Source organism: Ambystoma mexicanum, chromosome 7q, assembly GCF_040938575.1.
Source record: "Ambystoma mexicanum isolate Mex_15411 chromosome 7q, UKY_AmexF1_1, whole genome shotgun sequence".
Taxonomy (NCBI): domain Eukaryota; kingdom Metazoa; phylum Chordata; class Amphibia; order Caudata; family Ambystomatidae; genus Ambystoma; species Ambystoma mexicanum.
This window is the reverse complement of record NC_090941.1, coordinates 241,284,139-241,428,317: the sequence shown is the minus strand read 5'-3', so window position 1 is coordinate 241,428,317 and position 144,179 is coordinate 241,284,139.

Genomic DNA, 144,179 nt, shown 5'->3' with positions numbered 1-144,179 from the left:
GCTTTGCTGCTGTGACCGCTCTTTCTCTGTGATCAGTAGTCGGGTCAAAGATCAGCCGACTTTGCGCAAATTGTGTTGAAAACTGCCCAGTGCCTGAACCTTTGTGTTCCCCATGCAAAGCTGGTAACAATGAGCTGACTGGCTCTATAAGCATACCGGAGACTCCATTTCATAAACTCCGCCCGACCTGGATTTCATGGGCAAACTAGAACAAAGTTATTTTGTTTCAGACATTATTTATTTGAAAGGCAGCATACAGATTTGAAACCTTTTCACAGTCCTGCTACTCTGCGCTACAATTCAGATATTCTATGGTGATTGTCCCGATTTTCAATTTGCAATTAGCAAGACCACATGGTCATCACGAGGGTGAGCTAACGGCCTGAACTGAAAGTGAGCATTTTATTTTTCCTTTTGTTCATATGTGAACAAATGTAATAAAACGTTCAGTGACTTGCAAAACAGTGGAGCCAGGAGCACTTTGCTTAGCAACTACTCAGCCAGCGGGAGCAGAAATTTATCGATTCAGCCTGGCCCAGCATCATGTGACATTAGTTCAGTAAGTTAAGGTCCTACTGCACTGAGCAAACACACATTGGAACAGATCTTGCGCTGGCTGTGCAAATTGTAAAAAATAAAAAGACGGCCAGTGAAGTCATGCATATCGAATTACTCTCCCCAAGGTTTATATTCAAAGAATCTCAGTTTCTCATGATCATAGATTGGATAGCCACCCAGTTATGTTTTAGCTTAGAATTCTGTGATCCATAGTTTTCCCATCAATTTGAAAGATGGGGAACTACACTTCACAGAATTCAAAGGGGGGAATGAATTGGATGCCCTTCTGATGCATGTCCACGAACAACTTTAGCTCTGTAGACCAGGCATGGATTGGCCTTTAGGGCAATAGGCCCATGGCCGATCCATAAACGTGAAATGCTTGTGTGGGCCAGTTTTTTGTGTCTACGTGGGGCACTTTTTGGGCCAAAGTCGGCCAGTTTGATGAGTGACTTCACTATGCGGCTAATAGTTTTGACCACTGTTGCTGAATAAATATTCTTTTAAATGTACAATTTGCATCACATTTTATCAAAAATCTCCCCCTTAGGCACTTTTCAAACAGTATTCCAAAAGGAATGAATTCCCATTTGCAACTGTGAGCCACTTTTATGTTGGTGCCCGAGACAGTTGTATGCCCCAGTCCAACCCTGTTGTAGACTGTGTGAACACTGGGCCTATCAGTGCTTTCTGTTAGTAAATAAACTGCCCCCCCCCCCCACTGTCCTCTGTGTAGATTTGCACATTGGCACTTGTGTTGTTGTTTCGCTTGATCCTTCACCTACCTGCCTTCTGCATATGGCACTGGACTCAAGCAGGCAGGGCAGATTCGACATTCAATTTGAAGTATCCAGAGCAATGCAGGTCAAATATTTCTTAGGTTGGAACTCAATTTGTGACACCAGCCATGAAAGCATTCCTCCCTCTGAACTCGCATCACAAGGGTCCCAATGCACTCAGACCTGGGGAAAACTGTGGTGAGGTGGTGGTCTAGGCCATGTTTGTGCTGCCGATATGTATTTTAACTTTGTCATTTTCAAAGTTTTTCTTTTTTGCCACCATCTTTAAGAAGGTAAATGAACATGTATTGCAAGAATCAAGAAAGAAATAAACAGCACCCACTGAACGCTGTCCCTTTAGGATTAAGTGGTCAGTGGTGACTCCGACATCAGACCGTAATGCACCAGGCAGATGGTAAACAAGCTATAGTGATTAGATCACTATGCAACCTTTCAGTGTGTCTGTGTTGGCTATGACATTTTGACAAAAGAAACACAGTGACATGGGCTTTCAGACCGCACACAAGTGACTTTTGTCCCTTTAATGGAATAAAGAGTTGTCAAAACAAACTTTGTCGCAGCAAGGGGTCATGATGCCCATGCCACGTGATTCCAAAAAAATGTAAGTCGAGGCCAATTTTCAGAGCGATGACCTGTGACTGAGCAGCAAGCTCATTGTTCAAAATGCATTATAACACTTCCACTAGTCACTCTTTCATTCAAGGCGATCAACGAGTGAGCGCCATGAAAGACCAATTCTGCAGCCGCTTAGATTCCTAGAGGATCAGCTAAATATGTGCAGAGTTAAGTTTCAAAATGCTACCTTGCTACAGCTGGAAACTCCTGCCTGCGTATTCGTAAGTTAACTAAAAAGCATTGACTTAATGGTAAGTTAAAGAACTTCAAATGCAAAAAGGCAATGTCAAAATTATATATTTTTTTCAATACAAGTAGTTTCAGTTGGAGCAGTTTTTAATGCCAATCCGTAAACCACAAGTGCCTGACACAAAATCACTGTGTTAGCAATAGGAAGAATAAATACAGTGCCAAGAAGGAAAAGGATTTACTTTGGGTTGGCGGCTTTGGGGTTTATATATTTATAATGGATATTTCCTAAACATATGACAATGGGGGATTTCCCTGGTTCTATCATTGAATTCACATAATAAGTCACACTGTGAAATTCACTAATCTCTGCGGGGATTCCCTGCTGCCATAGCAAAGGGTAACATGTCCGTGATTACTGAACACCTATTGTCCCACAAGTATACTAAAGGCTGTAACGTAAAGGGAGAGAGAGTGTGTGTGTGTATTAGCACAAGTGCATACTACCATCAGCCTCCATTGATCTGTGGCATGCTGATTATCAAGATGGCCACATGTTAATCTTCACCAGTAGCCAGTGGGGGAGTTAAACGCCTAAATGACCACTTAAGAAAAGCTATTAAGTTTGCTTTGCCATTTTATTTGTTAAGCTTAGTTAACTCCACCTGCTTAGTTAACTCCACCTGCTATACCACGATAACCATGATATACCGTCATTTGGCAAGAAGATTATCGTACCGCCACAAAACTAATACCGTGACACCCCTAATATGTACATTTTTTTACATACTCCAAAAGACATATTAACAAGGTTTCAAAGTTCAAATAACACTAAGGTACAGTTGTGGGCATGGCATTTTTTATTTTATTTATTTTATTGTGCATTTGTAAGGCGCTTGTACATCAAGTAAATTGTGTTGCAAAGCGCCCACAGGGCATCAGGGAGGGAACATGGGAATGAAGAACAAACACAATGAAAGATAAGTGGACCTACTAGGCCTTGTGAGAATTCAGAACGTGCAAGTGCAGAGAAAAGAGAGAAGGGATGAGGGAGTGGTGGGGGTAAGTGCTAGGTGTATCAAGATCTAGGGAGTGTGCATCTGTAAGTGCATTGGTAGAATGGTCAGCCACCAATAAAGTAAGTGCATGCCTGTGGTGACATAGGCCAGTGGTTGCCAATGCAAAGATCTCGGGGGGTGGAGGCTGTAGGAGATTGGGTGTGGTAGGGCAGGACTCGGCAGGACACATAAGGGTCCTTGTCACCAATTTCAGCAACTGGTACACATGGTCATTGTGGAAAGAAGTTAGCCAGTCCACTGGCCGCTCTACCTACCTACCTAGGGTATCATGGAGTTGTTTGATGATGATGGAATGGTTGACCGTATCAAATGCAGAGAAGAGATCAAGTAGAATGGAAGTGGAGTGGAGTGTTGGAATCAAGAGATGCGAGCAGTTCCTCACAGGTGTTCAGAAGGGCAGTTTCTGTGCGTCTGGATGCTCAGAATCTGGATTGATGGTCGTGGAGGCAACCTACAAGTTCAGTGTGGTGGGAGAGTTGGGGGAAGACCAGCTTCTCTAGGAGTTTCCCATGGAAGCAGGTGATAGATAAGGGCCGGTAGTTGGCTGGACGAGACAGGTCTGTAGAAGGTTTTTTCAGGCGAGGGCACACAAGGGAGTGTTTGAGGGGGAAAAGGAAAGATCCAGTAGCATAAGAGTGGTTACCGAAATCAGCAAGTGCAGAGGCAAGGGAGCCAATATTGTCCTTAATGATTCCTTCACGGAGCAAACAACTGATCAGGTGTGACACACAGAAAGAGGAGAGAATGGCAGAGGGTTTATGGGAGGCCATAGGAGGCAAGGCATTGTGTGAAGGGGAGGGAGAGTGGGACACAAGGGTTCAAAGGGTGTTCTGAGGTTTTGCAGTGAAGTATGTGACCAGTGCCTTGCAGAGGGCCTGGGAGGTAAGAGATGAGCAGGAGACTGCAGAGGGTGTGGCTAGTTCCCTGCAGATTTGAAAGAGTTCAACCATATTGTTGGATGCACTAGAGATGCGGGCCTGCATGTGGGCCCTTTTCTTGGTGCGGATGGAAAGTCTTTATTGCCTTTGGAGTAGGCGACAGGCCAGTTTGTCAGTGGATGAGCCTGGGGTCTGCCAATTCTGTTCCGCAGCTCTGCACATGCGTTTCAGGGCTGCAAGTTAGGAATCGTACCAAGTATTATGCTTAGGGCATGTTTCAGGTGGATCATCATGACATGACACTACTGACCACACTCTTGAATTTGTTATTTTTGTTATGCATTGGTAATATTTTCTATATTTGAATAGCTTCTTGGAGATTTGAAATGATTTTAGGGCATTGTGAATGGCCCCTGGTCCAACTCAAACTTTGAGACCCATTCCCCCCAAAAATATCAGAGTTCAGCAAGACACATTTTGGTAAATTCACCCATCTCTATAATTCTCCTTCACTTCCTGCACACTCTCCTGGTTTTCCACCACCCAAACTCCCTTTTCTCCTTCACCGACACATGACTCTTTCAATTCTTTTTCCTCATTCTCTCTTTGGTGTTCTTCACCTAGTCATCCCCCTCCTGATATTCCTACTCACTATCTCCTTATTCATGTACACCTCTTCCTCACTCCACCTGATGTTCCTCCTCACCACTTCTTCATTCTCTACCTCTCTTCTAAATCCCCTCTTGCCCTCTAGCTGCCACTCCCCAGCCTCCTTTCTCCTGCTCTAGATCCTCCTTGTCTTTCATCTTGTCTCCAATTCTGCTTTTTTTTTCACCTCCAAAAACAAACACCAGCTTTGAACTCCCTTGATCTGGTGTCTAGTGAGTTGGCCCTTTTAGAGGGATTGGGTTGAATGGCTCCTTTCAGTGTTGGTATATTGGTCATATGACGTGCCTGTGCATGCTCAGTCAATGAGATGCCTTGTAGTTCTTGCTCTTGAGAAGAAGACCTTAAATAGGCAAGCTGCCATTTTAGGGACAATATTGTTCCCTGCTGTGTGGGATACCCTGCTGCCCTCTATCACTACCTGTTGCTTGAGGTTTCCTGCCATCTCAAGTTCATTTTGGCTATTTTCTGTATTAGGCAGATCAATGCTTGTGTTGTGACCTCAAGCGGCTGAATAACAATACCTATTGCATGCTGGTTGGTGTTTTTCGACCATTGGTTTTAATGAAAGGACTCACTGTAGCAAACTCTCTTTCCATTGTGCTTGCAGTTGTAAGGACAACATGAGTGTTATAATTGTCATGCCTCCTCATTATATGGAAGAAGTGGAGTCTCTCAGTTGTCCATTTACTGAATGGCTAGAGACCGTGCTTCATTCTGCCCCTTTGGGCATTAAATGCTGGAATATTGCCATAACTGTCCTATTTGTGGTCTGGAATGCACTTTTGCCTTGTTCTGTGGTCCCCCAATTTACTTCATGCCCTGAAATCTATAACTACATTTCACAGATCCATTTGATGTTTCCTTCCACAAAAGATAGGGCTTATGGAAGATGAGATACCTCTATTATAGATGTGTGTCCATAGTGTGGGTATGCTACAATACGGACATGTTATATGGAATTGTTCCGGGATTTGGGGACTGCATAGTCTTCCTTCACCTGATTCTATAGTTGACTACCCTGATCTGGTTGTGGTTTACCTATGGCAACGAGCGTCATCATTTTTATATGGTGGGCTTTGTGAATTGAGCTGTGTAACTTGGCCAAAGAATTCCATTTTGGATTGCACTGCTGGGTTTTAGGAAATCCTTCTCATGTCATAATGGCTATTATACGGGTACTTAGTTGCATCTAATGTATTGTAAAACCAAGCATCAGTCACTGTTGTGTGAATTTCGAAGGCCAAATAACCAATTAAATGAGGCTGTCTGACTCAGGGGTGTATTTCGTCATGTTTTAGCTCACTCTCCCATACCAGAGGAGAAATATTAATCGGCATATCAGTCCAATTACAACAACAGGAGTAGTCCTACAGCAAAATGCCAGGAATGTATCCCCTGAACAAGAGTAGCAGCAGGATCCCCAGACACATGTTTCTGACTTGTCTGGAATCATCAGTAAAACGTGGTGGAGGTGCAGTGACCCTCTAGGTATACAGATCAAGGTGTCAGCATCGGGATTACCCTCTGTAATTTGTAAAATATATAAGTGTGCCTATAACTAAAAAGATCAAGACCACATGGCCTGTTTCACAGAATGGTGAAAACTCAGGACGGTTTAAAATTATGTTTTTGTCTCTCTTTGCCTTACTACAGGAGAAATATACATTTTCATATATGTCTTGTACTTCCTGTAAGGAGAGCCCAGCAATGACATGCTAGGCTATTCTCCATTGAGCAAGAGTACCAACAGAAATTCCAGACATTTGCATTACACTTGTTGGGAATGATAACTGTGTTGCGGCTGAAGCTAGCATACAAAACGGGTGATCAATGCCTGAATTGCGCAACAACTTAAAAAGGAAGAAACCTCAATAATTTAAAATGTCCCCCAAAACACAACAGCTAATTATGTGCAATGGTTGCTTTAGGGTAGAAGGATAAACCCACAATCAGCATATGGCAGCCAAAAGGAAGCTTCTGAACATGCTACTCCCAGTTGTTCCCGGGGATCAAGTCGAGAGAAGGCAGCAATGTAAATAATTAAAATAAAGATATCTGCAGAGATACTTTAACCTTAGAATTACATGTCTCATTCCATTCTGGAGTTCACTATCCAGAAATAATGATTACTGTCGATTTGTCCATTAAAAATCCAGAACTGCAAATCCAAGAAGGCAAAGAAAATTTGTGGGCAATTATCTACTGAAAAATAATACTGATGTTCTGAAAAAAGCTTGTGACGGCCAACAAGCCTTACTATTTTTATTATTCACAGAATTCAATTGTGTGTTGATGTGCAGCAGATGACTACTGTACTGCAAATCAAGCACTTTTCTCTGAGGTTCTCTGAAGCGCTGTAAATGTTACACAAATAATATGTATTGATTATCATGGAATAAAGACATGATAATTAAATATCACAAAATCATGGAAGAGAACCCACAGTTGCCGTAGCTACTGGAGTCAAAGGTTAGTCTACCAAAGTTCCAGACATTTGGGCACATGTGAGCTTATGTTCATTTCAAGTGGCCCGCATGCATTGTGGTCAAGCTTATGGTTCCCAGATACAAAAAGAGTTCTGCTGGCGGCTCTAGCTTCCCAGTTATAGCTGCCCAAACATGGAATGGACTCCATGTTGACCTTAGAACTGACCAGCCCTACCCTAGCTTTAGACGGAAAGTAACTACCACCTGGCTACGAGCTAATGACATCGAAACCTGACTTCCCTCTTTTATGACCTATCACCTTTGCCTTGACCCGCACTCCCCTACCTCCCCTTTTTTAAATTACTATCTTTCTGAATGCAGTTGCTAAGTATTCTCCTATTGCTCTGCAACTAAGTATACTATGCACACCAATGCTGTAACCAAGCTCCTAAGTAGTCTTGTATTCGCTGTAACCAAGTTCCTAAGTATCCCTGTACTGCTCTGTAACTAAGTTCTTCAGTATTCTTGTATTGCCTGCGCCCAGCTACCTGAGGGTTTTGGACTAGCGCTAGATCAAATAAACAAAAAACAAACAAACAAACAAGCATGTCTGCTCGCACACAAAGGTCTGTATTGAAAAACTCATAGGGCCTCATTACGACCCTGGAGGTAACCATGCCTCTTTTTGTGGCATGGCTACACCCATTCCGGGTAGCGAGTCCGGGTTCCCTGAATGGGGAAATACTAGGCCATTCCGACCTTGGAGGGCCCGGTATTTCTCCATTCAAGGAACCCGGACCCGGTACATCCCCATTCCCATTTCAGCCCCCATAGGGCTAAATCGGAATGGGATGATGCTAAGAGCTGGCCCGTTGTTAGCATCCTGGTCTGCTTGCGGGACCCGCTAAGGATGCCTGGTTTTACCAGGCATCCTTAGCGGATCCTGCAAGCAGACCTCGTAATGAGGCGGTAGGGGGTTAAGGGGGCCGGCAGCTCTACCGGCCCCGTTAACCCCCTATTGCCAGGGTTGTAATGAGCCCATAGACACCTAATGACAAAATGATTAAATGCTTTTGGGACAATAGAGACAAAATATTAGTGCTATATATCTATAAAACCGCTGTTTCTAGGGGGAACAAAAAGAGCAATATTCAGTGGTCTATCTCAAGCACAGTACAGCATGTTGTGTGTTTCTGCTACATACTTAGCATGGAAAAGGAGTGTATGAGCAATTTTCCAGGGTTCAGTTGAAGAGTCAACATAAGTCACTCAAACCCGTGGGAGCTGGCTTCACTCAAACAAGGGAGGTGCACACCACATACACACACACACACACATAAAACATGTGTGTGCACACCCATCGGAGGGGGTGGTTGACCCCACAATGCATGGCTGCACTCCATCATGAAAAGGAGAGGCATGCAAACAATTTTGGGTTGTCCTCTGGTAAGAGAAGGGGTACATGTCAATATCCCGTTGCCATGTTCAGTCCTGCTGCTATTACATAAACTGACCATGAAACATTGCATGATTGGGGTCAGTACGCACACATGGTATGGCTCAATATATAGATAATTTTGACCAAATCTAAGAAAAATGTACTTCACACTGTTGACACAGTGAAGATTCCCTGGCAGTGGTAGAGTTCTATAACAACACGTGCAGGAGCTGGTCTTGTGTCATGTATTACTCTGAATATACTAGGATGATATGCATTTTTGCCATTTTCCTTACTCTATGTGACACTGGTACTGTAATGGGCATTTCTAATTTTTGGATAGGAGAAAATGTGCAGTGCATCTCTTCTAGCCAGCATAACTGGTTTGTAAGAAGGGAAGAATAGCCCTGAGAATGTGTGACAATTCATATTGAATGCCCTTCCTAACTGATGACAGGTGTTCTCCTGTCTTGACACACAGCATGATTTGAACTCATTTGCTTAATAGCCCCTCAGTCACCTTACCATAGTCCCATGATCAAGAAGGCACATGATATGGGCATTCAAAGTGTTTTTCAATTCACTGCACCCTTGAGCCAAAGGCAAAATGGAATCAAGTAAGTGGGTGACAAATAGCAGCTTTTCAATGTCTTCTGGTAGAACCTTCATTGGTCAAACACAAGACAAGTAACCGCAAATATGCAATGAGGCTTGTGCATTATTTGTTTGCTATATGAATTAGCAGTTTGTAGCAATTGTTTTATTTGGAAATGATAACTGTCACTACAATACTTCTCTCTAGGCAAGCACATTGTGTGTTGTTGTTTTAGAAGAGGCTAGACAGACATTCATATCTAAACTTCTTTCTATATTAGGACTCTATAATCTGCTGGATATACTTGAAGGCCATTACACCCACTTCAGCCACGAGGTAAACCCTGTTGGCTTGTTCGAGTGTGCGCTGCTCCGCCGTGCTTCCAGCCGAAGAAACAGCTAATTCCTCTACTTCAGCACCGTTGTGCATGAAGTCAGATTTCACCTTGCTTCATGACTACTGTTGCTTCCATGGCAACCTAACTGTTTTTTGTACTGCAAAGCCTTTCCTGTACTAAGATGGCCACCACTGTGTCCACGCTTGCCTTGCTTCTTTGTTTTCATATCTGCTGAGATTGGATTGGGTGCCCACCCCATTTACTCCAATCAGCAGTACTGGCAGGTGTAAGCTGGCCCCTTACCAAAGGCCCCACATAAGGCTCCTGTCTGAGCCTGAATCCACCATTCATCAGGATCTACCAGCCAGGAAGTCTCCTCCGACCCTGTGTGGTCCAGGAGCAGCGCACACACAGCCCATTACACCTACTTCAGCCACGAGTTAAGCCCTGTTGGCTTGTTCAAGTGCACGCTGCTCGTCTGTGCTTCCAGCTGAAGAAACAGCTGATTTCTCTACTTCAGCTCCGTCGTGCATCACAGCCTTGGCAGATTTCACCTTGCTTCGTGACTACTGTTGCTTCCATGGCAACCTAACTCTTTTTTGTACTGCAATGCCTTTCCCATACTAAGATGGCAGCCACCGCGTCCACGCTTGCCTTGCTTCCTTGTTTTCATATCTGCCGATTTTGGATTGGGTGCCCACCCCATTTACTCCAATCAGCAGTACCGGCCGGCATAAGCCGGCCCCTCACCAAAGGTCCCACATAAGGCTCCTGACTGAGCCTGACCAAGCCGAGAGAGTGAGGACCGCTTACCTCTACAGTCCCTTTACCCTAGTTGGTAAGTTGTTACACAATGCAGTGCTTTATTGTAGATACTACGTATACTCCTAGCGAATGGGCAGACCATACTAATATCTATATATTCTTTACTCCCACTGCTGTATCACATGCCTTCCTAATCCTGTATAAACCCCACAGGCTGCCTACTCTATCTCACACCTCCACTCAATCTTCACTATCCACCGGTTCATGCCCCCTTCTCACCTTACGAGCATGTAGTCTGTAAACACCCAACCTCCCTTGCCGACCGCTCCTTCATTATATGACTGAGATATCAGCCTGACAGCGCGCACCATTACCCCACCGCTCTCATATTCCTTTGAACAGCTAAATGTTTTACCACTAAACACCAATGTTATCTATCTGCTTCCAACAGCATTATCCTTAGTATATAAGCAACATGATTCATATTATCTCCACTCACATGTACTTTATTGACTGAACTGCTATGCAATGTTGCCTACTGTATATTCTCTTCGCAGCTAAGTCTCTTATTGTTAGCACGCCCCCCATATGTAGTAGAGAACTATTTACCTAGCTGTGTCACACATCAACCTATATACTTCTGAATTCGTATAACCTGTACCACCACTGTAGTCACCCCATTCTAACCCTCACTCTTGACCATAACAAAGTACTCCCACCAGGAACTACAATTACTTATATGAACACCCCTTTTATCCACAACCTACCTGTATAGAGCTTAAACCTACAAACACCATAGTTCCTAACATGCCACTGCCCATGCTACCCCCACTTCTCATTTGATACAACCTTCTTGCTTCCTACCAGCCCTGCATATGCATAAAAATACCACCTCTCACCTACCAGACCACCTTTCTGACAACACACCTCCTTTCACTCCATTCCAATGGATACACAAATTCGCCTCTCGCCCTATGCCCAACATACCCTACCCTCTTACATTAAGAAATAGCAGACTTAGGTCAAGACACACTCAGGGTCTCATTACACGGATGGCGGAGAACCATGGCGCTATAAGCGCCATGGTTCATGCCGGTAAAATACCGGCACCGCCTTGGCGGAAAGGGGAATTACCGCCCCATTCCAAGGTTGGCGAGGCGGTAAGTCCCCCTTCCACCATTGCCCTTCCCCATTCCCATTTTTGCCCCATAGGGCATAATGGGAATGGGGAAGGCGCTAATTACGGTACCGCAAATTGCGGTACCGTAATTAGCTCCCTGGCTCCCTTTGCGGGTTTGTTTTTAACGCCTGCAAAAAGCAGGCGTTAAATCCCCCAACCCGCAAAGGGACCTCCTAGTAAGGCGGTAAGGATTTACCGGTACCGGTATTTTACCGGTACCGGTAAATCCTTACCGCCATCCGTGTAATGAGGCCCTCAGTGTTCCACTTCTGATGCATCTCGCCACATGACACATAATAATAAAAGAGCCCATCAAATCCACAAGCAACCGCATAAAACCATGAAGACTCACAAACACACCAAGAGACCGTCCTACCACCATCACACCACTAATGGTAATAGTTCCCGTAGGGATCACACCACATAGGCACCACACATTAAGTCACCAGCTACCAGCCCAACTCAGATTAAAATTCAAACCCTTAAAAAGAGCCACCAACGATAAAGTGTGTGCTTATTAATGCAAGGTCCATACCAGCACATGCGTTGGATATTGCTGAATTGATCCTTACCAATGATCTAGATATACTAGATGTCTCAGAAACATGGTTACATACAGCAGCAGGTCCAGCTCTATCACTAGCAATACCGGACAACTACATGATACTAAGATACTAAGAACAGAGAAAATGCTAGAGGAGGAGTAGCACTTATCGCTAACAAACAACTTGGAGTAAGAAAAATAACTACCCACCAATCATTCTCCTCAGGTGAATGCTATCACTGAAACTTCTCCTCTCAGTCAAGACAACCCTAAATATACACCTCATATATAGGCCACTGGGTCCAGTTTCTTCCCTGGAAGAAGAAATTACCCAACTCCTTACCCACAATGACAACCCAGGATCCAAAATTATACATCTTGGAGACCTTAACCTAGGAATCAATGACAGTAAACATAATAATGCACTAGCCCTGGCTACCACCATAACTGAACTAGGCTTCATCAACCATGTCACTGAACCTACTCACAATAATGGTTGTACAGTGGATTGGATATTAGATCTCAATTGTAATACTGAGATCATAATAATATGCTCTCTGCACATGATCGGATCACCACGTGATCACCTTCACCATCCAAGGCCAACCTAACCTTACTATGTGAGTACATGATTGCTCCTCCAGCCCTCACAAGGAAAAAATGAAATATCACTGCAGAAAGGATGCTGCCACTACTCAACCCCATCATTTGCTCTCACAACCTGGACACTCTATCCCCTACAGCTATTGTTGAACTCTATAACCAAACTCTTTTGCAAGCCAAAGACCAAATCTCTCCTCTTTAAAATGTGGAAATCTAAACAGGCAGCTCACCGAAATAACTGGTTCACCACTAATCTAAAAAAGCTTCCTAAGATTAAGAAACAGAAGAAACTACTTGGAAGAAACATACCTCCACACTAAACAAAGACAAATTTGTAACAGCCTCACAATTACCAAAATGCTATATTCCACACCAAAAGTGACATTTATAATACAAGGATTAGCAATGCCAAATCAGGAACAAAAGAACTATTCACATTTCTTAGGGAGTTCAAAACTCCAGTGACCCCTCCAGATCACTGTACAAAAGACAGAATGGTGCACTGGTATTCAAAAGGCATTACTGGGCAAAATCTTGCTCCTTCGAAACCAAAATTGACACCAAAAAAGGTAGCCTCACCCCTGGCTCTCCACACACTGATTACCCAGGCTCCACAATGAACCTGTCCCCCCTTCCAATTTTCACCTATATGAGTAAATGAAGTCACTAACATCATTGAAGGCCTCAAACCCTCCAGATGTCATGTAGACACTTGCCCTGCCACAGTTATCAAAGACATTAGAGCAGAGTTTGCCCCATTCATGACCACATTTATAAACTCTTCATTTAAAAATGGTTGTATACGAATTGACCGAATCACAATTGTCCGAATGACAACTGACCATCTTCACAATTGACCGCAACCCCCCACCCAATCCCCTTATATTAATAAAAACCCAAATAAACCCACTATATATATATAAAAATAATCAAACAGTCAATTGTACAGAAGGCAAGTAGGACCACTGTAATTCGGTCAATTGTGTCATTCGGACAATTGTTTTCAGTCGATTCGGGTAATACCTTAAAAATGGCATAATACTCTCCAATTGCAAGGATGCCTGGGTTCGCCCACTTCTTAAGAAAGTTACACTAGACCCAAACATACCTAGCAACTATTGTTCCATAACACAGTACCCTTCCTTCTTAAAAGTTTGGATAGAGCAGCTTACCTGCAAATCCAAAACTATCTGAAATGCAATAACCTACTAGGCTTACTCCAGTCAGGCTTCAGACCAGGTCATGGCACAGAACGGCACTCATCAACCTCAAAAACCAAATAGATGAGCTAAATAATAAAGGCAACCTAGCCCTTCTCCTCCTTCTAGACTTATCGGCTTTGTTTGACCTGGTTAATCATGACATCCTATGTAAACATCTGTCCTCAGCAGCATATTTCTCCCCCAAAGCCACAATATGGATCAAATCATTTCTCTCTAACAGAACAATGAGAGTATTCTCTGAATCAGCCATGGCTGACACAGCTCCTGTCCTATGTGGAGTTCCACAAGGATCCTGTGTCTCTTCGACTTTGTGTAGTTTTTTTTACGAAGCCACTTTTTGACTACCTTGACAGTTTGGGTGTCATCTACACTAACTATGCAGATGACACTCAAATACTCATTCAACTCTCAGTGTGTTATGAATCTGATGCCAAGTTCCTGAACGACATATATCAGGTTATCCAAGCCTGGATGGCAACATATGGACTTTGTCTCAATGACAAAAAAACTGAGCTACTACTGATTGGATCACAAAATCTTCCTTATTGACAACACTCCCATTAAAGTTTCAAAAGAGGTCAAACCCGTAGGTATCTACCTGGACGCTACACTCTCTCTCACAAAACAAATCTACTCCATAGCCTCTTCAGTCTCGTACACAGCCAAACTTATCACAACCTGTAGGCCCTTTCTCTCCCGAACCAGCTGCATCACACTGGCCAGAGCCCTGATACTGGATTGTTTTAATGCCTTATACATCCGTACAAGCTGCTCTGACCTTAACAAATTACAAATACTTCAGAATAACACACTAAGAGCTGCACTCAACATCCCCAAAACTAACCAAATCACCAGCACTAGACAAATGGTTCACTGGCTATCAATCAGAAACAGAATATCATTTAAAACACTATCTTTAATGCACACATTTCTGGCCAACAAAGCCCCAAAATATTTAAACTGTAAATTCATTCATACTAAATCAACCAGACCCACCATAACTGCACAAGTAAACCAAATCCAGGTACCAAGATAGAAACTAGAAAGAACAGGGGGCAAGAGCTTCCCAGTGTTAGCGTCCAAACAGTGGAACTCTCCACCACCTAACCTTAGAAATGAGACGTTCTATTGGACCTTCTGGAATAAACTAAAATCCTGGCTTTTCACTCATGAATAAGTTCATTATCCTAGTACCAGGTTAGACCTCTCCGCTCAACAGCTTATATTTCTGCCACCTATCTCTATCCCATCTCCCTCAGCCAACTGCAATTTAGATAGAACATTATGAAACACTTGAAACACGTGTGTATAGGTGCATTATAAATGCCATATCATATCATATCATGTACATTCTCATCTAATTATATATGTAATTATTGTAACATTGCAAATTATTACTGTGTGTACCCATATCAAACTAACTTGCCTGTAACCACAAGCTCTGCATTGATAATCTGCTAAATGTGCACCCATCTCCCCCTATTTAACCATTACTAATGCATAACCTTATGTACCTACTCATATAACTGTATATGTAAATATTGTATCACTGTGAATCACTACCTTATGTACCTATGTCAAATGAATCTGCCTGGAAATACATTTTTCTGTAATGATAACTTGTAAAATGTGCACCCAAATACCCTTGGGTTAGGAGCGCTATATAAATAAATAAATAAACAAACAAACACATAAATGAATAAATAAATAGATAGATAAATAAATAAATACAACTAAGAAATGTTAAGTGGCAGTGAGTTTATGCAATGTTAAACACAGAAAGAAAGGTTATCCAAAACCTTACGTTTAACAACAAATAGTATTTCTCTATTAATTATAAAAACACATAAAACGAGAAAAATGACCAGATTTGAAGCATTGCCTTATTGAACCCCTGTTAGGCCAGATTGTATGCAGTACCCTTTGGGTGCACTACAACAACCCTGACCACCAAGCAATAGGAACCCAACCTTTGGTATAAGCTTGTACTGCACAGGTTGGTAGCGTGTTGAACAGCCAGGCTTATCTCAAGAGGGGTCAATGTGAGTGGTAGGGGAGTTACACAGAGATTCATAGTGACTATTATTCAAAAAAACACTTACACAATGTGGTTTCTTGAATAAACAATTATTAAGTCAGTTAGAATAATCCTTCTTCAGAAGGGAGCAATATAAAAGCAACACACAAATACACTTCAAAACTACACACTCTTAGTTTCTAAATCAGTAAAGACCCTTTTGGATGGTGACTTCAATAGCTAGTGTGCTGGGGACATTAATATCTTACAGTTGCATTTAGAATACTCTTAGAACTTGGTCAAAGGAAAAGGTTATTAGAACAAACAAGAGACCACAAATATTCTTAAGCAGGCAAACACTTTTGGATCCCCTAAGCAGAGTCATTCAGTGTAACAGGTTAAGCCAAAGTCAATGGGCAAAAGTCTTGTATGGGCTGAAGCACTTCTGGTAGGTAAAAAGTATTTGCACAATGTTTTAGAACTCTTTGAAGAAAAGAAGAATCAATGTAGGGCCACAAGCTGTTTAGGCTTGTGAGTATCGCAAATAGCAACATTGCGGTTTCTGGCTGTCGAGATGGACTTTCCTTGCTTCTGGGGTCCCGCACTCTGTTGAGGAGGCTCAGGCTCGGTCAGTCCTGCTTCCTGGGAGTCTGGAGGATCTTCCTGGAGCTCTTTGCCAACTTAAAAGCAAGGCACACAATCTGGTGTTCCTCTCCCTGGCATTTCAGTTTCCAGCAGCAACTCTGTGGAAATGCAACCAGCTACGAGAGAATGGGGGTCATTCCGAGTTGGGCGGTAAGGGTTTACGGGCACCAGTAAGGATGCTGGTGCCGGTAAACCCTTACCGCCCTATTCCGAGGTCCCTTAGCGGGTCCCAGCAGGAACGGCTGGTCGGACCAGCCATTCTCTGCGGGTCCTGTTAAGGGACCTTCGAGCTAATAACGGGCCTGCAATTTGTGGGCCCGTTTTTAGCGCCTTCCCCATTCCCATTGAGCCCTATGGGGGCTGAAATGGGAATAGGGAATGGTTTACTGAATGGGGACTTACCAGGTCCTCAAAGGTCGGAATGACCCGGTAAGTCCCCATTCAGCCAGACAAGACCCGGACCCGGGTTTGCAGGCAGCCATGGCGCTAATAACGCCATGGCTACCTCCAAACTAATAATGACCCCCAATGTCCAGGTGGCTTCCATTGGAGTTGATTGGTCCTAGCAACTCGAAGGGGAGAAGATGTCCTTGCAGGGGCTTCTCTATCGACACGAATTTGGAGTTTCAGCACCGCAGCAGCGCTTCACCGGGCAAACCAATGGTCCAGGAGTTGCAGCAGGCATCCTCTTCAAATTCTTCTTCAGTTCCTACATCCAGTGGTCGACTCTGCCTTCCAAGCCAAAGCCTTGCCTTTAATTCATTTCTCTCCCATTAATTCCAGCCTAGCTGTCTGTCACCCAGCAGGGTGGCTGTCCTTGCCGGACAGTCAGCCGGCCAATAACTACTGAGTGCATTTGATTCTCCTAGGAGACTAAGCACAGGGTGTTTTGGGCACCCTCCTCACTTCCTGCACCCACCAGACACCCTGGAGCCAGAGGTGGGCTTCACCCGTGAATCCCGCCAAAGGCAAAGTGAACAAAGGGACCAAACCTGGTTTGTCGTGCAGAGTAAATCTAAAGAAGGACTTTTCCACAAAGAAATGGTGAAAAAAGAAGACCGGCCCATTTTGACAAAAATGGCACGCTTGGGTGCTTTACTGTAGCTGCGAACGCAGCCTGCGGTAAATGCACACCACAGTAGTTAAAAGTAAACCACTGCCACCAGCCATTCATCGAGGAAAGGGTAACATAAAAATGTTACATGAGAAGCTAGACAAAGGGGATACTAAGTAACCCCTCCATCACCCTATTGTAAGATAGTGTGTGCTGGGTCTAGAAAGTTACAATTGTAAGTAAAGTCAATTTCACTTTACTGCTCTGGGAAACAGTAGTTTATCCCAGAGAAGGTATTTAAACCTTGGGGAAATCTGAAAGACTTCCCTGTGCCACTGCACTGAAGGTGCAGGGTGGCACAATGTAAAAGATGATGCCTATGGTGTTTGTCAGACTCCACAACCAAACGAAACACAGTGTTCAAAATCACATTAAAATACATGAGAGAGTGGGAAAAAGGGTCTCACCCTCTCCAGGTTAATAAAATCAAGTCCTCAAAATCCAGCAAAGTTGCTAGGGGTCTCTAATTCTCCCTAACAACCCCATCCTGCCTGACATTTAACAATGACTACAGTTGGTTGTGGACAGATGTACTACTCCGTGGTATAATTTACAAAATGTGAATGCTGGAGGGTTGCATGTGTAAATTAGTCTAGCTATAGGAAAGACGTTGCTGCTTGACGGGTAAATCTTGAAGGGAAACATGATAAATGTTGCCATGTGTTATGTTATGTTTATGAAATGTACAACGCGCATGTTCACCCAAAGGCATCATGGCGCTCATTCAACAGACATGGGCCTAAAGGAACAGCAGCATGAATATAAAAGAGAAGAATCTTCAGATTATGACAAAAGGATAGATGGTTAATGGTAGCCCACAAGGGCATAGGGAGAACATTCCATGCCTTAGATTCCGCCACAGGGAAGGCACGGCCACCAATACGAGAGAGTCTTACCCGAGTAATTTGAATCATCAGAGACGATTGAGAACAAAGAGCTCTCAGAGGAGCATAGAGGGAACATTTGGTTTGAAGATAATCAGCTCCAAGTTCATAAAAAGCATTATGAACGATGCACAGGGTTTTAAACAGCACACACTTCTCAACAGGAAGCCAGTGCAGCTGACGTTGAAGGGGTGACATGTGTGTGCCAAGAGGAGGTTGCAGGACCTCTCTGGCCACTGAATTCTGCAACAGCTGGAGGCAGCAATAAAGATAGGCAGGTTGTGCCAGATAAGATGGTGTTCCAGTAATCAATACCACTCAGAACAAGACAAGAGCAGCTACCACAGGAGCATGACATTTAGAGTGGATAAAGGGTAAAGCTTTACAAAGGATTTTAAGCTTTAATTGGCCCGTTTGGCAGATAGAGGCCACCTGATCACGCCTCCCAGGGAATCTCATTCTTGAACAAACAGTGCAAGGGGTGTTGGGTCATACTGTGTTGGGCCTTCTCTGTATGACCAGAACCCTTTGATGTCCATGCAACAACATCTGTCCCAACCTCACATATACGATGCACGTTTTAGGTCAGGGAGGAAAATGTTACAGACTCACTGGTGAAAGAAAACTATGTGGTTCAGGTAAGCTATGGAGGGGTTGGGTGACAATACAGTCTTTTATCCCTGGCCCATATTAGGCAAGCTCTTGTCTCTACACAGCCCATTCAGACAACTTGAAAAGGTCAAATGCCACTAAAGAGTCAAACAGTTGAATGTTTACAAAAAACAATTTGCAGCACTAGGCTAAACAGGCGTAGTACATTTCCACTTTAGATTGGCCTGATATCAAGGGCAGAGCATTTGCTCAAGGTGACCACAGCATTCTTCTCCGGCCATGGCATATTATCAATTACAAAAATAGAAACACAACCACAGGAGCATAAATGCAAATGAAAATTCACCTTAGAAAATTGTAACAGAATCTTAAGTGCTTAAAAAAGCCCAAATTATCAAGGAAAATGTAAGGATATCCCTCAAAATATAAAGGCACCACAAATGTGCATCTAGCAAAATTAGTTCCATAGCTCTGCAAAGAAAACACATGAGGATTTCCCTAAAATAAAATGAGACTACAAAGAAATAGTGTTGTAACAAAAATTAATAGAACAAGAAAGGACAACTTTTTTAACTGCTTATCTGTGGATACATTTCCAGCCCATTATGATCCACAAGTATAGCCGGTGCCTGAAAGGATGCAGGGGGCCACATGCTCCACAGCACATTAGTATTGTGAACAATTGGCTGCCCACAACCTCAGCAGCTACCTTTTTCCCGGAGGAAACTGGTTTCCCTAAATCATCAAACTACCCAAGTTAAGGAGCTCCAATTAGTTGCAAACAGCACCAACACCGAAATGTTGCAATAGTTGTGTTTGTACAATGCTGTGCCAAACTAGAAAATGCATTATAACATGGGTCTATAGATTTCAACTTTCAAAAACATGCAACAAAAGATCAATTTTAGATGCCAACAGTTCCTAATTCAAGAATTCCAGTTGTACAAGACCACATATACACACTGGGAACAAACTACATTTTACATCCTACAATAAACAGAAGCGTGATCAAGAATAGCAGCTTCACAAAGAGGGTGTAATTCTTGAATTATTTGCGCCGCAAAAAAAACGGATTTGTGCGCCATTCTGCCTGCAAATCCCTGTTTAACAAATGGGGATTTGCGGGCAGAATGCTGCACAAATCCCATTTGTTTCGGTGCAAATAATCCATGAATTACCTCCTAAATATAGTGTGAGCTTCAACGAACACACGCACAGATAACTTTAGTGATATTGCCCCAGAAACGCTGAGGAAACGTACTTCTTGCAAACAGCTCCCCAGCACCAGCTGTTCTTGGGCCAGATTATCTAACGTTTGCACGAGCCCTAAACAAATGAGCAAATTCTTTGATAATGTACAATCGGTATTATCTAAAAACATGTGCACTGCTGCACAACATAAAAATAAATCTGTCTGCCTCATTTAGTTTCATGTTACTCATCAAACATAGTAAATAATATAGTCTGTTTCCTTGTTGTCCTTGTTAAAACATGTTTAGATTATACAAATTGGGTTTATTCTGTTTGCTCCAATCCCAATTATCTAATCAGTAAAATCGGTGCTAAATTAATTTGCTTCACTTTTTTTTTAACCAGTGCAAAGCTTTGATAATCTGGCCCTGGGGCTTCAAAGTGCAATCCATACAGCTGGGTTGGCCCCTTTGTAAACCTTTGCTGGACAGCAAAGCCGGCATGAAGGCTGCTAATACCGAGTGGGTTTACTGCCTATCATCTGTGACCACAGTTTAAACACTGATCCCCTCAAATCTGGTGCAATATCTTTACACTAACCTTGTGCAGAGTCCACAGTGTCTGTGTTGTGCCTCACTGCAGCATCCTACCAGTGCTTTCAATTCACTATTGGGGGTGGGCGAAATAACTACCAGAAAAATGAAATTGGAAATATCCTCCTATTTGGTTTCTAGGTCACATCCCTTCTGCATGAGACCACAAGCAGCCTCAAACATGTTTTGCCCTTGTTGGGCCTCATTAGTGAGGAGTAGCTTAGGTCTCTAGGCCCTGCAGGCACAGGACCCACTTCTGGGCATACCAGTCCCACTCGGGGTTAGGATTTATTCAATATCTTCCAGCCACCACCTTTTTGTTTTGCTACCCTTCTACTGAGAACACCTCTGAGCGCACAAAACCTGTTAGTTACCCGCCCTGTAAAAGGTGATATAGCTTTAGCATTATGTGACCGAAGCGAAAAATGAAAAATAAGAGTATCTTACAAATAATAGGCAAAGCCAGCAAGAGGTGATGCACGTTCTTCCTTTTAGAGAAGCTTTTTTTTCGAGAAGCTGTTTTCTTCTAATGATACATCTATTGTCTTTTTAAATATCACTTTCAAACGTCCATCAATATTAGCAACGGTTAAAGATTGTTCGAGGTCTGATTTTATAGCAAGAGGCAGATCTGCATAAGCGATAAGGATGCCTCAACCTTTTGCAAGACTTAATGATAGGAAGCCTTGAGAAGCACGCAATATTACGCAGTGACCCCTTTCGCCCACAACCAGACGGAGATCTCACCGTTTCTACAGCTTTCTCTGATTAGGGACTGATCAATGTGCCGAGGGCAAGTTAGTCAGCAGGCATAAATGGCACAGCGCGTGCTACATCTTTGGCATTTTAAATGAATGCAAAGTAATGAGAATGCCAAAGTGGTTATGCTTTTGACAAACTGCCGAATGGCTGTTAAGTGCCGTGCAAGTTATAGATCTGATGTCATCATACAGTTCATGAGTGTCTAAAAGCTTCTACCTCCCATTCTCAGTTCAACAGGGTGCCAAAAATGAGACACGAAAGGTCTATTTTAATTAATGGGCAAAAACCTAAATATATTAAATTTAATATGCATTAATAGCATTTCACCTCATGCTGTATTCGTGATTCAAATTCAACCAAGCATTGTAACGTAAGAATGACAGATTTATGTAATTACGGGTCTGTAAAAGGTCTTGTGCGAAATGACCTTGACAAGCTGAAAATTGAAGTTCCTGTAGTACATGGCTCACCGTCGCACTGTCTTTCTCATTTAATCCTATGTTATTGTTTCTTGAACCTGTTAATGCAAGGAGCTACATTATCATATGTCTTTCACCACTTGAGTTTTTCTGGTATTTCAATTGTACCGATTGTATGTTAATTTCCAAATTATATTATTATTACTATCATGGTATTGCTATTATTATTATTATTATTATTATTATTATTATTATTATTATTATTATTATTATTATTATTATTAACAATAATAATAATAATAATAATAATAATAATAATAATACAATTAGTGATCATCTGAGTATCAGAGTAGTCACACTGTTTTGATTAACGCATGAAACCAATTTTGAGAAGAGAATGTTTTCTTATTATTAGTATTAATAATAATAATGCATATTATTAATAATCATGATAATAGTAATATAACATGCCCTTCCCAAATTGTTTTCATGTTTTAATGAAAACATTGTGACTACTATGATACTCAGATGATCTCTAATTTTCATTTGACCAGTCTCAGCCGTATAGAGTGTTGCAGCTTCGTTGTAAACGGGGCGTAGAAGGAAACACATGCTTTCACACCTCCATGTTAGGCCCATTTTGCTCCACCTTGTGAAAAAGGAAACGCCACCTGCAAAATATGCGTTGCAGACAGCCTTTGCTAATGGATTCTTATCGAATCCACCTTGTCATTAGCAGGTACAAAACCGATGCAGGCGCCATAGGAATCCATTAGTTTCAAGACAATCTCAAAGCGAAACGTACCAATAAGATGGAGGAGGTCAGCAGAGTGGAGATCTTACTTCCACACCGTGCCCCTCATCCACCTTATCACTGCTTCAAAATGGGCCATGACGGGAAATTGAGGCATACAAGCACAACACCTCCCTTTTATATGTCCATTTGCCAGTCCACTCCATTTAAAATGAGACTTCAAGTCCATGCACCAATGGGCGTTTCGATTTATTTGGCATTTTAAAAAAATGTATAACTTTACAGGATTCTGTATTTGGCAAGCCAGCAAACAATGCTTGGCAAAGATTATCATATTACTGTTAAATGTGATGTGTTTTGCATGAAAAGCAGCACTTGTAGGTGATCATCCTCAAGACTAGATAGCTCAATATTGACTAGATGTGTGGCCACTTCTTGTACAAACTCTTAAACAAGTGGCATTTTTTTTTTATTGATTTAGTTGAATCTCAACTTTTCAATAAACAACAACATTTTAAATAATAAAATAATTTTTACAATATTAAAAGTAATTTTTCCTCTTTTCTTAATTACATGAGAAAAATAAAATATAAAAAATAATTTTCTTCTTAGTAGTTCTATGTACAGAAATTGAAAGAAACGAGTTTGTACATTAAAAAAAGTAAACTTCTTTCTAGTTCACATACAAAGATTAAGAAGGCAATGCATTATCATATAAACGTGTATAGCAATTCAAATTGTCACTAATAACTAATAACTATCAACTGCTATTAAAAGAACTAGAAGACAAGAATTGTGAAAACATTCAGCACATTTATGTTATGTCTCAATTCCAATATGGTTAATAAATTTCACAATCGCTATCTGAACCTTAGTGAGGCGAGTATGATAGAGCTTTGTCCATAGTTCATTAGATGTCAATGATCTATAATGTTCAAAGTACGGTTTGAAATACAATATCCGTTTCAACGTTAAAGCAGAGCATTCCGTACATAAATGTTCCATAGTCTCTTTCTGGTTTTGAACGCAGCAGAATCGACAATAGTTCTCAGCATTTGATATGAGCCTTCTTCGGGCCTGTATTTGTTTGGTGTTAGATAAATTTAGACGAAAGCGTAATTATGTTTGTCTTAGTTTGACATCTGGGAATTTTAGTAGGTAAGACTCGGTCCTGCCCATCTTTTTACATTCAAATGGGATTTCCTTAAATGATGTGTACCGCTTGCACTGTTCTATCGTATTAATCCAATCAGTTTCCCATATCTTAGTCTTTGCTTTAGTAGGGTTAGATACAAGGAGCTCTATTGTGATGCTTGCTGCGTCCATTACATGTTGAACAAGTTCTCTCCATGTACTTGGAAAATAGTGATTCGATAATAGCATATACATGGCTATTTTCTTTATTAGCAACTCTGTATGTGAAGCCATGACCAGCTTTCTGTAAAGGTTTATTACACGCCAAGTATACATTCCAAATAGTGACAGCAGACCTAATTCATATCGTAATATCGGCATAGGCAAGCTATTCGGCAGACCAAGGATACTTTTCCAGTAAAAGCCTTCAATTTTAGACCAAAGTTTCTCCGATCTGGGTGCTTTGGTATCAGACCCATAGAGTGTAATTGCCGTAGCCTTTTGTAAGTAAAATGTAATAGCAGCAGATAAAGTAAACTTTCCCATTTTCGCTTGTATAATCTTACCTTGGGCAGCTGCTGTTTTCATCTTTATTTCTAGAGATCTAACATATGGTAGATCTGTGACATTATTGTTAACATTTATACCCAAATATGTATACTGGTCAACGACCTCAAGTGTTTTACCATTAAGGTGCCATTTAAATTTTTGTATTTTAGTCCGAGATTTCGGAAGGCAGCATAGGATCTTAGTTTTTTCAATGTTAATTTCTAAATTATTTTTGATGGCGTATTCTTGCAGAGTGGTTAGTAGTTTCTGTAATCCAACCGGAGTTTTAGACAGTAATAGCAAATCATCTGCATAGAAAAGCCACGGAAGTGGGGCAGCACCAAGTTTCGGAGGGTCTGACTGTACAGATGCAAATTCTACTCCCAAGTCAGCAATAAAAAAATTGAAGATGGTAGAGGCAAGGACACATCCTTGTTTCAGTCCACGATATGTCGGGACAGGCAGTGACAACTTGCCATCTGTTGTAAGTCTGATCTGTATGGTCGTATCTGTATGTAACTGTGTTATGAAGGAAAGTAAGACATCTGGACATCCGGCCGCTGTTAACTTTTGCAACTTTAGAGATCGGCTAATAGAGTCAAAAGCCGACTTGAAGTCGACAAACGCCAAGTATATTGGTTGTTTTGATTTAATAATTTGTTGTTGGATTGCTGTTATGGATATGAGGTTAATGGAAGTGCCCATTCCTGGGACAAAACCCGTCTGATGTGGGTCAAACAAAGTATGATTGTTAATCCACAGGGTGAGTTGTCTCAATATAATTCGCGAGAATATTTTTGCTGGAATATCCAGTAAAGCAATCGGTCTATAACTAGAGGGTAACTGTCTATTGCCTTTTTTGAAAATAGGCCCAATTATAGACTTCCTCCAGTTAGATGGAATTCGATTTGTGTCACAAACTTCGCGATATATTAAGAACAATATTTGTGCCCATATATCAGGGTATGTCTTCAGGGTAACATTGGAAAGGCCATCAGGGCCCGGGGCCCTCGAAGAACTCAACTTTGCTATAAAGAATTTTATATCATCTATGTCAAAAGCCAACAAATCTTTGGGCAAACTGCCATATGATGGTATGTATGGACTTTCATCTTTGGCAGCATATAATTCTAAGAAATGATTTATCCATACCAGCTCCGGGACAGCATTTATCTGTAAGGATGATTGAGATGTTAAAGATGTTCTATGCAGCAAGTGCCAGATTGCTTGAGAGTTCTTGGAAGCCACCGCACAAAGAAGCATTTCGCTGTCCTGTTGTAACAAAAGAGCTTTGTGAGCCCTAATCCAATGTTGGTACTTGCTTTTAAGAGTTTTTATTAATGTTAAATGATTATGTGATTTATTAATTGTAAGATTCCTTAAAAGAATTTTTCTTGTTCTGACCTCAGGGTCATATTGATGTTTGTGACAGAAAACAAGTTTATTGCTTTTTGTTTTCACCTCAACAAATAGATGTAGTATAGATGTATAATCACAGTTTCTCGGACCGCACCTGTTTTACCGGACCAGTGTGTTGCTAGGTTGTCATAGAAACTTTGTAAGTTATCGTGATTCCAAATCAAACGATTTCGTCCACTATTAATGTGGATTTGTCCACTCATATTATCTGATGTTGGTAAGGTATGAGGTAGGTTCCAATACCAAGACATAATAAGCTGCTCATGGTCACTTTGATTTTGCTTCCGAATGTTGAAGCTCTTTACGCATGTAAACATGTTATGATCTACATATATATAGTCCAAAGTTGCATGTTGGGTTTGCCTTCGCCAAGTTGGCTGAGCGGGTACATCACCTTCTACTGAACCATTGAGAAGTAACATTTGCCTATCTTTTTTCAACCCATCTACGTTCCGTCTCATTATATGAAGACTTTGTGTTAGACAGATCATGTAAGTTGAGATCACCCACAATAATAACAGATGTAATAGACATATCAGCCACAATCATGTCCATAGTTGCATACATTAGTTCAAAAAAGTATCCTCACTCTTTGCCATATGATTCCAATATATATTCACCAGTGCCATGGTATAAAATGACACAACGATTTTGACCACTTGAATATATGGACTTGGAGTTACCCAATTCGTCAAAGTTAAACCACTAGAATTTTTGACAGCCACAAGTAGTCCCGCCATTGGTCGACCTTTTGCAGGACTTATGGCTGGATTATTAACAATCGAGTGGTTATTTCATACGGGAGGCGTGCCTAACCATGTTTCCTGTAATGCAATTATATCAAAATCATCCAATCCACTTGAAGTGTTATTAAACAGATGGATGTGACCTTGGGTATTCCAAGATAGGAGAGATAAGGGTGTGATGGAATCAGTTCTTAATGGCTATGAGTTCCCAATACATCATTGATGTTGTGGATTCACACGGCTTTGGTAAGCTCTACTCAGTGTCTGTAAATTATCTCTGTTGTTGGAATTTCTGGTCGAAAGTTGCAGGTTCGGTGTCAAAGTTCCTGCGAACTTATCCACTAAGCTGCTATAGTTTGCATAGGATTCATAAATCAATGTGAAGCCCAAGCTATAGATGTCATCCTTAGCCTGCCATATAAGATTTAGAATAGCTCCTGATCGTATCCATAATCTAGCACTCGTAAGATCATTTTCATGGAGAAAGTCAACCCTATCTATGTCTGTGGTTGATACATCCTCCAAAGAAATGACATCAGTTAGAATGTTCAAAACAGAGGTCCTGTTGAGATCATATCTCTGGTTTATATCGGATCTACACTGTATTATTAATGTGTGGGAAGGAGGAGGTTTTGAAAATTGCCGGCTATTTTTAATTGTTTTGGTGTTATGCTCAGAATGACTTTTAGTGTTCTCACTTATGATGGGTGTAAGTAGATTTCTCTCCGACCCCTTAAAATCTTGGAGATGTGTACCAGATTGCTTTTGTGAACCAGATATGATTGCATTGCTTTTGATTGATTAGCAGTTCCTGGACCAGAGAAAAAGTGCAGCATTAACCTTTCCATGTCAGCAAGCCTTTTTTCCTGCATATTAGACATGTCAATGGCACACTGGTTGGGTGGCACTAGTGGTTGATTTAGAGCAAGAGTAGCCCCTTTTTCAGTAAGATCTTTGCTTGTCGGGATCTCATTTGTTTTTATTGCCTCTAGAATTTCATCCAAAGGCTCTCGGGGTGCCGAGTCAGTGACTGGAGGCAAGGTATCATTTTTGGTTTTGTTTACTTTTTTCTGATGTTCACATATTTCTTGCTGATGGCAGCACTTACATCTAGAATTTGTTTATTAGGTCGAATTAAACTTTTAATAAATGATTTGGATGCGGTGCTATTGGGCAATGAAAGATTCTTGTGATTCTTTGTCTTTTTGACGGGTATTACGTCCTTATTTTGTTTCCGTGATGCGCTAGCAGTTTTAGAAAAAATACCAAAATCCACAACTGTACCTACTGAATTTAAAGGCGTAAAGGTTGATTATTTGATAGTGGACATACTAACACTTACATTATCATCCGAAGTCAGATTGTCATTTACAGTTTGAGTACAGACACAAATCATTGAAGAGTCCGAGATCTCAACATGGGAGAATCGGGGGCTCACAGATTTCAGTGAATTCAGCTCTTTTCCTTTCAATTTAGGGCTTGCCAAAGTGGCGGGTGTCAATATCAATTTCTGGCTGTCCTCAAAGGTTTTTAGCAATGTTTGACGTTGTGTAAAGAGCTTATGTGGGGTTATGTTAGTCTCTAATTGTTCTTTAGCTATAGTGTGGAGTGTGGCTGTCTGTGAGTGTAACTTTGCATCAATGTGCTCATACAATTTGAACATCGTAGTAAGGGCCAGATTCATGGCTACTAATGTGGGCTGTAATGTAGCTTCCATTACTGACTTTATCACAGGGGATTTTTTTTTTGTCAGAGCCTCTCAGCGGTGAATGTTCGGAAAATGAGATTGACAACGGTGAAGTGATAGGAGCTGTAGCAGGGAATAAAATAGGAGATTGTGAGAGAGAGGAATAGTGAGATACGTTGATATCCCCAGTCCCTTCTTTAGGGATTCTCGCATTCAGTGGGGTGTGGTTAGGGATAGCTTCATTTTGTGATGCTGAAATGTTTTTTGTAGGACTGCTAGCCTCACTGTCAGCTAACATAATGGAACTTTTGTTTTGTGCTGAGGAATTATTCTCAGCTAAACAGTTTGTAACCAAATCAATGAGATCCGTAACCGAACTAGTGTTAGCGGTTTTTAGCGACAGTGCACTAGAACCTAGGCTTGCAGCCATCACCAATTGATCCGGTAGGGTATGAATGAGACTGGGGCTCAGTGTTTCCAACAAAGGGATGGAAGTCACTAAGGCCTCCATTGTGGGTGCAGGAGTAACTCCCTTCAATGGACTACTTACATCTGTAGCAGCCACAGTTTCTATATTTGCATCGGCTATAAGGACAGTTCCTGCACTCACTGGGTAGAAGGAGCGGATATCTGCGGACACTGCGGTCAAAGCTCCTCCCGCCAAACTTTTCAGTCTGGCACTATTTTGTTTCTCCTTAAGTGGCGTGTACTTTAGCCGCTGCACCAGTCTAAGGGTTTGAAATTTTGACGGCATATTAGACTTTAAAGTATATAGGTGATGCAGCATAAAATAACTATTACGTCAGACACAAGACAATAAGTTACCCCTCCGGTCCCCTCTGCACTTACTTCAAACAATAAGTCAGTGTTGGAGATATACTACCATGCACACTTTCAGCACTCACGATAATCGATCTAGGAAGCACTGTTAGTTTTAATACTTTGAATTCAACCCTGTGTAAGCATAAGCATAGACTGCGCTACACCACCCAAGCAAGCTTTATCTCAAGAAACCTCTTAAGATGCACTATCTAATTAGAACTAGAATACATGCACACTGTTCTCCGTTCTCAGTTAACAGCTAACAGCGTACTTTAAAGTACTTAAAGGTGCGCGCGCAGGTGCGCTGCACCCTGGGTATTTGTAGTTGCTGGGAGGGACTGTCAGGGTGCGGGTTTAATAACACCACACCAATCACTGACTCTCTAGGAATCAAAGAGAAAGGGAGACCGTGTTAGCACGGAAACGCACGTTACCAATAAAGTGTGCTAATTCAAGCTAATCAGTGCATTAACACAGCGTGATGGCGTGATGGCATTTTACGTTTAAAACAGCTTGAACAGAGCCAAAAGCAATCACCTAGGTCAGGCAACTTCTGTGTCACTGAAAAGTACGTCCTCCTCCAGAAAGCAGTCCTCTGCAGCATGCAATGTCCGTGGAACTTCAAACAAAAATCTTCCCAGGAAACATTCAAACGTTTTTGCAACGTGTGCCACAGCTAACAGCGTACTTTAAAGTACTTAAAGGTGGCATTTGAACGTGCATGTTGCCTTTTACATTTATGGATATGAATGGAGTAAAGTTCTGGACCCTACATACCCAGTAATTACTTTAAAGTTTAAAAAGGGTGTACAAGTTAGTGTTTTTAAACGCATAAAATTGGTAATAGACAAAAAAAGACTAACTTTCCTTGTGGGGTTCAGATACTTTTCTCCTGGGTCTATTACTGCAACCACTTACTTTAATTTTATTAAATTGCTAACTAGCTCGAGAGCAGCGGACCAGTTTTCAACAGGATAGTGCTAGCATGAGCTTGACATTTTATACATGAGTCCCTGGCGAGGGTCAATCAGAATGTAACAAACATTCTGATTGGCCCTCGCTGGGGCTTTACCCGAACGGGAATCCCTCAGCTGGGATTCCTTGCCTTTGTTCCCCGCTAAGGCCTATAACTATGGGCCCCGGGGCATTACCTGACTCGGTAATGCTCCCGCGGCTCAGGGCTTATTGCTTAAGTAGGGCAGCACTGTTGCAGAAGTGAGGGATTTTTATACATCTGTCAAGGATTTTTCAAAAGGTGACACTTTTAATGTTTTGAGGAACTGGAGGATGGGGGTGCATTTCAAGCCTACGCTGGGATTGAGTTTCAGATGGGTGAGGCATGGCAGGAGAAGGACTGCATGTGAATCTTCTCTTCACAGGCTAACTTAAACTCCAACCTTTAAAAGATTTTGCTACATGAGGCACAAATACCCTCAGCGATGTGGAGTTTAGTAGCTAAGCATGTTTCTGTTCTTTTCAAGGCTGCTTTGTAGGTGACACATGCAATTTTGAATATGATCCTGGCAGGAGGGGGAGCCAGTGAATCTAGCAAAGAATAGGAGAGGTATGGTCGAATTTGCAGACGTTTGTAATGAGGTGGGCCAGAAGAATGGCGAGAAGCTCATTAAGAAGGGTGCATTCCCCATCAATAAGAGAGATTGGTACACTGGGCAGGAGGATGAAGGGTTGATTTTACAGAGAGTAGAGAGCTGTAACAACATGGTTTGTGCCTTTTTGGTTATGAAGTTTTGGAAGGAAAGGCTACTGTCAGCAATGAAACCCGGGAATTTGGCTACATTTGACAGCTGTGGCTGAATCCTTCCAGGCGCCTGTCATCGAGCCACTGTTGCACGAGTTGTGTTTGATGTGCGGTCCGATGGGATGAACTTGCCCTTGGTGGCATTCTGTTTGAGGTTGACTATTAATATCCATGCGTGTATGATAGCTAGGCATTCACTGAGGCAAGTGATGCCCTGGGTGTGACCTGCATGCCGATAGATGGCTATGTCAACATTGTTTAGCAGAATTCCTAAGGGTTCCATGTTTAAATTGAAGATGATTGGGTAGTGGAATAATGTTTGAGGGACCTCACACCAGACTGGGAGTCATTTTAATCTGAAACAGCCCACCTATGTAGCCTTGTGTCTGCCACATTGGCAGAATGCAAACCATTTTAGGAGGGTTCCTGAGAAGCAGCTACTGTAGGTGAGGAGGGAGAGAAATGTTAGATGGTTTACTGTGTCAAAGGTAGTCAATAAATACAAGGGGACTAGGAGGCATCTGAGGGTGCAAACCCGACTGCTAATCATGAAGCAAGTGTAGCGGGTCATTTTTGGCAAATAATTGGGTCAAATCTACTTTCTCAATAAGCTTCCTGATAAATGAGATGCTTGAGGCGGGTCTGTAGTTGGCTGGTATCTGGTCAATCCATCGAACACCAAAGCATCTAACACCAAACCATCGAATTATATGCAACGAAAATAGCCATTTCGTTGTATATAATTTGATGGATCCATCGAAATTAGTGGGTTAGGGTTGGGGCGAGGGTTAAATTAGGGGTTAGATTAGGGTTAGGGGTTAGGGTTGGGGGTTAGGGTTGGGGGTAGGGTGGGTTAGATTAAGGGTTACGTTAGGGTTAGGTTTGGGGTTTAGGGTTGGGGTTAGGGTTAGATTAAGGGTTACATTAGGTTTAGGGTTGGGGCTAGGGTTAGATTAAGGGTTACATTAGGGTTAGGTTTGGGGATAGGTTTAGGGTTAGGGTTGGGGCTAGGGTTAGATTAAGGGTTACATTAGGGTTAGGGTTGGGGCTAGGGTTAGATTAAGGGTTACATTAGGGTTAGGGTTGGGGATAAGGTTAGGGTTAGCGCTGGGGCTAGGGTTAGATTAAGGGTTACATTAGGGTAAGAGTTGGGGCTAGGGTTAGGGTTGGGGATAGGGTTAGATTAATGGTTACATTAGGGTTAGGGATGGGGTTAGAGTTGGGGCTCGGATAGGTTTAGGGTTAGGGTTAGGGTTAGATTAAGGGTTACATTAGGGTTAGGGTTGGGGCTAGGGTTAGATTAAGGGTTACATTAGGGTTACGTTTGGGGATAGGTTTAGGGTTAGGGTTGGGGCTAGGGTTAGATTAAGGGTTACATTAGGCTTAGGGTTTGGGCTAGGGTTAGATTAAGGGTTACATTAGGGTTAGGGTGGGGGATAAGGGTAGGGTTAGCATTGGGGCTAGGGTTAGATTAAGGGTTACATTAGGTTAAGAGTTGGGGCAAGGGTTAGGGTTGGGGCTAGGGTTAGATTAATGGTTACATTAGGGTTAGGGATGGGGTTAGAGTTGGGGCTCGGATAGGTTTAGGGTTGGGGCTAGGGTTAGGGTTAGATTAAGGGTTACATTAGGGTTTGGGTTGGGGCCAGGGTTATATTACGGGGTACGTTAGGGTTAGGGTTGGGGGATGGGTGTGGGGGTTGGGAGGGTTCGGGTGGGAACCCCCCAATATACAAAAATAAATTAAAACGTTACAAGGAGTTGGTCAGTGCCGAAATCTCAGCACTGGACAGCTCCATGTAATGTTTTCCATTTACAAAAAAAAGCATTGAAATGCTATCTTTTACATGTAAAAGTGCATTTCCATTGAAACCAGTCCATTTATATTTTCGATGGACTGGTTTAGATGGAAAGGCACTTTTCCATGTTAAAGATAGACTGTCGATGCTTTGGTATACGATACATTTTTTTAGATGCTTTTGTATGTCGTTCCTTTTTTTTCTACGGAATGACTATAAACCAGTTGGCTAGGTACTCTGACGCAAGCAAAGTTCTTTTTGGGAAGGGCGTGTGAGACCTGTATTCAATGCATCTGGGAATTCACCTTCACAAAAGGAGGTATTACTATGAATGAGGGGTGTATTGAGCACTGGCCTGGTGCATTTAATTTGAGAGGCAGGGGAACTTGTTCATATAAATGGTAGTTTTACAACAAGTCAGTGTGGATGAGAGATACTTAGGAGAGTGGATGGTGAAGTCAGTCCAGGAGGAGACTGCCCAACGAGGATGAATAACAGGCAACCATCTAGCTTTGATGCATTAATGAGAGCTATCATGTTATCAATTGTGTCAATGAAGAATGTATTAACTCCATTGCATTTCTCTTATAAAGCCAGCACTTTGGAGACAGGTGTGGACTTGGAGAAGTTATTTACAACTTAAAATAAGGCTTTTCTCCTGTTAGAGTTTGCCTCAATGTTGGCAGTGTAGTAATCTAGATTAGCATTGGGCATCATGTGTCTTAGTTGGGTGCACAGGAATCTGAGGGTTGAGATGTCATCTGGGCTGTGGTCCTTGCATCACCATTTTCAAGGGATCTGAATGAGTGTTTGTTGACAGCTATGTCCATTGTGTACCAGGGTATGGACAGTGTGTCGTTCGTACAAATAGACTTTAGGAGCATGTGTACATCTGCTAGTTCTTTGGCAAAGTGGTTGAATGTATCCAGAAGGGCTGAGGCATTTCCTGTGGTAGGGAATGTTGAGAAAGTTGCCTCTACAGTGTTTATCAGGAAATTCTTGAAGGAACAGCACTCAATCACAGGGCATTGAGCCTGTTCTTTTTGGGGCAGATTTGTGTGTGATGTGGGAAATGAGATTGTGTTTTGTTCAGTCCACTTGTGGTGAGGGGGGTTCAAGCATAGGTGGAGTAGTAAGAATGTGAATACAAGTCAGTCACAGTGAATAGAGGATCACATATGTGTTTTGCATTCGAGCAGAATGTTAGTAGAGTAGGAGACAATTGCCAGGAGAGACGATTGACGAGAATCATTGATGAAGTTACCACTTCTCTAGGGATACCCTGCAAATAATGTGAAATCTAAAACAGTTGTTGTTTGAGGCAGGGAACCAGCATAAAAGGGACTCAAAGTATCTATGTTTGAGGGACAGTTTTACCACGCAGGGCCAGTGAATCATATCAATGGTTGGCACCCCACCTCCAGTTTTTTCCATGTAGTTATTTTGTTGTTTACTGTAGACATGGGGTAGGAAGGTGTTTGTGGTTAAGATGGAGGGGGAGGAGGGTGTAAATCATGTTTCAGCAATGAAAAGGTCATTGAGATAATTGCTGATTATGTGGTCATCAATGTTGGTGGAAATTGCAACCGCTGAGAGAGAGTTAACCATCATACATTGTATTGTATTTTATTATGTTATTTGTGTTGCATACATTTTCTAGGCAACCCAGCAGTAACTGCATCTAGGCACAGATGTCCGAACTATGATGAACAGAAACAAATGTGAATAATAAAGAAGATAATCATTGAAAGAGGTGCTCTTAAACCTCTTTCTAAACATCATCAATGAGTTGATGTGTAGAGGAGGAGCCAAGTACCCCTACTCCACCTACCCCGCCTACATTACCTGAGAAGTATGAACCAAACTATGTGACATATACTACAGCAATCAGAAGGCAAGACAAAGAGCAACAACTCTGTGAAGTACCCATATGAATATCTATACCTAAGAGAATATGGGAAGTAAAGTATCCATTAAGGAAACCATACTTACATCCAAGGCAATATGATGGCCATTTGAATATGATTCCTGATAAAATAAAGAAACTGAATGACCAGGATGAATGGTGACATCATACAAAACCAAATCGATCCCATTTATAGAAGATAACAAGACCAGAGAGGCAGACAATTTATGAAGAATGAAGAAGTACTAAGAATAAGTGGCATTTTGAGATCAAGATAAATAGATTTTTGCCATAAGCATGATGAAGATACTTTGTTTAAACATGTACAGATGCATGAAATGCAAGCAGCAAAGCAATCATGAAGCTAGCCAAATGCTTACAGTGAATAGATAGCGGCACGCGCCAACATATACATATATACATAATAGATACATATGGATTAAATAAAGAATGAAGGTCCCACTACGTATATAACAGTCTTGAACAATGAGAAAGGCCTCAAATGCAGTGTTGCAGTTACAAAAAAGCAATTTAATTAAACAGAATATATTTCAGCTAAGGAGTTGGATGAGCCAAAGAGCCAAGGTCTTATCAGAACTAAAATTGGCTGACATTAGATACGATTAACGTGAAAGAACAGAAGCTCCTGTTCAAGAAGGTCAAGTGAAAACAACAGACGTCAGAGGACTATTGAGGAATAAAATCAAATACAAGAAAAGACTCAATTCATGGTGTCCAGTCACGTGATGGAAGTAAGTTGGACGCATGAGGTGATCACACCTATGCACGGAAGTCAGACAGTACCCTTACTCCTTAAAAAATCCCAGAGAACAGTACAGACTCAAGGCCAATTTCAAACACTAATTGACACTGAACCGTTGAGGTGATGATGGAGTGTCCGTTTTAATCAGTGGGAAGCTGGTAGCAAGACAAGCTCACCCGCATATGGTTGTTCAGTCTGCATGCTGCTCACGTAAGTGGAAAGTTATTGACGGGGTTTAGAAGCCAACCAATTATAGAGGACCACGTTGTTGGGTCCTATAGTTTGTGTAGCCCATGGGACGTCGTACATTGAGTGATGTTCATAGTGCTATTTTGAAGGGTGGGCTTAGTGCCCCACCTGTTGTTGTTTATCCAAGTATTTCTCTCTGCTACTCTACACAGATATTACACCTATGTCCAGTAGTTTACTTAGAGCCAATCTCGCTTCCAGATAGGTTTTAGAATTTTCCCATGTAGGATGACGTTGGTAATGACACAGGTCTACACGTCAGTAGTGACGCATATGGTCTATAAAAATATAGTTTTTCTTAAAAGAGTTGAGAGTTGAGTATCGAGCGATTGCTGATGTTCGTTGTACTCCCTGTTTTACTTACTTACATGAAAACGGACAAACTTTTTGCCAAGCTACTTGTGTCGTCTGAATTATTGTTGTTTGATTGAAATCTGCATCCCCATCCATCTCAAGGGTATTACTACTCATCTTAAAGGGCTGGAAGTCTCCAGTTCAGATGTTATGGATTTCAGGAGACAGCGAATGCCATGCTTGAGGACTGAATATTGAGAAACACCTGTCTCCATGATAAGAAAATGGGGAAGATGGAACTGTTAGTAAATTTGGAACCCCAGATCGTAGTATGCAGGCTCTATGTTAAGGGGAAATCTTAGAGACAATGCAGCTCGGTGCTAGCCCATGGGGCATTTAAAAACAGGGCACAAGGTCTTAAGATGGAGTCTCTGATGTACTAGGAGCCAGTGAAGGCTTTTGGAGAATGAAGATATTTGTGGGTCTCTCGGGAGACTATACAGAAGTCTAATGGTTGCATGATGTGCTACTTGTAGACAATGCAACTGACTTGCTGGAATCCCCACAAGAAGGCCATTGCAATAATCCAATTTAGAATTAATTAATGCCCCAACAACAGCTGGATGATCTTTAGTGGCTATGAGAGGAAGAGAGGGGTGCAATAATTTAAGTTGGTACTAGATTGATCTGACAGTTTCAGTGATATGTAGATTAGAGTTCAAATCCAACTGCCAGATACAGCTAAGGTTTCTGACTTTAGAGGAAAAGGTGGTAGACAATTCAAACAGAACAGGACACAGAATGCAAGAATGAGAGCCTGACAGAATTTATTTTGGACCCTAAAAAAATTATATCCGTTTTAGATAAATTTAATTGCAACCTATTCTCCGGCATCCAACTTTTTATTTTTTGAGCACACGCTACTATTTGTTGGATCACTTCCAGGGGAATTTTAAGTCTAGCATAGATTTGGGTGTCATTTGCATAAGAATGATAACCTAATTGGAATTGTGAAAAGATGTTTTTAATATTAAATAATAACAGTGAAAGAGACAACCCCCATACAACTGCACAGAGAACAGGCAGGGAATCGGAGCAATGGGCTCCCATTTTCACTTGTTGAGTTTGGTTGGAAAGGAATGAAGAAAACCAACATGTGGATTCTTTGGAAACCCTGGAAATCTTGGCCAGTCGAGTGATGAGGATGTCAAAATCGACTGTATCGAAGGCTGTCGATAAGTGAAGCTAGACCAGCATGCTGTGATTGCCTTCATCGGCAGCCCTCATAATGTATCATCCCAAATGGCCAAAAGCATAATTTCGGAGCCATGACCGGGTCTGAACTGTGAATTAAATGTGTCTAGTCTGCCATGTTGATTTAGAAGGTGTTTAAGTTGTAAAGTGATAACTTTCTCAAGAATCTTAGTGGGCCACATCAGGCCTGCAATGGTTCAGTAATTAGACAATAGTTTGTGGTCTAAATAGGACTTTGTAAACAGAGGGGTAAGAAATGATCATTTTAGATCTGTAGGCACAATGCCTTTTTTCAGCAATTTATTGACGGACGCTGACAAACGGAGATAGCATGTTTAGCAAGACAGGCAGGAATTAGGTCAAAGTTATGATTTGTGGGATTTAATTTGGTCATTAGAGTGCATAGTACCTCATGGGTTAACTGCAGTGAAGAAAGATGTGCTTAAGGTGGATTCAATGGATATCAAAGGATCAGTGTCTGGCACTGCAAGTTGGATTGTAATGCATTGAGAATCAATTATTAAACAAATAGAACTGACTTTCTCCAGAAAGAATTCATCGAGTTTGTTGGTAAGTTTGTGAGACTGAAAGAGACTGGATGGTGGTATCTTTCTCATTCTGGACGAATAATGATTTGCCATTAAAATGCCATTTTTCTATTGACCAAGCACCAATTTAATAGCTTGGCAGTCACAGGGACCTCTGTTTTTTAGCCAAATCTTTTCCTTCTTTTGAGTCTCCTTTTTGAGGACCCTTAATGAATCAGTTTGATAGGGTTAACATAATAGACAGATAAAAGGTTTCACACTTGGAATCTGGATTTAAAACTATCAGTTAAGATGATTGCTGTGAACCTGTAATAAACGTAAGATCTTGCTTTCTGTGTGATAGAGCTTCAATAGGTGGGGGGACTTTATAAGCACCTACGTCCTCGGTATGCATTCATAAGGTTATAATGAAATGGTCAGACTAGGCAACTGGCATAGAGTCCAAGAGGGCTTTAGTTTAACCTTTAAACAAAACTAGGTCTAAGTAATGGCCACCTTTGTGGGTGTCAGAAGCCATAAGAGACTGAAGATCATGTTACTGGAGGATTGCATTAAATCTGACAATGTCAGACTCGTCCAGCATATCTCACCACATGTTTTTAAAGTCTCCCAGAATTAACACTTTGGAAGGACTTAGAGCTTCAGTGCCAAGGAAAAGCTCAATGATTTCTAAAAAGGCACCAATAGGGCCGGGAGGTCGAGAACAAAGAACAAGTATGTAGGAGAAATTTGGTGACATAGATTGATTGCCAGCACAAATTTGGGAAGTCCTGTCTCATGTCAAAGCATGCATACTGAACAGTAACAAATTGGACTTGGCGATGATAGCTAAATCAAAACAGGACAGATGTGAATAGTAGGAGCATGTTGCAGATTTTTATGGAGGACATTATTGAGCTTTGCCAAAGCAGCTGTTTGGCGCTGGTTTGGGCATTTGGCTTTGCAATCCAGGTTAAGCATGGGAATGGGTTGTGGTGAGAGGAGACACATGGTGATATCGACATAGCATGCAATAAGCATAGTAACTGGCCTTGGCCCCTTTCCAGGCTCTAACAGGACAGAACAGAATGTTCCCCTTTCTTCATCTGTGCTTCGCTTAGGATGCCCAGGTGAGAGGCTCCCAGTGATCTAACAGTTAATAAGGAAAGGACATGGTAGGGTTTAGCAGGTGTGTGGGGCAGAGATAATGTGACCTATATCTACTTGCACCAGTTGGTGGACTGCAAAGGAAATGAGGATGACAGGCTGCAAAAGTAGGACACAAAAGTGGCAAAACACAAAGTCATTGACAGATTAGCAATGATTGAGAGGTATTTGAGGCATGTTCACGTGACCAAAATCCACGTACACCAGCTGGCAAACTGCAAAAGAAAAGAGGCTTACTTGTTGGCCTAGTTATACCTTTAAAAGAGAATCCTGGACATATACAACCCACACATTTATTGCATAGCACCGGAAGCTAATGAGGGCGGCAATAAACCTATTATATTTCAGACATATGTGATGGAGTCAAAACGAGTTGTTACAAAATACCCTAATGTGACCAGAACATTATATATGAAGAAGCGGTGTCCAGTTAAAGTTACAAAATCAAAAGGATCGAATGCCAAAGGTGATAGTGCATTCGACCGAAAACAAAAGGATCACATTTTGTTTTTAAATGTATATTTTTTTTTATCTTGTATAGGTAAAAAACAGTGTTTTTACACCAAAAAAAGGGGTTTGGGCCCCCCCCCCAAAAAGAATTTTTTTTTTTTTAAATTGATCCTTTTTTCAGTCGGATTGACTCGACCCTTTTGTCATTCGACCCTTTTGAGTCAAAAGTTTAACCTATAACCAGGAGAAGCTGAATGGTGCCAATAAGTCAATAGGAACTGTCCCTGCAGGACTACTTGTCCTTCTAAGTAACCTTAATGTAACATTAATTCAGACATCAGTATACGTGGTTTTTTGCATGGTACTAGCATATGCACATACATCTACAGATGCCAGAAAAGAGGCCAAAACCAGATATACTTTTATTTCAAAGAGATTTATTTTATCATACAGGTGTTCAGCACCACCTGTGCGAGCCAACACGAACTGCACAGCAATGAAAAATAATAATCTATATTTGATGCTGCCATTTTCTGAACACCTGATCTTCTCTAAGCCATGTCCCTTGCAAGACCACAATATGTACGTTACAGGAGAACACAAACCATTCCATGAATCAGGGCCATAATGTTTTCCTGTGTTGGCTTGTTGTGCTGCTATTCCTAAGAGGTGTTGAAGTGCATTGTTTAAATAAGGTGTACAGTTATGTTCAGTATTTTGGTATAATTCATGATATTGTGTAATAAGTGAAAAAAACACATTTTACATTTTTAAATGCAGAATTGTATATAGATGTATATTTGTATTGTATTATTTATAATGTTTTATGTTTAATATTTGTGTTACAAAGATAACCAAAATTGTATTTTCCCCTGTGCTTTTGGTTTATATTCATTCCACCTGCTCCCAATACTGTCCGCAATGGTGGAGCTGCTGCATAGCAGGGTAGAACGATTTTTCAATCTAAATTTTCAAAAGAGAAATTAGGAAGTTGTTAAAAATTATAGAATTTTTAGGCGGCACCTCAAGACACACCTTTTTAAATGAACAGTGCGCTCAAAAATATTATTGTCCCGAGCATTTCCTATGCACGTTCCTTAGTTTTCCTCACTTTTACACATGCAAAATCAGGCAGCCGGGCGCAGCCATCTTGTGCTAATCTTATCCGTTTATCCATCGCCCTATGTTCAAGTGCCCCTGTGGCACTAAATCATATAACCCCACACCTGAAGCTGACATCACCATTCGTAGCGATATTCTCTGCTTATCTCCATGACTTTACTGTGCAGTGTAGCCAAACGCGTCCAGTCCTCACTTAGGTCTTGGTGTCAATTGACGCGTAACCCTGAATATCAACACACATCCTCTCACAGCACAGCACGTCCCAATTCTGAATAAAAAACACCTTTTTTGTAAGGAAACCGCAATACTCTGCATTTTATAATGTGCTTTTATTTCATAATAACAACTGCAAAAACATCAGTCGATTTCCATATTCAACCAAATTTGAAATGTCTTTCTTTGTTTCGATCCACAAATCTTTAGTGTTCCTTTGGCTATAAGTCACGTATTGGATGCACCATGAATCGCAATGCTTCGGCATCAGCTTGTTGCTAGACCACCATAAACAATGTCAGGTTGCTCCTTGTTGCTGGTAGCGTAAAAGGGCATATCGGCCCGGGGCGATCATCCCACAACAGCATGATAGAAATCCAGCCATTTAGGTGCATCTGAAACTGCTGAAGAAGCCACCAATTGGTACTGGAAACTATCACATTCGCAGAATGGCAGGATGTAGCTGTGTAGAAAACATAACAGAAATGTGTCTCAGTAGCCTTTCTTTATTCACATTTATCAATTCACCCATTAATTCTGCACTGTGTGAAAATGAATGATGAACACAAATGTGAAACAATGGAAACACAGGGAAAACATTGTGGAAAGTTAGAGTCTACGATGAGCTTGAGAGGTTAGTGTTATGGATTATGTTTAGCTCGCAATGGGATGCGGATGAATTTGAAGAACACATGGAAGGCCTTTTAATGGAATATTAGCGTAGAATTTTGCGTTGGTGGAACTCAGACGTGGACTACATTCCTTTCAGTGCTGGACTGCCCACATGCCTGGGACAAAGACAAGTACACAACCAGGTTGTTTTTGCGTGTTGTTGCAAAATGCCACAAACAAAACCCATTACAATGTTAGCCAGCAATACCAGTCATAAAATGAAACCTTGACTCGATCGTCTATGAACTTGTCTACAGTAAAACATAATATTTAGCATTTCCTTTCTCTCGGCGTAAAGCAGAGTGTCCGTTCAAATCAACGAATTTTCATAAAATGAAATTACATGTTCCTTTGTCCAGTTTTGGAATGGTGAACCTTATCATATTTGACGGTATTACACACCTCCCTTCATTCATTCCATTCCGAATCCTCCCTTTCTTCCAAGGACAAAAAATAATTGAACATTCTTAGAAGTGCCTATGATAAGCTTGCTTTTGGTGAAGGAAAACCACAAATCAAAAACATACTGTGTAGGATGTACAGCTCACAAACAGAAATGAAACGCAGTGACCTTCACTGCAATGGGAGCGATTAGCCCTGCAGACCAACGTGGCATTTGAAATATTTACGAAAAACAAACAAATTGTTTGCTGGCATCCACCAAGGCCACGCAAAACGTATATTGATTTACTTATTTTATGAAAACTGTATCAGTTAGTGTCCTCCCCATTGTGACAACTGCGTGCACCCTGTTTTTGAGGAGGAATATGCTCTGTGGATAATGTGAGACACTCACAAGTCATAAATACAAATACCCTTCCATCTCCACTGAACTTCGCGTGCACTAACAAATGTTGGAGGAGATATGGTATATCCCCTGAACCATTCTCGTACCGGTCAAATGACGCCTAAGCGAAAGTGGGAGACACCTCCACCCTTCCTGTACCTATTTGCCTTACCTATGTTTCATAAAAGTGTATTAACGCTGTGCTAATGTGTATGCTTTGAACCTTGTTTGGTTTACTTCCAAATGACTTATTTCTACAGTCCCTCTGGCTAACTACTCCCTCTCCCAGTGCTGCGCACAGCCAGTCCCCCACCTGTCAGATAAGCCCGTCTCCTGTTCTCACGGCAATGCAGTTATTCATTTTTGTAAGTAGCGAGTCTCGACCCCTGTCAAAATGTGCTTGTATGAGAATGTCAGACTAAGCCCTGCTCCGACCTTAGTGCACAATCCATTTCTAGTGACTGACTCATGCCCTCTCCAACCCCCTCCTGCCATGCCGTGGTCCCCTGAACCCATGACCCCTGTTCCCTTTGAACACATCTGGTCCCCAGACCCTACCACCGCACCACCTCAAATTCACCTCCCATATACCTAATCAGGAGTGGTCATATATATTGGTAATACTAACACCCATCCCCATTGTGTTTCAGACTCCAAAGGCTGCAAATCAAAAATCAGCTCTTCTGATAAGGCATTCGATAGCAATGACCTATAACACATGCCCCATAAAAATATAGGTCAGAATGCACCTATTTCACACCAACAGCCCCCTTTCATGCGTTTTTTGCTTACAGTCAGTAGTTCTTGCATGCCAAGTTTGTTATCTTTCCTAGGTCTCATTCCTTAGTGGGATGCGTATTTATTCAGCTATTTGGACACGTGCATCCTAAGGCAACTGCAGACACTACATTTGCCTTCATGCTGATATTCATATGACCCTCCCCCGATCAGTGAAGGACCCACAAGAGCTCGCTGAAAGCGGGAAGTGTGAAAGCAAAGAGTTACACTGGAATCCTCTAACAGGTACTTATTGCAAAAAAATTGACAATGAGGATCCATTTGAAAAGACAATTTGGACGCTTTATTTGGACAATTCAAGTTAAATAGATTTCCATTGGTCATGTACAATGTATAAACATTTTTGAACATATAAATAGCTGCTAATCATTTGAACCATGAAGTGAACTGTTCCACAAGGTCTGATTTTGGTGGACAGGACATGTTTGGCGTGTTTTGTGGCAAGGTATGTTACCTAGGAACAAAATCATGAGTGATTCCATGAGTATGCAAGTCCAGCACAGTCAAAGTGACATCCTTTGTAAAATTGAATTCCATTTCCTTGTATATTGGCTTGGCCACCCATTTATTGCTTCTTTTTGCAAAGGCCATTGTGTAACGAAGCATACCAAAGTTTACTGCATTTCTCAATTGTTTTCTCCCTATGTTCTCGTTTAGCACTAATACCGCTAATAATGTTTGATATTGCATCCTATTTATGCCAAAATGCAATCTCTTGGGCCTGTACATTAGGCACATATTTTGGAACACCTCAAAATCTGTGCTGTAATAGAATTCTGTGAGTGCCTTCAGGTCTCTTGAAAGAGTTTTATCAAACAAGATCTTCTCAAGAGCTTTGTGTGGAGGTGAAGATGGAACCAACCACTTCTTCTTGCGTTCCTGTTCCTCTGATAAAGGTCCATGTGCACATTGGTGAAAATGTAGGTTTTCTGTTCAAGAGTGAACGTTGGAACAGTGGTGCATCAATGAGTGACATTTTTCCAGTAGAATTTCCACAGACCCATCACAAGTTTTGGAGCTCCACCAAAGATGGTTGCTGAAAGACTGGGACCATTGTAAAATATTTTCAAAACCCTTTTTTATTGATTGATTTGGCAACGTGCCATACATCAAATTGATGGCAAATGTTTGGAAACTGCTCTCACGTGGCCTTGGCTATTAAAACATGTCTGTCGATGGCTATGAGGTCTATTTGCATTCCCCTCGATTGGAGATCTTCCAGGGATTGTATAAAACATTTTTTCTCCATGGCCACTGAGGGTTTACATTTGGACACCTGCACGGCCACAGAAATCACAATTTTTTTTGTTCCCATGTCCTGAAAGTGGTATGTGCATGCAGTACTTTGCTGAAAATATGGGGCTGTCACACTGTCCATCGCCAGCTAGCCTGAACCATTTGCCGAGGAATGTCCTTTGAATAGAATTTGTTCAATTTTCCAGGCTTGACTAATAGCGGGGAATAAAAATTATCTTTGATATTTGTAGTACTGCGTTTTTAGAAAGGAACCGAAGTCTAACAAATTGACAGAAACTGGACAATTTACTAAAAGTAGAGCCACTGAAAAGTAAAGCTGCTGCACACAGTAGATTTCCAGCTGGCACTTTGCCCAGCTCCGGTTGAGCGGACCATGAAAATGTATTATGGAGCTGGGCACAGGTGGCTTGGAGTTTCAGGTTAGTGCCTTGTAATACATAAGTCACATTCACCAATTGTTCCATGCATAGGGGCTGATTCATGGATTTATTTGCGCCGAAAAACAGGGATTTGTGCGCCATTCTGTCCAAAAATCCCCATTTGTTAGACAGGGATTTGCAGGCAGTATGGCACACAAATCCCTGTATTTTCGGCGCAAATGGTTCCATGAATCAGACGCATAATCTCTACTAGGAAGCTGTTGAAGACAATGTATTTGTGCTCCTTTATTAGACTATCGTCCTGCATTTATTAGACTATCGTCCTGCATGAATGTGGTTTGTTAATCTCCCAGCTTAACCTCCATGCTGACTCTGTTGGTAATCTTCATGACCATCAATCCGGCTTCAGAGCGGCCAGAAGCACGGAAACTGCTCTCCTGAACATCCGTGAGGACCTGCTCCTGAACCTCGATTCCAACACTCCCTGTGTTCTCATTCTGCTTGATCTCTCCTCTGCCTTTGACACTGTCAACCACGCCATCCTGCTCAACTGTCTCCGTGATAACCTGGGTATCACTGGTCAGGCTCTGGCCTGGCTGACTTCTTTCCTCTCCGATCGACCCTCCCAGGTCCAAATGGGCTCCTTCCTCTCTGACATCTTTTTCTCCACCTGTGGTGTCCCCCAGGGATCCAACCTCTCCCCCTGGCTTTTCAACCAGTATCTGGCACTCCTTGCCCACCGCATCGCCGCTCTCTGCCCCTACTTCCAGTGCTATGCAGACGATACCCAGCTCATTTTCAGGCTACCCTCAGCCTCCTCCTCTCCTTCCCTCATCTCCGACTGTCTGTCTGCTATCCAGGAATGGTGTGCCGCCAATGACCTCTGCCTCAACGCCAGTAAGACTGAGATTCTACTCATCGGCACACCCACTCCCTCCTTCCCTGCAGCTCTCTGGCCGGCCTCCCTTGGCCCCCTTCCTGCCCCTACCTGCAAGGCTAAAAACCTCGGGGTCATCTTCAACTCCACACTCTCCTTCTCTCCTCATATATCTGACGTCTCTAAGAAGTCACACTACCAGCTGCACCTCCTCAGAGGTATTCTTCCCTTCCTCTCCTTCCCCCAGAAGCTCACTGTCTCTCGAGCCCTGGTTCTCTCAAGGCTGGACCACTGTAACAGCCTCTATCTTAATCTGCCTGCCTCCACTCTCCGCCCTCTGCAACTTATCCAGAACAGAACTGCGAGACTTGTCCTTGGCCTCAAGCCCAGGGACCGTATCTCTCCAGGACTGAAATCTCTTCACTGGCTCCCAGTGGCTGCGAGGATTAAGTTCAAAACCCTCTGCATTGTCCACAAGGCCTTCTGGGGCCTGGGACCTAAATACCTCCAACTCTCTCTTCCTAAATATCTTCCTTCACGAGCCCTTCGCTCATCCCTCTCCAACTCCCTCATGGTCAGCCGCTTCTCGAAGCAACGAGCTGGGGGTAGATCTCTCTCCGCAGCAGGGGCCTCCCTCTGGAACAGCCTTCCTGCCTCCCTGAAACTTGAGGAGAACCATCTCCGGTTCCGGAAGCACCTCAAAACCTTCCTCTTCGCTTCTGCCTTCTCTCTCCCTCTCCCCTGCTAATCCTGCTTAACTCCCCACTGAATTCAGCACTAAACCTGCATCTGGGCCACTCTCAGCAACCTCGGTCCAGGGCCCAGCCACTCTCCACTTGCACTGCCTCCCTGGCTCCCCCTGCACTGTGGGACTGTCACTGTATCCCTACAGCCCCTTTCCCAGCACTTGCTCTGCACTTACCTCGCACTTGCCACCAGTTGGCCGTTTTTATTTATTATTTATTATTTTTTACGCTACTTACCTTGTACTGCACTTCCCCCCCACCTCCTCCCCCCTGCACTTCCTCCTTTTCCCCTTACCTCTGCACTTGCGCGATCTGAATGACACCTGGCCTAGTAGGATCGTTTGTCTGTTTTCCCCTTGTTTCCCTCCCTCCCTGCCTCGTCGCGCCTTGAAACACTTGTGTATAGGCGCGTTACAAATACCATATCATATCATATCATAACTGATATGGACAATTCGGCCAAACTGAACCCACTGAAGTCGAGATCTTTGGCAAGTTCATTGGTCAATTGTGTAGAAGCTTAGGTCTCTGTTAGTTCTGCTTGCGTTATTTGCACACAAATTGGAGAAATCATCAATGTCGATTGTTTATTGGGTGGACCTTTTTTGCGGGTGTAGATTGAGTGAAGTGGTCAGTGAGTAATTCAAAAGCATCTTCCTTATATTCAGTTTCATCTTCATCTTGCAGTGTTCTCACATTGTAGCAATGGTCCAAGAACACTTTGATTGCTTCGCCAGTCACATTCAATTCATTTTCTGGCCATTGGGCATAAGCATCTCTAGTCTGCTAATACACTGGGCCATGCTGTGCTCAAATAATAGTTGCTCCATGGTGAAATCCGTTTGGCAAGCAGCATCCTTGGTTTCATTTGTTGTCTGTGTTTTTATACTTCTTTTCCTTCTGGGCTTCTAGGAGATGGGTTGTAAAAACATGTTCAATGTAAATCCAACATTCAGTATATAGCACTTTAGATTAAAAAAACATGGTATGAAGACAATACCAGGCCAAAACACTTTTATTAAACAAAATTATTTGTAAGTTACCCTTGTTTTCTTGATTTTCTGTGAAAATGTGTTCTTCACTGTAGTGACCGCACCAGCAAGCTGGTCCACCACCTCTGATCCACGTGCCTCCTCTTCCAATTCCCGACCTTGCATTCATTCCTTGAATAGAATATTCATAAAAAAACAAAAGTCAATCATATTTGAAGTGAAAGTCTTTGATCGCACACATCGCTTACATACATACCCTCGTAAACAGTGTACATCATTTTGTCAAAATAGACATTTTGAATTTCACCTGATTAATGGCAAGTCTACACAGATCTCTGTGCAAAACCTACTGATTGTAATGTTGCACTCAAGCATTTTGCATTGTATACTGCATTAGGGTAGACATTGTAACGTTAGATCTGAAATGATAGGAGTTTAAAACACTGCACGTTTATATGAATGTCACTGTCTAATAGTATCCGATGTAGGATTTACTTCCTTTCATTCAAGGGAACTGTCAGTACGCATACCTCAAACTCTGGACCAGCTCCAATGGGTGATGTAATTGTAGTCGAACTACCAGCATCCCCCTGTAACACAGTACTTGTTTTAGTATGGATGAAAACAGTGAAATTGAACAGAAACAATAGGAAACTGACAATGTTACATATAAATAGAAATCCATGATTGAAACATTATGTAAACAAATGACAGGATACGTAACTATTTCACCTCATTTAAAATTCCATGCATAATATATTTTCGGAATAGAAAAGCAAAATAAAACTACCTGATGGGTGCTCAAAGTTGTTGTTCACTCAGGAAAAGAAATGGTTGCAGAATCTTGCTCCTTCATTTTCAGTGCATCGACACAAAGTGGTAAAAGGAAAAATTTGTTTTGAATTAGATATGTGGGAAGATCCAACTCTCAACAATATGAACTTCTGCAAGTCTGTATGGCTCACCATTGGTATACTGCACATGTTGGTGATGTTGTCACTGGCGAGAGTCTGTGCTTCCGTCAGTATGCTCTCCTAAAACAATTGACATGTGATGCAACTATTACGAAAAGATTATGCTCATTTCGAAGGGCACTATGGCATAGTTTCCTATGGTCCTAATTACTTTCTAAGATGCTCCTAAAACCAGGGACAGATATCTAGCAAAATGTGGTATGGCTATAAAGTAATACAATCTGATAAATATGCAGAGTTTAGTAAAAAAAAACATTTACATCAAAACCACCAATCCGTTCATGTAGTTACCTGTTCAGAACCCCAAGCCCTACAGCTAATTCATCATCTGGGACTCACCTGGTCCAGCGTGTGCATGAATAGAGTTAGAATTGCTTTTGGAAGCAATTTACAAGACATTCTGAGTCAATGCTTTTTTGTGTACTGCGATTGGTCGTACATATGTGGGGTAAAGTGCAGGCTGCGGATGTGGAATCGATTAGCCCTCAAGTCTCCCAACACATCCTGGGCTCTACTTTCAAGCTCGTCCACCGGAAATCCACAATATCTGACCCATTCTCTTATTAGATCTATATTCCTCAAGAATGTATGCATTATTGTGCCGTTAGGTTTGTTGTGGGTCTTAGAATGGTAACCATAAACCATACAAGCAGACATTCTTGAAAAATCAGTAAAAAAAAGTAAACATAGTTACAAAAATGTTTGACATGAATGTGTGAGAAAGATGAAATTATATGAAAGTTTTCAATGCTATGTTTGTTCTGGGCACAGAAGCAAAAACTGTGTAGCGTAGTCGAATATACACTAGGATAACTTTCATACAGAATTGATTGATGTGATGCAAATCGTGACGTGTTACTCGCCCGTTGGATGTACTTTCATTCATCAAAAGGAAACATGCTTATAGACATGGTCCGTGAAGGATGCCATTCTATCCCAATTAACACTGATGACATTTGCTATATATCGAGAACAGAACCAATTAAACAGAAGACAATGGTAATAGCAATTAGATGAATCAACATTACACTACTGTGTACATTTGTTCGAAACAGATGGAAAATTAGAGATCAAAATGAGATGATTAGGTGACCTGCCCTTACCTTGAATAAGAAACAATTAGATTCAGCAAGCAGGGTAGTTAGTATCAGGAGAACAGGTAGCACGATCAAGAGGTCACTTCCAGTGATCACAGATGTTCTGAGGTAACACGATCACGAGTTAAACTCCGGTGCTTACAGATGTTGACGGGTAGAACGATCACAGGCTGACTTGAAATGCTCACAGATGTTCTCAGGATAAATATCAAGGGGTTTATAAAGAATTAAAAATTGTGGGTGTATGTGAATGAGTGACGTCTTTATGGCATTGTCTTATGCGGATTGCAGGGGGGCGGCCTGCTTCAGGGCTGCATGCCAGGAGACACATTGTCTGTGGAGGCCATGTGTACAATGGCCCCTGCGTGTAAGATACCTTTAAAGTGTACATGGTGTTTGGCACCTTGGCTGTTCCCATCCTGCCTGCCCCCTCGGGAGGGCACGGCCACAGGTGTGAACTGCCATTGATAGTGGAGGGGGGAATGGATGGGTATGAGTAATGCAGAAAAGAGCCAGAACACTGCTGAATGGAGACACAGTTATGTGGATTGCAGGGGTGTGGTCTGCTTCAAGGGAGCATGCCTGGAGACACAGGGTCTGGAGAGGCCATGTGTACAATGCCCACTGCGTGTAAGGTACCTTAGAAGTGTACATGATGTTTGGCACCTTACCCATTCTCATCCTGCCAGCCCCCTCGGGAGGGCACATCCACAGGTGCAAACTGCCATTGATAGAGGAGTGGGGATGGATGGGCATGAGGTGTGCCGAAAAGGGCCGGAACACTTCTGAATGGAGACACTCTTATGTCGATTGCAGGGGCACGGTCTGCTTCAGGGGAGCATGTCTGGAGACACAGGGTCTGGGAAGTCCATGTCTACAATGGCCCCTGCGCGTAAGATACCTTTGAAGTGTACATGGTGTTTGGCAGCTTGGCCGTTCCCATTCTGCCAGCCCCCTCGGGCGGGGGGGCTTGGCCAAATGTACGAACTGCCATTTATAGTGGAGGGGGGATGGATGGGCATGAGGCGTGCAGAAAAGGGCTGGTACACTGCTGAATGGAGACACACTTATGTGGATTGCAGGGGCACAGTCTGCTTCAGAGGAGAATACCTGGAGACACGGGGTCTGGGGAGGACTTGTGTACAATGGCCCCTGTGCATAATATACAATTGAAGTGTGCATGGTGTTTGGCACCTTGGCCATTCCCATCCTGCCAGCCCCCTCGGGAGGGCATGGCCACAGGTGCAAACTGCCATTGATAGTAGAGGGGGGTGGATGGGCATGAGGCATGTGGAAAAGGGCCGGAGCACTGCTGAATGGAGACACACTTATGTGGATTGCAGGGGCATGGTCTGCTTCAGGGGAGCATGCCTTTGAAGTGTACATGGTGTTTTGCATCTCGGCCGTTCCCACCCAGTCAGTGAATATTACCATGATTCACTAAAAAATTGAAACAACTATTCAGAAAAGTTCAGTTGTATTTTATTTTGTTGCTGATGTTGATGGCACAAATGTATGACACATTGTATACTTGGGGTTGCAGCACAGTGTGGGAAAATCCCCTGTACTGACAGTTGTCACTGGGGAATTCAGCTCGAAAGGCACCAACGCCACTGGCGGGTATTACTCGTCGAACACGGTATCCAAGCCTTCCATGAAGCCACCATGTAAACGCACGATAGGCCACCAGCCTGTACCTCCTGTGGAAGAGAAATACACAAAATGTATTTAAATGAACATGATAAGTGTACAAACCTTATTTAAAAATGCAATCCTGTTTCCTGTGGCATAGTTGCCAGTACAAATTTTACTTCATGGATCAATCAACTTGGATTTTAAAGTGTAGACACATTACAAAAGTGAACAACTATGCATTCCATGACGTTTGGGGCAAAGAGAAATATTGTTTCTTGGTTTTACGTAAAAGACACATAAAATGATCACTTTGATTTCCCCACATCACAAGTGATGTATAGAATTGCAAGACTATATTCTTTAGGCAGTGATAGATCAAAGTCATGACAATATAGGAGACAAACATGAAATGTTAGTGGCCTCAGTGACATCACTTCTGGAGTACACTAACTTGTTACTTGGCTTGCGAGGGCGAACTGCTGCACCAAGTTCGTGCATAAGCACCATCATAATCCTCAACAAGGTCCTTGTGAGGCAGGCAGCCCTGAAGTCATGCAGCTCAGTAAAGCATAGCGGCGTTGGCTCTTCTTACGATATGTTGGAAAAGCATCCAGAGTTTTCTCTGCAGCAGCAGTTCTCCTCCTCGGTTGATATGACCTTGCACCAATTGCAGTTACACCAGGTGGAAACGTCTTCCATGTGAATAGGCTCACGCTCTTGATCCGGTGATTCGTCCTTCCAACTGTCGTCCGAAGACCCATCATTTTCTCATCTTTCTCTTTCGACTAATTCCGCCTCGGAATACTCCGGCTCATACTGGTAGGGCTGTATTTTTGCCATTATATGACAAAATGAAAATAGATAGTAATCTTAGTACTAGTATATGTTTGCACAGGCTACGAGCAACAAAGACAGCTGAACAGAGCAGAAATGAGCCACAGGATACACAATCAAAGACAGTGAAACAATTTAAAAAGCAACTTTGATTTTGTCTGATGAGAAGCGGTCTGTTTATACTTATTGAGAAAAGAGGCGTCCTGCCATTTCCATGGAGACACATCATTAGCTGGCACACAGAGAACGTTGACGCGAGACGTGCATTCCCATTGTGAAATGGGCCATATGCATTGAGTGATGTCAGCTTCAGGGGTGGGGGATATGATTTAGTGCCGCAAGGGCAGTTCACATTAGGGCGATGCAGCAATGGATAAAATTAGCATAAGATGGCCGCACAAGGTTAAGGTGTACTTATACAGAACCTTTAGAGAATGTGTATCTTGTATTGAATGTAGTATGACTAGATCAAGTCAACTGCTTAAAATGCTCACTGCCACTTAATACAAACCACCACCCCAGATATGTGATTTTTATCAATGAAGTCATTTGTGATGTCATTTTTGATATCCTGGGTGTTAGTTATAGCAGTGAATGGCGGTAGTGAAAGTTATGGTTGCATAGTTTACGCGCCTACAAACAATTTTTCCTGTATGTGCGGCATACAAACGGTCAATAAATAAATACAAAAATAACTGACTGCTGAATTTCTTTTTTTTTTATTTAATAAAGTGTTTTCACTGAATCTGATAGGTTTCTACTAGTGCAACTTAACCATAAAACCATAACATCCCAGTTTTGTTCACTGAATATATATATATTACATGGCCACGGTAGAGGCCATGTAGTTATGGTTAAATTGCTGTTTCCATAGGAAGAGCACTTTTTGGGCGGCTTATAACTTCGCTCTCCCTGGACGGATCCTCACCAACCTTTGCAAAAAAAGTAGTTGGGTCACTCTGAATTTCTTTGCAAAGTTTGGTGAGGATTCGTCCAGGGGGGGAAAAGTTATAGGGGGGGTCCCAAAACTTTTTTTTTCCCATAGACTGAATGGGAAAAAACTTTGCGCACGGCTACAGCCCGAACCGCTGGACGGATTTACACCAAATTTGCGGCAGGAGCGGCGGCCTGGACCCAAAAGCGTGCTTTTGTAAATTTGGTGTAAATCTGTCCAGTAGTTTTTTTAAAAATTACTAAAATGTAAGGCAAAAAAATTAGTGATATCTGCGTTTGCTTCGCGGATGGACTTCCCTGTTCGCTCCGCGGACAGCACCCCGATTGGCCCATGGGCTTGCGTCATGTCCGCGGACATGCGACATGTTCGCTGATTGGACGGCGAGGGGCGTGCAGTACGTCAGATTTTCTGTGGCGCCCGCCATCTTGTATTCGCAGTCGACCGCGTACACCGCAGTGAAACGTGGATAAAAAATTGTATTTAGTGCCGTGTGTTGGTGTGTAAGAGTGTTTGGGGAGGGTGGGGGAGTATGAGATAGGTTCAATGCTTTGTTTTTTTATGTGCTAGACGTTTTTGTTGCATTCGATTTGTCCGAGGAGAACATGGCTTGTCTGACATTTTGTAAATAAACTAAATGATGGGGTGTTTAGAGGACGGAGTATGTGTCATTTTTGTTCGCAAGGAAGGTAAAAATGAGCTATGAACACTCGCGGTATACTTAATTGTTCGTAAATACACAAAATGGGGGTGTCCTCAGGACGCTGTCCGTATTGTAATCTGTCTAGTTGAATGTGTTCTGAGAACACTCGCAGTGTCCCGAAATGGTTGCAATTACACAAAATGGGGGTGTTCTGAGAACGTTGTTTGTATTGTTCGTTGTCAGGGTGAAAGTGTTTTAAGAGCACTTCTTTTGTCCGCTAACAGTACAATTTCCTAGGGGCGTCAACCGACTTTTTGTCCACTAAAGAAACGATAAATCCGGCTGGTGTGCGTCAACATTATGTGATAATCCTATGACTGGCGCTATTTACCTGGCTGACTTGCTTTTGCGACACTAAATCGTATCTCCCGCCACTAAGCCTGATATTATCAAAGCATTCATATTCCCCGCCTTTCTCCGTGACGTTACAGGGTGCGTAATGAAACGCTCCCAGTCGTCTCCAGTACTACGCGACTTTACACAGAACCCGGAAGACAACACACATTATGTCACAACACAGCGCGCCACAATTCAGAATATGAAACTGTGATTTAAAAGCAAAGAGAAAGATTGTAAATGTTGTAAAGTACATTTATTTGACATCAAATGTTTAGAGAATATTCAGCAATTTGCATTTGTCTTTGTTGTCGATCCGCAAAAGTTCATGTGGAGGCACGCAATGTTCCTTTGCGGTACACAGAGTGTTAGATCAGGTTACAACTCAGTGCGCCACAATTCGGAATATGAAACTGTGGTTTAAAAGTAAACAGCAGGATTGTACATTTGGTAAAGTACATTTATTTCACATGAAATGTTTAGGGAATATTCAGCGATTTGCTATTGTCTCTTCTGTCGATCAGCAAATGTTTATTTGGAGCCACGCGTTGTTCCTTTGCGGTAGATAGGCTGTTGGTTTATGATAAAAGCAGTAAATGGTCTCTCTGATAATCGGAAGGTTGCTCCAACAACGAGCCATTAGACCACTGTATTGGTTGGTATGTTGTTTGTAGCCGCTAGTACTGCGTAAGGGCATATTGGTCCTTGGCGATTGTCCCATAAAATGGTGAGGGTCATGAAGTTGCATATTTGGACTTGCACCTGGCAGTTGAAGACCCCATCCGCTGGAGTCTGTAAATCGTGACATAGACAAAACCGGGCCACGTACCTGTTTTAAAAAACATAAATTAGTCTCACCAGCCGATCTTCATTAAAAATCATCATTTTATTTATTAGGGCGTGAAACTATTTGCTATCGAAGATAGTGCAACAGAGTATGTTAATAATAAAATAATAATATTTTCCCATTCATATAGCGCTAAGAACTGTGAGGTATCTAAGCGGTGCTTATTATTAACCATGGTGTGTGGTGCTCATTTATCGACCACGGAAGGATGAAAGGCTGAGTTTGGGCTTGCCGGGATTCGAACTTGCGTTAGCAAGCTGTGCACGGATGTCAAAGCGAGCGCTGTACTTGCTGTGCCACTTGACAGGCTACAGTAAAGTGGCATAGCGAGTAGAGCGCTTGACCGCCTATAGACCAGTTAAATTATTTCTATTAACCCACTCTGTGTCATCTGCCTTTTTCAGAGCCCTCTAAACGACAGGGGATCAATTCGGCGGTGATAGTGCACGGTAGAAAACATTATGCCACTTTCAACGAACAAGTTCAACTTCAGCGGTCTTTAATGCTATGCTATTGTAATTATATTTGGTATAAAGTAATGTAAAGGGTTACTTACAGTACAATTGCAATTTCCATTGTCTACGAGTGGTGCAGTCCGAAAATACGACTCCGCGTGTGCCAACGATCTTTCGTATAGTGATATAATATATAAAAGTGGTTTCGTTTCAGAAATGTCATCTTTATCTTCTCTTACGTTTTAGCAACACTCCTTCAAGAGAAGTCTTTCATCACAATCTCAAAACACAATACAACCTTATAGTCTGCTTCGTGAGCCTCTCCGGGGCCCGAGAAAAAAATGGAAGCAGCTGACCTTCACTGTGAACGAGCATAAATTCTTACTTTTCAACATTCTGTGTAAAGCCATCTGTAGAAGTTGGTTTTTGCACGCCATGTTTGTATACTGTTTGCGTGATATTAAAAAAACTTTGTTAAAGGGACGTTATGGTTAAGTGCGCTATTAAAAATCTATGAAATTCAGTGAAAAAACTTTGTTAAAGGGACGTTATGGCTCAAAGTAAAACCGGAAAACACCTGAAATTCGCCAGTTATGGTAACATAAGCAACCATAATTCGCGCCACCGTGCACTGCTAACACTAACACCCAGGACATCAAAGATGACATCACAAATGTCATTGATGACATAACTGATGACATCACATGGCTGGCTCTCCCTTTTTATCCTTTACTGACATATCGAAGCCACATAGTTTTCTTCAGTAACAGGCAGGAAGTAAAAATTGAAAAGGTACTATATTTGTAGACTTAGGGTCCTGTCACGTCATATGAAACATGTACATAGCGGAAGATACAGGCTTGAAAGAGAGCAATCCTTTCTGTGCATGAAGATAATCATTATGGTTATCAGCACTTTCTCATATTTTATTTTTATTACTTACCTTCCCTCTATATGCTCATATTTGTATACATTATACTCACTCTCCATAGAGTGAATGGGAAAAAAAATTTGCTCGTGCATACAGCCCAAACCGCTGGACGGATTTCCACCAAATTTGGACCAGGAGCAGCGGCTTGGTCCCGAAAGCGTGCTTTTGCATATTTGGTGAAAATCCGTCCAGTAGTTTTTTTTAAAATGACCAAAAAGTAGGTAAAAAAAAATTAGTGATATCTGTTTTTGGTTTGCGGATACACTTCCCTGTTCGCTCCGCGGAAAGTGTCCTGATTGGCCAATCGTCTTGCGTGATGTTCGCGGACATGCAAAGTGTTCGCTGATTGGACGGCGTGGAGCGTGAAGCGCGTCAGATTTTTCGGTAGCGCCCGCCATATTGGATTCGCGGACGTCCCCAGACAGCGCGGTGAAACTTTGTTCAAAATGTGTATTTTGTAGAGTGTGTTGGTGTGTAGGAGTGTTTGGGGAGGGTGGGAGTGTATGAGATAGGATGAAAGTTGTGTTTTTTCTGTGTTAGACGTTCTTTTTGTGTTCGATTTGTTTGCGGCCATCACAGGTGTTCTGAAATGTTCTAAATAAACTGACTAGGGGGTGTTCTAAGGAGTCAATATGTGTCCGTTTTGTTCGCTAGCAAAGTGAAACTGTTCTAAGAACACTCGCGGTGTCCGGGGAGTGTTCGTAGGTGGTGTCCTGAGGACGCTGTCCGTATTGTTCTCTGTCAAGTTGAATGTGTTCTAAGAACACGCGCGGTGCCTGAAATGTTCGCAAATAAACAAAATGGGGGTGTTCTGAAGATGTTTTTGAGAACACTCCCGGTGTCCTAAAATGTTTGTAGGGGTTGTTCTGAGGACGCTGTCCGTATTGTTCTCTGTCAAGTTGAATGTGTTGTAAGAACACTCGCGGTGTCCTGAAATGTTCGCAAATAAACAAAATGGCGGTGTTCTGAAGACACTTCTAAGAACACTCGCGGTGTCCGGGGAGTGTTCGTAGGGGGTGTCCTGAGGACGCTGTCCGTATTGTTCTCTGTCAAGTTGAATGTGTCCTAAGAACACTTGCGGTGTCCTGAAATGTTTGCAAATAAACAAAATGGGGGTGTTCTGAAGACGCTTCTAAGAACACTCGCGGTGTGCGGGGAGTGTTCGTAGGGGGTGTCCTGAGGACGCTGGCCGTATTGTTCTCTGTCAAGTTGAATGTGTCCTAAGAACACTCGCGGTGTACTGAAATGTTCGCAAATAAACAAGATGGTGGTGTTCTGAAGAGGCTTCTAAGAACACTCGCGGTGTCCGGGGAGTGTTCGTAGGGGGTTTCCTGAGGACGCTGTTCGTATTGTTCTCTGTCAAGTTGAATGTGTCCTAAGAACACTCGCGGCGTCCTGAAATGTTCGCAAATAAACAAAATGGGGGTGTTCTGAAGACGCTTCTAAGAACACTCCCGGTGTTTTGGAATGTTCGTAGGGGGTGTCCTTAGGACGCTGTCCGTATTGTTCGTTGTTAAGTTGAAAGTGTTCTAAGAACACTCACATTGTTCGCGGATATTCAAAATTTCCCATAGATCATAGTTGAAATGTTTGACTCTATGGATGTCATATGCTGTGTTCGTAGGGGTTGTCCTGAGGACACTGTCCGTATTGTTCTCTGTCAAGTTGAATGGGTTCTAAGAACACCCGCGGTGTCCTGAAATGTTCGCAAATAAACAAAATGGGGGTGTTCTGAAGACGTTTTTGAGAACACTCCCGGTGTCCTGGAATGTTCGTAGGGGGTGTCCTTAGGACGCTGTCCGTATTGTTCGTTGTTAAATTGAAAGTGTTCTAAGAACTATCGCGTTGTTCTGAAATGTTCGTAGGGGGTGTCCTGAAAACGGTGTCCGTATTGTTCGCTGGCAAGTTCAAAGTGTTCTAAGAACACTCACATTGTTCGCGGACATTAAAAGTTTCCCATAGATCATAGTTGAAATGTTTGACTCTATGGATGTGATTTGCTGCGGTGGTTGTTGCCAGGGCATAGAGTCTTGGGTGCATGGCCCAAGACTCTATGCCCTGGCAACAACCACCGCAGCATATCACATTAATATTTGTTTATAACTTTGGGTGAAAAACAAATGTATAAGGAACAAAGGTATTAGATACTATGGATGTGATATGCTGCTATGGTTGTCCTTATTATTGTATACTTACTGTTAGGTCTAGTAATGGGAGTCCATGTTTTTCTTCTTCATTTCTGTGATAAAAGAAAGTAGCATGTTAGTATTAGTATTTTGTAATGATTTATTACATTGTATAAGCAATATACTTTTATTTTTTTTTCGACCCTCATATTTAGTAGAGTACAAATCAGAGTACTGTGCAATTTGCTCAGTTTCTGTATTTGTTGCTTAAATCATTGGGTCTGTGGGAGAAAAAAAAATCCATGTTGGATAAAAAAAAACCTTTTTCTGTTATGCTACAGTTTATTTGTTTGTTTGTTTTCAGTGTTCACTTGTTGTTTCTGGCTAATGCTTTATTCTTTGCTTTGTTGTATTTTTTTTGGAGCAGTAACAGATTCTTCATTTGTTTTCATATTATAAAATTTTAGAGCAGTTAGATACCAATTGGCATATTCTACCTGTCTATTTTTTTAATATATTTTAGTGGTTTTGATTTATCTATTTGGATATTGTTAAATTTTGGGACAGTTAGATACCAATTGGCGTATTCTAACTGTGTATTGTTTGGCCTAATTTAGTGGTATTCATTTATCTGATTAGTTGTTGTAGAATCTTTGAGCTGTTAGATAGCTTTTGGAGTATTCTAACAGTTTATATTATTTTAACACAAATTTATAATTTTGGGACAGTTAGATACCAATTGGCGTATTCTAACTGTGTATTTTTTGGTCTAATTTAGTGGTATTCATTTATCTGACTAGTTGTTGTAGAATCTTTGAGCAGTTAGATAGCTTTTGGAGTATTCTAACAGTTTATATTTTTGTAACACAAAAAAAGGTTTAAATACAATTTATTTATCAAATGTGTAAGATTTGCTGGTAATCTCTGCTTTAGAGTAATGGTACTATCATTACATTCAAACCATCCACATTTCTTGTTTATGTATGCAGTGTAGTGCCCTGAATTGGTTGTGGCTCCTGCGTGGTAGATTATACCTATTGTTGTGAAGGTTTTCTTACCAAGTGATATTTGACCATGTGGGAATCAAGTCAGCTTGCAGTTGTTTTTGGTACCATATGCATTGTAACGTAGAAGCATTAGTATTACGTATTTACTATGTGTTTGTATTACTAACGTGGAGCGATTATCTGAATTGCAGGTAGAGCATAATCTACCATGGTTTGCATTTTGTACAAGTTGCTGAAATGGAATGGATTCACAATTTGGTATTGATATATATATGAAGCGTTAATTGGGGATTTCTTCTTGTGTCACATTGTTGCAGAGAGTGCATGTATGTTTCCACAGGTATGAAATCTGAAAGATTTCATTTATAGGTATGTTTTTGTTTTCCAGTACTTGTAGTAAGTACATTAGAAATTCTTGTGGATCTTCCTGTGAGTTTATAGTGAATTTCACCATTCCAGTACAGTAGTCCAATTGTCGTCTTATTCCAAAAACACTATATGTGTTGTCAGGATTGTTTGCTGCATTTCTGTGAAGTACTAACATTTGCAAACACAATGGGTCTGTACTGTGTGAGTAAATGTTGTCAACAATTGGTGGTAATTGAAATAGAATATTCATTGCTACATTTGCATAGCAACTTACACCAACTATATTTGAGAATTTAAATGGTCCAGGTAGTTCTGTATCTAACTGTTTTTTTTGGAGTTTGTCTTCCTTCTTTAAAGAAGTACCTGGTTTACTTTCTCTAATTGATTATTTTTTGTTTGTGGTACTTGATGAAGTATTAGTTTCTTTTACTCTCTTTGGAGGATTTGCAGTGACGTCCTGTTGCATTTCTGTTTGCTTTAGTTTTCTTTTACAACGTTTTAGTTTTTGTGGAACAGAATATGTGTTTAGATGGGGAGTGTATAGTGAGTGAAGTCTATTATATTCTAAAATGCAAGAAATATCAGCGTTTACTTTACTTGCATCAAAGTTGATTAGAAATAGACCGTCAAGTGTACGTAAGCGTGATAGTGCTACGTAGCTCATGCCTTCTTTAAAATCTGTGTTACCAATATCTATCATTGCTTAGTCTAGGGTAAGACCTTGTGATTTATGAATTGTGACTGCGTATGCAAGAGTTAGAGAAAATTGTTCTCTGCGTACATACATATCTTTGAAGAGAAGGAATCTAGCTGTTGAGCGTCCTATCCGTTTTAATTCTGAAAGTTTGTCAAAGAGTATATTGACAAACTGAATTTTGTTGTCGCGTGGGTATGTTTGAAAGCCAACAACTGTACCCAGTGCACCATTAACTAGTCCTTGGTCCACGTCAAGGTTACGTTTAAGCATTACTCTGCAATTTAAGGATAATTTTAACATCTTTTCTAAGCTGATGTGTTTGAGATTGATTTTTCTAAATTATTTAGTCTTGTTGTGGCTTGGCCACACATGGGTAGTGTCATACCATGTACATCTAGTTTGTCTGTGGTGCTAATTTCCATTATTGGTTGCATTTCTTTACTTAGCATGATTTCATTGAATTTGAAACAACTTGCAAGAGTTGGCATTAAGGCCATACAATTGACATTTTTGTGGGCTAATTGTTCCATAACATCTGTAGCACATGCATTATCGCCATAAAGTGCATTAATGTGCCGGGTTTTCAATGTTGCTTCTGCTTCTTTAGAAAGTATACCAACTCTCAAACTTTTTTAAAATGTTGGCATAAGTTAGCTCTGCAGATTGGCGCATGTTTTCTGTTAATTCTCTGTATTGGAAATGTTGCCAAAGGTTGACATTTCCAATGCTGCCAACAGTTTTACGGCAGAGTTTGTGCCCTAATGTTTTAAAAAATAGGTTCACCTTTTAATGGTGTTAATTGAAGCAGATCTCCAAAAACAATAATGTGTTATCCTGCAAAGAGCTCTTCATAGTCTGTTTTGAGTACTTCTTGTAATCTGAGGTTGGAGACAATGTTCACTTTATCTATTAGTAGCATTTTCATTTGTTTCAATACTCTGCGTAATTCCATTGCAGCTTCTGCAGAAAGTTTGTAATAGTCTAATTTGTTCTCGTGTTCAACTGGTAATAGTAGTAATCGGTGTAATGTAACACCACCTATGTTGTAGGCAGCTAAACCTGTGGGGGCAGTGACAACAGCTGACAGTTTGTTGTTTGTCAATTGTTGAAGGAACTTACTAATGATTTTGATTAGGAATGTTTTGCCAGAACCAGCTTCACCACTGACGTACAGTAGTATAGGTTTATAATTATGGCAGGAACATTCTTTATTTTCATGTTTTACACCATGTGCAATTTGTTTTGTTACTTTTTGAAAAATGCTACTTTGCTCATTGTTTAGTTTTGATTGTAGTATAGTTAAGTCTTCCTTATCTTCATACTGACACATGGTGTTTTCTACTTCTATCATAGCTAATTCTGCCTCATATGTTATTAGTGGTTCTCCCAGTGGTTCTTGGCTTCCTGTTACAGAAGGTTGACTACTGTCAGGAGTATCCTTATCTAGTTGGGCTTGGAGTTCTTCTTCATGTTGCTGTTCATTGTGGAACATTGTTTTGTACTGTGTAAAGTTTACATCAGTTATAGTGCTTTCATTTGCTTTGAAAGCATCCTCATATGAGTCATAGTTATCTATTAATTGTTCTTCTTTTCTCCATGGTTGGAAGAGTTGAAACAGGGACATGTAATATACTTCTTTATGTTGAGGAGTCTTCAATGACAATTTGATATGATTAATTAAATTTGGTTTAGTGAGTTTAACTAAGCTGCCTTCACAGTCTGTCACTCTATATTTACCTTTTTTTTCATCGGGTTTCATATTATTTTTGTATGTGTAGTTTTGGGCTATTTTGTATAGATACATGTTTTCCAAAGTATTACTTCTGTTTGGGTAGTATGTGTCCAATAAATTGTTTTTTTTAAAATGTCTTGGCTGTTGGGATCATGTTTGGCTATTTGTGGCTTCTGATGGAATTTCACAAGTGACATATTTTTCAATAAACTGTAAAACAGTGGCATCACTGTCTTGACCAAATTTAGGAGCATCTTTAATCCATAAAAGCATGTGGATATGTGGTGCTCCTCTGGCTTGGTATTCTTTTCTCCAAAAGAAGTGTTGCACTTCTCCAAGGGGAGGAACAGTTTTATTACAAATAAAATGTAGCATAGCAATGAAGCGATGGTGAAAATATCTTGAAACATTAACAGGATCCAAAGAACAAAGTTCTCCAGGTGTTAGAATATCTATGTTTGTTTTGTTTTTATTTGATATGCGTAGGAAATCATGTAAATCTTCCCATGCATATTCTGCACAACTTAATGTAACAAACCAAGTGGGTGGGCCAAGGTTTCTGATCATACAACGTACATCTCCATGACGTTGAAACCAGTACTCTTTAGTGCCACGCATATTTGCTAATAGATTTGTAATATTTGATTGTAAAACCTCATCCTTTTGTTGCACTTTCTCTAATAATTGTGTAGCTGTCATATTTTGAAAGTGTGATCCTGATTTTAATATGTGTGCAACTCTGTAACATAAAGTTGCTAGTTCACTTTCAAAGAGTAGGTGGAATATGTATTCCACATTTTGTCTAAATCTGGGATCTTCAGAATACATCCGTAATGAGCGGTATTCTGAAGCTGATATTTGAATAGGTCTATCATCATACCTTCCTCCTTTGCCAGTAGGAAAGAGTAGAGGAAAAGCACGTGCTTCTATACTTTTTTCCCATATACTGATTGGTGATCCTTTTGTTTGACGCATTTGGTAAGTTTCTAGTACATCTTGTATGGTGTCATTACAGTGCAAAGGATGAATTGTATAATGGTCTAAAGTATTTGATATTGTAGCAGGATCTAGTAGCTCAAATTGGCCAGCTTCTTGTGTTTCTTGAATTATTTCAGTTGTATCTGTCACGTTTTCTTCAATATTAATTTCTTTTTAATATTCATGATTCTCTTTAAGATATTGGAAGGCTTTTCTAACTTCATTTAAATCAACGAGCTGTTGCCATATTTTTTTGTCTTTTGTAGGTACTCCATTTACTAATATAATTAAAGATTGCTGCATTGGACGTTGCACTCCTAGAGAATGCACATTTTCTTTTAGATTTAATGGTAAATAAACTACTTTTCCACAAATGCCTTTTACCAATTCAGAGGGAGGTAATTTTGCTGTTTTTGGTTGAAGGCGTATTATTGCTTGAAAAGGGTGTACTGTTTGAATTATGATGCTCTCATATAAATTAAGTTGTTGTAGAGGTTTTGGTACTGGGTATAATTCCAAATTATTTGTGATAGAACGTGAAGGAGTTTGGTTGTTGTCAAGTTTTGTAGTGCAATAACTGCAAAGTATTAAGGGCTCAGTTATTTCATATTTGTTTTCTGCTAGAAGGTAGAGAGCTAATTCAAACCATTTAGAATCTTCATTGTCTTCTATTTTGTATGATAGGTCCACAGTTTTTGTGTTACTTTTATAAATAATTCTACGGCAACATACACATACATGGTTTGGTACTTCAGCTGATGTACTTTTAAATTTTAGTATTTCTTTTTTGTATGTGTTTAGCAAAAGGTTGCCATGTGTAGAATTGTTGCTTAATTGGTTTAAAGCTATTTCATTCTGTAAATGGCTTTCACTTCCAAAATATTTTTTCTGGATATAGTGAATTTCTTCAAGTAGGTCTTTTGCTGTACCATGTAGAAGGATGTTATTTAACTTTGCTAGTGCTAAAGCAGGACTTTTAGCATAGTACAGTTTATAGACTAGATTTCTTATAGTTGAATGATGTGTTGATATCCTTTTGATATCATGGAAAGTGGTTTTACAAGTAGGTCCTGTAATGCAGGCCAATGAATGTCCTTGTAGTCCTGTGTACTTGCGCACTGGACAGGTATCTATATTTTGCAGTAATTTAATTTTGATTTTGTCTTTGCTTTTTACATATTTATTGAGGAATTGGTGTAAAGATTTGAAACATTGTTTGGAAATGTTACACATTGACGTGCATGGCCATTTGTACACTAGACGTTCTGATTCCGTTGAATGGAGGGGTAATACTAAGTTTTCAGGGCATATTTTTGTAAGGAGTACTTCTTGTTCCATTATGGTATTATTCACTTTTTCATAACCTCGACCACTGCTATTTATGGCAATTGTATTTGTTTGCTTTTGTTTGTACGCTTCTTCATTAAAATATGGTTCTGTGCTCGTAGTGTGATTCCATTCACCTCCGCAGATACTTAAGAAGTTCTTTCTGTTGACATTTCGCTTATTGAGAAGTCTTTTTTGTAATTTAGTTATTAGTTTTGTTAGTGGTTTCATTTTGTTTAACAGTAAAATAAATACATTTCTTTTGAGAAGAATTGCACTGTCCATCAATGCTTCTAAGATTAATTTCCTACGATAGGTTTTAAGCTTTGAACCTGATTTCTCTCCTGTTTTTATAAGATTTTGAAGGACTTTGTGACGGTATATTTTGGCTAAAATACTTTTCTTGATATGCTTACTTTGCACTATATTAAAATTTGAAGAAGTAATTTTATCTGTACTGATAGCTGATTTTCTGTTAATTGTTTTTTGGTTTGTTTTACATTTTGATAGAGGAAGCAAAGTTGTTGTACTTGAAACTTCTTGTGTTTCACTAAATGATTGTATTAGCTGTTTTGTTTCAACTTTTTTTACAAATTGTGCTAGAGATGGATGCTTATGTTGGACACCTTTATTTTCATTTGCTCTAATTTTGCGTTGCTTTCTACGGAGTTGTCTTTTGGTAGGCATTCTTTAGGGTCTGTTGAAAAAAAAATAAAGAAGATATGGGTTGGGGTGTTCTGGAATGTACGTGTGCTGTGTGCATGAGTGTTTGAGTAAGATGATAAAGATGTATGTAATGGTGTGTGATTGTGCATTGGGAACTAAAACTAATAGGGATAGGTATTCTTGAATTTATGTGTCACTAAACTGGGGTTCAGATGACAAAGAAAAAGTAAGCTAGTGGTGTGGAAAAGTACAAATAGTAAATCTAATGTATACAATGAAAACAGTTGTTTTTCTATAATATGAAAATTGTAGTGGTTCAGTTGGCTAATTTGTGTGTCCAAAAATAGAAATTTGTGGGCCATTCTGGTTGTAAATCGCTGTTTACGACATGGACATTTTTGGACAAAATGGTACAAAATCTCTATTTTAAGAAACCAAAATAGCTGGTATTAATGTTATAGTATATTTGATTAATAATATAAATATTATGGTGATATTTTACTTACTTTTTTTTTTAAATTAACAGGTAACTTCTTAGTTTTTCTTTCTTCTTCGAATTCGGCTGCTTCTTTTCAGGAAACTGGTCTTCACTGCAACTGTAAAAGCTTCAAATTAGTAACTTTGTTTGTATATAGCACTGTTTTTAATTTAGATATTGATTTTTTTAATTGAAATCCTCAGTGCCTTCTGTAAAACCATTAAACTAATTTATTTACATAAGATACATTGCATCAGTTCAGTACATATGATATGTTCTTAATGAACAAATTGTATTGAATGACTAACTGTAGCAAAAATAAAATATCTTTACTATGTCTTGTGAAATTTATAATATATTAATGAATACCACTATTTCTGTAAGTAAACTGTTCTAGGTAATAGCGCCTCAATGTCATGTCTAATTTAAAGTAATTAAGTAAATAAATAAATAAAAACAAAAAATATGAAATTGTATAAGTATTTTTATAAAGGTTTAAACATAGATTGTGTTTGCATGCAATTTTGTTTGAATATATGTAGTCTATATATTTCATTTAAAAAATGTTAGTTTAACATGATTTGAGTGTGTGTGTATAAAAAAAGTAAAATGTATAAAGCTGTATAATGATAGTTGATTTTAGGAAATTGAAAAAAGTACAGTAAATTCATTTTACAGATTTTACAAGGTAAAAGTCTGTTTGAAAATGTGTTCATCTACCATAGCTCTCAACTCACATGCTTTTGGCGGGTGTCACATGCCTTGTAAAGGGCAGACTCACCCGCCAAGCCTCCTGCACGCCCATTCATTCCAATGGGCGTCTCACCCGCCAAAAACAAAATCGGGTGATTTCACCCGCCTGTAAAACAAAAATGGTTGAGAGCTATGTCATCCACTATACAGAAAATATGCATACCTGAAGTTTGTGTTCATGCATATGGATATGCATGGAGCTGCAAGTAGAAATCTTGAAGACTTGTACAGTATTTGTGGTAGATGCTGCTTGCCAATGATATGACACTTGTACTCAGAGAGATTCAGAGTACATTTGCAGTGCTGATCTATGATGATGCAGTTAGATGTAGAGGTCTTGAATGCGATTGGTGCATGGTCATGTGATTTTTGAGGTACATCCAATGAGGGAATGGCAGAGAGAGTGTAGTGGAAATGGTAGAAGGGCTGTTCATGTTACGATATGTCCGCGGACATGGCGGTAGTTCCCGGACATCGAGAGTTACATCCAGGGATTTTTGGGTTCAGAAGTCATGCAAATGAGAATAAGCACTGAAAGGGATTGGTCAGGAAAGTTTGGTAGGTGTGTTGTGCCAGGAGAGATTTTCTGAGATACTCTTTTTGCTGAGAGAACAAAAGATAGCTATGGCTGTGTGTTTCAGAAAACAGATTGTTTGGATTTTAGGAGATTCGTGGATACATTGGTTGAAGGTGCATGCAGAAAGCTGTGGAGTAGCTGTAGATCTTGGATTCCCACATGTGGAAGTACAATGGCATGGAGTACGTGGAATGAATTGGTTGGACTTACTACCTCTCTGTGCTACTTTGGAGACAGAGCAACATCCAGACATAATTGTAATTCATTGTGGAGGGAACAGTTTAGGGCATGTGACTGGAATTTTTTTGCAATTTGCTATGAAAGAAGGACTGAGGAAGGTTATGGACATGTTTCCTAATTCTCAAGTGATATTTTCACAGATTGCCCAGAGACAAATGTGGCTTCGTTCTTCTTCATTTGCTCCACAAATGGAAAAAGCAAGGCGCAATGTTAATAAGGCTGTTAATAAGGCTGTTTGTGGCTTTCTAAGAGATTTTGGCATGTCTTCTTTTCACAATGAAAATATTATGTTTTGTAGTACATACATATTTCGCAGAGATGGAGTCCATCTTACTTATGCTGGCAATCAGATTTTTCAGAGAAATGTACAAAATGCATTGCAACCTTTTTTGGAATTACAACAACGATTTTGAAGTAGATGTTAAGCATTTACAATTTTTTGACTTACAAACACCACCCAAAGGCTCTTTTCAGAGCCACCACTTCTTTCCAGAGAAAATTACAATGTTTGTGATGGAGTAGTAACCCAATTTTTTTAATGTTCGCAAACTGTCCGCGGACTTCTAAAAAATACAAAGAGCCCTGCTTCATTTATTTTCACTTCTATATTTTAACTGGGAAAGGCGGCTCTGAAAAGAGCCTTATTTTTTTTTGATTTTTGTAATTTTGTATTTTTTTTGGTTTTTCAGACACGACACACGTGTGATGTCATCAGTGATGTCATCAATGACATTTGTGATGTCATCTTTGATGTCCTGGGTGTTAGTCTTAGCAGTGCATGGTGGTGGCGCGAGTTATGGTTTCTTAGCTTACCATAACTGGCGAATTTCAAGGGTTTTTCGGTTTTACTTGGAACCATAACGTCCCTTTAACAAAGTTTTTTCACTGAATTTCATAGGTTTTTAGTAGCGCAACTTAACCATAATGTCCCATTAATAAAGTTTTTTTCACTGTATATATATATATATATATATATATATATATATATATATATATATATATATATATAAATATATGTATATGTATATATATATATATATATATATATATATATATATATATATATATATATATATATATATATTTGAGTAAATTATTTTTTTGCAGGGACATTAAGGTGATAAATTAATGCAACAAAACCCCTGAAATTCAGCTGAAATCCTCTTATCTTCACGCCCCCTGTTGTGCATCCCACGGCACAACGATGACATCACAGATTACATCACTGATGACATCACTAAATACATGTTGTATGAGAACACTGATGCCATTACAGATCACATCACTGATGCCATTACTGGTGACAACACTAATCACATTGAATATAATTAATTGCATCAATAATGGAATTAGACACAATATCATTTATAAGATAGCTGATGAACAGTTTGATTGCCTTAATAACAATTTAGGCCGTGTACTTGACCATAACAAAAGTTAGGGGTCACTGGCCAGCACCAATGGCCATAGGTAGTGGTTGGTTAGTATTTAAAAATACCAATGTCCATGGCTAAAAGCCATGCCTAATGGCCCATCACTTTTTTAAAATATACATTGGCCATCATTGAAAGCTGTAATCAGTGGCCAAGGCTAAAGGACGTAGCTAGTGCCCCTTATATATTACAATATATAGTTGGCACAGCCAAAGGATCTGGCCACTGGCTACTATTGTGTTAAAGATCATGACTAGTGGCTGGTTAGTGTACATAATATACAGTGGGTACGGCCGAAAGACATGCTTATTGCATTTTATTATTTTAAAATATACAGTGGTCATGGCCAATAGATGAACAAACAGCTCAAAGGTCATGACTAGTGGCCCATATACACGTTAAAGTATATACTGGTCACTGCCAAAGGTTGTGGCCAGTGGCCAGTATTGTGGTGAAGCCCATGGCTTATACCTGATCAGTGTATATAATGTGCAGCAGACACATTTGAAAGACATAATCTATGGCCGTAGGCCGTAGGCCATGCACCCAAGAGTCTAGGCCCTGGCCACAACCATTGCAGCATAACATACCCATAGAATCAAACACCCATCAAATAACCAGCACCCAGAAGTTTGTGTACTGTTTCATTTGTAGAGGTTATATGTGAAGTTTTGGCTAGGCTATGCAGTTAAGATTGTAGAGTTTGTAATACGACTGCGTTATAAGATACCTTTGGAAGTAAATATTTTGGATTGTGGTGTATGAGTGTGTACATTTTCTTTGAGATATAATGGTAAATAAACTACTTTGTCACAAATGTCTTTCACTAATTCAGAGGGAGGTAATTCTGCTGTTTTTGTTGAAGGTGTATTATTGCTTGGAATGGGTGCACTGTTTGAATTATGATGCTCTCATATAAATTTAGTTTGTGCACGGGTTTTGGTAGTGGGAATAATTCCGAGTTATTTGTGATAGCACGTGAAGGTGTTTGGTTGTTGTCAAGTTTTGCAGTGCAGTAATTGCAAAGTATTAAGGGGTCAGTAATTTCGTATTTGTTTTCTGCTATAAGGTAGAGAGCTAATTGGAACCATTTGGAATCTTCATTGTCTTCTATTTTGTACGTTATGTCTACAGTTTTTGTGCTACATTTATAAAAAGTCCTGCGGCAACACGCATACATGATTTGGTACTTCAACAGAGGTACTTTTAAACTTTAGTAGTTCTTTTTTCTACGTGTTTAATAGAAGGTTGCTATTTGTACAGTCGTTATTAGTTTGTTGTAAAGCTAATGCATTTTGTAAGTGGTTTTTACTTCCAAAATATGTTCTGTAGATATGCTCTATTTCTTCGAGTAGTTGTTTGATTGTACTATGTAGAAGATTTTTATTTAAATTGAATAGTGCTAAAGCAGGACTTTTAGCATAGTAGAGTTTACGGTGCAGATTTTTATAGTTGAATGATGTGTTGATATCATTTTGATATGATGGAAGGTGCTTTTGCAAATAGGTCTGAAATGCCGGCTAATGAATGTCCTTGTAGTCCTGTGTATTTGCGTACTGGACAGGCATTCATATGTAGTAGTTTCATTTTTATTGTTTTCGTTGCTTTTTACATACTGATTGAGGAAGTGGCATAAAGATTTGAAAGATTTATTGCCAATGTTACACATTGATGTGCACAGCTATTTGTAGACAGGACATTTTGGTTTATTAACATGGAGAGGAGATACTGAGTTTTCAGGGGATATTTTTGTGAGCAAAGTTTCCTGTTCCATACTGGTGTTATTAAGTTTTTCATACCCTCGTCCACTGCTATGTATGGAAATTGGATTTGTTTGCTTTTGTTTATATGCGTCTTCATTAAAATATGGTTCTGTGCTCGTGGTGTGACTCCATTCACCTCCACAAATGTTTAAGGAGCTATTTTTGTTGATATTCAGTTTATAGAGAAGTGTTTTTGTAATTTAGTAGTCAGTTTTGTTAGTGGTTTCATTCTGTTTAAAAATTAAATAATTAACTTCCTTTTGAGAAGGATTGCACTGTCTATGAGAGCTTTTAGGATTACTGTTCTACTGTAGGTTTTAAGGGTTGAGTTTCCTGTTCCATAATGGTGTTATTAAGTTTTTCATACCCTCATCCACTGCTATGTATGGCAATTGGGTTTGTTTGCTTTTGTTTATATGCTTCTTCATTAAAATATGGTTCTGTGCTTGTGGTGTGACTCCATTCACCTACACAGATGTTTAAGGAGCTATTTTTGTTGATAATCAGTTTATTGAGAAGTGTTTTTTGTAATTTAGTAGTTAGTTGTGTTAGTGGTTTAATTCTGTTTAAAAATAAAATAAATAACTTCCTTTTGAGAAGGATTGCACTGTCTATGAGAGCTTTTAGGATTACTTTTCTTCGGTTGGTTTTAAGGGTTGTCCATGATTCTCTCCTGTTTTTATAAGGTTCTGAAGGACTCTGTGGCAGAACATTTTTTGTAAAATATTTTTTTTTTTTGGTATGGTTAGTTGCTACTGTATCAAGATTTATAGGTGCAGCGTTAGCAGTAGTGGTAGCTGAAGTCTTGTTAATCACTTTTTGTTTCGTTTTACATTTTGATAGAGGAGAGAAAGTTTCTGTACTGGAAGCTTGTTTTGTTTTGCTTAATGACTGTTTTAGCTGTTTTGTTTGAACTTTTTGTACAAAATCTGCTAGAGATTGATGATTATTTTGGACACTTTTATTTTGATTTGCTCTACTGCGTTGCTTTCTATGGAGTTGCTTTTTGGTAGGCATTCTTTGGCGTTTGTTGGAGAAAAAATAAAGTGTGGTTTGGGTTGTTGTGCAGTGTATGTGTGCTGTGTGTATGAGTGTGTGAGTGTGATGGTAAGGATGTATGTGGTGGTGTGTGATTGTGCATTGGGCAGCTACAACTAGTTGGGAAAGCTATTTGTGTATGTGTGTGTTACTATACTGGGGTTCAGATGACAGTACAAAGTAAGCTAGTGGTGAGGAGAAGCATTAATATTAAATTGGTGTAGAATTAAAACAGTTCTTTGTTATGTAATATTAAAATTCTAGAGGCTGATCTATGGAATTTGTGCACCAAAAAATTGGGATTTGTGCGGCAATCTGCCTGCAAATCCTTGTTTAACAAATGGGGATTTGTGGGCTGAATGGTGCACAAATCCCTGTTTTTTGGCGCACAAATTCCATGAATCAACCCCACAGTGTGTTTGAGTAACAGTAAGAATATGATGGTAGTATTGTACTTACTTTTTTTGTTTGGAATGAGCAGGTTTCTTCTTTGTTGTTGTTTGTACTTCAGATGGTGTTGCTTTTCAGGAGAGTTGTCTTCATTGCAATTGTAAAAGAAAGAAGTTAGTAATTGTGTGTCTTTATAGCACTGATGTTAAATTCGACGTTGATTTTTATGTTTTTGTAGTAGTATTGTTATTTGATAACTAAACATAGTGTGTGCATGCAGTTTCCTTTAACTATGTGCAGCCTTTATATTTTACTTATAATATGTTAGTTCAACATGCTTTGCAAATGAGTAGAATAGTGAAACTCACTTGGTTTCTTAAGGCTGTGTTATTGCATGTTAGGAGATAGAAGAAATAATGATGTACTTGTTTTGCAATATTTGTAAGGTAAATGGCAGGAACTGTATAGAAAATCATAGAATGGATGCATTTGTGAAGGTGTGGGTATTAAAGCAGAAGGATGGGATGTACAGGCAGTGATGTTATTTCAGCTGGGAGTTTTTCAATGATAGTGTCTATCTGTGTGAGTGTATAAAGATGCATGAACTTATCCTGGGTGTGCGTCATTTTATAATTCACTACTAAGTGTTTTTCTACAATTATACCGTTATTTCTCCCATCTTTTAATATTATAATTTTTTAGATATTTGTGTGTATAACAAAAGAATTTAGATAGCAGACAGGTTTGGAAGTGACAGTTGATTATAGCAGATGGGAAAAATAATAGTAAGTTCATTTTATAGGTTATACAGGTTAAGTGGTAGTTACTCTGTTTATATGCATTTATAAGAGTTGTACATGTACTGTGCATGAAATATGAATACCTGTGGTTTGTATTCATGCATGTGGATAAGTATACAACTGCAAGTAGAAATCTTGGAGACTTGTACAGTAGTTTCTGTAGTAGGTGCTTTCCAATGATATGAGATTTGTACTCAGAGTGATCAACAGTACATTTGAAGTGCTGAACTCTGATGATGGAGTTAGATGTAGAGGTCCTGGATGTGATTGGTGGATGCTTGTGTGACTGCTTAGCTGTATCCAATAAGGGAATGGCATATAGAGTGAAGTGAAAAGGGTAGAAAGTCTGTCTAAAAATTACTTGGTCCGCGGACATCACAGCTGTCCGCGGACAGGGCGTGACACATCCAGGGATTTCCAGCAAATCCAGCATGGAAAGGGGACTATAGGGATTAGCCAATCAGGTGTTGAGCTTGTGGTTTTGTGTTGAAAGAGGCTGTGTGTAGTGAAGATGGCAGAGGTGGAGAAAGCCAGGGTGTTGGTGGTTGGAGATATGTTTGTGCATGGTTTACAGCAGTATGCTCAATGCAGGCATGTGGCAAACAATTTTGATGTTAAAGGAGTGGAGATGGTATGGAGCACTATGCTTGATTGCAATGTACAGAGAATTGTACAAGTTTGTGAAGATATGGGCAGGATGAACAGTCCCCATGTGGTAGTTTTGCAAAGTGGTGCTTTCCATTGGGGCTATGTGAGTGCCCCTACTTTGTTGACAGATTTGGAACACTTGGTTCAAGCAGTAATGAACATCTTCCAAATGCCAAACTTACTTTTCTGGATTAGTACCTAGGGCAATATGGGACAATAATTCTGTTGTTTGTCCTCAGCAAAACATTGCTAGGTGTGCAATCAAATGAGGCAGGTGTGCTTTCATGCTTAGAGCTGGTATGTTCTCCTGTAATAATGTGAATTTTGATTCCATTAATGCTGTTTATTTTAAAGAAGATGGCATTTCTTTATCTTTTATGGCAAATGCCATGCTGTTCTGGAATGTAAGGGTTGCTTTGGAGAAGGTTATGTGAACATTTTAGGAGGGTAGTAAGAAAATAAAAAGAAAAAAAATACAAAATAACAGGTGTCTGTTAAGCATCTGCAAAAAAAAAGTCTCTTTTCAGAGCCAACCGCAAAGGGGAAATGGGGCACACTATTTAAATTTACATTCACCACGCTCAGATTTTTGATATGTCCGTGGAGATGGCGGTAATCCACGGCCATCGCGTATTACATATGGGGATTTTGGGGTGGAGAGGCATTCAAATGAGAATCAGTAGAGCAAGGGATTGGCCAATAAAGTTTACTGGGCGTGTTGTGTAAGGAGAGAGTTTGTCAGAAAGTCTTTTTCCTGAGAGAAGAACAGATAGCTATGGCTGTGTGTTTCAGAAAACAGATTATCTGGATTTTGGGAGACTCATGGATACATTGGTTGGAGGTGCATGCAGAACGCTGTGGAGTAGCTGCACATCTTGGATTCCTTAATGTGTAAGTGCACTGGCATGGAGTGCGTGGAATGAATTGGGTGGACTTGGTACCTCTCTGTGCTACTTTGGAGACACAGCATCATCCAGACATAATTATAATTCATTGTGAAGGGAAGAGTTTAGGACATGTATCTGGAATTTCTTTGCAATTTGCAAATATGCAAATATGGCTGTGTTCTTCTTCATTTGGTCCACAAATGGAGAAAGCGAGGCGCAATGTCAGTAAGGCTGTTTGTGCCTCTTTAAGAGATGTTGGCATGTCCTCTTTTCACAATGAAAATATTATGTTTCGTAGCACATACATTTTTCGCAAAGATGGAGTCCATATTCCTTATGCTGGCAATCAGATTTTTCTTAGAAATGCACAAAATGCATTGCAACCTTTTTTGGAATTACAGCCATCCATTTTGCAGTAGGTGTTGACCATTTGAAGTTTTTCAAACACAAAAAACACCACCAAAAGGCTCTTTTCAGAGCCACTACTTCCTCCCATAGAAAAGTACAATGGTTATGATAGGGCAGCACCCCAAAATTTAAGATGTCCGCAAACTGTCCGTGGACTACTAAAAAAAAATGCATTGGGCCCTGCACTATTTATTTGTCACTTCTATTTTTAAACTGTGAAGGGCAGCTCTGAAAAGAGCTTTTTTTGAGGGGTTTGTTGTTTTATATTTTTTTGAATTTTTACACACGACACACTAGGAAAGGAGGGGAAAGGATGGTAAGGAAAGGACACCAACCACGGGGATAAGAAAGGGCAGATGGAGATAGGAAGATGTAGGGTGGGCCTTATTTAGGTTGGTAGCAGACTTCATGCTCCGTGACCGCAGTCTCGAAAGCACTCCGAAGAATCTCCCCCCTGCAGAGTACTGCACTGCAGGGCATACACAATATTGTGACCCTCGAAAGGTAAGGGTCAACAGCATCATTGATGGCCTGTGAGGCAGCTGGAGGGATGTGCTGTCCCACAGGAGTGTCTCTTGTGGTGACAGGAGCAGAAACGGAGGATGTTGTAGTGGAACTCAACCTACTGCATTTATCACAAGGTACAACCTTGCGAACGGCCCGACCATGGAACAACCTTAGGTGTCGCTTCATGGATGTCGTATCCAGGCCTCCTACGACTCAGCACCATTTTGCACTAGTTGCAGGTGACTTTTGGTACTCTACCCTGAATGGTAAACAACCGCCACACCCAAGACTCACGGCGAGTGCTGGTAGTAGGGACTTCCACTACCTCATCCTCTTCATCATTTTCATCTTCCTCCTCTACATCCTCACACCTGTTCCCATCTGCAGACCCTTGGGGAGTTGCTGGTGGTGGAGGGGATGGGGGTGGTGCTGAGGTAGCTGTAACAGCAGCAATCATAGATGCCATCAGTTCTGATGATGGGAAGCAGCAAGATCTGCAAGTTCAGCAAAAGCTAATATACACAATGCTCTGTTAGGTAGCCGGAAGCACAATGAGGATGAGCTCTGGGGTGTGGCCTTTTATAGGGGTGCAGGTGCGCGCTCCACAGACAGCTGTGCTGTCCGCAGACAGAGGACACCGAGCGTGTTCTAAGAACAGTTCCATCTTGCATGTGGACAGTACGAATAGGTATAGTTTCCTTAGGACACCCCCATTTTGGTTCATTGCGGACATTCCAGACACCCAGTGTCTTCTAAGAAAAGTTCCATCTTGCTTGCGGACAGTATGGACAGGTATGGAGTCCTTAGGACACTGCCATTTTGGCTAATTGTGGACATTCCAGACACCGAGTGTGTTCTAAGAACAGTTCCATCTTGCTTGCGGACAGTACGGACAGGTATGGTGCAGACATAACGGACACCCAAGCTGTCCGCAGACACCCTAACTCCCTTTTTAAAAAAAAAAAAGACACAAAGGACTGATTTAAAACACACATAATACTTTTTTTATTATATACAGATATGAAATGTATGAAAGAGAGGGGGAAGCAGTAACTGACACAAATACAGGGTTGTGAGGGGATGAAGGGATGGAAGTCTCATCATAACGTTTTTGTTGGTGGTGGGGGTTTGGACATAGTTGACTGGGACATGGAGAGGGGGAACAGGTGCATATGGGACTATGATATTTCTTTTTTTCTTTTATGTGGTCCTCCACAAAATGTTTTAAAAGATTGAAATTTTCCACAAGCATATCTTTTTTTTGTTCCACGCGCTGCAGAGTATTTTCTAATGTCTCTTTTGGTTTATTATTTTCAATGTTTGTATGGTCTGTTTAAAATATATATATATATGTTAAGTACACATAAAGTAATGATTATTAATATGCTTATGTAGAGAGGTATCTACCATTAGTATCAATGTCTACACTCATTTCCTCACGTGGGAAATTATTTTCAAGCCATTCCAAAGTACTGGACATTTCTGTGTAAAAAATCATGTATTACTTTTAGTGTACCTAATACAGAAAGTTTAGAAATATATAAGAAAAATGAAGTTTACTTACTAGTTTCTGGTAAGTTTTGTTCTTACTGTTGTGCAAGTCTGCTGTTGCTTCTTGCTGTGCAGTTTCTGTGAGATAATTATGTTGGAGGTATATCATTTTTTGTTTTGGTATATTCCATTTTAGTACATATGCTACTTGAATGGGTGGTTGATGTGTTATATGTATAGGTTCCGCTTCTTATTTATTTTGACATATAAGGTGTTTATGTGCTGCTTTTTGAACGTGTTCAGTGTTTATATGGCATGATAGAACAATTTACGATGCCCCCTGACTTTTTGGGTAGTGTTCATGTTGTCCACGTGCGTCCACGGACATACGCACAGTCTGCAGACATCTGAATTACTAGCTGGGGGTTCAGTATTTTCTATGTTACATGTATATAAAGTAAGGGAATCCTAGTAATCAAGTATCAAATTCACATTATGAATATGTATATTTAATTTAAATAAACTTTGATAAAGGGAGGTTATGGTTTATTTTGCGCTATTAAAAACCTATGAAATTCAGTAAATGAACTTTGTTAAAGGGACGTTATGGTTCCAAATAAAACCAAAAACCCCTTGAAATTCGCAAGTTATGGTAAGCTAAGGAACCATAACTCACGCTACCACTGTGCATTGCTAAGACTAACACCCAGGACATCAAAGATGACATCACAAATGTGACTGATGAAATCACTGATGACATCACATGTGTATTTACTTTTCATGAAAAGTCTGTACAAGGGATTCTCACTGTAATGTTGATATAAAGGTGTCAAGGGTCATTGGAATAAATATCATGAGGTATGTAGTGCATTAAGCAATGCTGTGGTATGAATAGCATTCTTTTATGACATTCTATAGTATACTTAGATACTCATGTAGAAATATAGGCATTGTGTGGAGCATACATGATGGAGGTGCAATATTTATAATCTTGCCATGTTGAATAGTAAAATGATAAATGCTTTCGTATTAGAGATTTGGTACTGTGATACATTTAAGAGGTAGCTAATAAAACCCAGTAACTAAATAATTGCAATATTGCAAGCAAAACAGAAATAGACAACAACACATAGAAATATGAACATATACAGGGAAAATGAAGTAAACAAAAAACAGCAGTATTACCAGACAATGTTCATAAACTAGCTGATTATCTTCTTGTAAAAGTATCACATATTGTGAGTGCACCCTAAGGAAAGTAGTGTGAATACAATGTATACAAATATGAGCATATCCAGGCAAAGTACAGTAGAAAAAAACAGCAGAACTATAAAAAAGTGATGATAACCTTACTGATCATCTTCATACATACAAAGCATATGCTATCAGTGAACCCCACGTGAATTACTGTAAGAACATATTTGAAGTACTGTTGGCAAGGAAGATGGAACTGTTCTTAGAACACACTTGGTGTCCGGAATGTCCACAATTAACCAAAATGGAGAGGTCCTAAGGAGACCATACCTGTCCGTACTGTCTGCAAGCAAGAAAATAAAACTAAATACACATGTGATGCCATCAGTGATGTCATCAATGACATTTGTGATGTCATCTTTGATTTCCTGGGTGTTAGTCTTAGCAATGCACGGTGGTGGCGCGAGTTATGGTTCCTAATACTAATTGTATTCCTTGTACACAACCACTAACAGGTTGTATTAATCATACTAAAGAGGAAATAACTTCTTGTTGGAGATAAAACACCCTTGATTTAGTTATTTTAAATGTTGACCAATCATGATATATACCTATACAAATTATACTCTATCTAACATAACATGTAAAATAAAAATATCAACAATTTTATAAAATACAAATTGTATCAATGAAACACCCTTTACAAAATAACACTTTAAAAAAATAATAACTGCTACGCTGCATTCTTGAAACCCTTTGGCAATCTACCTTGGTGTGTGACTATATAGACATAACAAATACGCCAATCTACTTCTGTACAAAACCATGTTGTGAAATGTCCACAATCCATGGATGCCCCTCATGAAAAATAGTTGCACATGATTTAAAAGTGTTCTTCCTAATAGAAACCTGACCAAATTTAAAATTCATTATAGATGTGTTAATTTTCCTATCTTCTACACTGTATCTTGGAAACATTATCAATATATACTTATTAAAAATTTGATTTTGCAGTGTCATTTGTAAATTACAACCCCAGTGACTGCATTGCATTGCATGTCATGGAATGCTTTACTTACAAGATCAGAAAAATGTACACTTTTCTAATTAGGGATTTGAACATATGCACATCTTTCACAAAGATCTGGAGTAGACTCAAGTTTCTTACATAGTGGACACATATGATTTCACTTGTAACTAATTCCTACATACTTATCTACGCTAACAGTGTCCTGCATTAATAAATTGAAGACAGTCATTAAACATTATTGACTATCTTCCTGAGTATTTTGAGAAAATTGTTGATTTCTGCTTGCAACCCCTACTATATTTTGAATTGACATTGTCATATGCAAACTGTGTGGTTTTTCATCTACAGATTTTTTAAGAAATGAAAGTTCCACATAATAGCTGCTTCTCTGCTGTGGAAGCTATTTCTTGCATCAATGGTATCATTTGAAACAACATACACGAAATTTGCATTAGAATAGCATTCAACTCCTATGTCATTACTAAATCTGCAATGGGAGTATATTATAGTTGAACAACTTTGCAACTACAGCAGCTTGTGTTCTTTTTTACGCTTAAGAGGAAAGATGTTATTACAAGTTAGTTTCACTGAATCCTTATGTTTCCTAGCTAAGGGCTTTGCAGGTGCAGATATAAGGTTCAGGTGAGGAGCATACAGTACACATAACATATAATATTCTTCAATGCAAGAAATGTCAGCTGTCACTTTTCTTTCATCAAAGCTTATTAAAAATAAGACGTCTATATTTATCACACGTGACAATGCTACATTTGGCATTCCTTCTTTCAATACTGTATGACCAATGTAAACAAGTGCTGTTTCTAAAGTGAACACTTGTGATTTATGAATAGTTATTGCATAAACAGAGCACAATGGAAACTGTGCTCACAAGGTATCCTTAAAAAGCATGAAACAAGAAACTGTGCTCACAAGGTATCCTTAAAAAGCATGAAACATGCAGATGTCTGAGAAATCAAATGAGTTTGTTCCACACGATCAAACTTCACTTCAACATGTTCAATGTTTGTGTTGTGAGGAAAGGTGTGATATCCAATCACTCTACACATCACTCCATTAACTAGACCAATTCCTACATTCAAGTTCCTATTTAACATTACCTGTGCAATGATGCAGTTTTAAAACTCCTTCCAAACCTGCTGTTTCAATTTAAATCAAAAGTTGACCTAATCAAGCTGTTTCTCTCTTATCCAACTCTAAAGGCATAACAAGACCATTTAAACATCACACAATTGTATCTATACAATATTTTGCTTCTCTGACAGTAGCATTGTCGAGTTAAACTTGTTACACCCTGCAAGTGAGAACATCAAAACAACACAATCATTATTTGTATCTTCAAGAGTCAACATGACATCAGAAGGACTGCACTCTGCATGAAACATGTAAGAAATCAGTCTTCCCTTTAAAATTGTTTTCAAATTTTCCTCAAGAACACCCATACGAATCTCATTAAGCCTTTATGCATACTCCAAATCTGCAGATTGACTCATATTAATGGTAGGTTCCAGGAATTCAAACAATTCCAAAGGATAAAACGACCAATACTTCCTATACTTTTTTGAATATCTTTAGATTGCAGCATTTTGAAAACTGATTTACCTTTCACAGGAGTAAAAAACAGAACATGTTTACCTCCAAACAGAACGTTGCAGTCAGTTTTCAAAACCTCTTGCATTTGCAAGTGAATGAAAGATAGCATCAAGTTAGACACCATACTTAATTCATCTACAATCAAGGTATTACATTTTTTAAGAATGCTTCCTACTTCTTGGGCTGCTTTAGATACAAGTTTTCAATACTCTAGTTTGTTGTCATGCTCCGCTGGTAACATCAACAGGCCATTCAAAGTAACACCTGCGACATTATATGCTGCTAAACCTGTTGGAGCAGTTACAACACATGACAACGAGGAATCCGTAACATTTTGGATCATACCACTTATTGCATGTATTAAACAATATTTACCTGTTCTTGCTTGACCCCTAACATACAACAATACAGGGGTGTATTACACTTAAGAACATTCAAGCTTGTCATATATAAGCCATGTAAGAAGCTATCTTTAATTTTAGAACAAACTTCTTTTTGCTCGACATTAAGTTTAGTAACTATTTCATCACAATTCACATCTGCAACTTTACTTTGTTCCATTGCACTTTCTACTTCCTTCATGGCAGGCTTAACATCAGTTTGACTAACTGGCTCACCAAGCACATTTTGACTTCCTGTTGCAGAATCTTGACTTCCCTCAAGAGCCTATTTTACCAATTCAGCTGCCAAATGTTTTTCTTGATGTAGTTCTTTCTCCACTAACTCCAAGTATTGGTGATATTTTTTTATATGTAATTAATCTTTTTTTTAGCAAAAAAATATTCTTCAAAAGTTTCAAAACTTCCAAGCAAATCTCTCTCTGCACGCCATGGGAAGAACAACTGCAAAAGACAGAACTAATATAATTCCTTTTTCTCTGCAGTTTGGCATGACAATTTGATGTGGTTAATGAGACTTGCCTTCTCATGTCTCACTAAGCAACCAGTACATCCATGTACTTTAAACCATCCTCTGTCACTGTTTTCTTAAATATTTTGATATGAGTAGCATTGTGTTACTTCATATAAACAAAGATCCTCAAACACTTCAGATTGATTTGGATAATATGTCTCAAGTTGTTTTTCAGAATTGCTGTACTATCAAGTACTGCTTCAGCTAACTGCTCAATTTCACTCACAGGCTTCAGTACCCGATTTCTAGTACTAGCTTGTCAAAGACTTAACCAAAGTACATTGATGCTACGTCCATAGACAAACTAGTTAGCCAATTTGTAGCATCATAGCTACCACTCTCTCTATGGGACAGCATCTTCAGAACAATGCTTAAAAGTTTCTGACTAAGAGTTTCATCTGCTGATAAATCTGCCCATACATCAGCTACATTGCTCTTGTCAGTTTTTGTCATATATGCTGTAACATAACGAATAACAGCTGTTGTATTAATAGCAATAAACTGTACATCAATATTTGCATTCCATAGCTGAGCAATGACAGGATTGTAATCATTAATACATTGGCATTCCTTACTTCTTTTTCAAAGATAGGTATTTCTTGGTGACCTACTAGTAACATGGTCTTGAACAGATGACAATAAGCTATTCACTCGACCAACTGGTGTCACAGGTCTTGGAAGGCCAAATCTGCACTGAGTGTAGTAGTTGTCTTTACTTTTGCATTCTCTGACAGTACTTTCCAATGAGTTCCTTTGAAATCTTTCCACTTTGTTCCCTAGATCAGCATTCAAGTGCTCAGCAGGAACTGAACAATTAACATATTTTTCAATAAACTCCATCACACAGCCATCACTTTCCTTACCAAATTGAGGAGCATATTTATTCCATAACAGCATATGTATATGTGGAGGCCTGTGCGCTTGGTAAGATTTCCTCCCCAAAAGGTTTCCACAGTGATTAATGGACCATTTTCTTTATTACTTATAAAGTGTAACATGGCTAGAAATCTGTGATGAAAAGACTGCAATACACTAACAGGGTCCATACAACACAAATCCCCTGGTGTCATATGTTCTATTTCTTCTTTCTGTGCATTACTTTCACAAATCAACTCTACAAGATCATCCCAACCATACTCAGCACAGCTTAAAGTTAAAAACCAAGATTGCAGGCCCAGGATTCTGATCATGCATCTAACCTCAAAGTGTCTCCTTGTCAGAATCCAAGGTAGAACTCGACTTGTGTCCGTAGTGTAGCCATTGAGTTCTTTTTACTAACGTAACCCTCTGAACACACATGGTAAAATTACAGAGGGATCAATTAGTCAAAAGATTAGGAACACTACACGAAGACCACGGAGTGCAGAAGAAAAAAAGGAATGCTTACTTGAAAAGGCCAGGCAATAATTCAAGATAACAAAAAATGAAAAAAGACTGTAACACTTACCGGAGATATTGGGTCTTCTCAAACTTGATGATTGATGATTGGACAGAGATGTGATCTACAATAAATAGGAAACCAAATGAGCCAAGAAAATACTTAGGAGCCGAAGAACGGAATCACAAGGAACAGTACTTACGACTTCTTGGGTTGGGAAAATCCCTTGCAGTCATATGACATCCCTAACCGATGGCACAAGGACGCCTCGACGAAGGGAGGCAGTCTCTAGTCCAGAAACCATCCCTCCGGCACGAGGACCCCTAACGACCTCAGAGCGGTTTGTGGACAGTCTCAAGTTCAGGGCTCTCAGATAATACACTGGGTGTAGCAAACTCCCCAACAGACAGGAGTGAAGATGGTGATAAACAAGTAGTGTTCCAAATCCATATGCCGAAGAACCAGGGCAAGTTGACAAAGCGTTCCAGTAGGTTAACAGACAAACCCACAAGTAGATGAGGAGTCCGGAGGAAAGCTGGTTCGGCACACGGGTAAGCAAGCAGAGTTGAATCGGCAGACAAGAGAGGAGTCCGGAAACAAGCTGGTTTGGTACACGGGTAAGCAAGCAGAGCTGAATCGGCAGGCAAGAGATGAGTCTGGAAGCAAGCTGGGTCGGTACACGGGTAAGCAAGCAGAGTTGAATCGGCAGGCAAGAGAGGAGTCCAGAAGCAAGCTGGTTCGATACAAGAGTAAGCAAACAGAGTTAAATCAGCAGGCAACAGAAGATCAATTGGACCATCCGAGTCACAAAGGAAAGACACAAGGTGAGGAACAGGAGCAAGAGCGTTTCAATAGAAGCAAAAATGAGACAACATAGAGCCGTGTTTCGTTCAGAATCAGAAGCTGCGAGGTGAGCAACCCGGAATTCAAAATAGGTTGCCATGGAACTCACATCCCCTCATTCATGATTACGCTGCGTTTGGAGAGCGTAATGGCTGCCACATTCACCATGGCAACCGATGTCCACTGCTCCTAAGGAACCGCTTACTGCGGAAATCTAATAAGACATTGAGCAAGCGCTGATTTAATGGATTTTTGTTCCTTTTGCCTTGTCTAATGCCCTGTATTAATGGTTTGACTAATAATGGACCAGTTAGCAAAGAAGGGATGCTGACACTCCTATACCAATATTGCTTGGTTCCTCTCACTGTAGCAAGAACATTGGTCAGTGTACCCTTTAAAACTTCTTTTTTTTTCTTTTACCTGTTGCAGCATCTCACATGCAGAAAGATTTTGAAATCTAGTTCCGGTCTGAAGTATATGATCAAGAGCATGATATAATGTTAAAAATTCACTTTCATCTAATCTTCCTTCTGTACGAGTAGGAAAAAGCATATGGAAACAACAAGATTCCAACGTCTTTTCCCAAACACTGATTGGTGTTCCTTTCATTGCTTTAATTTGATACAATTCTAAACTGTTGCCCATCACTACACGTGAGTGTAGTGGATGAAAAGTGTAATGTTCATACAAACTATTCACTTCTGCAACAGATAGACGTCAGAATTGACCTTCACTGCTTTTCTTTGTTCACTCAACATCAAACATAGACAAATCTGTTACAGTCAGACTGCCTTTGTATACATCATTCTGCTCCAATAGAAACACCAATGCGTTTTTCACTTTTCCAATATCTATAAGATGTTGCCAAATGCTCTTATCTTAAGTGGCAACACCATTTACTAAAACAAACAAAAATCTGCAATATCATGCTTCACTCCTAGAGTGTTCACATTTTCTTCCAAATTGAGAGATACATACACAACTTTGCCTCTCACACCTTGCACTAATAATGTTTTAGGCAGATTTGACATCTTTGTTTGCAATATAACAATAACTTGGAAAGGATGAACAGTTTGAAATGCAATCACTTCAAACATATTACATTTTTGAAGTACAGAAGGGATATCAGACACTACCATGTCCTTCAAAACACGTCTTGCAGGACGACTTCTCTGATTATAAAACTCTACACAGTGTCTACTGACATAATATGCCTCTCATGTGTCCAATTGTTCTTCTACCAACAAATACTGATAAAGTTATTTCCAAAAATCCTCTGAACTGTGTTTAAATTTCTCCTCAATGTACACTAGTTGTACTGGAAACTTATAGAAAGTGTTTCAACAAGATATGCAAACAATGTCCAATCTTTCAGTAGAAGACAACTCAAACATTGCAATACTTCTTTTATACTGTCGAAAAATCTGTTCCTTTCAATGCATAGGGTCATAATTTCCACTTCCTGTAAGTGTTTCATCTACATACATATACTATTTTAAATGCATGATATTGATCATTTCCACTGTAGGGACTAAACTTTCTACTGTTCCAATCAGAAGTGTTTAATTTAAAAGTACAAGAAAAACACTTTGTCCCTGACTCATGGATTATTTGCGCCAAAAAAAAACAGAATTTGTGCACCATTCTGCCCGCAAATCCCCATTTGTTAAACAGGGATTTGCGGGCAGAATGGCAAACAAATCACGTTTTTGTTCGGTGCAAATAATCCATGAATAAGGGTGCATGTGTTTTACGCTCATACAGTTTAACTAGAAGATATCTAATTTTAGTATGATGTGCAGTCAGCAGCCATATATGATGAAACTGAATCTTACTTCCAATTTTATCAAGACAAGCAAGAGAGTGACCAAAAAGTCCTGTTTTCTCATGAACTCCATAGTCATGTATTCTTTGTAGCAAATTGATTTGTCTTTGAACATTATCATTTTTGTGCAAAAAGTTGCAAAATTCTCTATATGACTTTACAAGAAGACGTGTCATTTTTGCAAAACAATTGCACGTCCATACCTCACAATGCTTCTTTTGTTTAATTCTAGATTGACTTACAGTTTCCATTTCTGTATTATGAGACCTTAGAATTTCTTCTTTTTTAGAAATCACACCATTTTGTACTTTATAGCTATGTCCACTCTCATCAATAGCAAAGATAACATTCTTTGCTTGAATGTAACTCTCCTAAAAAAATCTTTCTGTATGAGAAGAATGTTTCCACTCTCTACCAAACCCGTCAGAAAAGTTGTCACGTGTAATACGAACAATTTTCTTTTCATATAAATGCTTTATTAATTATTAATTGTACTGTTTTGTTTTACAAAAAGTGCTTTACAGTATATCTAGATTTTGGTTACACACTTCTAAAAAGATTTGGAAAAACTCGAGAGCGATACATTTTCTCATATATATATCTTTATTCCTCTGTTTCAAATTGATATCATATTTGCAACCTTTTCTTCTAAAAATCTTTCTTTTTTTACTAGATACCAACACATTTGGTGCGCTTTTTATTTTCTTACTAGCAATAAAAACATTCTCAGCTCCATCGATAGGTTCAGTTGGCACATCTCCTACTTCAAATTACAGATCTTTTCAAGTATTGTTGATAACAGGTACTACTGTATTATCTACACTATTTGTATCTACAGATATAACACTCCACAACAACACTAACACGCCGGCAACATCCTATCCTCAACTCACTCATTACCGTGCGCAATCCAAACAATGGACTCAATTGCTCCAGACATGGCCCCAGTACAACTGGATCTCCACGGTCAGACTATATATTTTCTCAACCCCATCTGCCATGTCAGTCACCCCACAGGTACGCACCCCATGACCCAATCACTACTGGCATTCAGTCATCACAGCAACACGCTAGTCACACCCGATCCTCACTCCCATCCACAACATGCTCACTCCAGACAACCGTCTGTACTCCATTGCGCCAGTGACATTCCCAGTGATACTTGGATCACCCTTGCCATACTCACACTTGAGTAGCCACTCTTAATACCAATCACCATGCCCCCTTAATCATCCCACACAGCATGCCACTTGCCATTGAGTCCAGGTATAACTTAATTAATGTGAATACATGAGCATGTACTAATCTGTCTCATAACACACCCAGGTACCAACCTGCCATGACTACCAGGAGCCCCGGCTACTAAACGCCGCTCCCCCTTGATACTCAGGAAATCGTGGAGCACCAAGAGATCCCTCTCGCTCCAACCCTATTTCAACCAAGGATACACAAAAACCAGGTGAGCCCATCCCAATGTCACCCCACTACCACGCCACAAAGATAACCCTCCTATTCTTGAACATTTACAAATTTCTGTTCATTAACCCTTCCCCTTCTTTCCCCTATTTTCAACTTGACTTGAACTCCTTGTGAATAATACGATATTAACGATTTTCGTGATTCTGAATGATGTCTGTATACTGATACACAAACAAACATTACTGTTGCTTGTGTGATGAACTTATAAACTGGAATAAACAATCTCATGCGCTATTGAAAGTACTCCACGGTATCACCTAAATGTATATGAACTGAAATGCTTCACTATGAATCATCCTCACTCTGCACATTGCACCAGTTATGATAATGCAATATAATATTATTTGGACTTTTATCAATCTTGGTAGCCTTGATAAAGACGTTTATCGTCGATACATGTGTCGGCACCACATGTTAAACAATGTTAAGAGGCACCACATGCTAAACAATATTAAGACACTAGCAGGCCGATTCATGGAATAATTAGCGTGGCGCAAGTGGCCAAAAACGTGCGAATCGCAGTGGAATAGCGAAAATCGCAGTGCAAGTGCGAAAATCGCACGAAAAGCAGCGCACATCGATTCATGGAAGGCCGTGCGCGAGAAAACCATCGGATGTGCGATAAAAAAGTGTGCGGCGCACGTTGGCGCACAGGCCATCTAACTGCGTGCGCCAGGTCACAGCGAAAATCGCACAGGCCACAGCGAAAATCGCACATAGCGCTGCGCACGCAACAAAAGTAGACGGAACACGGGGCGTAACACTCGGAATGGGGAACAACTTGCCAAAATGTGGGCGTCACGGGGGAAGTACAGGGCACAAGTGCGCGGAACGCCCACACCCTCGCCTACAACACGTATTCATGGAATAGAATTGGGCAAAAAAGCGCACGCTCAAACCAGCGCACAGGCACAAACACGACCGCCACAAGAAAGCAGGCGGTAGCGTCTCTGCGCCTGTAAGAAATGTGCGCCAAAAGGTGCGCCAACAAATAGCACCTATATACTGCAATGATGAATGTCCTATACTGTGGCCCTCCAGGACAAATGATGTGCAAAGGGGTACCCACAAACACGGACACCCGCTGACAAAAAATACGTGTGCGTGTATACCGGGGTGCGCGGGAAATCTCACACGCGAATTGGCAGGGCATGTGAATTCCAGGGGTTTGCGGGAAGTTCCACACGCGATTTGGCCGTGTACGTGGATTTCAGGGGTGCGCGGGAAGTTCCACACGCGATTTGCCGTGTACGTGGATTTCAGGGGTGCGCGGGAAGTTCCACACGCGATTTGGCCGGGTATGTGGATTTCAGGGGTGCGCGGGAAGTTCCACACGCGATTTGTCAGGGTACGTGGATTTCAGGGGTGCGCGGGAAGTCTCACACGCGAATTGGCAGGGCATGTGAATTCCAGGGGTTTGCAGGAAGTTCCACACGCGATTTGTCAGGGTACATGGATTACAGGGGTGCGCGGGAAGTTCCACACGCGATTTGGCCGTGTATGTGGATTTCAGGGGTGCGCGGGAAGTTCCACACACGATTTGGCCGTGTACGTGGATTTCAGGGGTGCGCGGGAAGTTCCACACGCGATTTGGCCGGGTACGTGGATTTCAGGGGTGCGCGGGAAGTTCCACACGCGATTTGTCAGGGTACGTGGATTTCAGGGGTGCGTGGGAAGTTCCACACGCGATTTGGCTGGGCACGTGTATGACAGGGATACGCAGGAAATTCTACATGCGATTTGGCTGTGTGCTCCCAGGTATTCCCTGTACACCCTCCACGGCCCCTGCAGGCAGCACACACCGCAGGGGACTACCCTGCACACCTGCTCATGTCACCCAGCACCCCCACCCCCCAGCATCCAGGGGCACCCTCCACCAGGCCCCCACTCATGTCTCCCACCACCCCCACCCCCCAGCATCCAGGGGCACCCTCCACCAGGCCCCACTCATGTCTCCCACCACCCCCACCCCCCAGCATCCTGGGGCACCCTCCACCAGGCCCCCACTCATGTCTCCCACCACCCCCACCCCCCAGCCACCATGGCCAGCCCCAACCAGGCCCCCACTCATGTCCCCTATCACCCCCACCCCCCAGCAGTGCAGGGGCACCCTACACCAGGCCCCCACTCATGTCCCCCTGCACCCCCACCCCCCAGCATCCAGGGGCACCCTCCACCAGGCCCCCACTCATGTCCCCTATCACCCCCACCCCCCCGCCACCAGGGGCAGCCTCCACCAGGCCCCCACTCATGTCCCCTATTACCCCCACCCCCCCGCCACCAGGGGCAGCCTCCACCAGGCCCCCACTCATGTCCCCTATCACCCCCACCCCCCAGCAGTGCAGGGGCACCCTCCACTAGGCCCCCACTCATGTCTCCCACCACCCCCACCCCCCAGCCACCAGGGGCACCCTCCACCAGGCCCCCACTCATGTCTCCCACCACCCCCACCCCCCAGCCACCAGGGGCAGCCTCCACCAGGCCCCCACTCATGTCTCCCACCACCCCCACCCCCCAGCATCCAGGGGCACCCTCCACCAGGCCCCCACTCATGTCCCCCTGCACCCTCACCCCCCAGCATCCAGGGGCACCCTCCACCAGGCCCCCACTCATGTCCCCTATCACCCCCACCCCCCCGCCACCAGGGGCAGCCTCCACCAGGCCCCCACCCATGTCTCCCACCACCCCCACCCCCCAGCCACCAGGGGCAGCCTCCACCAGGCCCCCACTCATGTCTCCCACCACCCCCACCCCCCAGCCACCAGGGGCACCCTCCACCAGGCCCCCACTCATGTCTCCCACCACCCCCACCTCCCAGCAGTGCAGGGGCACCCTCCACCAGGCCCCCACTCATGTCTCCCACCCACCCACACCCCCCAGCCACCATGGGCAGCCCCCACCAGGCCCCCACTCATGTCCCCCTGCACCCCCACCCCCCAGCCACCATGGGCAGCCCCCACCAGGCCCCCACTCATGTCTCTCAACCACCCACACCCCCCAGCCACCATGGGCACCCTCCACCAGGCCCCCACTCATGTCTCCCACCACCCCCACCCCCCAGCATCCAGGGGCACCCTCCACCAGGCCCCCACTCATGTCTCCCACCACCCCCACCCCCCAGCAGTGCAGGGGCAGCCTCCACCAGCCCCCCACTCATGTCTACCACCACCCCCACCCCCCAGCATCCAGGGGCACCCTCCACCAGGCCCCCACTCATGTCCCCCTGCACCCCCACCCCCCAGCATCCAGGGGCACCCTCCACCAGGCCCCCACTCATGTCTCCCACCACCCCCACCCCCCAGCATCCAGGGGCACCCTCCACCAGGCCCCCACTCATGTCCCCCTGCACCCCCACCCCCCAGCATCCAGGGGCACCCTCCACCAGGCCCCCACTCATGTCCCCTATCACCCCCACCCCCTGCCACCAGGGGCAGCCTCCACCAGGCCCCAACTCATGTCTCCCACCACCCCCACCCGCCAGCAGTGCAGGGGCACCCTCCACCAGGCCCCCACTCATGTCTCCCATCACCTCCACCCCCCAGCAGTGCAGGGGCACCCTCCACCAGGCCCCCACTCATGTCTCCCACCACCCCCACCCCCCAGCAGTGCAGGGGCACCCTCCACCAGGCCCCCACTCATGTCTCCCACCACCCCCACCCCCCAGCAGTGCAGGGGCACCCTCCACCAGGCCCCCACTCATGTCTCCCACCACCCCCACCCCCCAGCCACCAGGGGCACCCTCCACCAGGCCCCTACTCATGTCTCCCACCACCCCACCCCCCAGCAGTGCAGGGGCACCCTCCACCAGGCGCCCACTCATGTCTACCACCACCCCCACCCCCCAGCCACCAGGGGCACCCTCCACCAGGCCCCCACTCATGTCTCCCACCACCCCCACCCCCCAGCAGTGCAGGGGCACCCTCCACCAGGCCCCCACTCATGTCTCCCACCACCCTCACCCCCCAGCAGTGCAGGGGCAGCCTCCACCAGGCCCCCACTCATGTCCCCTATCACCCCCACCCCCCCGCCACCAGGGGCAGCCTCCACCAGGCCCCCACCCATGTCTCCCACCACCCCAGCCACCAGGGGCACCCTCCACCAGGCCCCCACTCATGTATCCCACCACCCCCACCCCCCAGCAGTGCAGGGGCACCCTCCACCAGGCCCGCACTCATGTCCCCTATCACCCCCACCCCCCAGCCACCATGGGCAGCCCCCACCAGGCCCCCACACATGTCTCCCACCCACCCCTACCCCCCAGCCCCCATGGGCAGCCCCCACCAGGCCCCCACTCATGTCCCCCTGCACCCCCACCCCCCAGCATCCAGGGGCAGCCTCCACCAGGCCCCCACTCATGTCTCCCACCACCCCCACCCCCCAGCCACCAGGGGCACCCTCCACCAGGCCCCCACTCATGTCTCCCACCACCCCCACCCCCCAGCCACCAGGGGCAGCCTCCACCAGGCCCCCACTCATGTCTCCCACCACCCCCACTCCCCAGCCACCAGGGGCACCCTCCACCAGGCCCCCACTCATGTCTCCCACCACCCCTACCCCCCAGCAGTACAGGGGCACCCTCCACCAGGCCCCCACTCATGTCTCCCACCACCCCCACCCCCCAGCTACCAGGGGCACCCTCCACCAGGCCCCCACTCATGTCTCCCACCACCCCCACCCCCCAGCAGTGCAGGGGCACCCTCCACCAGGCCCCCACTTATGTCTCCCACCACCCCCACCCCCCAGCCACCAGGGGCACCCTCCACCAGGCCCCCACTCATGTCTCCCACCACCCCCAACCCCCAGCCACCAGGGGCAGCCTCCACTAGGCCCCCACTCATGTCTCCCACCACCCCACCCCCCAGCAGTGCAGGGGCACCCTCCACCAGGCCCCCACTCATGTCTCCCACCACCCCCACCCCCCAGCAGTGCAGGGGCAGCCTCCACCAGGCCCCCACTCATGTCCCCTATCACCCCAACCCCCCCGCCACCAGGCGCAGCCTCCACCAGGCCCCCACCCATGTCTCCCACCACCCCCACCCCCCAGCCACCAGGGGCACCCTCACCAGGCCCCCACTCATGTCTCCCACCACCCCCACCCCCCAGCAGTGCAGGGGCACCCTCCACCAGGCCCCCACTCATGTCCCCTATCACCCCCACCCCCCAGCCACCATGGGCAGCCCCCACCAGGCCCCCACTCATGTCTCCCACCCACCCGCACCCCCCAGCCACCATGGGCAGCCCCCACCAGGCCCCCATTCATGTCCCCCTGCACCCCCACCCCCAAGCATCCAGGGGCAGCCTCCACCAGGCCCCCACTCATGTCTCCCACCACCCCCACCCCGCAGCCACCAGGGGCACCCTCACCAGGCCCCCACTCATGTCTCCCACCACCCCCACCCCCCAGCCACCAGGGGCACCCTCCACCAGGCCCCCACTCATGTCTCACACCACCCCCACCCCCCAGCCACCAGGGGCACCCTCCACCAGGCCCCCACCCATGTCTCCCACCACCCCCACCCCCCAGCCACCAGGGGCACCCTCCACCAGGCCCCCACTCATGTCTCCCACCACCCCCACCCCCCAGCAGTGCAGGGGCACCCTCCACCAGGCCCCCACTCATGTCTCCCACCACCCCCACCCCCCAGCATCCAGGGGCACCCTCCACCAGGCCCCCACTCATGTCCCCCTGCACCCCCACCCCCCAGCATCCAGGGGCACCCTCCACCAGGCCCCCACTCATGTCCCCCTGCACCCCCACCCCCCAGCCACCATGGCCAGCCCCCACCAGGCCCCCACTCATGTCTCCCACCCACCCACACCCCCCAGCCACCATGGGCAGCCCCCACCAGGCCCCCACTCATGTCTCCCACCCACCCACACCCCCCAGCCACCATGGGCAGCCCCCACCAGGACCCCACTCATGTCTCCCACCCACCCACACCCGCCAGCCACCATGGGCAGCCCCCACCAGGCCCCCACTCATGTCCCCCTGCACCCCCACCCCCCAGCCACCATGGGCAGCCCCCACCAGGCCCCCACTCATGTCTCCCACCACCCCCACCCCCCAGCAGTGCAGGGGCACCCTCCACCAGGCCCCCACTCATGTCTCCCAACACCCCCACCCCCCAGCAGTGCAGGGGCATCCTCCACGAGGCCCCCACTCATGTCAACCACCACCCCCAGCCATCAGGGGCACCCTCCACCAGGCCCCCACTCATGTCTCTCACCACCCCCACCCCCCAGCAGTGCAGGGGCAGCCTCCACCAGGCCCCCACTCATGTCTCCCACCACCCCCACCCCCCAGCAGTGCAGGGGCAGCCTCCACCAGGCCCCCACTCATGTCAACCACCACCCCCACCCCCCAGCCATCAGGGGCACCCTCCACCAGGCCCCCACTCATGTCTCCCACCACCCCCACCCCCCAGCCACCAGGTGCACCCTCCACCAGGCCCCCACTCATGTCTCCCACCACCCCCACCCCCCCAGCCACCAGGGGCACCCTCCACCAGGCCCCCACCCATTTCTCCCACCACCCCCACCCCCCAGCCACCAGGGGCACCCTCCACCAGGCCCCCACTCATGTCTCCCACCACCCCCACTCCCCAGCCTCCATGGGCAGCCCCCACCAGGCCCCCACTCATGTCTCCCACCCACCCCCACCCCCCAGCCACCATGGGCAGCCCCCACCAGGCCCCCACTCATGTCCCCCTGCACCCCCACCCCCAGCATCCAGGGGCAGCCTCCACCAGGCCCCCACTCATGTCTCCCACCACCCCCACCCCCCAGCAGTGCAAGAGCAGCCTCCACCAGGCCCCCACTGATGTCTCCCACCACCCCCACCCCCCAGCAGTGCAGGGGCAGCCTCCACCAGGCCCCCACTCATGTCAACCACCACCCCCACCCCCCAGCCATCAGGGGCACCCTCCACCAGGCCCCCACTCATGTCTCCCACCACCCCCACCCCCAAGCCACCAGGGGCACCCTCCACCAGGCCCCCACTCATGTCTCCCACCACCCCCACCCCCCAGCAGTGCAGGGGTACCCTCCACCAGGCCCCACCCATGTCTCCCACCACCCCCACCCCCCAGCCACCATGGGCAGACCCCACCAGGCCCCCACTCATGTCCCCCTGCACCCCCACCCCCCAGCATCCAGGGGCAGCCTCCACCAGGCCCCCACTCATGTCTCCCACCACCCCCACCCCCACCCCCAAGCAGTGCAGGGGCAGCCTCCACCAGGCCCCCACTCATGTCAACCACCACCCCCACCCCCCAGCAATCAGGGGCACCCTCCACCAGGCCCCCACTCATGTCTCCCACCACCCCCACCCCCCAGCCACCAGGGGCACCCTCCACCAGGCCCCCACTCATGTCTCCCACCACCCCCACCCCCCAGCAGTGCAGGGGCACCCTCCACCAGGCCCCCACCCATGTCTCCCACCACCCCCACCCCCCAGCCACCATGGGCAGTCTCCACCAGGTCCTCACAATCCCCAATCATGTGCGTCATGGTCAGCCTCCACAGCCAAAAAGCCCTACCAAGTAACCCATTCACCCACATGGAAATGGAAATTACATGTTACACCCCCAATGTTCATAAAGCTAATGAACCCATGTCCGTCACACACAATGGTTGCAATTGAATGGGAAAACACCCAACATGACATGCATGAAACCAATGAGATGATACCACACAGTGAAGTATGAAAACAAAATTGTATTAAAAAAAAGAATGCAAATGAAATGAAACAAACTACAATGGCAATGAAAAAAAGATAAGCTGCATGTCCGTGTAAAAAAATAAAAACACCAAATCCTAATCCAAAAAAATGTTGTCCAAAGTCAAATGAAAAATAAAATCAATCCAATGAAGAACTATGTACAAAACATCCAAGGGTCCATGAGCCCAACTGAACAAAGGAAACCTACAAAAATCCCTAACTAAAATGCACCTATATACAAAAAGTGGAGCAGTGTCCGTCGACTCCAAATCATAAGAAAAAACAAAGGAAACCTAAAACTAAAGAACTATATACAAAGGCGGCGGGCAAGTCCAGCGGCTCACTCCGTGGTGTTCCGGGCCAGGGCATCATCGAACTCCTGTTCGATGTCCCGGAGGCGGTCCTGTTCCATGGCCCCGAAGGTCCGCAGGGACGACGCCGTGTCCTCCTCCAACCCCCTGCGGATTGCCTCGAGGCACTCGGCCCGCCTCAGGGCCCTCCGCATGGAGTTCTCCACCCTGACCATTGTGAGCCGCGCCTCTTCCGCCCGCCGCCGCTCCGCACCTATATGCTGGCCCAACCACTGCCACACAGAAGACACACCCCGTCCTGGGTCAACCTGCCCCCCGGCCGATGCCTGCCCCTCCGATGTTGAAGGCCCCGAGCCTTCATGGCTCCCACCACGTTGCTGCTGCTGCTGTGCCTCTGCCCGTGCACTGCCTCCTGCTGCCTGCACATCCTCCGCCGGCTGGGGTGCAGTTGTTGATGTGGCCACCCCTGCTGGACGTCCGACTCCCGACTGTGGCTGGGATGCCTCCTCCACCAGCCTGGCCGCACCGTCAGAGGCAGCTCCACAGGGCACCCAGGTGACTGATGGGTGGGAAGATGGCACAGAGGATGACTGGCGCATAGGGGGTCCAGTTGAGGAGGGGGTCGGAGCAAGCCCCATCAGACGGAGGAATCCGGCCTGGGTGACCTGTCCCAGCAGGCTGACGTGGTCAACGAGCCATTCGAGATGACGTGCAGTCTCTCCATGAAAAGACTGCAGGTCACCTCGCATGGCCCGTTGACGCAACGCCACACCAGCCAGGACAGGCTCAACCCGGACCTAGATAGCCACGTCCACAGGCAGAGGAAGGCCAGTTGACGGCAGCTCATCCCCTGCCTGAAAACGGGTCTAGACGTAGGCATCCCTGCTGGTGCAAGATGATGCAGGGACAGGATCGGGGACAGGATTGCACACAGGCACCTCCGCGGTGGCCTCTGCTGCCTCCTGTCCCTGGTCCTGCACTGCACCACTAGCACCAGTGGGATCCCCACCTCCAGACCCCGTCTCTGGTGCTTGCACGGCCTCCTCCTCCACCAAACCCCCCACCAACCTGGATGACTCCGTGCCATCTTCCCCTGTTGTGCCCTGTGGGGTCCCAGCTGCCCCTTGTGCTGCCGAGGAGTCCAACTCCAACCTCCGCCTCTTGGACCTCCCCCCGGCAACTGCGGCCTGGGACGCGGAACTGGACTCTCACTCCCCGACGAGATGACAACACGGGAGGGGAGCCGGGCCTTGCGTCTCCGGCTGGTGGTGGGATCCCCGCCGCTGTGCTCCACAGCACCTTCTCCGCCCTCTTCATCACTTGACGCTGCAGACAGGGAGAAACAAAACACAGGCATCAGGGCACTGTACAATGGACACATACACACATGACAGTTGCACATGAGTGGCATTGGCAAACCTCAGACATGTCATCACAATCCCCAACACACATGTCATTACAACTCGCACACATGAGCCATACCACAGCCATATCGCAACTGCCACCACCATCCCTACACATACAACTGCATGAGCAGCCAAAGGTGAGCCAGACATCACATGCAACACAGGAAGTGCACCACACATGTACACACACCACCACACTTGCATGCATGTGTACACCTCTGCCAAGTGTCGCACTGTTCAGACGGGCATCCATGTCACATCTGCCAATCAGGCTTCCACATACCGCTGTCACATGCATCCATGTTGCATCACTGTTGCACCCTTGTCAAATACACACACATGCACATGTACACAGTGCTCATACATGCAGCCGAAAACAACATACATGCGTGACATCACGGACATGTCTACTTACATACACATTCATCCAAACATGTGTGCACACACAACTGCATTTGGCATGCAAGCCTACACACACAAGCACCATCCATGTCGCACACATTACAGCCCTCGCATGTGTCAGCCCCACGGCCCTGTACACCCCCACCCATACTCGACCCCATACAAACAGATGTGCAACCTGCACACTACCGAATAATCACCACACGCACTGCTCACAATCAGGATGCATGTACACTCACCGCTCGACTCCAGACGGGTCTGCTTCTCTAGGACCTGGACGTGGAGCGCTGGGGATATGCGTTCCAGGACCCTCATCTGTTCTTCCGACAAGTGGCCCCGGCGCCCCTTGGCATCCGCTGCCTTCAAGAGGCGCCGGGCCTTGTTCAGGGTCCTGGACCTGAAGTCCTCCCAGCGCTTCCTGACATGTTGTAAGTCCCGGACTGCTACCCCCTCCGCGTTGATGGCAGTCACGATGTCAGTCCAGATCCGAGTCCGTCCTTCCTTGTCGGCGCGGGAACTTCCGAAGAGGGCATCATACTGCCCCAGGACTTGCTCCACCAGGACACCAACTTCGGTGGCACTGAAGCTGGTGCCCCTCTGCCTCTCTGGCCGGGGGTTGTCAGTGGTCCCAGATGGTGTTTGCCCCGACATGACAACCCCAGAGGCAGGAGTGGGTGGGCAACTGGGTCCTGGGGCTGGGCTGTGGAGCGATGGAATCCCAGTCGGGAGTCTTCGGTTCCAGCAGGGGTGGTCACAGCAACAGCACCCCTGGCTGATGTGCAGGCAGCAAATGGCAGTGCACGTGGGCAGCAGGCAGTCAGGCAGCAGCAGATGGCAGGTGGGAGCGTGCTCAGGGCTCTGGGGGGCAGTAGTTCCGCCTTCTGGGCAGGAGCGTGGTCTTCCGTGTGTTTTCGCGTGGCCAGCTTGATACGGAATGATTTGGCACGTGAAAATCCTGCACGTCAGCGTGAAATTCGAGGAAAGGCCCTTAGCGCGTAAGCGCGTCAGCACGCATACGCGATTCTATTGGACCAAAGGCCCTCAGCGCGTAAGCGCGTCTGTGACGTGACCCGCAAGGGTATTTCCCACACAGCACGTGATGACAGAGCACACGTGGAAAGACTGCACGTCAGAGTGTCATCGCGTGTAATTGGACAGCACGTCAGAGTGTCATCGCGTGTAATTGGACAAAAGTGCGCGTACACGTGATTGGCCTATGTACATGTATATCAGGGGTGCGCGGGCACTTACACACGCAAGTACGTCAGCGCACCTGTATCCCGGGGTGCGCGGGAATTTCCACACGCTATTGGACTAGGTACTGGATTTCAGGGGTGCGCGGGTCACACGCTCGCCTACAACACTCGCAACGCATAAATTTGCACGCTAACAAAATAACAAGCTCAGACCCAGGATGAACATACCGTTCCTAGCAGCAGTGGGCGTGGGCTACCAAAGGAGGAGGAGGAGGATAGTCAGGGCCAGAATATTCACACTCAGAACCAGCCTTTTCGGGATGCCTGATGACCAGGTGTATGGGAGGTACAGGTTTCCACCACACATAATACTGGACCTGGTGAGTGAGTGGGAGGATGACCTCACATCACCCACCCTGTGCTCCCAAGCACTCAGCCCCCTGGAGAAGGTCCTCAATGTACTGCACTTCTTAGCCATTGTATCATTTCAGCGGACAAGTGCCATAGTGGGTGGGGTATCACAGGCCACCCAGTCACGCTGCCTACACCAGGTCTTGAACATCATCACTGCACGCCCATCAGTCCGCAGGCACATATACCTGCCCAGAACACCTGCAGAAAGGCATGCTGCTGCCCTGGATTTTTACGGTGTGGCACGATTCCCCAAAGTGCTAGGTGCCATCGACTGCACCCATGTGGCTCTACGTCCCCCCAGGGCATCAGAGCACATCTATAGGAACCGCAAGCACTGGCATTCCATCAACGTGCAGGTAGTATGTAATGCCAAGGGAATCATCACCTCAGTATATGCCAACTATCCCGGGTCCACCCACGACAGCTTCATTTACCGAATGTCCACCCTAAGCCGGGACCTAGAAGCTGGGCGGCATGGCGATACATGGCTGCTTGGTGAGTATGAATGCCACTGCACATGCATGCATGTCAGATACTGAGCAAGGTCACAACCCCACCAATGATACCAATCACCACCTCCACAGGGGACAGTGCCTACCCTCTCAGCCCCCACATGATGACGCCAATTCGGAACCCCACCACGCCACCCCAGGTAAGATATAACACAGCCCACATTACAACCCGGGGCATAGTGGAGCGCACATTCGGAGTGCTAAAGTCACGCTTTCGCTCCCTTGACCGTTCTGGCGGGCAGCTGTTGTACGCTCCCCCAGTAGTGTGCAGGATCATAGTGGCAGCATGTGTCTTACAGAACGTTGCAATACGCCGGGGCCTGGCCGTGGACATGGTGGTGGCCCCACATCCCCAACCACATGCACAGCCGCTGCGCATGGGAGGGGAAAGGGCACGGGGGAGGCAGCCCGTACACAGCTAGTGGCTAATTACTTCACATAGAAATCACACCCCTGTGGAGTGCACAATGCCCTGGCACATTCCATCTGACAATCAATGATGACTCAACCTGACACTGATCCTGAATGTCTGGAGAATCAACCGTGAAAACCATATCAGCCTGAGATTGTTCACCTGGAAGTGTAACAATGTGTGCATCCCTACCCACACAGACAGCACCAATGCAGTTTTGTGAAGAAACACATTCAAGCAGCTAAAATGAATACCCACTTGCAAAATGCAACAAGAGGACAGTGCCATGTCAGCCAACCCATCCCCAGCACCGCCACACGACACACCGTGCCATGTCATGCTATTTGCAGGTAAACAAAGTAATCCCCACAACATGACACTAGTGTCACAATGTACAGTGTCCCTAATTGAAACTTGCAACACCTGAAATGCTCACAGTAATGCAGGACCAACAACAAACTTGAGCAGGTACTACCATTAACATGACATCACAAATGTAATAAATTAGTAGTCTCACCACCTGGTAATGCCTGCACTCCCACCACTACCAACTGTGCAGTGTTGGCGCCATGTAGAATAGTAGGTGCACTGCTGCCAACATGGACCCCATCTCCAAACTAGAGGGCCTTGTGTAGACATGAGGAAGGGACCTGCAAATTGGGAGGTAGACACAGATGATGAGTTACACATCAATGCAACATGCAGTGTACAACACAACAGCAATATGCACTAGGAATGTATACACAGTATTGACTAGACTACCCACACATGTAGTGGGAGTCCAATGTCACCATGTACGTCAATGTTACTTGGGCACACCCTTTGCAAGCCCATGGAAACGGGAAGCAGGAGGGGTGTGTGTGACTCAAACCCAAGCATCTGAACCAAATACATGACAAGCCTGCATGTGCCCAGCCACAATGCAGCGTATGCCCACAGGAACCAGGGAAGGCAACAAATTGTCCCAAAAAAATTGGGAAAAATTAAATTAAAAATAAAAATAAAAATAAAAATAAAAATAAAAATCAAAAAAAAAATCAAAATGGCCATTGATGGGCCCGGGGGGGTTGGGGAGGCCACCCAGGAGGTCCGAGGACAGGGTGCACACCAAAACCCACCTGTGTGGATCCTGGGAAAAAAAAACACCTCCATGGGCTCATGGCCCACACGGCTACCCTATTGTGGGAGTATCACTGCTGTCGCTATTATCACCCTGTGCAGCTGCATCCGGAGGTGGTTGCACTATGGGAGGCAGCCCACGCAAGGCCCTAGTCTGCTCCTCCATGGCTGCAAGCATGGTCTCGTTCTGGAGGATGAGTGTGCGGAGGTCCCCATGCAACAACTCACGGGATGCCCCGACCTCCGCCCTCGTTGCCTGCCTCTCAGCTGAGAGCGTACGGGTGAGACGCTCCAGCTGCTGTTCTGTCCTTTGGTGTGTTGAAGCCTCAAGCTCAACAAGAGTCGTCCTGAGGTGAAGGAGCTCCTGCCTCAGGGCTTCCTTGTGGCCCTGGGACTCTATGGAGATGGCCTCCTGCAGAGTCGCCAGTGCCGCCCGCCTGTCCCTGTTGGACGCCAACATGTCCTCCCTGTGTGACTGGCAGAAGGAGTCGGTTGCCTGCTGTAGTCGCTCCATCAGCCTTTCAGGGGGGACAATGGAAGTGGCCACCATATCCATGGCCTGAGCCATCATCTCGGATGATGCTGCCTGTTGGGTTGCCATACCGTAAATGGATTGCTCCCATGCAGTATTGCCAGGTGGCGTACGGCCACCACGTCGGCGGGCACCACACCTGTCTGGGGCAAGGCGAACTGCGCCTTGCTGTGCCGGCACTGCCTGAGGCTGCAGGACTGCATTCCCCCTCTGATCTGCTGGCCCAGGAACAGGATCAGATGTCGCGGAGTGTGACCCTGCATCCGTAACCACCAAAGGCGTAGCTGCCAACACTGACATCCCCATTGAGGGTTCTGACCCTGGTGCAGGTGGGTGGGACAGAACAGAATCCCTCCCTGGAACTCTCACCTGCGACGGCACGTAGGTCTCATCATCCGAATCAACACCTGAGTACAGCTCGGGGGAGGTGCAGCCAGAGACACCCCTTGAGAGCACGACCTGCAGCACTTGTGGGTTCTCACCAACCACCACACCACGTCCCTCACTGGTGGTTGGTCGGCCCTCGGACCCCTCCTGGGTCTGCACCATCTCCACAACCCCAGCAGTATCAGGTGCGTCTTCCCCTGCAAAGACATAAAAACAAAGAAATGGAAACAGGCATTAGCACCATGGCACACAATGAGGGCTGAGAAGCAAGAGAACCAGTACTTGATTGACACATGTCCCACATGACTAAAACCCTCCCATGCATGCACCCTTACTGCATATGAAGGGCAGGCAAATGGCACACACTGATGACACCAAGATGGAAGATGAACACATTTTCTGCATGCTGCCTGGCAGTGGCATCACACATTGGCCTGTGATTGCCAGGTGAAACACACATGCCATCACACAGATGGCATGTACCATTGCTATTGAGTGAAGATGGAGAGGAGGGCAGCACCTATTCATTCAGTCCAGTTCCCGCATGTAATAGCTTTTCTAATTCAAACAGGTCAGATTTTTCACCTGGAGCTGCCAGTCCAAAATGGTCCAATTGCACAGGGACATGTGTGAACAAATGATATCCAGGTAACAAAGTCACTCCACTTTACCATAGCCATGTCAGACATGTGACTAGAGGACTGCGAAATGCCTAGTAAAAGTGGTGGAATGCAAACAATCTGCCTGAATGAACAGTGAAAAATAAGCAACAATGTTGTGGCAAGGTGACACTTCAAGGGCAACTGGCGTACAGTTGGGCTAGATGTCTACTGTTGGCAGAAGGGATCCTGCTATGGCCAAATGCAGCTGCGCAGGATGTATTGCATGAAGCACATGGCTGACCCATACGACTCAGGCGCACACACTCTCACCTGGCACACAAACAGAAGCCCTCACACACACACCAAGCACATGGATGACACACACATGCATGTGCACTCACCGGACAATGCCTCGTAATCAGGCAGATCTCCCACGCCTTGAATCTGTTCCTCCGTGATGTAGGTCCCAGTGACTGACTCATGTGGAGTGAGTTACATGTCTACTACTGGAGACCCACCTCCAGTCACTAGAGTTGCGGCATGACTTGAGGCCAGCTTACTCTTTGCCCTGCGCTTTAGGTCATTCCAGCGCTTATAGCAATCATTGGCTGTGCGCCTCACGATCCCTCGGGCACTTACGATGTCCGCAACGGTCTGCCAGTGTGCCTGGTGTTGTGCAGGTGTGGTCTTGGATCCTGCAACAATGACCATCTCGTTATCATGTGCGGACACATACTCGACAAGTGCATTCAGTTCGTCATCCGTGAAGCTGGGCTTCCTCGACGGGCCGGACTGTGTAGCCGTGTCTGGGGCATCAGCCTGTGCCGGACGAGCATGCTTCCTCTTCCGCTTGGAAGGTGGTGGTGATCCTGAGTGTCCTGCGCCGCTCTGGACACTAGGGGCAGGAGCCCTGGTGGACTCTGTATCTGGAGTGTGGGATTGCACACTCAGCATGTGAGTTGGTGCAGGCATTGGCTCAAGTGTAATGGTGTCAGGGGGAATGTCAGCAGGATGGACTAGGACCGACACTGTCCTGGCTGGGTGTGTGAGAGCTGGGGTGGATAGAGCCGCAGCTGCCCCTGCAGCCTCTCCGCCCTGCCTACTTGGGGCAGCAGATGACCTTGCTGCCCCAGATGCACGTGGCATGATGACATCAACGTGCACCAGCGCACGTGTCATAGGCCTGCTGACCTGGAAGTCAGCCATGGAGTCAGCCAGGTCTGGTGCCACAATGGGCTGGTCCAACAAGGGCTGAGCATGGATGGTGTCAGCCACATCAGCCTCAACGGGAGGGGGGGATTATGGGTGCCCTTGACTGGTCCTCCACACATGGGGGGACAGGCTCACCCTGCAAGTAACGACCAGGTCCCCTACCGGATCCACCACGGCCACCACTTGTGGCTCTTCCACATTCGCCACCCTTAGGGAATCCTCGCCTCCCAGCCATGGCACTGATGTTAATGTGCGTATGGGAGTGGCTGTAAACTATTGTCCTGGGCAATTGGGGGTCAAAGGGGTTGGGTACCAGATGGTAATTGTACCCTAGTGCTCTAGCAAGGCTGAATTTAACCCCTGGGGAAAGATGACGGGTCACGCTACGCACAGGAGCCCCAAAAAAGGGAGATGACGTGCACGCAACCCCTCCTAGACCACGTGTGCAGAAAGAAAAACCTGCACTACGCTGTGGCACCCAGTAACACAAGAATGAACGTATGCATGTCACACGCAGCCTAGAATGACCTCTGAAGGGGTAGGCTACACACGGGGCAAGCACAGATGTTAGATACGTGCGTGACTCACCGTCTGCCAGGTAAAAGAGCGTGAAAAAGGAGCGCGTTTGGTTGGCAACACCCCCGCCAAAAGAAGATTTGTACGCTGTCTGAGGAGACAGGACAACAGTAGAAGGGAACACTGTTTGAGGGAACAGGCCCAGGTAAACCAGTAAAAGAGAAAAAAGAGAAAAAGCTGTCAGAGGTAACAGGGAATACGAACTTGAAACGCCGTGAAGTAAATCGCATGTGAAACGACAAGAAGTACAGAATTCACCCACTCGCTCTCCACGAAAAGCACGTACAAGGAAATGGTGTTCTACACGTACCTTTTATACAGGCCCACACGTCCAGCGTCACTTACGCGGCGTGTACGCGCTAGGGCCATTTCCACCAATTACACGCTTTGTCACTTCTGCGTGTAGGGCCATTTCCACCAATTACACGCTTCGTCACTTTTGCGCTAGGCCCATTCCCACCAATTACACGCTTTGACACTCGGACGTGTCTTTCATTTTTTTCACACGCAACATTTTCAAACGTGTGCCCAATTCAACGTGCACGTGACTTCATAGACGCGCATACGCTGGTGACGCGCTTACGCGCTGAGGGCCTTTGGTACAATAGAATCGCGTATGCGTGCTGACACGCTTACGCGCTAAGGGCCTTTACTCGAATTTCACGCTACGTGCAGGATTTTCACGTGCCAAATCACTCGGTATCAAGCTGGCCACGCGAAAACACACGGAAGACCACGCTCCTGCCCAGAAGGCGGAACTACTGCCCCCCAGAGCTCGAGCACGCTCCCACCTGCCATCTGCTGCTGCCTGACTGCCTGCTGCCCACGTTCACTGCCATTTGCTGCCTGCACATCAGCCAGGGGTGCTGTTGCTGTGACCACCCCTGCTGGAACCGAAGACTCCCGACTGGGATTCCATCACTCCACAGCCCAGCCTCAGGACCCAGTTGCCCACCCACTCCTGCCTCTGGGGTTGTCATGTCGGGGCAAACACCATCTGGGACCACTGACAACCCCCGGCCAGAGAGGCAGAGGGGCACCAGCTTCAGTGCCACCGAAGTTGGTGTCCTGGTGGAGCAAGTCCTGGGGCAGTATGATGCCCTCTTCGGAAGTTCCCGCGCCGACAAGGAAGGACGGACTCGGATCTGGACTGACATCGTGACTGCCATCAACGCGGAGGGGGTGGCAGTCCGGGACTTACAACATGTCAGGAAGCGCTGGGAGGACTTCAGGTCCAGGACCCTGAACAAGGCCCGGCGCCTCTTGAAGGCAGCGGATGCCAAGGGGCGCCGGGGCCACTTGTCGGAAGAACAGATGAGGGTCCTGGAACGCATATCCCCAGCGCTCCACGTCCAGGTCCTAGAGAAGCAGACCCGTCTGGAGTCGAGCGGTGAGTGTACATGCATCCTGATTGTGAGCAGTGCGTGTGGTGATTATTCGGTAGTGTGCAGGTTGCATATCTGTTTGTATGGGGTCGAGTATGGGTGGGGGTGTACAGGGCCGTGGGGCTGACACATGCGAGGGCTGTAATGTGTGAGACATGGATGGTGCTTGTGTGTGTAGGCTTGCATGCCAAATGCAGTTGTGTGTGCACACATGTTTGGATGAATGTGTATGTAAGTAGACATGTCCGTGATGTCACGCATGTATGTTGTTTTCGGCTGCATGTATGAGCACTGTGTACATGTGCATGTGTGTGTATTTGACAAGGGTGCAACAGTGATGCAACATGGATGCATGTGACAGCGGTATGTGGAAGCCTGATTGGCAGATGTGACATGGATGCCCGTCTGAACAGTGCAACACTTGGCAGAGGTGTAGACATGCATGCAAGTGTGGTGGTGTGTGTACATGTGTGGTGCACTTCCTGTGTTGCATGTGATGTCTGGCTCACCTTTGGCTGCTCATGCAGTTGTATGTGTAGGGATGGTGGTGGCAGTTGCGATATGGCTGTGGTATGGCTCATGTGTGCGAGTTGTAATGACATGTGTGTTGGGGATTGTGATGACATGTCTGAGGTTTGCCAATGCCACTCATGTGCAACTGTCATGTGTGTATGTGTCCATTGTACAGTGCCCTGATGCCTGTGTTTTGTTTCTCCCTGTCTGCAGCGTCAACTGATGAAGAGGGCGGAGAAGGTGCTGTGGAGCACAGCGGCGGGGATCCCACCGCCAGCCGGAGACGCAAGGCCCGGCTCCCCTCCCGTGTTGTCATCTCGTCGGGGAGTGAGGAGTCCGGTGCCGCGTCCCAGGCCGCAGCTGCCGGGGGGAGGTCCAAGAGGCGGAGGTTGGAATTGGACTCCTCGGCAGCAGAAGGGGCAGCTGGGACCCCACAGGGCCCAACAGGGGAAGATGGCATGGACTCATCCATGTTGGTGGGGGGTTTGGTGGAGGAGGAGGCCGTGCAAGCACCAGAGACGGGGTCTGGAGGTGGGGATCCACTGGTGCTAGTGGTGCAGTGCAGGACCAGGGACAGGAGGCAGCACAGGCCGCCACGGAGGTGCCTGTGTGCAATCCTGTCCTCGATCCTGTCCCTGCATCATCTTGCACCAGCAGGGTTGCCTACGTCCAAACCCGTTTTCAGGCAGGGGATGAGCTGACGTCAACTGGCCTTCCTCTGCCTGCGGACGTGGCTATCCAGGTTCGGGTTGAGCCTGTCCTGGCTGGTGTGGCGTTGCGTCAACAGGCCATGCGAGGTGACCTGCAGTCTTTTCATGGACAGACTGCACGTCATCTCGAATGGCTCGTTGACCACGTCAGCCTGCTGGGACAGGTCACCCAGGCCGGATTCCTCCTTCTGATGGGGCTTGCTCCGACCCCCTCCTCAACTGGACCCCCTACGCGCCAGTCGTCCTCTGTGCCATCTTCCCACCCATCAGTCACCTGGGTGCCCTGTGGAGCTGCCTCTGACGGTGCGGCCAGGCTGGTGGAGGAGGCATCCCTGCCACAGTCGGGAGTCGGACGTCCAGCAGGGGTGGCCACATCAACAACTGCACCCCAGCCGGCGGAGGATGTGCAGGCAGCAGGAGGCAGTGCACGGGCAGAGGCACAGCAGCAGCAGCAACGTGGTGGGAGCCATGAAGGCTCGGGGCGTTCAACATCGGAGGGGCAGGCATCGGCCGGAGGGCAGGTTGACCCAGAACGGGGTGTGTCTTCTGTGTGGCAGCGGTTGGGCCAGCAGATAGGTGCGGGGCGGCGGCGGGCGGAAGAGGTGCGGCTCACAATGGTCAGGGCGGAGAACTCCATGCGGAGGGCCCTGAGGCGGGCCGAGTGCCTCGAGGCAATCTGCAGGGGGTTGGAGGAGGACACGGCGTCGTCCCTGCGGACCCTCGGGGCCATGGAACAGGACCGCCTCCGGGACATCGAACAGGAGTTCGATGATGCCCTGGCCCGAAACACCACGGAGTGAGCCGCTGGACTTGCCCGCCGCCTTTGTATATAGTTCTTTAGTTTTAGGTTTCCTTTGTTTTTTCTTATGATTTGGAGTCGACGGACACTGCTCCACTTTTTTTATATAGTTGCATTTTAGTTAGGATTTTTTGTAGGTTTCCTTTGTTCAGTTGGGCTCATGGACCCTTGGATGTTTTGTACATAGTTCTTCATTGGATTGATTTTATTTTTCATTTGACTTTGGACAACATTTTTTTGGATTAGGATTTGGTGTTTTTATTTTTTTAAACGGACATGCAGCTTATCTTTTTTTCATTGCCATTGTAGTTTGTTTCGTTTCTTTTGCATTCTATTTTTTTTTAATACAATTTTGATTTCATACTGTGTGGTATCATCTCATTGGTTTCATGCATGTCATGTTGGGTGTTTTCCCATTCAATTGCAACCTTTGTGTGTGACGGACATGGGTTCATTAGCTTTATGGACATTGGGGGTGTAACATGTAATTTCCATTTCCATGTGGGTGAATGGGTTACTTGGTAGGGCTTTTTGGCTGTGGAGGCTGACCATGACGCACATGATTGGGGATTGTGAGGACCTGGTGGAGGCTGCCCATGGTGGCTGGTGGGTGGGGGTGGTGGGAGACATGAGTGGGGGCCTGGTGGAGGGTGCCCCTGGTGGCTGGGGGGTGGGGGTGGTGGGAGACATGAGTGGGGGCCTGGTGAAGGGTGCCCCTGCACTGCTGGGGGGTGGGGGTGATAGGGGACATGAGTGGGGGCCTTGTGGGGGCTGGCCATGGTGTCTGGGGGGTGGGGGTGGTGGGAGACATGAGTGGGGGCCTGGTGGAGGGTGCCCCTGGATGCTGGGGTTGGGGGTGGTGGGAGACATGAGTGGGGGCCTGGTGTAGGGTGCCCCTGGATGCTGGGGGGTGGGGGTGGTGGGAGACATGAGTGGGGGCCTGGTGGAGGGTGCCCATGGTGGCTGGGGGGTGGGGGTGCAGGGGGACATGAGTGGGGGCCTGGTGGGGGCTGCCCATGGTGGCTGGGGGGTGTGGGTGGGTGGGAGACATGAGTGGGGGCCTGGTGGAGGGTGCCCCTGCACTGCTGGGGGGTGGGGGTGGTGGGAGACATGAGTGGGGGCCTGGTGGAGGGTTCCCCTGGTGGCTGGGGGGTGGGGGTGGTGGGAGACATGAGTGGGGGCCTGGTGGAGGCTGCCCCTGGTGGCTGGGGGGTGGGGGTGGTGGGAGACATGGGTGGGGGCCTGGTGGAGGCTGCCCCTGGTGGCGAGGGGGTGTGGGTGGGTGGGAGACATGAGTGGGGGCCTGTTGGAGGGTGCCCCTGCACTTCTGGGGGGTGGGGGTGGGTGGGAGACATGAGTGGGGGCCTGGTGGAGGGTGCCCATGGTGGCTGGTGGTGTGGGTGGGTGGGAGACATGAGTGGGGGCCTGGTGGGGGCTGCCCATGGTGGCTGGGGGGTGGGGGTGCAGGGGGACATGAGTGGGGGCCTTGTGGGGGCTGCCCATGGTGCCTGGGGGGTGTGGGTGGGTTGGATGACATGAGTGGGGGCCTGGTCGAGGGTGCCCCTGCACTGCTGGGGGGTGGGGGTGGTGGGAGACATGAGTGGGGGCCTGGTGGAGGGTGCCCCTGGTGGCTGGGGGGTGGGGGTGGTGGGAGACATGAGTGGGGGCCTGGTGGAGGGTGCCCCTGATGGCTGGGGGGTGGGGGTGGTGGTTGACATGAGTGGGGGCCTGGTGTAGGCTGTTTCATGATCTCTGCTTCCAAAAGATCAGGACTTGCCCGACTCCCTTGGAAGCAGACCCATAACCCCGGTTCCGAGTGCCAGCCAGTCCCAATTGGGACCTTTTGGACCCTGTCCTGGTGCCAGTGGCACCAGGCTCATAAAGATGCCCAGTCCCAGCGCTGGAAGCGCCGGGCTCATAATGCTTGGGTGGACTTACCTGCAGCAGACCATGCTGCTTACTTACCTGCCAGTTGAACCCCTGATCCTCTTCTGTTTGGGACTAATTTTCCTGTTGGGTGGGGCAGGAGCCACTCCCTAGGTTCAGAACACTGGAACTCTTCTGGAAAGCAGGAACTCTTTTCTTACCTAGGCGTGGCTGTGGAAGGAGACACCTAAGCACTACAGGAGGCTATTTAAACCACACCCGATGGATGAATCTTGCTTTGCGTTATTCTGCATTCTCTGCAGCAGAACGCTCATCGTGTCTTCTGCTTCTGATCCTGGGCCTAAGGGAACAAAGGCTTACCATCCTGGAATCCAGTCTTCAGCAGCACCTGTAAATACAAAGAAAGAACAGGTTAGCACTACGGTCTTCAGTGGCAGCGCATCTCTTACCTGGTCCATCGGCTGTCACCAATGCCTCGTGCTGCATTCCGGCATCTGAAAGACAAAGGCTTACCTACTCTTCGCATGCTCCGGAGGTCTTCGCACTGCATTCCGGCATCTGAAAGACAAAAGCTTACCAGCTCTTCGCACGCTCCGGAGGCCTTCGGCGCTGCATCCCGCATCTGAAAGACAAAAGACGGTGCGTTTAAAGACATTGGGCAACTTTATTACTCACGTGCCATTACTCCTTCCCACCCCGAATCCAGTGGGTATTCCAGCACCCTTCAGCTTCTCTAAAGCTCCGAACTTGTACCTGCAAGATAAAAGGGACAGTTAGTGCGCATCGTGAAGCAGGCTACAAGCGCTTACTTACGTGCTTCCAGGCGCTTCTATTCCTCACGCGGGTTCGATCCTCAACTCTCATCAGCCCGCCATCCGCCATCGCCGGAACCCTGCAAAACAAGAGATATCATTACAAAAGACTTCTAATACATTTGAAGTGCCCAGAAGTTACCGTTCGTGCAGTTAACGACGGACAGCAGTCCTCTGAGGTCAAGAGGCCTGCACCCTTATCCAGTGAAGAAACTGGTTACGGCACCCTGCCCCGAGGCAGATGGAGAGCTCGGCGTTCACTTACCTAAGGTGAGGGCGTTAACCTTTGGGGTTCTACAGGAGAAGAGAAAGGGAAGAGGAGAGAGGCACCCAATAAACCCAGTTCATTAATCCCATATTTTCTATCTGCAGACATCTTACTCTTCGAGTCAGACATACAGTGCACAGAGGTCCAGCCCAAAGAGCCAACCGTGTGTTACACATCACCTTTGAAGATACGGCATTCACCCAGTCAAGACCGGCGCCTCTGCGGGAATCAGGTGAGCGTTACAGAACGCAAAGCCTACCGCAAAACTCCCACCCAGGCGCTATGGAAACCTCGGATACCGACCAACTAGCCCAGTTACTTGGGGAACTAAGAGCAGAAGTGCATGCAGCCCGTCAGGAAACGAATGCTCTAAGAAGGGAACTGATTATTTCCAAGGAGCGAACAGACGATCTCGCTAGACAATTGCTACAGTCACAAGCCGGACAAACTCCGTTACCCGCATCAGGGGCAAATCTTCCTTCAACATCCTCTACGAACCCAGTGCAGATCAACCTACCTGGGAATGTACCTCTGACTCCGCCCGAACGATTTTCTGGTGACCCAAAGAGGTTTGCAGTATTTATTAATCAGTGCCGGTTGCACTTCTTATGCCGGCCAGCAGTCTTTCCAACTGATCAAGCTAAGGTAGCTTTCGTGCTTTCGTACCTTAGTGGCAATGCGGCAGTCTGGTCGATCCCTCTAGTTAATCCAGATGATCCGGTTCTCCATGATTTTCAAGCTTTTCAGCTCAGTATGGAAAAACTGTTTGCAAGACATTCACAGGGGCAGGCCTTGGACAATGAGCTCCTTTTATTGCGACAGGGTAATCAAGACCTTTTGGCTTATATTGCGTCTTTCAACAGACTGATAGTGGAAACTCGATGGCCTGAGGACAAAAGGATTACGCTGTTTTATAGAGGTCTACGTGGAGAGCTCAAAGATGTGTTAGCCCAAGTAGTGAATCCCCCGCAAGACTGTTCGGACTATATCGACTTAGTCGTTCAAATTGACCACAGACTGCAGAACAGGAAGGCCGATCGTTCCAAGTTTGATGCTCGAGTGTGTTCCAAACCACCAACTCCTACCAAAGGAGTAGACTCCGGGGAACCCATGCAAATAGGGGGCCTGAAAGGACCACTAACACAAAAGGAGCGGGAAAGGAGAAAACAGCTGCAATTATGCCTCTATTGCGGAAACTCGGGGCACTTTCTTCGAGACTGTCCAGTGAAACCAGCCAAGAAGGCAGTAGGAGCTGCAGTTACCAGGGTCACAAACTCTGAACAGGGAAACAACCTCGCCCGACAAGAATAGAGGTCCTCTTGCCGAGCGTTAAAACCAGTTCCGTGACCTCGCATTTCGTGATACCTATGGTCCTCATTAGATCTGAACATCCGGATCGATTACATGCGATTGAAGCTTACGTCGACAGCGGTGCCATCGGCAATTATGTGGATCATGAAATGGTTTTGAGGATGAATCTGACTCTTTGTCCAAAGGCTGTAAAGGACATCATTACTACGGTGGATGGTACGGAGATAGCCTCCGGACCAGTAACGCATACCACCCAAGAAGTGACGCTAGTAAGTCAAGATGGACACCATGAGAAGATCGTGTTCGATGTGATCAAGGCCCCTCAGTTCCAGATTATTCTAGGAATTCCTTGGGTAGAGAAGCACAATCCTCAGATCGATTGGCGAGCAAGAACGGTTCAGTTTCCAGAATGTGTCTCTACTTGTCACCCTCGACCTGGTGTTGCACTGGCAGCAATTTACTCGGAGGCTCCCCAGTTACCTCCTGAATACCTAGAATTCCAAGATGTTTTCCGGAAAGATCAGGCTAACTCTCTACCTCCTCATAGGTCTTATGACTGCCAGATAGACCTGATACCTGGATCTACTCCTCCTTGTAGTAGAATTTATGCCCTCACCGATCCTGAGAATCTTCACCTCCGACAATACCTGGATCAATACCTAGCAAATGGGTTTATTCGTCTTTCCAAATCCCCTGCTTCTTCAGCTTTTTTCTTTGTTCCAAAAAAAGAAGGGGACCTTAGAACTTGTATAGATTATCGCGCCCTGAACCAGATCACCGTTAAGAATAGATATCCATTACCTTTGATCCCTGAACTCCTGGACCAAGTCAGAAAAGCATGCATATATACAAAGCTGGATCTTAGAGGAGCCTTCCACTTGGTACGAGTAAAAGAGGGCGATGAATGGAAGACGGCCTTCCGCACCAATTATGGGCTATTTGAATATCAGGTCATGCCCTTCGGACTTTGCAATGCCCCGGCCGCCTTTCAATATTTTATGAACGATGTCCTCAGAGAGCTCATAGATGTGTGTGTTGTTGTTTACATTGACGACATCCTCGTTTATTCTTCATCGGAAACTGAACATCGGAAACACGTGAAAATGGTCCTCGAGAGATTGCGTCAACACAAACTTTTCGCTAAGTTGGAAAAATGCATTTTCAACGTGACTGAAGTTGAATTCTTGGGATTCATATTATCACCTAGCGGAGTGCGTATGGATTCAAAGAAGGTCGATGCAATTCTCAAATGGCCATCGCCATCCTCCGTAAAAGGTGTTCAAAGCATGTTAGGCTTCGCTAACTTTTACCGCAGGTTTATCCCCGAATTCTCTCGAATAGTCCAGCCCATCACCGCCTTGTTAAAGAAAAACAAACGTTTGGTCTACCGAGGCGGAACAAGCTTTCCAGAATTTGAAGACTAGATTTATCTCTGCACCGATCTTAAACATCCTCGCCCAGAACTCCCCTACATCGTTGAAACTGATGCTTCGAGCCTTGCCATGGGGGCAGTTCTATCACAAAAGGACCCAGTAACCAATCAGTTGCATCCCGTGGCATTTTGGTCCCGCAAATTCTCGCCTCCTGAAATCAATTACACTATTACTGATAAGGAACTTCTAGCTATCAAGTCTGCCTTTAAGGCTTGGCGGCATTATCTTCTGGGGGCCCGACACACCGTTACTGTGATTACAGATCACGGAAACCTGCAATATTTGAAAACCGCAAAAGCTCAATCCTCTAGGCAACTCCGTTGGGCACTATTCTTTGCCGGGTTTGACTTCATAATTACCTATCGACCTGGTACAAAAAACGGTAAAGCTGATGCCCTTTCTCGGATGGTAGTGGAAGAACATTTGATCAATCCTAAACCTGTACCTATCATTCCAGAACAAAGAATTCTAGGTGTAATCGCCACACAATCCATAGAGGAAGTTAAGGATAAAGCCAGGCTACTGGTAACTCCAGCAGACATACAGAATTGGCATCTGCAGGGAAAGGACTTTACGGTGAAGGACAACCTATTATATTTCCAAGAACGGTTATAGCTGCCCAGCACAGATTTACAGAAAAAGGTAATCTCTTGTTATCACGATTCTTTAATGGAAGGACATCCCGGTATGACCAAGACCTCGGAAAAGATCAAGCGCTACTTCTGGTGGCCGTCTTGGAAAAAAAATATCAGAGACTTTATAATGTCCTGTGGAGTATGCGCCCAAAACAGGAGTCAAAAGGAAAAACCAGCCGGCCTCTTACGCCCTATTGACATCCCGCCTCGCCCTTGGCATACGCTTTCTATGGACTTCATCACCGATCTACCTCCATGCTCCGGATACAATACGATCCTAGTAATCGTGGACCTATTCTCCAAGATGGCGCATTTCATTCCACTCAAAGGCTTACCAACAGCAGCAACTCTGGCCCGAGAATTTCTCGAAAACATCGTCCGACTGCACGGTTTTCCTTCAGTTCTAATTTCGGATCGAGGTAGTCAATTTATTTCTCATTTTTGGCGAAGTTGCTGTCGGTCGGCTCAAATTGATGTGAGACTTTCGACCAGCCACCACCCTCAAACCGACGGACAAACCGAGAGGACCAATCAAACTCTGGAACAGTATTTGCGCTGCATGCTACAAAAAACTGAAAAAACTTGGAAAGATATCCTTTGGATAGCCGAATATGCCTACAATAACTCTGTCCACTCGGGAACTGGGAAGACCCCGTTTTTTCTTTTATACGGTAGTCACCCTCGAACCTCGGAGTTGGATCCACTCCAAGATCTTGGAACACCAGCAGTAGACCACCTGCATTCTACAATCACCCAAGCCTTTAAGGAAGCCGTTTCTCACCTTCAAAGGGCTAAAGAACAATACAAGAAAGGAGCAGACCAACATTGGAAGGAAGCCCCCCAATATCAAGTAGGAGATCAAGTCTGGTTATCCACCAAATATCTACCTCTAAAAGGACCAAGCACATTCAACCCAAGATACCTTGGTCCCTATTCCATCACTACCATAGTAAATCCAGTAGCGGTCAAGTTGGACTTGCCCCCTCACATGAAGATACATCCAGTCTTCCACATCTCTCTATTAAAACCCGTGCAACCTCAAACCCGACTAACTACATCTCCAAAACCTATTCTAGTTGATGGAGAACTCGAGTTTGAAGTCAAAAGCATCCTGGATTACAAGATCTCCAAATCTAAACTATTTTACCTGATTGACTGGAAAGGCTACGGTCCCCAAGAAAGATCCTGGGAACCTGCAGAATATGTCCACGCGCCTCGTCTAATCAAAAGATTTCATCGAACATTTCCTAACAAGCCCAAACCCCCGGAGAAGCTCGGTTTGGGAGGGGCCTTGAGGGGGGGTGCAGTCATGATCTCTGCTTCAAAAAGATCAGGACTTGCCCGACTCCCTTGGAAGCAGACCCATAACCCTGGTTCCGAGTGCCAGCCAGTCCCAATTGGAACCTTTTGGACCCTGTCCTGGTGCCAGTGGCACCAGGCTCATAAAGATGCCCAGTCCCAGCGCTGGAAGCGCCGGGCTCATAATGCTTGGGTGGACTTACCTGCAGCAGACCATGCTGCTTACTTACCTGCCAGTTGAACCCCTGATCCTCTTCTGTTTGGGACTACTTTTCCTGTTGGGTGGGGCAGGAGCCACTCCCTAGGTTCAGAACACTGGAACTCTTCTGGAAAGCAGGAACTCTTTTCTTACCTAGGCGTGGCTGTGGAAGGAGACACCTAAGCACTACAGGAGGCTATTTAAACCACACCCGATGGATGAATCTTGCTTTGCGTTATTCTGCATTCTCTGCAGCAGAACGCTCATCGTGTCTTCTGCTTCTGATCCTGGGCCTAAGAGAACAAAGGCTTACCATCCTGGAATCCAGTCTTCAGCAGCACCTGTAAAGACAAAGAAAGAACAGGTTAGCACTACGGTCTTCAGTGGCAGCGCATCTCTTACCTGGTCCATCGGCTGTCACCAATGCCTCGCGCTGCATTCCGGCATCTGAAAGACAAAGGCTTACCTACTCTTCGCATGCTCCGGAGGTCTTCGCACTGCATTCCGGCATCTGAAAGACAAAAGCTTACCAGCTCTTCGCACGCTCCGGAGGCCTTCGGCGCTGCATCCCGCATCTGAAAGACAAAAGACGGTGCGTTTAAAGACATTGGGCAACTTTATTACTCACGTGCCATTACTCCTTCCCACGCCGAATCCAGTGGTTATTCCAGCACCCTTCAGCTTCTCTAAAGCTCCGAACTTGTACCTGCAAGATAAAAGGGACAGTTAGTGCGCATCGTGAAGCAGGCTACAAGCGCTTACTTACGTGCTTCCAGGCGCTTCTATTCCTCACGCGGGTTCGATCCTCAACTCTCATCAGCCCGCCATCCGCCATTGCCGGAACCCTGCAAAACAAGAGATATCATTACAAAAGACTTTTAAGACATTTGAAGTGCCCAGAAGTTACCGTTCGTGCAGTTAACGACGGACAGCAGTCCTCTGAGGTCAAGAGGCCTGCACCCTTATCCAGTGAAGAAACTGGTTACGGCACCCTGCCCCGAGGCAGATGGAGAGCTCGGCGTTCACTTACCTAAGGTGAGGGCGTTAACCTTTGGGGTTCTACAGGAGAAGAGAAAGGGAAGAGGAGAGAGGCACCCAATAAACCCAGTTCATTAATCCCATATTTTCTATCTGCAGACATCTTACTCTTCGAGTCAGACATACAGTGCACAGAGGTCCAGCCCAAAGAGCCAACCGTGTGTTACACATCACCTTTGAAGATACGGCATTCACCCAGTCAAGACCGGCGCCTCTGCGGGAATCAGGTGAGCGTTACAGGCTGCCCCTGCACTGCTGGGGGGTGGAGGTGGTGGGAGACATGAGTGGGGGCCTGGTGGAGGCTACCCCTGCACTGCTGGGGGGTGGGTCGGGGGTGGGAGACATGAGTTGGGGCCTGGTGGAGGCTGCCCCTGCACTGCTGGGGGTGGGGGTGGTGGGAGACATGAGTGGGGGCCTGGTGGAGGGTGCCCCTGGTGGCTGGGGGGTGGGGGTGGTGGGAGACATGGGTGGGGGCCTGGTGGAGGGTGCCCCTGGATGCTGGGGGGTGGGGGTGGTGGGAGACATGAGTGGGGGCCTGGTGGAGGGTGCCCCTGGTGGCTGGGGGGTGGGGTGGTGGTAGACATGAGTGAGGGCCTGGTGGAGGCTGCCCCTGGATGCTGGGGGGTGGGGGTGCAGGGGGACATGAGTGGGGGCCTGGTGGGGGCTGCCCATGGTGGCTGGGGGGTGGGGGTGGGTGGGAGACATGAGTGGGGGCCTGGTGGGGGCTGCCCATGGTGGCTGGGGGGTGGGGGTGATAGGGGACATGAGTGGGGGCCTGGTGGAGGGTGCCCCTGGTGGCTGGGGGGTGGGGGTGGTGGGAGACATGGGTGGGGGCCTGGTGGAGGGTACCCCTGGTGGCTGGGGGGTGGGGGTGGTGGGAGACATGAGTGGGGGCCTGGTGGAGGGTGCCCCTGGTGACTGGGGGGTGGGGGTGGTGGGAGACATGAGTGGGGGCCTGGTGGAGGGTGCCCCTGATGGCTGGGGGGTGGGGTGGTGGTTGACATGAGTGGGGGCCTGGTGGAGGCTGCCCCTGCACTGCTGGGGGGTGGGGGTGGTGGGAGACATGAGTGGGGGCCTGGTGGAGGGTGCCCCTGGTGGCTGGGGGGTGGGGGTGGTGATAGACATGAGTGGGGGCCTGGTGGAGGGTGCCCCTGCACTGCTGGGGGGTGGGGGTGGTGGGAGACATGAGTGGGGGCCTGGTGGAGGGTGCCCCTGGTGGCTGGGGGGTGGGGGTGGTGGGAGACATGAGTGGGGCCTGGTGGGGGCTGCCCATGGTGGCTGGGGGGTGGGGGTGATAGGGGACATGAGTGGGGGCCTGGTGGAGGGTGCCCCTGCACTGCTGGGGGGTGGGGGTGGTGGGAGACATGAGCGGGGGCCTGGTGGAGGGTGCCCCTGGTGGCTGGGTGGTGGGGGTGGTGGGAGTCATGGGTGGGGGCCTGGTGGAGGCTGTCCCTGCACTGCTGGGGGGTGGGGGTGGTGGGAGACTTGAGTGGGGGCCTGGTGGAGGGTGCCCCTGCACTGCTGGGGGATGGGGGTGGTGGGAGACATGAGTGGGGGCCTGGTGGAGGGTGCCCATGGTGGCTGGGGGTTGTGGGTGGGTGGGAGACATGAGTGGGGGCCTGGTGGAGGGTGCCCCTGGATGCTGGGGGGTGGGGGTGGTGGTAGACATGAGTGGGGGCCTGGTGGAGGGTGCCCCTGCACTGCTGGGGGGTGGGGGTGATAGGGGACATGGGTGGGGGCCTGGTGGAGGGTGCCCCTGCACTGCTGGGGGGTGGGGTGGTGGGAGACATGAGTGGGGTCCTGGTGGAGGCTGCCCCTGGTGGCTGGGGGGTGGGGGTGGTGGGAGACATGAGTGGGGGCCTGGTGGAGGGTGCCCCTGGTGGCTGGGGGGTGGGGGTGGTGGGAGACATGAGTGGGGGCCTGGTGGAGGGTACCCCTGCACTGCTGGGGGGTGGGGGTGATAGGGGACATGAGTGGGGGCCTGGTGGAGGCTGCCCCTGGTGGCGGGGGGGTGGGGGTGATAGGGGACATGAGTGGGGGCCTGGTGGAGGCTGCCCCTGGTTGCGGGGGGTGGGGGTGATAGGGGACATGAGTGGGGGCCTGGTGGAGGGTGTCCCTGGATGCTGGGGGTGGGGGTGCAGGGGGACATGAGTGGGGGCCTGGTGGAGGGTGCCCCTGCACTGCTGGGGGGTGGGGGTGATAGGGGACATGAGTGGGGGCCTGGTGGGGGCTGGCCATGGTGGCTGGGGGTGGGGGTGGTGGGAGACATGAGTGGGGGCCTGGTGGAGGGTGCCCCTGGATGCTGGGGGGTGGGGGTGGTGGGAGACATGAGTGGGGGCCTTGTGGAGGGCGCCCCTGGATGCTGGGGGGTGGGGGTGGTGGGAGACATGAGTGGGGGCCTGGTGGAGGGTGCCCATGGTGGCTGGGGGGTGTGGGTGGGTGGGAGACATGAGTGGGGGCCTGGTGGGGGCTGCCCATGGTGGCTGGGGGGTGGGGGTGCAGGGGGACATGAGTGGGGGCCTGGTGGGGGCTGCCCATGGTGGCTGGGGGGTGTGGGTGGGTGGGAGACATGAGTGGGGGCCTGGTGGAGGGTGCCCCTGCACTGCTGGGGGGGTGGGGGTGGTGGGAGACATGAGTGGGGCCTGGTGGAGGCTGCCCCTGGTGGCTGGGGGGTGGGGGTGGTGGGAGACATGGGTGGGGGCCTGGTGGAGGGTGCCCCTGCACTGCTGGGGGGTGGGGGTGGTGGGAGACATGAGTGGGGGCCTGGTGGAGGGTGCCCCTGGTGGCTGGGGGGTGGGGGTGGTGGGAGACATGAGTGGGGGCCTGGTGGAGGGTGCCCCTGGTGGCTGGGGGGTGGGGGTGGTGGGAGACATGGGTGGGGGCCTGGTGGAGGGCGCCCCTGGTGGCTGGGGGGTGGGGGTGGTGGGAGACATGAGTGGGGGCCTGGTGGAGGGTGCCCCTGGTGGCTGGGGGGTGGGGGTGGTGGGAGACATGAGTGGGGCCTGGTGGAGGGTGCCCCTGATGGCTGGGGGGTGGGGGTGGTGGTTGACATGAGTGGGGGCCTGGTGGAGGCTGCCCCTGCACTGCTGGGGGGTGGGGGTGGTGGGAGACATGAGTGGGGGCCAGGTGGAGGGTGCCCCTGCACTGCTGGGGTGTGGGGGTGGTGGGAGACATGAGTGGGGGCCTGGTGGATGGTTCCCCTGGTGGCTGGGGGTTGGGGGTGGTGGGAGACATGGGTGGGGGCCTGGTGGAGGGTGCCCCTGGATGCTGGGGAGTGGGGGTGGTGGGAGACATGAGTGGGGGCCTGGTGGAGGGTGCCCCTGGTGGCTGGGGGGTGGGGGTGGTGGGAGACATGAGTGGGGGCCTGGTGGAGGCTGCCCCTGCACTGCTGGGGGGTGGGGGTGGTGGCAGACATGCATTGTTGATCAGTAGTGCAAGGTGACATGTGGGTTGGCTGGGGGGCATGCCCATGGTGGATGGGCTGCCTGCGGGACATGAGCAGGGGTGCAGGGCAGTCCCCCGTGGTGTGGGCTGCCTGCAGGGGCCGTGGAGGTTGTGGAGCGTACACCTGGGAGGACCCACACGGCCAATTCATGTGTAGTACTCCCCAGGACCCCTGAAATACACATACCCTGCTGAAATCGTGTGTGGAACTTCCCGCGCACCCCTGAAATACACGTACCCTGCTGAAATCGCGTGTGGAACTTCCTGTGCACCCCTGGAATACACGTACCCTGCTGAAATCGCGTGTGGAACTTCCCGCGCACCCATGGAATACACGTACCCTGCTCGCACTGGGCCAATCGCGTGTGGAACTTCCCGCACACCCCTGGAATACACGTACCCTGCTTGCACGGGGCCAATCGCGTGTGGAACTTTCCGCGCACCCCTGAAATACACGTACCCTGCTCGCACTGGGCCAATCGCGTGTGGAACTTCCCGCGCACCCCTGAAATACACGTACCCTGATGAAATCGCGTGTGGAACTTCCCGCGCACCCCTGAAATACACGTACCCTGGGCCAATCGCGTGTGGAACTTCCCGCGCACCCCTGAAATACACGTACCCTGATGAAATCGCGTGTGGAACTTCCCGCGCACCCCTGAAATACACGTACCCTGCTTGCACGGGGCCAATCGCGTGTGGAACTTCCCGCGCAACCCTGAAATACACGTTCCCCGCTTGGCGTTTGCTGTTTGCCAGCCCGGTGAACTGGTCCAGGGTTAGCGCAGCCCTTTGCGATGATTTAGCGATTTTGATGGCTTTTCCTTGCGCGAGGGCGTTCTTGGGGGCGTTACTGGCGCTGCTGCAGGGTCGCTGCGATTCTCTGCGCCACGGCTGGTTTGGGAGCCTAAAATCCATGAATACGCTGTGCGCGGAAATCGGTTTTAGCGCACGTGCCTGGCGCAGACAATCGCACGCGGACACTCTGCGACAGCCGCTTGCGACACTTTTCTGCGAAATTCTATGAATTACCCTGACTTTTGACTGTACTAAGAACAGTTGAGAAATGGATTAAGAAACAATATAACCAAATAAAAATGATTGAAAAGTAAAAAATCTTGTGGACTCTACCTACCAACTCAGCTGAGTGGAAAAAACTTTTAGATCACAACACTGGCGCCAACCGAGTAGAAACTAACACCAAGATACCAAGGTATAACAACACTTCTACTTCCCTGCAGACAATGCTTCCTAATAACACCTTGTTTTTGTTTTCTTGTTAGTATCTTACAAAAAATCAGTATAAAAAATAAGAGGAAGCTAACGTCACTCATTACGTTTCTTTATATTTTCGATATATAATATAACTTTCACACTGAGGCTGTAAAAGAAAACATCACCATCAAGTATGAAATGATCTCACATTTAATACAATCTTGCCATCTTAAAAACAGACTGTTCCAACCACAAATACATAATCAACTGATAAACTCAGTTCCAATACATTCAAAGTCTATTTTGCACATCTTATTTACACTACATACAATGATTCACACACTTCATCCAATCATGTTACACTAATCTAATAGAAACATCAGCATATAGGCCAAAAAGCATTCCTTCACCAAAAATATGAAAGACGCATAGATCCTCTTTTCTCTCTAAATTAATCACTACAATCAAAAGGAATAAAGTGAGCACCTTAAGACTAAACACAATAAACATGGCATAAAGTACCATCATTTCATATTATACATTTGTGATGGTGTTCCAGGATAATTTGTTACATATCTTTACTTTCATGTACCAACTTACCATTCATGTGTCTCTGATGTATCTTCAATTAATATTGGGACCCCTGCTCCCTCCTTTGCTCTCTCACTCTGGCCATCTCCCATGCTAAGACATGTGAGGCTAAAAACCTTGGTGTCATATTTGACTCCACCCTCTCCTTATCTCCTCACATCTCTGATGTCTCTAAGAAGTCACACTATCAGCTACCCCTCCTTAGAGGTATTCTTCCGTTTCTCACTTTCCCGCAGAAGCTCACAGTCTCCAGATTCCTAGTCCTCTCTAGGCTAGACTACTGCAACATCCTCTTTCTAAATCTGCCTGCTTCTACTCTTCGCCCTTTACAACTTATCCAAAGCAGGACTGCGAGACTTGTCCTTGGCCTCAATCCCACGGATCATATCTCTCCAGCCTAAATTCTCTCCACTGGCTCCCTGTGACTGCAAGGATCAAGTCCATGACCCTCTGCCTCGTCCACAAGGATTTCTAAGGCCTGAGACCACACTACATCCAACTTTCTCTTCCTAAGCAGTCAGATGCTTTCTTCCAAGCAGAAAGTGGGGGTAGATCTCTGTCCTCGGCTGGGGCCTCCTTCAAGAACATCCTCTGTGCCTCTCTCAAACTTGAGCAGGACCACCTAGGGTCCCTTAAATTGCTTCCGGACCCCTTGCTCACTATTCTTAGAGAGGCACAGCTTCACCTTACTGATGAGGTCCAACCAGACTGAAACATCTGTCCGGGTTGCTGTTGGTACTCTTGTTCAGTTGAGAATTGCATAGCACTTCAGTGAAAAAAGCATTCAGCAGCACTCTGTTGAGTAACCGGTACCAGGAAGGACGAATCTTTGCAGTGAAAACATTTGGAAACCAAAGAACAAGAAATGAGTCAGTAACAGAGAGCTGATTTCAGCAAAATATCTTGTATTAAGGAACAGGCAATAAAAATAAAGATTGTATCACAAAACCAACTTGGATAAAGTGGAATTACCATTAATAAGGTTTATTTGAAGGATCTATTTAATTTTTTTGATCTACTCTCCTGAAGAACCATTGTAAAGCGATGGGGAAACACGTGTAGAGAGTGAAAAATAGACATTGGAAATTAAGAAGTTATTTTTGTTTACTAAATCAACAAGCAAGTGTGAGATGAACATTTGGATAATACATGCACACAAGTGATAATAACTTGTGGAACTGAAATGAAGAAATGAACATTTGGACAATTAATTCACAAATGTGATGATAACATGTGAAATTTGAAATAAACAGCACAACAGAAATACAGCATTGGAATGTGGAAATTATTTTTTGAATTTGGTCTTTATTATATTTAATCTTGAATACTCACCAAACTTAACTCAACTAATTAGCTTGTCGCATTGGAGTAAAAATATATATCTCACATCTTTTTAGTTTTAAAAAAGCACTTCAGTGCTAGACTGTCCTAAAGGCAGGACAAATACTGATATGTTTTAGATATTTCTCCTCTGTGAAAGATAGTGAGCTAAAGATTCTGGGTAAGTCTGTTGTAACCAGGACTAATGTCCAGCAGAGGCACTCCCAGGTTCCCCCCTTGATTTTTACATATTAAGTAACTTTGTGTATCACCCTAATTTACTAGGGGAATCCAGACGTGGACCCCCTGTTCACTATTCTTAGAGAGGCGCAACTCCACCCTACTGATGAGGTCCAACCAGATCAAAACACGTGTCTGGGCTTGCTGTTGGTAATCTTGGTCAGAGGAGAATTGCTTAGCATTTCGGTGCTGCACTGCCCCAGGGCGGGACAAAGACTGATAGGTTGTAGATATTTATCCTCTGTGAAAGATAGTGTGCTAAAGACTCTGGCTAAGTCTCTTGTAACCCAGACCAATGAACGGCAAAGGGACTCCCAGGACCCAACCTTGTTTTTTTCATATTTAAGTCATTTTGGGTCTCACCCTAAGTTACTAGGGGAATCCAGAGGCGGATCCCTTGCTCACTATTCTTAGAGAGGCAAAGCTCCACTCTACTGAAGCGGTCCAACAAGACCAGAACATGTGTGTGGGGTTGCTGTTGTTACTCGTGTTCAGAGGAGAATTGCCTGGCATTTTGGTGCTGGACTGCCCTTGGGCAGGACAAAGACTGATATGTAGTGGAAATGTCTCTTCTGTGAAAGGATGGTGAGCTAACGACTGGTTGACACTCAAACCCGGGATATAGGCCAGTAGAGAGAAACTCCCAGAACCCTACTTACTTTTCTAAAATAATGTATAAAACATCTTTGCTTTCATGTACCATCCAACTATTCATTTATCTATGTTGTGTCCTGCATTCATAAAAATTATAAGAAGAGGTAAGTGTTCCAAGATAACACACTGCCACTCAGTTGCTCAACTCAGCTGCACTTTACACACCTTAGAAACCTCTACTTAAAAATATAAGGACAACTCTATGCACACCCCATTGAGTATAGTGCTGGTTATTTAACTGTGCCTACCAAACCCTTGCTTTTCCCACCACCCATTTAATCAGTCCTCCATAGCCATTCACATCAAAACACATTCAAAATGAACAACCTAATCTATTACCACCTATTTAAGCATATTAAGCCAATGGCCTAATCCACTATCCTGTTTTTCACCAACAAACTAATCACTACTATTGCTACTTAACAAAACATAATAGCACATATAGTCTCCCTCCACTGCTGACCTGTGTCCTGAATTCATATAAAAGATAATTAGGGAAAAGAGCTCAAGGATAACACACTGAGTTTCTCCACTCAAATCTCTACTCTACTTAAAAACTACTTAAACTAAAGGCCAACTCCATGCACACTCCATTCAATATACGGGTGGTTGTATAATTGGGCCTATCATACCCTTCCTTATCCTACCACCATTGTGCTAATCGCTACTATTGCTACTCAACAAAACATAATAGCATGAATGTTCTTCCTCCACTGCCCATGCCCACTGTCACTATGAATCTTATGGCCAAGTGCCCTGAGTACACCAATACAGCTACATTAACAAACCAGATCAATACTACTATTTCCCCCATCCCATTATGTGCCGCTATTCATTTTACATCCTCCTATGTCAGTGCTAATCTTATACACCACAGTACCCATTTCTTACATAACCTAACAATGCATGATAAAGCATACACATATTAAAAGAAACCGACACTTTTACAATACAACTCCCAACCACTTCTCAACAGAAAAATATCACTCCAAACTTACCATTTCAAATTAACCTCCACAATTCTAACACACTATAAAATCACCAATATACAGTCACAGAGAAACATCTTAATGTCCAATAACAAAGCACACACAAATCCTATATTTAAAAAAGCTGGATTTATTTTGATTAGTTCACATTAGGGTTTCTTATTCACTCAGATGCATATTCCATCTTCCAAAGTCAGTGAGAAACAAGCCTTACTTGCAAATACATGTGTTGTAACATAACTATACCATAATATGTCATACGCTTCATCACTCTCATAAAAACAATGAAGTAAAATATAGAAAACACTTATACACTTCACTAAAACAGACACATAAACATACTTAATTTACCCTTGAAATCCTACAATTCATAATGTACATAAAATATAGAAAATACAGAATTGGTCACTTTCAGCTGCTCCATTGACTGAATAAGTCTTCACATTAGCCCAACATAGACCATCTGCACACTCTAAGCTCTGGGATCATAATGTCAAAACTTCACAAAAAGGTCACTTTAATAGCCTTCAGAAAGCACTAGCACAAAATTAGGACTGCACAAAGCAAACAAGTACACACCCAAAACATATGTATTACAACATATAGCAATCAATAAACCCCAACAAATCCTTACAAGGAATACCTTGAAGAACATTTAAATACCTTTTCATTTTTTAAATATGTCAAATTACATAAACGCAACTATAACCCCGGTCACATGAAGATAACCCACCTACAGACGCGGCTACACTTACATTGTTTTAATATACCAAAAAAAAAAATATCACAAAGGTTTCAAATTTAATTCACACATGCCATCAGGTGAGAACATCCAAACAGAAACATGTAGTAATCTGTGCTAAAACATCCATAATATCATATTATCACTGCACCAAAACACAAAAGGTTATTACCGCGGGTACAGCTAATGGGAAAATACCTGTGGCTACCAAAGACTGCCACAAACATCAAAGTATGATTGCAGCATTTATAGCCACAGATCGGATCAACCCCCAGTATCCATAAAATGTGTACACGTTAGAAAAGACATAAAACAAGCTGTAACAATTCAAACAACATAACAGTACACATAAGTGCATGACATCAGAAACACATGCAAAATTGTGTAATTTCAAAACTAGGGAACACTATGATCACTGCACAGAAATTGAAATCGCCATACCCACGGCTACAAATGACCAAAAAATATCATGGTTGCAGATATTCCCACCAAAATACACAACATCCCATTGGCTTTCTGGCACCCGCAGCTACACCCTACGAAAAAATACAAAACGTCCCATTTACTTTCTGATTCCTGTGACTACAGATGAAAGCTGCGGCTTCAGTCTACCTGACTGGACACAACATTTCATTGATTGCTTTTGTAGCCGTGGCTACCAAAAAAAAAACATGGAAGGTATTTCCCTATTCCAGTATACTTGAAATGTTCTTTAGGTGGCTCCTAAAACAGTAATTTGGGTGATTTCAAAAATATATAATCAAAATATATATTTTCAATCAGAAAAATATCGTTCACCTCTATTACAATTCCAAAAAATATCAAACATGTTTCTATCCTCTTTCTTGAGATGATTAATTAATTTTCTTTTCGCAAACAAACAAACCGGTGCTCCCTGTCAAAATAATTTCTCCACATTTGCACCGTAAACCTCTCATTTCAAACACTCCACAAAAAATGATATTATCAAACCAAAAAGTACCTTGTAAGCCAAGTCTTTCCCAACACATCACCTATATCCTCAACATCACTATGAACCCCATTCTCAAATTCTCAACAGTCTTCTGAACAACCAAGATCTTCTGCTTCTGAAATGTATTCCATGTTTGAAAATCTAAGAAACAATTAATATAACACCAACAATAGCACAATCTACTTTACCACACCTCACACTCAAACAACAAAAATGTACTATGTGCCAAAACTCTTAATACAATGATACAATATAAACTATAATTTCATTGACATATAAAAACAGCAATCAAAAAATATATTCTCGGATAGGTTCAACAATTGAACATCATCTGAGGTACTTGACTTCCTATTGGCAACCACCCACCATACAGACAATGAACGACCAATCAAATAGTAAATACAAACATCACACCTTCTCTCTTTATCTACTCTTCCCCCATTGTTAATTCTAATATCTGAAGTGTCAAGCAGTATTTATTTTTACCACACAAAATTGAAACTACATGCAATGGTTGGAGGACAATTATCACATAGAGGAAGAAATAAAAAAAGAAGATGGTGAACATAATGCACCAGAATAAATTGCAGAACAATCAGGGTTCTATAAGTACATGCTATATATGTATTCAAAATAAAACTAACTATTATATTTAAAGAAACAAATATGACTGCCCAAACACATATATATCCAAACACATATAATGTATCTACATACTATAAAACTACCAAAGGATTTTACAATAAGCACAAACAATTTTAAAGTCTATTACATCTTAAATAGTTAAAAAATATTTCAAATATTTTCAAAGAGATGAAGAAGTGATTCAAGTCTCAAAAAGATTCCAACAGCAACTCACACAACAAGTAGCCAACAATGAAATGATGGATTCTTTGAAAGAAGTAAAAGGACTATTATTTAATATTCAACGAGAAATACAATCTATGAAAAAGGATATTGAAAATTTAAAACAAATCATGGACAGTAAATATGTTTATAATTGGAAATAGAAGAAGATGTATCATGTGTGAAACATAAAATTAAACATAAACCCACAACCAAATGACCACCAAAATAAACCTATTTTGAATAAACTGTGTTTTTATACTTATTTACCTTTTCAAATATGTGCACTTATATCTATCAAAAATGTATAAAACAGTTTTTAAATGTTTCAATATCTGTTGACAAACACTGCACTCAATACACACTACATTTTTTTCAAACATTTTCTAAAGCCGCAGCTACCAGTAACCCCATGGCTCCCCGTGTTTTCTAGCCACGGCTATAGGAGTGCCTGAGCGAGCTCACTTCAGGTTTTATAATACAATATAACTTAAAAGATCAATGCAGTACAACACTACTACAGAGATAGGAAATGGGAAGGGAAAACACTAGGATTCATACATATAACAAAAGGTACAAAAATGTTTAAATAAATATATGAATAATAGATCAGTCTTAGAAATATAATACATAATATATCAGTCTTAGAAGGGACTCTTTCGAGTTAAAACAGTGTATTCTTTTGCACATTGAGGCCTAAAGCTGTGGATATGGTCCAACGAAACTGCGGCTTCAATCCCCCCAGTCGTTGCTTCGGTTAACAACGCCTCCAATATTAAACAGCCCACTGGGTAAACCAAAGCTTATTGTATTCATCAATGCTTAAAAAAATGATAATAATATCTCTCTATCTGAAAAAAAGACAACGTAATCAGGTAGGAAACACACATACTTTAAGAAACACAATTTAGTACACAGGTTTTTATGACCCTCATATACTCATATATTGTATGCAGTGCATCACATGCACTATATAAGATACAACATGTGTGTATACAACACTGTTATTCTCTTCTGACATACTAATCATTAGGTCATTGGGAAAAGAAATCCAACTTGGATTAACAAAAAAAACAAAAACATTAAAAAGCTAGGTGTGAGCAGTGTTTGTGCAGAATCAAACTGCACACATTAAAGGTGCTGCCACATACAACCAGATACCTGAAACACCTGTAGCACTCCATTTCAAGAATCATCAGAAATGCTAGAGATGTTCAAAATGAAGGCTTTTCATGAACTGTCTACAAATGTGCTGCTCCCATCTCCAGCAGTACCACTATGTTTTGAATATAGGTTGACTTTCACGGATGTTAGCTGTCCAAAATCTAGTGCAAATCCACTGGAATGATGTGAACGATACAGCTACAACAAAATAAACACTTACAAATAACTAAAATGAATTTAAAAAACACCATCAATTGTACTACCTCACAGAAAACTCAAAACAGCAAAGAGTACTTCATAGCTGAAACTGCATTACAATTACAACAAATACAATCAAATACACCTTCAACCTCACTAACATGAATACAAAAACTAAGTGCCTACACATAGATGTAACTGGTTGACAAATCTAACTGTGTAGGTCCGTGTTAGTGAAAGTAGAAAAATACATTAAAAAAATACTTAACACACAATCAGAGCAGATGAAACAAAGGATACTAAAGACCATGTATTAGCAGTAACTACTATTACTAAAACACATAACACTGCAAATAAACTTTAAAATATATAAACATTTAATAACACTTACTTTCACATCACCCACACTCCTGCCATGTACACAGGCAGAGTTCTGCAATCAAAAGGATTACAATGCAGAAAATGGTGGCTTTTATAGTTTCCAAAATGAATACCAAAAGAAGAGCTGTATATACCAATAAAACTACTCAAATGGATGACACATTTCCTCGCCTACACATGTCCTATCTTTAGACACGGTTATACAACAGCTGATCATGGACGTCTGTCGATAGCCATGACTAATCGCTAAAACCACAACTTAAAATTGTATGTCCACCCTCCCATACTATAAACAAGTATCCCTAAGATGTCTACCAACCCCCTTCCACTCCCCATGATCCTCCTCCATCTCCCCCTAACCCTAAACCCTAAAACACTCTATTCTTGTATGATCCTATCTCACCAAAAATGCCATATAGCCGCTACTACAAACAAAGGGCATGCCATTTGTCCTCAAATAGCTGTGGCTACAACACAGAGGTGCATCTACCCGCGGTTAACAAGAGTGGTTCCCAAATGGCTGCAACATAGCTGCGGATAACTACAAGAATTCCATCTACCAATCTTTTATTTTTTTGATTTTTTTTTAATGTACATCTAGTTTACAAAAAAAATGTTATTATCATCCAATCAAAAACTTCAAAGCACACGCATCAAATACACCTTGCTCATTCAAACTACTAGAAAATACAAGCTAGGAATCATTTTCATGAAAACAGAGAAAGACTACAGATTTCACGGCTGGTTTCAAAACTGGGTGGCTCATAGGAGAGAGTGGGTTGTTTTGGTTGCTGGCTTTTTGTGAGAAACTAAAATAACATGGACCTAGGCTTCAGATATTTTACAATTTAATGGTTTGGATTGCGGGGAATGCATTGGTTTCAAGTTTTTCCAAAATTGTTAAGTCTAAGAACTCTGCATAATCCACAAGACTTTCTGGGCCTCGGGACCCGCACTATCTACAATGCTCTCTTCCTAAATACTCTCCTTCTAGAGCCCTCCAATCGACTTCCTCCAACTCTTTGCTGGTGAACAGATATCGATGTCCTATAACATATATATTCACAATTGAAAAAAGGTATGGTTAAGTTGCACTAATACAAACCTATGAAATTCACTGAAAAAACATTTGTTTAATATAGGTTGACCTTTCACGGAAGTTAGCTGTCCAACATCTAGTGCAAATCCACTAGAATGATGTGAATGATACAGCTGCAACAAAATAAAAACATACTAATAACTAAAATGAATTTACAAAACCTATGAAATTCACTGAAAACTCATTGTTAAAGGGAGGCTATGGTTAAGCTGCACTAATAAAAACCTATGAAATTCAGTGACATTTTTTTGCTAAAGGGACTTTATGATTATAAGTAAAATTGAAACCACCAAAAATTCACCAGTTATGGTAAGCTAAGCAACCATAACTCATGCCACCTCTGTGCGCTGCACCCAGGACATCAAAGATGACGTCACAAATGTAATTGAAGTAGTTCATGATAGGTCTCCCGATCACCCCTTAGATCTTGTTACTAACATTATAATCACAACCTCTTTTAGGAACTTTTTATCAGAATTGATGTCATCAATTATATTTGTGATGTCATCTTTGATTTCCTGGTTGTTAATCTTAGCAGTGCACGAACGTGGCATGAGCTATGGTTACTTAGCTTACCATGACTGGTGGATTTCTGGGGTTTTTCAGTTTTACTTGTACCCATAATGTCCCTTTAACAATGTTTTTTCACTGAATTTCATGGCTTATAATTAGTGCAACTTAACCATAAAGTCCCTTTAACAATGTTTTTTTCAGTGAATGTTATAGGTTTTTACCAGAGCATGGTTAATTTGCTACAGATTTGTTATATTATACTCACCCTTCATGTAGCAGCTGTAGAGTCTGCAGACAGTACGAATGTCCGTGGCAGCAGGCAGAATTCGCAAAGCCCAGAAGCACAGGGGAAACAAAATATGTTGTACCCTTCAAGCAACAAACACATATACATAAAAAATTACATATATTTACTACACCCAAATATACCTTTTTGAACAAAATCATAATTTGAAAATTTACGAATTATGTTTTCATTTAGCACACAACATTATGCGATGCACCAAGCACACATCATAACTTTGCACCTCACATTATCACTAGGCACTTATTTGAAAACACGCTCTTCCAAAATAGTTAGTGCACTGTATTTATTTCTCTGTTATTGCCATTCATTATATAAACATGTCTTATAATAAAAAGCACATTTTTTTCATTTTAACAGAAAAGGCAAACACACTTAAATGGTTGGAGGCGAACATCCCAAAAGAAGAACTGAATGCTGATTACATCTCTACTGGTAAACAATACATCTTTTAATATAAACAAATCATGTAATTTTCACAGACCTCACTAAAAGAATAATAATTTATTTTTTCTTACAGTACATAGTTTTCGTGAAGAAACCACACCCCAATTTAACTATACACAATCCCAAGAATCACAAAGAGAAGTGCTATCCCCAACTGCACATAATGAAATATTGAACTTGTCTGTAATATTGGATGAACTAAGTACTGACTTAAGTACTAAGTACTGACTTAAAGTAATTCTTCCACTGATCATTGTTGTACAGAAATTCCTAATTCTCCTATTTATGTATCCCAAATCCGATACCGCATCCCTTTTATAAATACATTTGTTTTATATACTATAAATGTGTTGTATATTGTTGTGTAATATTGTTTTTAAAAAAATCCCAATGAACAGTCCGTGGACACCGTGACTGCGCAGGTGTCTGGACTCAAAATGGAGGTGTCCCCACACATCCACGTTGTCCAGACATATGACACACTTTTAATTGATCCGCGGACAGCACGCCTGTTCTACGGACACCCACATGCTTGTGCCCTGTGGCTCCTGCCTGATGGGAGTCCGTGGACATCCGTCAGGGCTGCAGACGTGCCCGGATATCAGCGTGTGACTGTTCACAGTCATACTATCATGCCACAGAGGTGCAGTGTTCCTGCTCCATGGACAGTTTAAAACTGGATTTTACACCAATTTATAGTGTTTCAAGTTGAAAGTGTACCCTACCAGAGCTCCTAGACCCATTCTTGGCTGATCTGACAATTTTGTACACATTTTCAAGGCCTATTGTTGACTCAGTAGTCCGCAGACAGTCGCACGTCCCACTGATGGCTCCTCTGAAGGGACCCAATCATTACATTTCCTCATTCTCAATCTGGCAGTCCAGGAGAGAGCACCTGCTTTGCAGACTTGTTTTGCAGCCCATGTTGTGTGCATCAGTGGCATCTATCATAGCCATGTCTCCTCCACATTCTCCCCCACCAACACCACGATCACCATCTGGAGGGACTGGAAAGAGGAACAGGTCTTAGGATACAGATGGGGATAATGAGGAAGATGAAGATGAGGTAGAGGAAGTGCCTCTCTCCAGTGCCCATAGTGAGTCCTGGGTGAGGCGGTTTTTAACCACTATTGGAGATGTGCCAAAGGCTCATGCAGCCAAGTTCAAAGCACTAAGTGCGGGATTGCACTGAGTCGCATAAAACCGGGGGTGTACTCGTACAGGACCACCACTATGTGCCACCACACCAGATCCAACTCCTCTGGTGCTTGAAAAGAGAAGCAGACTGTCCGCCTGTGCATCATCTTCCTAAACTGCTCCTATCACCACAAAGGATACTCCTTTCGGGCAGAGGATCCCATCGGTCCCCTTATAGGCCATACAGAATTCTGTTGACCCATTTGAGGGTCAGAGTCCTATGTTTATACTGTGAAACAACAATCTTTGGGGGGAGTAATTTTGTAGTGCTTTCGAGGCCACAGTCAAGGAGTATGATTTAAGGCCCACTCAACATCTTCTTCTGTCCACCTGCCCATCCATCTCTGTGGTTGGTGTCACTTCCCTCCCCCCTTACTTTCCCTTTCCTGAAAAAAACATTTTAAAAGCCCATAAAAAATACAAAATCAAAAAAACATAAACAAGTTCCTTTAAGAGCACCCTTTTACAGTTAAAAATTAGAACTGAAATAAAAATTCACAGGCCTATTTGCAGCCTGCATAGTCAGCAGACAGCGCAGTAGTCCATGGAAATCTAGAAAATTCCAGGAGTTGGGTGGAGGATGAAAATCATTGTAATATGTTTTTCCTGCAAAAACGGTGGCTCTTAAAAGGAATTTGTTTGTCTTTTGACTTATAAATATTGTTTTTCTTTTCTTCATTTTTATTTAAAACAACACTTTAATCCATACTTTATGTATTTACAGAAACTGCTTCAATGCATTTTGAAAGTTTTTCAGGAAAATCTGATTGCCTACACCAGTTAGATACTCCACCTCTATGAAAAATGTTTACGATATCAAATTTAATGTGTTCATTATGAAAAGATGTCATGCCAACTCAGCTTTGTTCATATTTCACCTTGCTTTTTCTATTTACAAACAAAATACATTAGAACACATCCACATGTGTCTCAAAGCTATAGGAGAAAACATAATTTTCGAATTTGGAAACATTTCTGTCAACTTTCCAAATGTATCCTTCATTGAAAACCACAATGAAATTCCAGTAACATGCCCCAAACTGCTTCCTCCACAATGAACAACAATGATGTCTGGATGTTTTAAGAGAACCATATTATTACAAAATGGGAGTAGGTCAGCCCACTTCATTTCTTACACTCCATATCATGACACTTCAAATTCATGGAATCCAAGCTTTTCAGTGAATCCACAGTGCTCATAATAGACCTTCAGCCAATGGATCCAAGAGTCCCCCAAAATGCATACACTCTGCCTCCTCAAAGACATAGCCATAACCATCTTCAGTACTTTCACCAAACAAAACTCCTGCTACCCTCTCTTCCTGTACACCAGAGCAAGGAAACATAATTGGCTGCACGAGAGCTAGGAAACCTAATTGGCTGATTCCCTCATGTCCACAGACATCCACGATAGTCCATGGTCTCAGCAGTCCCCTTTTTCATGCCAGGCACCTGCAAAATGACCCGGATGTGGCATGTGCCATCCTCGCTCTACTATGGTGTCCGTGTATGCTGTAGTACAGTTCAGTCTTCTACCATTTCCACTTTCATGTTTGTAGCAGTCCCTCATAGGCTGCTTTCCAACAGTCAAACATCCATCCACCAATCCCATCCAAAACTCTACACACTAAGCCGGTAATTTCAGTTCCACACTTCAGATGTACGCTTGAACTCTGAGAGTACATATCTCCTGTTAATCACATCCATCTGCATCAAACATGACTGTGAAACTCTCCAAGATTTCTGATTCAAGATTCAATAACATCTTCATCAAACAATACATAGTACAGGTATGATTATATTTTTTTAAGTATTTTCTGCAACTCTTTAAAAAATATAAATATATAGAGGGTTCCTGCTACTAACCCTGTAATAGGCTTCTAAATAAACATATTCTCTTTTTTAACCACGCCAGCAAAATCCATGCATTGCAGCATTCAGCACCTGCTTTAATCAAGCAGCAAATACAAAAGTTAAAATGAATATGTCCAGTTATAGCAGCACTGTGTGTAACTTGTTTGTAACAGGAAAAAACATTTGTAAAACATTTTTAAGTGGCACTAGGTGTGTGCAAGTTTAATATGTTGGCAGTACATGCAGACCTGATAACAGGATAGATTCCAATGTATAGGTGCTTAACAATTCTTTATTTTTGAAAGCATTATGTGACTCGTAATTCCATTTCTCCCATTATAAAATTCAGACTACAAGTTCCACAATGCAAAGACAAATAATTGACTGTAATGGAATATTTGAAAGTGTGACATTTACATCGAATTAAAAATATAGGATGCTGTGTGTTTAAAAATGTTTCTTTGGAGGGGCGCTGATGAGCGCGATACAAGAGGGGCGCTGTTGAGCACGATACAAGATGGCCGCCTAAAGCGCGAGCTCCGTTCCGACAAACATCCTTAATAAAACGATCCTAACTTGGAGCACACCCCGGAGGATTTTGAAGAGTGGAGGCTACAGCTGAACAATCCTGCACTCAACGGCAGAAATCCGGAAGAAAAACGCTATTGTAGGACAGAAATAGAGCGCATGCAACTGTTGGCGGTGAGAGTAGGGGACGCGGGCCGCCTCTCAGATCCACGCGGATATTGGAGGCAACCGCAGACGCTCTAGCCGGCAGACCATAGAGGTCCGGCACTCCGACGCTGACAAGCGAATGAACCAAAGGCTGCTTCACACAAGCGGAGGCGACCACCGTGTCTGTGGTGGGAAGAATAAGAGCGAAGGTACGGCAGGAACGGGTGAGAAGTGTAGACGGCACAGTAACCCAAGCGACACGTACTGAACCCGTTATTAAGCTACGTACTGTGAGTGCTTCGGGGAGGAGACGGTGCGGTGGAGACTGTCGGCCCTGGCCACGAGGACAGCACTAATGCCTGATAAACCGACGAAAGGAGCGGGGGCTAGGAAAAGGGGCCCAATGGACTTGTTCACCAACAGCCAAGGGACAGAGTCGATGGCGGACACCCTTAACGTAGGAACTGAAGCTGTAAGTGAGGTCGACAAGTTAACCACGATTGTACAAAATGGCTTCCTTGCGATAAACGTGAAACTGGATGACATTGTCTCAACTATTCGGTCATTGAAGGCAAGAGTGGATAAAGAAAGCTCCAGAATAACAGAGGCCGAAGGCAGAATCAGTAACAACGAGGACACTATTGCAAGCCATGCAATCGAGACATAACGCAATTAAAAAACGACTTTCTCCGGATACAGTCTAAATGCGAGGATCTTGAATCTCGTTCAAGAAGAAATAACATAAGAATTGTCGGGGTATCCGAAAAACTCAGCAAGGGAGCTATGGAACAACAAGTAGAAGCTCTCCTACAGACCCTCTTTGGACCTGAAGCTTTTTGGAACACTTTCTGATAGAAAGGGCACATCGCACACTGGCTCCGACACCAAAACCAGGGGCACCACCCCGCACGATCATAGCGCGCCTCCTAAATTACAGAGACAGAGATGTGATTCTTAAAAAAGCCTGTGAGCATGGCACGCAACACTATGAGGAGAACCGTATCCATATATACCCGGATTTTTTGGCAGGTGTTCAGGCCAACCGACGATCCTACGAACCAGTGAAAAAACTTTTACGAGCCTGTCAGGTCCAGTATGCATTAATATTCCCTGCCAAAATGCGTATTCAGCACGGAGCGAGAGCACACTTTTTTGAAAATCCAGCGGCTGCAATGGCCTATATCGAGTCACATATACCTCTTCCCCCAGTAGGCCGGGGCCCGGATCAAAATGGCGGACCTCGCCCCGAAGCGGACCGATGATACCCTTATGCAGGGGGAACCAAAGCATATGCCTGCCACAAAAACGGAACAGGAATAAAACAAAATGAGCGGTGGTGCGCCACAGGAAAATGTGGAAGTCGGACTACGAGCTCGACCGGGCGGCCACACAGCGACAACATGACAACCCCAGGAGATCTCCAGCAGTTTGTAAGGTTCAATCATCCAGTTGGGGCGGATGATGGGGTGGGGGGTGGAGGGGAAGGGGAGAAAATGGACCTTTTGTTGAAAAGTTGAAAAGTTGTTTTGTTGAAGGTCGAACAGATAATTGCGCCATGCTTGTTGAACGGTATTTCGATAACAATGTTATGGTGAGCAGATACGATGGCGGGTGGCACTGACAATAGCAAAGGGATGAAAATCAGACTGCTGTCGTGGAACGTCAGGGGACTGAACAAACCCTCCAAAACTAGGAAAATAGGAACTTACATTAATAGACACTCACCCCACAAAGTCATGTTACAGGAGACACATACACAGGGCCCCAGCAACACAAGTATACTGGCCGCATGGGGCAAGCAAAGATACCACACAGAATATTCCACACAGGCACGAGGAGTCATAACCATACTACATCCATCACTGGGATTCCAGACCAAAGGACATAAAGAAGACCCCCTGGGGAGATAAGTACTGATCTGTGGGGAGGTTGCGGGGAAATCAATCGCATTGGTCAACACCTATGGCCCCAATATAGACGACCCGGAATTTTATCTCAGTATATTGGAATTACTGATTACACTTGATACTACCAGTATTGTCTGGGAGGAGACTTCAATTTAATACTAGACCCAAATCTGGACAGATCTTCCAAAGCCAAGCGGGTGCAGTCCAAAGCATCTATAGTCCTAGATCAGATTATGCCACAGCTGATGCTACGGGATGCCTGGAGGGCACTGCATCCGGATGCAAAGGAGTACACATACTATTCGAGCATACATCACTCGGAATCTCGTATAGATTATTGGTGGGTGTCGGAAGACATGCTGGGAGGGCTAGAAAGCTGTGAAATATACCCACGAACATTATCTGATCACTCCCCAGTATCCCTGGACTTGATGTTTGGGGATGATCCGAAACTGCAGAAGAGATGGAGAATGCCCACACATATACTCAAAGACCCTAATGTTGCGGAGGCACTACACATAGAAATGGAAGAATTATATATATAACAACAATATGGGAACAGTGGATAAATATTCAACAGTATGGGAGGCTTTCAAGGTCTGGGTTAGGGGAACTCTGATCTCCAAATCCTCGGGGCTGCTTAAAGCGGTGAGACAGGAACTAACTGAAACAGAGACGCGACTCTGACAATTAGAGAACTCTTATAGCGAGACCCGAAATAAGGATACATTAGCTGAAATAAATCATCTCCTGAAGGAATTTAATGAGCTGGCCACGAGAGAACTGCAATACATAGCAGCCCCAGCCAGGGCACGTAGATACGGGGAGGGGAACAAGGCGGGAAAAGCTCTGGCCAACATCATCAGGGCGGATCGCCAACACACTCCGATAACATGTATTGAAAGCACGGAGAGTGGAATGGTGACCGGGGGTAGATCCATTAATCTTGAATTCCTGAAATTTTACCAGAAACTATACTCAAATGCAGACGAGAAAACGGTACCAGAAATACAGGCATACTTGAATAACCTGGAATTCCCGATCCTCCCACCAGACACAAAACTGGCCCTCGATAGCCCAATCACAGAGAAGGAAATCATAGAAGCCATAAAAGCATTGCATTCGGGAAAGGCCCCGGGTTCTGATGGGCTAGGGGTGGAACTATACAAAGAATTTGAAAAGGGACTTGCCCCAATTTTGCTAAAAGTATGGGAGGATGCGCTGGAACTTGGGGAGCTCCCCGGATCCATGCGAGAAGCTGTAATAACAGTATTACTGAAGCCCCGCCGTCCCCCACAGGATATGTCATCTTACAGACCATTATCACTCATTAACGTCGACACAAAAATTTTCACCCAAGTCCTGGCAAATAGACTATTACCAAGCATGCCGGCACTGATCCATCCGGATCAGAACGGATTCATCCCTACAAGATCCACTGCATTCAATTTGCGCAGACTATTTGCAATAATGGCGCAGATCAACCCAGAGGCCCAAGCTGTGGCGGTGGCACTGGACGCCGAGAAAGCATTTGATTCGGTTTCCTGGGTGTACCTATTTGAAGTATTGGGAAGGTTTGGAATGGGTCCCAATTTCATTAGTTATGTCAAATTGCTGTACAAAAAAAACGGGGCGAGGGTCCTTACAAACACTGTGGTCTCTGAGTTCTTTGCACTGGGCAGAGGTACCAGACAGGGGTGTCCATTCTCACCAATATTGTTTGCACTGACTCTTGAACCAATGGCCATAATGATTAGGCTAAAACACGGGGATAAAGGAATAAGAATGTCCGGCCCACCTCAATCGATCTCTCTATATGCGGATGATACTTTATTATACCTTAGGAACCCTGAGACTAACCTGGTGCCTGTAATGCAAGATATAAATGAATTTGCTAAATACCCGGGATATAAAATAAATAACAAAAAATCCGAAATACTTCCACTGACACCTCAAACGACATGCCCGGGATCCACTGGAAACCTTAAGTGGGCAACCGGACACATCTGATATTTAGGCGTGCTAGTGTCTCGAGACAAAAAACACTCTTTGCAGACAACTATGAAACGATAATGCAGACGTTGAAGGCAAAATTGCAAACGTGGGCCAAGCTACCCATATCCTTAAATGGCAGGGTTGCGATCCTTAAAATGGTCGTGCTCCCTAAATTATTATATTTATTTACTAATATACCAACCTGGCCAGGCAAAACCTTTTTTGAGAAAATAAGATCAATGGTGGTTTCCTTTGTGTGGGACGGGAAAACCCCTAGAATGAAATGGGAAAAGCTCACTGAACCTTATTGTACAGGGGGGCTAACCGCGCCGGATTTCGAGCTATACTATCTTGCAGCACAGGCGCAGTTCGCGAAGCATTGGTATGACCCTGAGGATAGATCACCCCATATATGGCTTGAAAAGTTTGCAGCGCATCCCATAGACCTCCGTTCTATAATATTTCATTTTCAATACAAAGATCCTTGTCCCTTCGATCCAGTCGGAACCACGGTGCGTGCATGGAAGGCATTATATAAAAAACTGCAGATAGATAACCCATAAGACCCAGATGTACCCCTTTGGAAATATCCCGGCATACCACCCATATTGTATAAGACGATACAAAGACATTGGGATCCAGACAGGCAAATCCAGATGCGGGATATGTTCCCGAATGGCAGATTTGTAACGCTCGAGGAACTCAGGGAGGCATTAGGAGGGGGGCCAACCAAAACACTTGAATACCACAGGATGAAATCTGCATTCAGTGCACGCTAGCCTCCCAGATGAGCCACCATCCCATCCCTGCATACAAGCCACCACATCTGGTACGGGGCTGGGAGTATCCAAACTTTATGCACTGGTACAACTACATTACCCACCACAAACCAGGTAAAAGCCAAATGGGAGGAAGATCTGAACTTGAATATCCCGGAAGAAAAATGGGCGAAATACTGTATGCTTACCAAAGCTGTATCAATGAACGCAGGGCTCAGACTTATTCAGTTCAAGATTTTAAATAGACTGCACTACACTCCTGCAAAAATGGCCAAGTTCTCAACGACTCACTCGGGGGACTGCCCTAAATGCAAGGCTAGCCAAGCGGGAACATATCACATGTATTGGGAATGCCCCCCAGTTGCTACATTCTGGAGAGAAGTGGCGGAGATACTTGAAGACATTACACAAATCCCCGCGGACATGCATCCACCAAAATATTTGTTCGGTGATATAGGCAAACAAGGTGAAAAGATCAGACGACTATTCAATGTAGCATGTGCTGTGGCCAAACGGTGCATACTGAGATGTTGGACAAGTACCTCTCCGCCAAAAACTGAACATTTTATTCACGATCTGGCCTACACAAACGAATGTGAGGAACAATACACTATGACTGTGACAACGAGATGTCGCCCCAAGGACATATGGGCCCCGTTCAGAATGTACTTATGTGAAATGGCCTCTGATGAGGAAATGCCTGTGTAAACTGTTTTTTATGATTTCTGATCTATGCCTTTGACAATTATTGAACTGTATATACTGACGTATGCGGGTGCAATGAGTTTAATCTGTGGTGACCTTCAGAAATAAAAAGAGTTTAAAAAAAAATGTTTCTTTGTAAGAGAATTTTCATGTAAGTTAAAAAATGCATATGGGCATTTATAGCAGCACTGTATTTAACTTGTTCCTAAAAGAAAGAAAAAGCAGATGCAAAAGATTTCTCCAACAGTTTTTTTTGTGGCACTTGATCTATGGAAGTGTAATATGTTGGCAGTGCATGCATGCTTACAAAAATAAACCATTCCAATATGTAGGTGCTTTTCCAGTCCTGGTTCTTTCTGAGCAATCTGGAACTTGTAGTCCAAGTTTTATAATGGTAAAAGTGGAACTACTCCCAAAACATAAATACAAAATCTAGGACTAGATAAGCACCTAAAGATTGAAATAGATTATGTTGGGAAGTATGCATGTATTGCCAACATATTAAATGTGCACACGCCATGTGCCACAAATCTTTTCCATCTGCTCTTATTTTCTTTTACAAAGAAGTTGCACACAGAGCTCCTATGAATGGACATATGCAGGTTTTAACTTTAATCAAAATGTTCCTAAAAAGAAACATTTTTAAACGCTCAGCATTTACCATTTTCCATTCAATAAACATGTCACACTTTCCAACCTCACTTATTACATCCCTTACACTGCCACTATTGTGTGCTTGCTCACGCATATGTGTATATCGCCAAAGTATCTATATACAACACTTCTCCGTACATATAAAGTATTCTTCTTTTCCCACCCCTACTATAGGATACCAAACGCTGCTGCATCAACAATCTGCCATTGCATTAACAATAAGCCACACTTTTCCTATTCTTTCAAAACACTGGAATGTATTACAAATACATTACCCCACAAACACAGCACTTCTTTCATTAAAATCCGCAGCACTAAAGTAACCTACACATGCACCTTTTTCTTACACCCATTTCTGCACTATTCTTTCCAATCCCCCAAACACCCCTACTCATACTCCATTTTGTCTAAGAACATACTTAACATATTTTAGTACACCATCCATAAAACAACTTTATTAACTCTTTTTCCCAAAAGGTCATGCTACCTTCATAAACAACAATCTTTCTTACAAAAAATTGTTGACCATTACCATATAGACCTACTAACTTTCTTTTATAATAACAGGAACAAAGAAACTTCCTGAAGTCAGCTACCATACAATGAACACTCTTCACATCTTACAAATTAAGTACATTAATATATTATGTATCTCTCCTTTATTATAACAATGTAGTGTCACTATATACTAACACAGAGTATTCTTTTCAAATCAACATTTATTTCATTCTTCCTCATTATATTGTAACATGTACAATTTTTCTATTCTCATCTCAAAACCAGTGGTATAACATCCATTTTTTTCCTCAAAACATCACAATGGGCCTCATTACGAGTTGGGCACAAAGGGATTACCGGCAGAGGTAAGGACACTGGTGCCGGTAATCCCTTTGCGCCCTATTCCGAGTTCCCTTAGCGGGTCCCTTCCTTAACGCCTGGTTTTACCAGGCGTTATGGACGGGACCCGTTAAGGGAATTCGGAGCCAATAATGGTACCGCAATTTGCGGTACCGTTATTAGCGCCTTCCCCCTTCCCATTGAGCCCTATGGGGGCTCAAATGGGAATGGGGAATGGCTTTTTCAATGGGGATTTACCGGTCCCGCAAACGTCGGAATAGACCGGTAAGTCCCCTTTGAACCAGGGCGGACTCGGTACCGATATGGGAGGTAGTCATGGTGCAAATAGCACCATGATTACCTCCATACTCGGAATGAGGCCCAATGTCCCTACTTATTCATTCACACCACAACTCTCTTACTAACCCAAACCCAAACCCAAACCCATCACATCTGCACAGACTCTTTCTGTTACAACCTTCCCAACCACAACTATCATTCCACTACACAATCACACAACACGCTTTTCATCTCTACAATCACACCTACACACGCATGCACACTACATCCATATACATTCCACAACTTTCGAACACAAACTTCTGTTTTCCTAACAGACACAACAACATGCCTACTGAAAAGCAACTCTGTAGAAATGAAAGAAAAAATAGAGAAGTTAAGAACAAAAGCAAGCCATATACTCATCCACCTCTAAAACAATCTATAGAAAACATTAAAACAAAAGAGTTAGTAACCTCACCCAAGATAAGTAAACCAGTCACTACTAAAAAAGGTAAAGCCCCTCTTGAAAAAAATAAAATAAAAAAAATATATACTGAGAAAAGCAGACCTACTAATGAACCTAACACTATGAGCCCGATTCATGGAATAAATTTGCGTTGAAAAAGGGGCGCTTGCATGCAAAACGCAAGCAAGCGCCCATTTGTCAAATCAGGGAACACATTGTGCGTGGCTTACCTGAGACTTGAGCTGAATCCGTGCGGGTCCAACATGTCACTGCAACATCACAAACTCCTTGCACGAGACGCCCAGCGAAGGCGCATACCGTCTAGCACAGTCACCTAAAAAGGGGGCGGAACATGTGGAATGGGGAACAACAAGCGTAAATGTGGGTATTACGTGGGAAGTACCACAGTAAAATACTTGCAAAACCCACACGCGCGCTAACAAGTATTAATAGAATCAAACAGGGCTCTCCGGCGCTAATCCGAAAACATGTCCACCACACGAAAGATGGCGTAAGCATCACCGCACACTAAAAACAATGCATATAAAGTGCGCACAAAAACCAACGCGCGTATACAGCTATGATGAATGTACCGTTTTTCGCAGCCGTGATCTCGGGACACCACAGGAGGAGGGGATAACCAGGACACACATTTTTCTACCCAGGACTAGCCTTTTTGGGATGCCTGATGACCAGGTCTATGGGAGGTATAGGTTTCCACCTCATATCATATCACATAGTGGGAAGATGACCTCACATCACTCACCCTGTACTCCCAAGCACTGAACCCCTTGTAAAAGGGCTCAATGCATTGCATTTTCTGGCCACTGGGTCATTTCAGTGGACAACTGCCATAGCCGGGGTCATTTCACTGGCCACGCTGTCATGCTGCCTACACCAGGTGTTGGCAATCATGACTGCACGCCCCTCAGTCCGCAGGCACATATACATGCCCAGAACACCTGCAGAAAGGCAGGCCGTGGTGCAGGACTTTTACGGGGTGGCATACTTGCATAAAGTGCTTGGTGCCATCGATTGCAGCCAAGTGGCCCTACGTCCACCTAGGGCCACAGAGCACATCTATTGCAATCACAAGCACTGCCATTCCATCAACGTGCATATTGTATGGGATGCCAAGGGAATCTTTACCTCTGTATATGCTAACTATCCGGGGTCCATCCATGATAGTTTCATATTCACCGGGCCCTGGAAGCTGGGAGGCATGGCAACACATGGATCATAGGTGAGAAAAAATGGCCCTGCAAATGCAAGCATGTTGCACACAGACAAAACCATACCACTGACAACCCATCTAACCTCCACAGGGGACAGTGCCTACCCTTTGAGCACCTACATGATGACGCCAATATGGAACTCCACCACACCACCACAAGTAAAATACAACGCAGCCCATATTGCAACAAGGGCCATGGTGGAGTGCACATTCGGAGTGCTCAAGTCACGGTTCCGCTCCCTTGACCACTTTAGTGGTGAGCTACTATATGCACCACCAGCAGTGTGCAGGATCATTGTGGCAGCATGTGTCCTGCACAACGTTGCAACACAGCGTGGCATACCAATGGACATGGTGGTGCCTCTACATCCCCAACCACATACACAGGAGCTGCACATGGGAGGGGAAAGGGTACATGGTGAGGCTGCCCTTACCCACCTAGTGGCACAATTTTTCACCTAAAATCTAACCCCTGCGGAATGCACACAGCCCAGGCAAATTCCAGGTGACAATCGATGATGACAACGGGACTATCATCTGTCCCAACCTGAACACTCTGAGAATGTGTCCTTGGAAGTGCTACATTGTGCAACAACATACATGGACTGCTCCCACACAGTTTTGCCAGCTAAGACACGGCCACCGTGTAGGCGGATCCCATGCTTGCCTGGGCCAAGAGAACCTGGCCCTTGATGTGATGGTGCTGTCTGTGGCTGCAGGACTGCATCCCTCCCTTGATGAGCTGGCCCAGGAACATGAGTCAATACTATGGAGCGTG